Source organism: Panonychus citri, unplaced genomic scaffold (assembly GCF_014898815.1).
Source record: "Panonychus citri isolate SS breed McGregor unplaced genomic scaffold, ASM1489881v1 Contig00136, whole genome shotgun sequence".
Taxonomy (NCBI): Eukaryota; Metazoa; Arthropoda; class Arachnida; order Trombidiformes; family Tetranychidae; genus Panonychus; species Panonychus citri.
The window spans coordinates 2,787,253-2,902,704 of NW_026515541.1; the positions used below are offsets into that span (position 1 = coordinate 2,787,253).

The 115,452-nt window shown below is 31.0% G+C and overlaps 20 protein-coding genes and 1 long non-coding RNA gene across 30 annotated transcripts; 8 read left to right on the plus strand and 13 right to left on the minus strand.

Moving 5' to 3' along the window:
* Nucleotides 1-7,145: 7,145 nt before the first annotated feature.
* On the minus strand, nucleotides 7,146-11,875 carry LOC128392494 (uncharacterized). 5 transcript variants are annotated; one of them, XR_008326015.1, is made up of 4 exons: nucleotides 11,092-11,875; nucleotides 10,580-10,806; nucleotides 9,239-10,445; nucleotides 7,148-8,983 (listed from the first exon to the last, which is right to left on the minus strand). It is a non-coding gene; the product is annotated as an uncharacterized LOC128392494 (long non-coding RNA). The 5 variants fall into 5 exon arrangements; XR_008326016.1 differs by having other exon boundaries at nucleotides 7,150-10,445; nucleotides 11,092-11,509; nucleotides 11,565-11,875; XR_008326013.1 differs by having other exon boundaries at nucleotides 7,151-10,445; nucleotides 11,092-11,451; nucleotides 11,565-11,875.
* A 3,917-nt stretch (nucleotides 11,876-15,792) lies between these two features.
* LOC128392489 (BLOC-1-related complex subunit 6-like) lies at nucleotides 15,793-17,809 on the minus strand. Its single transcript, XM_053352517.1, has 2 exons — nucleotides 17,478-17,809; nucleotides 15,793-17,382 (listed from the first exon to the last, which is right to left on the minus strand). Exons 1-2 carry the CDS (start codon nucleotides 17,695-17,697, stop codon nucleotides 16,730-16,732), a joined length of 873 nt encoding a protein of 290 aa, XP_053208492.1. The 5' UTR covers nucleotides 17,698-17,809; the 3' UTR covers nucleotides 15,793-16,729.
* A 67-nt stretch (nucleotides 17,810-17,876) lies between these two features.
* LOC128392492 (spliceosome-associated protein CWC15 homolog) lies at nucleotides 17,877-18,906 on the plus strand. The gene is made up of 2 exons (XM_053352520.1): nucleotides 17,877-18,123; nucleotides 18,240-18,906. The coding sequence occupies exons 1-2, from the start codon at nucleotides 18,011-18,013 to the stop codon at nucleotides 18,814-18,816; spliced, it is 690 nt and encodes a 229-aa protein (XP_053208495.1). The 5' UTR covers nucleotides 17,877-18,010; the 3' UTR covers nucleotides 18,817-18,906.
* Nucleotides 18,907-19,658: 752 nt separating this feature from the next.
* Nucleotides 19,659-21,134, plus strand: LOC128392488 (tryptophan--tRNA ligase, cytoplasmic-like). Its single transcript, XM_053352516.1, is given in 2 exon segments — nucleotides 19,659-20,650; nucleotides 20,652-21,134. Coding segments are annotated over 2 exon segments (1,251 nt in total). The 5' UTR covers nucleotides 19,659-19,787; the 3' UTR covers nucleotides 21,040-21,134.
* Nucleotides 21,135-21,227: 93 nt separating this feature from the next.
* On the minus strand, nucleotides 21,228-22,238 carry LOC128392491 (dnaJ homolog subfamily C member 8-like). The gene has a single exon (XM_053352519.1). The coding sequence runs from the start codon at nucleotides 22,116-22,118 to the stop codon at nucleotides 21,396-21,398; it is 723 nt and encodes a 240-aa protein (XP_053208494.1). The 5' UTR covers nucleotides 22,119-22,238; the 3' UTR covers nucleotides 21,228-21,395.
* An 80-nt stretch (nucleotides 22,239-22,318) lies between these two features.
* On the minus strand, nucleotides 22,319-23,688 carry LOC128392490 (protein unc-50 homolog). The gene is made up of 2 exons (XM_053352518.1): nucleotides 23,018-23,688; nucleotides 22,319-22,782 (listed from the first exon to the last, which is right to left on the minus strand). The coding sequence occupies exons 1-2, from the start codon at nucleotides 23,571-23,573 to the stop codon at nucleotides 22,544-22,546; spliced, it is 795 nt and encodes a 264-aa protein (XP_053208493.1). The 5' UTR covers nucleotides 23,574-23,688; the 3' UTR covers nucleotides 22,319-22,543.
* A 797-nt stretch (nucleotides 23,689-24,485) lies between these two features.
* LOC128392512 (biotin--protein ligase-like) lies at nucleotides 24,486-25,544 on the plus strand. Its single transcript, XM_053352539.1, has one exon. The coding sequence runs from the start codon at nucleotides 24,486-24,488 to the stop codon at nucleotides 25,542-25,544; it is 1,059 nt and encodes a 352-aa protein (XP_053208514.1).
* A 258-nt stretch (nucleotides 25,545-25,802) lies between these two features.
* On the minus strand, nucleotides 25,803-28,672 carry LOC128392487 (copine-8-like). The gene is made up of 4 exons (XM_053352515.1): nucleotides 28,397-28,672; nucleotides 27,327-28,267; nucleotides 26,145-27,242; nucleotides 25,803-26,068 (listed from the first exon to the last, which is right to left on the minus strand). Exons 2-3 carry the CDS (start codon nucleotides 28,080-28,082, stop codon nucleotides 26,400-26,402), a joined length of 1,599 nt encoding a protein of 532 aa, XP_053208490.1. The 5' UTR covers nucleotides 28,083-28,267; nucleotides 28,397-28,672; the 3' UTR covers nucleotides 25,803-26,068; nucleotides 26,145-26,399.
* Nucleotides 28,673-29,207: 535 nt separating this feature from the next.
* On the minus strand, nucleotides 29,208-48,207 carry LOC128392485 (ATP-binding cassette sub-family C member 8-like). 2 transcript variants are annotated; one of them, XM_053352512.1, is made up of 15 exons: nucleotides 46,675-48,185; nucleotides 40,082-40,240; nucleotides 35,357-35,665; nucleotides 34,975-35,118; nucleotides 34,727-34,870; nucleotides 34,508-34,642; nucleotides 34,253-34,415; nucleotides 33,815-34,161; nucleotides 31,203-33,251; nucleotides 30,877-31,127; nucleotides 30,689-30,791; nucleotides 30,372-30,609; nucleotides 30,176-30,297; nucleotides 29,928-30,115; nucleotides 29,208-29,838 (listed from the first exon to the last, which is right to left on the minus strand). In XM_053352512.1, exons 1-15 carry the CDS (start codon nucleotides 47,602-47,604, stop codon nucleotides 29,409-29,411), a joined length of 5,712 nt encoding a protein of 1,903 aa, XP_053208487.1. In that variant the 5' UTR covers nucleotides 47,605-48,185; the 3' UTR covers nucleotides 29,208-29,408. The 2 variants fall into 2 exon arrangements, with proteins under 2 accessions (XP_053208487.1, XP_053208488.1); XM_053352513.1 differs by lacking the exons at nucleotides 29,208-29,838; nucleotides 29,928-30,115; nucleotides 30,176-30,297; nucleotides 30,689-30,791 and having other exon boundaries at nucleotides 30,387-30,596; nucleotides 46,675-48,207.
* Nucleotides 37,459-38,749, plus strand: LOC128392493 (uncharacterized). The gene is made up of 2 exons (XM_053352521.1): nucleotides 37,459-38,110; nucleotides 38,458-38,749. Exons 1-2 carry the CDS (start codon nucleotides 37,815-37,817, stop codon nucleotides 38,693-38,695), a joined length of 534 nt encoding a protein of 177 aa, XP_053208496.1. The 5' UTR covers nucleotides 37,459-37,814; the 3' UTR covers nucleotides 38,696-38,749.
* Nucleotides 48,208-50,150: 1,943 nt separating the features above from the next.
* On the minus strand, nucleotides 50,151-52,197 carry LOC128392486 (probable cytochrome P450 4ac1). Its single transcript, XM_053352514.1, has 4 exons — nucleotides 51,914-52,197; nucleotides 51,729-51,844; nucleotides 50,846-51,659; nucleotides 50,151-50,753 (listed from the first exon to the last, which is right to left on the minus strand). Exons 1-4 carry the CDS (start codon nucleotides 52,080-52,082, stop codon nucleotides 50,203-50,205), a joined length of 1,650 nt encoding a protein of 549 aa, XP_053208489.1. The 5' UTR covers nucleotides 52,083-52,197; the 3' UTR covers nucleotides 50,151-50,202.
* A 251-nt stretch (nucleotides 52,198-52,448) lies between these two features.
* On the minus strand, nucleotides 52,449-53,296 carry LOC128392513 (cytochrome P450 4c3-like; the record flags this gene model as incomplete). The annotated part of the gene is made up of 2 exons (XM_053352540.1): nucleotides 52,449-53,182; nucleotides 53,245-53,296. Coding segments are annotated over 2 exons (597 nt in total), but the record flags the coding sequence as incomplete, so codon positions are not given.
* Nucleotides 53,297-56,967: 3,671 nt separating this feature from the next.
* LOC128392144 (cytochrome P450 4c3-like) lies at nucleotides 56,968-58,998 on the minus strand. The gene is made up of 4 exons (XM_053352124.1): nucleotides 58,615-58,998; nucleotides 58,444-58,559; nucleotides 57,597-58,377; nucleotides 56,968-57,530 (listed from the first exon to the last, which is right to left on the minus strand). The coding sequence occupies exons 1-4, from the start codon at nucleotides 58,787-58,789 to the stop codon at nucleotides 56,986-56,988; spliced, it is 1,617 nt and encodes a 538-aa protein (XP_053208099.1). The 5' UTR covers nucleotides 58,790-58,998; the 3' UTR covers nucleotides 56,968-56,985.
* A 1,134-nt stretch (nucleotides 58,999-60,132) lies between these two features.
* LOC128392532 (disco-interacting protein 2 homolog C-like) lies at nucleotides 60,133-62,754 on the minus strand. Its single transcript, XM_053352564.1, has 3 exons — nucleotides 62,191-62,754; nucleotides 61,887-62,010; nucleotides 60,133-61,699 (listed from the first exon to the last, which is right to left on the minus strand). Exons 1-3 carry the CDS (start codon nucleotides 62,519-62,521, stop codon nucleotides 61,447-61,449), a joined length of 708 nt encoding a protein of 235 aa, XP_053208539.1. The 5' UTR covers nucleotides 62,522-62,754; the 3' UTR covers nucleotides 60,133-61,446.
* Nucleotides 62,755-65,511: 2,757 nt separating this feature from the next.
* LOC128392525 (disco-interacting protein 2-like) lies at nucleotides 65,512-77,424 on the minus strand. The gene is made up of 3 exons (XM_053352555.1): nucleotides 76,991-77,424; nucleotides 73,648-76,546; nucleotides 65,512-65,545 (listed from the first exon to the last, which is right to left on the minus strand). Exons 2-3 carry the CDS (start codon nucleotides 76,461-76,463, stop codon nucleotides 65,527-65,529), a joined length of 2,835 nt encoding a protein of 944 aa, XP_053208530.1. The 5' UTR covers nucleotides 76,464-76,546; nucleotides 76,991-77,424; the 3' UTR covers nucleotides 65,512-65,526.
* A 414-nt stretch (nucleotides 77,425-77,838) lies between these two features.
* Nucleotides 77,839-79,664, plus strand: LOC128392529 (prostatic acid phosphatase-like). Its single transcript, XM_053352562.1, has 2 exons — nucleotides 77,839-78,461; nucleotides 78,662-79,664. The coding sequence occupies exons 1-2, from the start codon at nucleotides 77,946-77,948 to the stop codon at nucleotides 79,508-79,510; spliced, it is 1,365 nt and encodes a 454-aa protein (XP_053208537.1). The 5' UTR covers nucleotides 77,839-77,945; the 3' UTR covers nucleotides 79,511-79,664.
* Nucleotides 79,665-81,476: 1,812 nt separating this feature from the next.
* On the plus strand, nucleotides 81,477-88,142 carry LOC128392526 (neprilysin-1-like). The gene is made up of 16 exons (XM_053352556.1): nucleotides 81,477-81,990; nucleotides 82,086-82,201; nucleotides 84,480-84,533; nucleotides 84,651-84,812; nucleotides 84,896-84,991; nucleotides 85,113-85,321; nucleotides 85,394-85,567; nucleotides 85,636-85,722; nucleotides 85,794-85,918; nucleotides 85,984-86,200; nucleotides 86,721-86,897; nucleotides 86,960-87,060; nucleotides 87,136-87,517; nucleotides 87,582-87,677; nucleotides 87,743-87,819; nucleotides 87,896-88,142. The coding sequence occupies exons 1-16, from the start codon at nucleotides 81,923-81,925 to the stop codon at nucleotides 87,993-87,995; spliced, it is 2,241 nt and encodes a 746-aa protein (XP_053208531.1). The 5' UTR covers nucleotides 81,477-81,922; the 3' UTR covers nucleotides 87,996-88,142.
* An 847-nt stretch (nucleotides 88,143-88,989) lies between these two features.
* Nucleotides 88,990-94,135, plus strand: LOC128392527 (tetratricopeptide repeat protein 39B-like). The gene is made up of 15 exons (XM_053352557.1): nucleotides 88,990-89,372; nucleotides 90,824-90,876; nucleotides 91,346-91,559; nucleotides 91,640-91,763; nucleotides 91,828-91,960; nucleotides 92,026-92,128; nucleotides 92,207-92,384; nucleotides 92,457-92,521; nucleotides 92,631-92,690; nucleotides 92,772-92,869; nucleotides 92,940-93,104; nucleotides 93,168-93,285; nucleotides 93,345-93,450; nucleotides 93,510-93,621; nucleotides 93,696-94,135. The coding sequence occupies exons 1-15, from the start codon at nucleotides 89,301-89,303 to the stop codon at nucleotides 93,985-93,987; spliced, it is 1,893 nt and encodes a 630-aa protein (XP_053208532.1). The 5' UTR covers nucleotides 88,990-89,300; the 3' UTR covers nucleotides 93,988-94,135.
* A 322-nt stretch (nucleotides 94,136-94,457) lies between these two features.
* LOC128392531 (uncharacterized) lies at nucleotides 94,458-96,628 on the minus strand. The gene is made up of 3 exons (XM_053352563.1): nucleotides 96,215-96,628; nucleotides 95,385-96,107; nucleotides 94,458-95,149 (listed from the first exon to the last, which is right to left on the minus strand). The coding sequence occupies exons 1-3, from the start codon at nucleotides 96,255-96,257 to the stop codon at nucleotides 95,085-95,087; spliced, it is 831 nt and encodes a 276-aa protein (XP_053208538.1). The 5' UTR covers nucleotides 96,258-96,628; the 3' UTR covers nucleotides 94,458-95,084.
* Nucleotides 96,629-96,783: 155 nt separating this feature from the next.
* On the minus strand, nucleotides 96,784-102,223 carry LOC128392528 (uncharacterized). 4 transcript variants are annotated; one of them, XM_053352559.1, is made up of 5 exons: nucleotides 101,954-102,223; nucleotides 100,284-101,367; nucleotides 98,461-98,520; nucleotides 97,566-98,345; nucleotides 96,784-97,486 (listed from the first exon to the last, which is right to left on the minus strand). In XM_053352559.1, the coding sequence occupies exons 2-5, from the start codon at nucleotides 101,251-101,253 to the stop codon at nucleotides 97,452-97,454; spliced, it is 1,845 nt and encodes a 614-aa protein (XP_053208534.1). In that variant the 5' UTR covers nucleotides 101,254-101,367; nucleotides 101,954-102,223; the 3' UTR covers nucleotides 96,784-97,451. The 4 variants fall into 4 exon arrangements, with proteins under 4 accessions (XP_053208534.1, XP_053208533.1, XP_053208536.1 ...); XM_053352558.1 differs by having other exon boundaries at nucleotides 96,784-97,489; XM_053352561.1 differs by lacking the exon at nucleotides 98,461-98,520 and having other exon boundaries at nucleotides 96,784-97,489; nucleotides 100,404-101,367.
* A 1,185-nt stretch (nucleotides 102,224-103,408) lies between these two features.
* Nucleotides 103,409-110,877, plus strand: LOC128392524 (laminin subunit beta-1-like). Of its 2 annotated transcripts, XM_053352552.1 has the most exons (8): nucleotides 103,409-103,860; nucleotides 104,325-104,426; nucleotides 104,514-104,795; nucleotides 105,048-105,971; nucleotides 106,047-106,124; nucleotides 106,220-106,330; nucleotides 106,400-106,579; nucleotides 106,654-110,877. In XM_053352552.1, exons 1-8 carry the CDS (start codon nucleotides 103,743-103,745, stop codon nucleotides 110,604-110,606), a joined length of 5,748 nt encoding a protein of 1,915 aa, XP_053208527.1. In that variant the 5' UTR covers nucleotides 103,409-103,742; the 3' UTR covers nucleotides 110,607-110,877. The 2 variants fall into 2 exon arrangements, with proteins under 2 accessions (XP_053208527.1, XP_053208528.1); XM_053352553.1 differs by lacking the exons at nucleotides 104,325-104,426; nucleotides 104,514-104,795 and having other exon boundaries at nucleotides 103,425-103,860.
* Nucleotides 110,878-115,452: the final 4,575 nt, after the last annotated feature.

Below are 115,452 nucleotides of genomic sequence, written 5' to 3' on the forward strand. Positions count from 1 at the left end.
TCATTATCATCATCATCTCATCCTATATATTGAAAACTAATCACACTAATTAATGCATTTAAAAAAAGTTCTGGATGATAAAAAGATGACAGTTTCAAGATGATGATTATGTTGATTCTTAAGCCTATAAGTTTTCATGGTAAACTTTTTTTTCTATTTTTCTTTTTTAAAACAATTAACTAAATTGTTACTTTGTTTTTTTCTTCTCTCTCTTGCTTAACAATCAGTATAATTGTTAATTGTTATGACTTTCATGTTAGATGATTATAATTCAATTAAGTTAAAGTCGATGATGAAATTCAAGTGATTACAAGTTTCAATTTCAATCTCATGTTGATATAATTTTGAAAACTTTTGTTTCATCATTTGTTTGTTTATGTCTGTTAATCAATCTTGATTATCTTTGATTGTTTACCTTGATTAGAAAAACTTTTTTTCTTCTCTTTCCTCTTTGATAAATGTTTTGGTAACAACGATTAGAGAAAAGGAGAGAGAGAGAAAAGAGAGAGAGAGAGAGAGAGAGAGAGATAAATATATAAATATTTCATGGAAATTGGAATAATAATAATCACCATGAAAAGATGAATTTCCTTTACTTTTCACATTCAACGATAATCAACATTTGCAAACCTAATTTTACCTCTTCCATCTTCATCCTCCAAACATTTATCATCTTGGTAAACATCATGATCTCGATTATGTTGATTATCACCATCATCAACAGAACAAAAATCCATGATTGTTATTCATCATTCAGAGGGTTCGTTTCATTTCTATTATTCCAATCAGCTGAGTTTTCATCTCTCATTGAATTCAAGTATTTAGATGATGAGAAAGATTAGAAGGGAAAGAAATAGAGAGAAAAAGAGAAAAAGAGAGAGAGAGAAAGATTCGTAGATGATGACGATAATGATGGTGATGCAAATTGACTGACGGACTGAAGTGTTTGTTGCGTGTTCAATTTTCATTCTATTATGTCCCCTGAGGGCGAAAACTGAGCTAAAACTGAATTTTTTTCCTTCTGAAACTGAGCCTAATGATATGCTTAAAGCTATTGAAGATAAAAAAAAAGCAGTTGAAGTTAATAGTTATCGTTATAACGTTGACATTATTATGCTAAATATAAATGTCTCTTCAAATCAAATTTTACCCTCTCATCATCATATTACTCCTCCCACCCTCCACCTAACCACTCAGCTAAAGGTACACATGATAACACTGATTATTACTTACAATTCAGATTCTCTCTCTCTCTCTATATATATATAAAGATTATGATGGAGATAATGATTATAATAATGAACATGGTGATGAGGATGATGATGATTATTATGATGATGATGCTAAGCCAATGATACGGGCTTGATACTACGGTTACTGGTTATTAGAGACGCTTCCTAATGAGCTTAAGATGATTGGATGTAAAGGATTTTTTATCTTCTTTTTTTCTTCATAATTGTCATCCTCATCTTCACCTTAAAAGCATCATCATCATCATTTTACCATAAAAAAAACCGGGAAAGTCCCTCGCACGTTAGGTTATCATTATCATGTTGACTTGATCCTTTGTCCTAATCCATTGGATCAACATAATCTTTTCAATTGTTTCAATTGTTTTTTTTTTATTATTCAATAAACTTTTTGATGAAATTGATGAAAAACAATAATATAAAAGGTTAACAATTAACTTTCTTTCATTCATAATCGTATAACTGATTACAATTAATGTTAATTGTTGTACATCATCAACAAAAACAATTTAAAGAATGAAAAAAGTAACAATAATATTTAAGATGATGATGGAGATTAAGAAAAGGTTTAAGGCGTTGTAAAGGATGAGAGATGATGAGAAAAAAAAATTCTTCTCTTCTTTTATCTTCCTCTTCTTCATCATCATTGTGGTTTTGTTATCATTCAATTTGAAATGAATTTATTATCATTTCTATTTACAAAGATATTGAATTGTCAATTACTCAACAATATAAATATACTCATGGATTAACTTGAATTGTTATTGTTGTTTGGTGTTGATGTTTCATCATCTTCATCCTCATCTTTCATCATGATAATATTTACTATAAGATATTGAATTCAAAGTTACCACCCAAGTTAAAGGTGAAAAGGTTGGTTGATAGTGCACCCAACCGACAATTAATTAATTGCTTTCACATTGATTCATTTAGAGATGCTACTTAAATTGTCATCTTAATCTTCATCATTATTTAAATTATTCTTATCAACTTTGTTATCGTTAAAGGGATTTTTTTATCCTCTTATAATGAATCTTTGTAATCAAAAGATAAAATCAAATGTTTGTTACAACGATTACCACAAATCATCATGTTAATCATGTTGACAATCAACGTCTCATTGATAAAGAGCTAAACAATTAACAGTGTTTTCTTGTTAAACCAACAATAACATTGATACTAATTAAGATAATCATGATGGTGATTAAGTTAATTCGGTGTTGATTAATCTTAGGAAAATGGGATGCAAACGGTTAATGATTATGATGATGATGAAAATGATTGAAACTTTTTTTTCAAGAAAAAGTAAAATTTATTTCATTTCATTTCATGCAAAGTGATGAGGATGCTTAAGGATGATAATGATGATGATGATGATAATTGCTGTTGTTGTAGTATCACTTTCACTTGTGAGACTTTAACCCTTTCATTGTTGAATTTTTATCATCCCTTATCATCCTTGATCATCATCATCATCATTCTCGTCAAGTTTCAGTGACAATAATCCTTCATTCTTGGTGATGTATTATCATCCTCATCCTCTTAAAGATCATCATCTCACCAGGAATCTAAATCAACTCTTTTCAATCTTCTTCATCATCCTTTTCATGATAATGAGCTCTTCCGGACGAGAGAGAGAGAGAGAGAAGATAAAAGTGAGAAAGAATCAATTTAAAATCCGTACTTGTAAACCACTACTTTTCCCACGACAAAACAAATCAACAAACAATCAATAAACAATCAATGACACCACCACCAGCACCGCTACAGTTAATCATCAATAATCAATGAGCAACAATCAAAATAAATTAATAACCAATTGCTTTTTGCCTTCCAACTGAATCACTAATTGACTTCGGTCAAAAGTTGACCAGAGATCCAACTGAGCGATCACTCAACGACTTTCCCTTTCCTCCTCTTCCTCCCACACACTTACTTATCATCTTCATTATCTTCATCTTCATCCTCATCCTCATCATCTCTTCTTCTTTCTTTCTTGGTGATCAATTGATAATCGTGAAGATAAGAGGTCACGTGATTCATTTCATCATCCTCATCATTTGATGCAATTTGATCAACATCATCAACTCTCATTATCACTTTATATCATTTCACTTGTCATCAGAGGATTGTCAGGATAAAACTGATCCTCTTCATGGTTATCATCATCTTCATCATCATTGTGTTAATAATTCATGAATTATTAACTTGATAACACAAACATTTGAAAATTTCATCAAACAAAACTCAATCAACGTAATCATTGATTTTTTTAGGTTTTGAATTACTTGAAATTATAAACAATTTACAGTTTGATTGTTTTGATTTGTGTTCAACTTTTAATTGACTTTGGGAATAGTTTTAAATTGCTCATTCTAATTAACTCTAATATAAATTGACAATTAGCTTTTTTGCTCATTTAATTTTCAAAACAATCATTTTTCATCCTGATTATTTCATCTCAATTTAACATATCAACAATTTCTGGTTAATTTGATAAACAACATTAACCTTATCATCAGACTGATTAAATTGTCCAACTACTTTTTTTGTATTAACTTGACTTGAGACTTAATGATAAAACTAAATATTAATGATGTTCCAAGTGAGACGATGATTAAAATTAACTACAATCAACGAAGGGTGGTAAATGGTGGTGATGATGATGGTGGAAGATTTTTCCCTCTGCCAACGAAGAAAAAAAGTGCTAGAAGAAAAAAAAGTTGGCGAAAAAACTGAAGAAAAAAATTTTATATTCTTTCTCTCTCTCTCTCTCTCTGAATATTTTTACACTTTCGAGGATGACGATGATGATGAGAAAGATATGGATGAGGAGGAATATCTTTTTGGAATTGAATTTTAAGACTATGGTGTTTACTTCAAAGTTGAATGATATTCTTGGCGAAGAAGAGAAAATTTTCTTCGAATTCGAATATTCATCAAAATTATCTTATGATGATGATGAAGATTAAGATGAATTTATCTGATTGTATGAATTCAATTCCATTCTTATTATCGTCTTTTTCTCTTCCATTTTCGTTATCTTCTCTCTCTCTCTCTCTCTCTCTCTCTCTCTCTCTCTCTCTCTCTCTCTCTCTGGTTCAGTGGTCTTTTCACTTTTCTTTACCTATAAGAAGATCATCTTCTCTCTCTTTCCTTACTCATCATTCCTATAAGTTAAGTGACGATGAGAAGATGAGGATAACTTTTCTACCTTCGTTAAAATTTTTCTCGAAAATGATGGACAATATCGCAAGAATTGGAAAAAAATGAAAAAGCTCTTCGGATGCTGATATCACAAAGTTTGTTACTAAATGATGAAGAGATGATGATGAGTCTTAAAGAAGAATATGGGAGTTTGCCAAGAAGAGAAGATAAATTCTTGTTTCATCTTTTTTTGTTCTTTTTCATCTTCTTTCTTATTCTTCAATCGAGCAACATGTATTTCTATGTACATATTCACTTCTGTTTCATCTCTATCTCTCTCTTTTTCTTTCTTCGTGTTCACTACGATTTCACTCCAAGTAAGAATGATGATGAAAGAGGAATATCAAGAGAGAGAGAGAGAGAGAGAGAGAGAGAGAGAGAGAGAGAGACGTCTTGCTTGCTCTTTACTCTCATCATCCTGCTCATCTTGTTCTTTATATCAAACGAACAACCAAGCCTATCAATCTTATTCAAAGCTGCTGATCGAGAGACTGGAGTGAGAAGAAGATTTCGTCTATGTATCAAGATGCAACAGTGAAAGAAGGAGGATGAGGATGGAGAGAAAGAGAAGATGATGAAGAGGGTAGAAAATATATTGAGAGAGAGATGAAAATTTTCTTACTTTTTTCTTCTTCTTCAATGATGATGAAGCAAATTGAAGATTGGGTGTGAGTTGAGATTCTCTATGTACCTTAATATCTCTCTCATTTCATTCTCTCTCTCTCTCTCTTTCCCTCTCTATTACCTCTTCATCCTCATCCTCATCCTTATCATAATCTTAAATGCTAATGATTAGACAACTTGAAAAAGTTTTGTCACATCAAGAAGTTGTCATAGATTCTGTTAGTACATCTACTTATGCATACATGATCAGTTGTTCAATTTACTAAAAATTTTCCTCTTTCTTTTCATTATTTAAATAATATTCATAAGGAAATAAAATACAAATTAAAACAAGATTAAAAAAAAGTTTCAAGTAAAAAAACTTTTGAAAATCGCGCCAAAAAAATCGAAAATTTTTTTCCAACATTTCTCATTATCGAAAGTCAAAGTTTTTCAAAAGAAAAAAAAACTTTTCGAACTCATTTCATTGGATCTAAACACTAAATAAAAACAACACCATTAAGGTGTGTTCTCAATTGGGGTAACTATAAAAAATTTAATGATGATGATGATCATCATCATCATCATGAGGAAAATAAGGTAAATGATGATGATCATCTTCTTCATCCTCATCAGTGCCTCTTCTTGATTGATCTTCTTCACAATTGATTAACATTCTTGAAACATTTAGTTCATTGTTTTTACCTCAAAACATTTAATCAAATAAACAAACAATTAGTAAATATAATAAAGTAAAGTATCTCAAGTATTGGTTACAATATTTAACGATAATTGATTAACCACTAATCTGATCCACAATTTAAATGCAACACACATACAGACATAGACAAACATCACAATGAAATCATGAACAACAATCAATTTTAATCCTGTTTCATATCATAATCAAAAGCTCATCAGTCAAAATGTTTCAATTTTATTTTCCAAGTATAAGTAAATTACCAACAATTAGCACTTTTAATCAATTCGTTACAAAAAAAATAAATATCCAACAAACGAGAAACTTTAATTGTGAAATGAAACACTTACATATATAAATGTCACTGAGACCAAATTAAACAAAACTAATGACAATTGATTAGACTAAACCATCATTCAGATTGTGATGGTAACTTATGCCAACAATAACAAGTTGATAATGAAAAAGACATTTGAAAATGTGAATATAACATCATCATCATGATGAACAACAACAACAACATGATGATAATCAAGTTAATCATCTTAATCTGAACACAATCAGATGATCATTCATCTTTCCCCACTCTCACTTTTTTTTTGTCTGTTCCAGTGACAATTTTCATTCTTCATCATTCATTCAAAGCCTTAAAGCTTTTGAATACTCATCCCCATCACCACTACCTCCCATCATCCTGTTCATCTGCATCTTCAAATTCATCTTAATCTTCATCTTTCTCATCTGTGAAAACATGAATCTAGATGATGAGGATGATGATGAAAAAAAATGCAGCAAAAACTGATAGACACACAAAAAAAGGTCCCGCTGAGACCCAAAGAGTAAGCAATCACCAGGAAAGGATGAAAGGGAGGATGTGGAGGTGGAAGATGATAAGAAAGAGGAAGAAAGAGATGATAAAGAGGGAGGAAGACTGATAACAAATTAAAACACCATGAGAGGTCAACAGAAAAGCGATCCATCATATTTCCAGTATTCTTACATTTCCAATCTTGTCGAAAGTGAGAGAGAAACAAAAATAAGTTCTAATTCTAATAATAATATAAAAACATCATGATAATAATGAATAATATAAGTTTTTTGTTGTTATCATTTTCTTGGAAATACCTTTCAATACCTGGATCATAATTCAGTCTGAATAATAATGATGATTATTGAATAAAGCGCAATGGAGTTTTTTTTTGTATTCACTTGACCATTGTAATTGAAATTGTTACAATCAAATGATAATTGATTCAATTTTTTTGTTATTGTTTACAGAAAATAAGTTTATCATTAGTTGATTGTTAATTTCTATCGACTGATTAACATTTAAGTTGGTCAATTGTAATTGTATGTATTTCGATACTTGATTAACTTTTACTTTAATCGTCAACAGCAATTAGATTTGAAACATTTATAACCAACAATCAGCGATTTGTAGTTTTCGTTGAAATTAATTATGTTGATTGTCAATTTTAAATTTCTAATCTGTTAGCTGGTTAATTGTAAAATTAACTAACAATTAACTTTGATGTTTTTTTTACTAAAGAAAAAAAAGATTTGAAAATTCATCGAATGGGAAAAAAAAAGTTTTTCACTTTTTCTTTTCCTCGAATCTAATCTCCCATTGCCTCAGGCTACTGATTACTGATTATTATCATGCTACCATGAGTATGATGATGATGATGATGATAAAGAAATGATGATAATGGAAGATTAAAAGATGATAGAAAGAGAAAATTGAATGGTGGAAAAAGAAAAAGAAAAAAGTTTCAAAAGTTTTTCTTTTTGTTCTGAAAATGATGTAAACCGAATTTACCTGTAAACTTGTTTGATGATGATGATGAAAAGGATGAAAAAGTGATAAATGAAAACAATGAAATAGGATTAAGAGATTAACGTTTAATATTGTTGACTGATTGTGATAATTGAAAACCAATAATATCAAACAATTAATAGTTTATAGTGATTAGGGTGAATAATATACAACATGAAGAGATGAAGGAAAAAAAAGTTAAATGATCGGATTTAAATTTGATTTATCTTTTTAATCCAGATCTTGGGAGGTTTCATCAATTCATTTTAATCTTAATCATAAACATGATGATTAAATATTGAATCTTTTTGTTAATATCATTGAATATTCTTGAGCTGATTATTCAAAATATTGGATTAACTTGATTCACTTTTTTGTTTCCATATAATATTAATCTTTTCATTCTGTAACCAAATTTGTCTTGATTGTTGTTCAATCATTTGTAGTTGACTGTTGATTATAATCAATGATCAGTTGATTGTTGGGTGTGGTGGTGATGATGATGAAAAGAGGAGGAAGAAGATGATAGAGAAAAACTTTGTTCTTTTATATTTTTTTCATATATTCTTTTCTCTTGCTTTCTTTTCTTTCGAGACATTTCAAAATGACTAACATCTTCGTTCCTCGTCAATTGTGATTGATTGAATTCCTGGAGAAAATTCTTGTCATGATGATGATGATGATAAAAGATGATCATCAAGATGATGTTGAATAATGTTCCTCTTTGCATCATCTACTAACAACAATCAATGTCAAAAGATTAAACTCAATTTAATCAATCTGATTAACGATTTAACATGAAAAAAAAACATGAAACATTTTCTTGTCTCTTTCATGTAATTTAAGACATTAGACAAAATTAGTTTCGTCACTTTTAGGACGATTGACCAATGGTCATTAAAACCATTGGTAAGGGAAAGATAAAGTTACAAGTGAATTTAATTACTACAATTAAGGATTTAAGTTGATGTGAAATTATGTATAAATCTGATGACCATGATGGTGTTAGAGGTTCATGACTATAAGGGGTGTGTATTTGTGGGTGGGTGGGTGAGGAAGGTGAGTGGGTGAATGGAGGTAAATTTGTGAATGGAAATTGTATAAATGTTGGTAATGTTACTTGAGTGGGGAAAACTGTGAAATTTCAATGAGAATTGTTGTTTGGTTGTTGGGAAAATGAAAGAAAAATAATAACAACAAAATTAAGCTTTCAAAGTGAAAGAGGAAAAGGAAGACGAGGGGCTGGGGTGGGATGAGAAAGAGAGTGAGTAGGAGGAGGATGAAGAGGGTGGAAAAAGACAGTGGAAAACACGGGTTTGGATATGGAGGGTTTGAGATGAAAATGTTACAAATTACATTTAAATTGATCTTTTAAGGGTAACTTATGCTTGAAAATGGTTCCTAACACTATAAGATGAAAAGAGAGAGAGAGAGATGATGAATATAATGAGGATAATGAGGATGATAAAGAGAGAGAGAGAGATGAATACAAAATGTGGGAGGTAATTATCTATGAAGATATTAACATGGGATGGAAAAGGTAACATTTAAATTGATATTTTTTTTTGTTCATCTTTTCAACTTTTTCTGATCATTAATATTATCATGTTACAAATACTAATGACAATATTATAATGGTCATTGGGTCAAGATACTACTGACCAATTATCCATTGTGTAAACCATTTGTCCATTTCCAGTTTAATATCATAATCATTGTCATCCACCGAGGGATCATTAATATAATTCAATGATGAAAAGGTAGAAACCAAGAAAAATAAAAGGTGTCAAAAAAGGAGGAAGAGGAAAGGATGAGGATGGAGAGGAGGTTATGGTGGTAATGAAGGTGAAAGAACAAGAAATACAATTTGATGATGAAAAGACTTACAAGTATTTAACATTGAACAACAAACAACAACAATTAATCATTTCTCAAGCAAACAAAAAAGAAAGGGATCAACAATCAACAAGGAAAAAGTTTTACAACAAATGATAATATAATTTGTTGCTTTTTAATTGGTGTAGCGAGAGAGTGAGTGAGTGAGTGAGTGAGAGAGAGAGAGAGCTGATAATGATTAATAAATTGTTTCCAAATGAACACAAAGATATTATTCATGACAGAAAATTTATCACATCTTGTTGATCACTTTGTTATGGATAAATAAATATACCTGTAAATCAGCTGATGATGATAAAGTGATGAAAATGTTAGAGTTTTGTTTGGGTTGAGTAGGCAAATTGATTTATAAGATTTACGAACTGTTAACTCGATGAATAGCCTCTCAGTTACCAAATTAACCGTAAGAATCACTTCTCTCTCTTTCTCTTTCTCTCTTTCGAGTTTCTCTCTTTTCTTTATATAACTTCCTTTCTCCATCATCATCATTTTCATCTTCATCTTTTTCATTTCCCATAAAAAATTGGCCAATCTTTTTCATCATCTTTTACTCTCCATCCCCTTGCTTGTAGTTGCATTATTAGCCTTGAGAGGAAAGGTTGAAGGGAAAACATATTCAATTTCCCACCCCACCTCTTCAGGGGTGGAATTAGGGAGTAGTTGTTTTTTTCTCCTTCTTTTGCTTGGTTCTTTCTTTCTCTCTCTCTCTCATCTCTCTCTCTCTCTGTTTTTTCCCTCCGGTGGGTTCCTCCTATTTCTCTTTTTTTGGGCAGTTCTTTTCTATACTTTCTTTTTCATCTTTTCTTCAAGTCTCCTCCTTGTTCTTGGGGTTTGGTCATCACTATCTTCATCTTGTTTGTTGTTGTTTTTTATCATCAATTTTATCTTCTTCATCTTCATGTATATTCAGTAAACAGGGTTCCATTTATTCAATTTAACTTTTCCTTGTCCTTCCATGAAAATATGCTCGTTTCTATGGTAAAGTAAGAAAAAAGTGAGGAAAAAAAAATAAACATTAATCAATTGATTCACTATGATAAATATAATACATGTATTTATAAACCACGTACTGATTATAATCTAATTGTTTAAAAAAAACACTCATACTTAGCACTAATATGATGATGATATTGATTAGTTGATCAACTTTGATATTTAACATTTTTATTATCAAATCTATCGAAGTATTTAAAATTGATAATTATCAAATTGTTATCACTTTTGGTCGGATAAAATATCAAATTTTGTTTTCGCATCACTGTTACCATGATACACTTTTTATGAGCACGTACAGGGTGCACACGTATCGGAAGTGTGTTTGTGTAAAGTTAAAGCTGGAAGACAAAAGTTGACAAACTGATGAGGATAAATTGTAGTTAAGTTGATTGTGTATTCGAGGGTTGATGTTAAACGGAAACAAACGGAATGTTTAACATAAGTTTTTTTTCTGCTTCTTGTACAAAGGAAAAGTTTTGTTCAATGTTTATCAGGGGAAAGATGAAGATACGAAAAAAAGTAACGACAGAGAAAAAGAAAGAAAAACATTTAAGGTACTATTTGTCTCTCTTTCTCTCTTTTTTCTTCTCTTCTTTCGATCATAGTTAAGGTAATAAGTTTACCTGAGATTGTTAAATACGAAGTCTTTTGGATTCACTGTCTCTTTGCTTTATGTTTGTACCTTTGCTTTTGACTTGATAGTCCCAAGAGATGGTCATGGTTTTCAAGGTACATTTGAATGATTGGTTTTGGCGAGGAAGCATAATAAGCCTTCCTCGTTTGATTGTTGGTCTCCGATGAGAGTAGGAAAGGTAATATGATGGAGAGTCGAGGAAAAAGAAAAGGCCAAGCTGAAGATGATGAATAGGAAATACAATCAATTTTTTTACGTATTTAACTTATTCGGTTGTGTGAGAGTCCAAAACTTTGTGAGTATTGTTGTTGTTTGTTTCCTTTGTTTTCCTCTTTTGACCTTTTTCGGGCTGCGAGCGATTCCGAAGTATTGATTAACCATTATTATAAACAAATCTATCACTTTCACTGGTAATTTAAGTCTAATAATTAAGATCACATTTCTTGGACTCTTTTTGCTTACCTTGATTCTTTCGTTAACTTTTTTAAATCCAGGTAACCAGATGTCGATAAGCTTTTTGTTTACTATCAAAAATTAATTGATATTCTGCTTGGGGTTAGTTTAATTAAGCTAATAATAAGAATCTTTTTCTTTTAATAACCCATTAGGTACTTGGAGTTATTAGGGAGACATCAAGTTTGAGTTGATTGTTTTCATTTTCCCCTGTAAATTGTTTACATCAGTTGAACGACACGATGAAGGTTTTGACTTGACTAATTTTTTTCCTTGACTTATTCCTGGTTAATTTTGATCATAATAATAATATCGTAAGTGCTGTAAATGATGATGACGATGATAATGCATGCAAAGGAAAGATGATAAAAAGTAATTAGTGTGATTGAGTATGTTTTTAAGATGAAATTTGAGCAACTTGTAAGAGAGAGTAAATTAAATGAAAGAATTGAAAATTAAGCATCTCTTACGAGAGAAAGAAAGAAAGAAAGAAAGAAAGAAAGAAGAGAGAGAGAGAGAGAGAGAGAGAGAGAGAGAGAGAGCAAAAAGTAAACATATTCCAGTCTCAGATCCATCAGATTGTCAAATGAACAAACCATGTTGCAGCCAACCGCAAATCTTGTTAACTGAGAAGAGGCAAAATAAACGTAGGGACGCGAAAGGGACGTCGGTTGGTTGAGTTTCTCATCGTCATTCCGATAATCAGAGATGTGAGAGAGAAACGAGAGAGTGAGGGAGGTGAGGGTGGAAAATAGAGTGGGAGTTACTTGCCTTATGTTCCTATGGATTGGTTTGTGCTTGGTACATTGATTGAACGATCCTCCAGAAGGAATTGAACAAAATCTATGATAATGTGTAAAAGTAAACGTATAGTCATGATTAATCTTAATTGTTGCAAGATTATGATGATTATTATAATAATGAGAAGGAGGAGAAAAGGAGAAGAGGAAGAAAATTTTTGAGGCCCAAGAGCAAAAACAGAAATATAATAAGTTCTAAATATGATCTATCGGTGATAAACTTATATCACTGTTTATCTTAATCATTCTTCATTAGCATCAATTGTTACAATCTAACCTCAGATCATCTTCATCTTCATCTTTCCTCATATACTTTTCTTGTAAAAAAAAAACCATAACAAACATCATCTCCATCTCCATCTTCATCTCTATCATTTTATACATCACATTAAATTTGTTGTTTCTTTGAAAAGAAAACTTTTTTTCCTACTTTTCGACGTCAATTGTAATTCAACTCAAGGTAAATTACAATTAAAGTTTAGAAGTTAAATCGTGCTGGTTAACCATGCAAATCGTGCAAAGGAAAAAAAATTAAACATTTTTTTCTTTCTACTGATTAACACACACACATATACTAATTCAATTGCTGATAGACAATCAACAGATTAATTTTTGATTATAGTTGACAAGTTTCTCATTCCCATTGGTTGGTAGCAAGTATAAATATATAATTGTTGTTGTTGTTAATTTGATTGGTAAGGAAAAATGTTTGTATATATAAAAAAGACTAAGATAATAATAATGATAATGTTAAAGTAATTTAGCCTCATGCATATTTGCTTGAGGCTAAATTTCAATTCTAATCATAGCAACAGAATCTTGATTTTCTTATGTTAGAAAAATATTTCATGTTGATTATGATGGTTCATTTTGTTTTTTTTTCTTCATTCTCATCATCTTCAGCATTTCGTTTATAGTTATATATACATGATATTAAATGTAACATGTAATTATAAACATGAAACAGAAGATGGTTGATATTTGGTGAAAATGTTGATTTTCTTTGATTATGAGTTGAGAAATTTGTGTTCACTTGAATTCCATTGGTTGTTGTTGGTTAAATTATCCAATGTGTAGATAAACGATGATAGTACAATTGAAATAGAAAAGGTAATCATAATTTGAACCATCAACAATTAATGTTCAACATGGAATTGGAAGTATTTAGTCGACTTGATTGTAATAAATGGAATAGTGAAAAGTTGCCAAGGAACGCAACGGAAAAACGAGAAATACAAAATCTCAAGAATTAAGAAAATGAGATGAGAAAAAAAAACTCAGCATATGAATTTTGACTCATCTTTATATCATGAAATTCACCATTATGAGTGAACTTGAGATTGGATGATTCTTGTGATTCTCTTCTCGATTCTCGATTCTTGATTCAGATTTTGATGTCTTTCTCTTTTTTTTCTTGAATCTTTTTTTGGTTTTTCCTTTTCAATTGGAATCATTTTTTTCCCTTCATCATCTTGTCTTGAAAATTTTGCTGATTCTTTAAATCTGTCAACAGGATAAAAAAGAAACCAACAATGTGTGATTGGGCTAAATTGAAGATATGGAGAGAATGATGTTGTTGTTGTTGATGATGATGAGGTGGAATTGAGTTTATATATCATATGGTGTTTTGAACAATTTGGAAACTTTTCACACACAAACACAGGGATAAACTCGTGGAGAAAGGTTTCTGATTGATGGTTAAAAGATTGGCTTGTGTATGTGTGCTCCAGGAATTTGATTCACTTGGCTGAAATATCTGGCTGGTTCCATTCATATAATATCTGCAAGGGAGAAGAGAGAGAGAGAGAGAGAGATGATGAGGATGGAAAAATAAAAGAAGAAATAGAAATATAATATAATAAGTTAGTTGAAAGTGTAAAATATTAGAAAGATGAAGAGATTTTATAACAATAGTAATACATGTTACTAATAATAATACTGGAGAAAATGAGAAATGAGAAGAAAATAATGAAATAGAAAAAAAGAGTTGATACTATTTGATGACCTAATTTACGTCAATTAAAGTACTTGCCTCCATTTTCATCAGCATCTCTCAGTAATGACCTTTCATTGGCCGTCAACCAATCAATTTGATCAATTTTTATATTAATAATAGATGATGGTGATGATGATAAAGTTACTGGACCATAACAACAATCAACACCAGCTCTCATCAGCTTCAGTTGAATAACATTGTTACACTATATATAAATTAGCCTTCAAATGGGTTTTGATTATTGTAACATGAACAAAAAAAAATACACCAAATGATTTATATCCAATTGGTTTCTTGCTTCAATCACTGTAGCCAGAATTCATCAGTCTAGTTGAACTTGAAATCGATTCGTCAAATTAACGCCATGTATCTTGGGATATTCCGTTCGTTTAGATGACCAGGCCTAGTGGAGAAAAAAGTGGAAAAGAATAAAAAAATTAACATTAAAAAGGTTGAATATGATTTTCTATTCTATTTTTTTTTGACTTTTTCTCTTCTCTTTTTTTTCTGTTGTCTTCTCATGCTAATCATACTTACTGTTCATGTTTTATAAGAGGCATGGTGATGATGATGGAGATAATGACGTGTAATAAATAATCTTTTGATCAATTGGAGTTGAAATGTCTTGATTGATGTTTGAAGTAAAGAAGAAAAAAAAATAAATAGATGATTGTATCATTATTATTGTAGGAAAAGATATTATTTCACATAATTGACTCTCAATTTTCACCAAGTCACCAAGAAGAAAAGTTTAGAAAATGAAATCTCATCTCTTCGCGATTATTAATTTCTCTTTAACAGGTAAACAGGTAAGTTACTTGCGAAGGGCTGACAGGTTACAACAATCAATTTGATTCTCCTTTAATCACAGTCATTAATCATAATAGTCAAGTCAACAATTTGACTCCATCAGATGGACTATAAATCACTTCCGACTTAGAGTAACACTCACAACTCTTATTGTTTAACAGGCCATTTTAACGATTGGATTTATGTTCATCCTGTTGGTCCAATGGAGATCAATTGATTACTAAATTAACGAAAAAAAAAAAATTAATCCAATTGGATTAAAAATCATTAACGATGTAAAAGAAACAATTAAATCAACAAAAATGGAATCTCGGTATAGTAGCGACATCTAACAACCGATTTTCGATTTATAGGTTGTTCGAAAAACCAATAGATGTCACTAGTTGATCTCTTTTATTTTCGCAATTTTTAATTGTTACAAATTTAATTCAGTTTAAAGGTTAAATGACTAAATTGGAAACTGTTGATTTGTGTGTTTGAAATGTTAAAGGTGAAAGGAGAAAATGTTAAAGATTTTTCCAAGGAAGCGGTTGATCAATGAAGGTCATCAATTAGTAAGTTGATTAACTTAAACTTTTATCAATTCGTACATTTAATTACGATAACAATTAAGGAAAAATTTTAAGGAAAATTTGATCATTTTAAAATGTTTATTGAAAAACTAATAAAATCAGGAACTCAATTTGTTTCCTTTGATTTAATTTTCTTTGTCATTTTTGCTTTGTACAAATGAGATAAATATGGAAAACATTTAAAATTTGATTACAATTGTAAATATTATTGTTCTTGGTGAGTTAATTGTTTGCTTGATGAGTTGGTGTACACTTTTTGTCGACAATTTTTATTAGTAAATCATTAATTTGAGCCTCAGCTAAAACACAATCAGCTGGTCTACCAGAAATTGTCATTAAAAAGGTTGAAGCGGTCACCTCGAAGTCTGAGTCCACCACAATTGTAACGTTTGTTTTTGCCTCGATTTTTTTTAAACTTTCACAATCATTTTTGATTAAATCATTGTAGGCAATCATCGGTGCCCGTTTGGTATAGACTTCCGGTTCATTTGTGATCGGGAAAAATTGGGTGACATCATCTGGTTGAACGAGCGGAATATAATGTAACCTTTCATGCCTCGTATTGAGCACTAGGGCAACGGCAAACGCAGCGGTGGCCGCAGCGCCCAAACTGACAATTAGGGCGATTTTTGATAGAGTCATGATGTTGATTAGAAAATGGAGAAAATTAAAATTCACAATTAAAACTTAAAGGTAGAAATGGTCGATTTGAAGATCACTGATTAAAAAGAGATTGTGATGTTGATCAATTCAAAAAGAGTATTAATCTTGATTGTTGAATTTGTTTTTAATCATTTCCCTCTAATTGTAGACATTAACACCCCAAGTGTTGAAAGATAATAACAATTTAATTTAAATCTCATTTGGTTTGAATTAAAACTATTATATGATTGGTTAGTTGATTAACGTATTGTCGGATTGGTTAATTGATTGCTCGCCCTTTGTTGTTGTTTTGACTTGTATTTTTGATTGAAAATACATTTTAATTGTTGAGTTTTAATGTTGATAACGATTGGTTTCCATTTCTCTTTCAAATAACATTAATAATCTTTTAACTTCTTTCACTTCTTCCGACAATTTATCAATCGGAGCCATAACCGAACCAAGCTCTTCATATTTGGCCATCAATTGGTACATTGATTTAATATTGACATCGATGGAATCACAAGTTTCATCTAAACAGCTCGTTAAATTGTTTACACTTTTTAGAGTTAAATTAGTCACTTGACAAGTATAATTAGCAATATATTTCATCACTTGATCCAAATTGGTTGAAATGATTTGTGCTTGAGACTCTAACTTATTGAGAAAAGTAATATCAAGATTGGAAATTCCTAAATTAGATGAAGATGATTGTTCATCAGTGGAAGATGAACTTGGACTTGATGTAACGGAAGATAATCGTAATTTAGATTCTAAATCATGAGTAACAAATGATATCATTCCATCATTAGAATATTCAATGTTTCCAGTAATATCTGATTCTTTTTCACCGGTTGAAGGTCTAACAATTGATTGTGAAGGATTATCACCATATTCAGCTTCATATTCTGCTTTAGCCTTTTCACTCCAATCAATAATTGTCGAAGATAATTGAGGTAAAGATAAACTACCAGAAATTGATTTATTCTTATTTGAATCACCAACGGCTGAAAGAAAAAGAGAAAAGAAAACAATTAATATGATTACTGGAAATTCTCATTCATTCATACGGTTTTTGTCTCTCTCGAATTCTAATTCTTACCTAAATCATTCTCATCTATTTCAATTCCATCTTCTAAATCACTTTCACCGAATGAAATCTCAGTATATGAAGAGGTCATCATGTCATGGGGCATATCATCATATGGACCATCAGCTGTATCGGTGCTCGAGGAATTGGTCGCCCCATCGGTTAGTGGACTTGCTACGGGAGATTGAATGTTAGAAGATGATTGTTCATCTTCCGGTTTAACTGAAGACATGACACAAATGAAAAAGAAAAAAGAACGAAAAAAATAAACTGATTTATAAAGCGAAAATGTTTATCTGTCAAAAAGACAAAAATGTAAACAAGAGAATTTTTCTGCTGTGAGAATAGCGTTTGGTTTAAATCTCCAGCAAAAGGCTAAACTCACAGAAGAATTTTTTTCATTTCTGTTTACATTTTTTTCTGTTGTTTTCAATTTGCTCGGTCAATTGATTGTCTTTACTTTTAATGATTATTTAGTTTTCTTTTTCTAATTTATTCCTTTTTTTTCTATCGATTCTAGTTAATCTATTGTTCTACTGAAAGAAATGTCTTCTAGAGTGGATCCTGCTAGAACCTCTAAAGGAGAGAAAAATCTTGGAAGTTTATCCAAACAATATTCATCCAGAGATTTACCTTCACATTTGAAACTTAAATACAGGTAAGATTTGTAATCTAATTGTATTGTTCTTGTCTCGGTTAATTGTTCTATTCTGTTCTAATTCTTTTGTTTAATGTGTATTTTGTTGTTTCTTTAATTTTTTTTGCTTCTATTAGACAACCTGGTCAAGGTACTTCAGATGAACTGAAGAATAAAGATTTTAAGAGAGAATTGGAAGAACGTGAAAGATTGGCTATAGCTGAGAAAGAATCTCGTAAAGGATCATCATCATCTTCGTCATCTTCGTCTTCGACTTCTTCAGCTTCTCGTTTAGCTTTACCTTCATCTAAGAAGATTAAGGTTGAGGTACCAGTTCATGATCCAGATGCAGATGATAAATTACCTGATGAAGATGAAGATGAGGACAGTGATGAAGAGGAAAGTGATGAAGATGATACTGAAGAATTATTAGCTGAATTAAATCGAATTAAAAAGGAAAGAGCTGCTGAAGAGGCGAAAAAAGAAGCTGAAAGAAAACAAAATGAGGAAAAAATTCGAATGGAAAATATTCTCCGTGGAAATCCTCTTTTAAGTTCCAATAAGACTGAATTTAAAGTGAAAAGACGATGGGATGACGATGTTGTATTCAAAAACTGTGCTCGTAGTGAATCTGATAATAAGAACAAAACTTTCATCAATGATACTCTTAGATCAGAATTTCATAAAAAGTTCATGGAAAAATACATCAAATAGAAATGGAATTATTTCTTCTTTACATTTTGTAAACTAAATCGTCTTGGAATTTACTTTTCTCTTCACCAATAAACTTAAAAACTCATCAAATTGATAAACTTGTTATTCTTTTACACGATGATTAAAACTGAAACCACCAAAATCATTGGTAAATTATTGATTCCCTTTAATTTTCACTCAAAAAGTGAAAAAAGGTTTAATACAAATCAATTAAATTGTTTTGACAGTCGATCCAATTGAAGATATCATGAGAAACCAAGAGAGTTTTATATTCACCATCAATGTAGAAAAAGAAATGAATCAAATTAATTACCAATCAGTAATCACATAAGGTAAGGCAGGAATAGAATCACCAGTGTACTCATTGTAAACAGAACAAATTTCATCCCATTCTTTCCAATCATTCTCATTATTATAAGTTCCATTAACACCATCCCATTTGGAATCAGCAATTCGATCAACAAGATATTCAGGAACTTCAGATGAAATGCTAAAAGAAAAAAGAAAAATAGAAAAAAAGAAATTAATTAAAAGAGAAAAATAAGAAATCAAAAATCAAAACAAAAGCCAAATCAGAACATGAGACAAATGAAACAAACGATTAAACAAAAAGTATCTCAAGTTATCATGTTCATTTAATCAATTTAATCAATTCTCCAACAATTAAAAATAACGCTAATAGAATATAAAATAAATAAATCACCTCATTTTCGCAATTAAATCCAGTTAACCAAATCAAAAACAAGAAATGAAATTGAAAATTTGATCAAATCAAAAGAAATTTTAAAGAGACGAAAATGGTGACATCTATTGGCGACTTTTGTCATATTCGACTACATGTGTTGATGCAAACAAATTGATGAAAAGAAAACAAATTGTCTTGTTGACTCAACAATTGTACAATCGATTCTAAGTCTAATTTATTTTTTGTTCTTTTATTATTTTAATTTGTTTTGATCTCTATTGTGAACATGTCAGAATTAGCTGATTCTCTGGAAAGTAAATGTGTTCTACCAACGAAAGAAAATGAACCGGTGAGTGAAAAGGAAGAAGACGAAAATGATGTCGTTACTCCTTGGAATGTTACATCTAATTCTGCTACTGGAATTGATTATGATAAATTAATTGTTCGATTTGGTTCAAGTAGAATTGATGATGCCTTGATTGAGAGAATGGGTAAGATAACTGGTGGTAATATTCATCATTTATTACGTCGGAAAATTTTCTTCTCCCATCGAGATTTCCATTCAATTCTTGAACGCTACGAGAAGGGTAAACCCTTTTTCCTCTATACTGGTCGAGGTCCATCTTCAAAGGCTCTTCATTTAGGCCATTTAATACCCTTTCTATTTACTAAATGGTTACAAGATACTTTCAATGTTCCTTTGGTGATACAATTAACCGATGATGAGAAATCCTATTGGAAAGATATTCCCGTTGAAGATGCAATTGAACTTGCTCGGGAAAATGCCAAAGATATAATCGCCTGCGGGTTTGATGTTAAAAAAACATTCATCTTTAATAATCTAACATTTATAGGATCTTGTGGTCCAGCTTTCTACCAAAATATTGTCAAGATCAATAAACTAGTGAATAACAATCAAGTGAGAAAAATATTTGGAATCGATGACGCTGATTGTATTGGAAAAACTGGTTTCCCGTCAATTCAAGCAGCTCCGTCGTTCTCATCATCATTTCCGTTTATCTTTGATGGCAAGAAAGACATTCCTTGTCTAATTCCTTGTGCTATTGATCAAGATCCCTACTTTAGGCTAACCCGTGATGTTGCCCCGAGGCTTGGGTTTCCCAAACCCGCTCTGCTTCATTCATCTTTTTCCTGCCCTCCAAGGGGCTCAAAGTAAGATGAGCGCCTCCGATGCAAATAGTTCAATATTTGTCACCGATACAGCGAATCAAATTAAGAATAAGATTAATCGTTACGCTTTTTCGGGCGGTGGACAAACTATCGAGGAACATCAAGCCAATGGTGGTAATTGTGATGTAGATATTTCTTATCAATATCTTAAATTTTTCCTCGAAGATGATGATAAACTTGAACAGATTCGTAAAGATTATACGGCGGGAACTTTACTCACGGGATTTTTAAAGAAAGAATTGATTACAATTCTTCAGAAATTAGTGGCTGATCACCAAGAGAGACGGAAACAAGTAACTGATGAAATACTTGACGAATTTATGAGACCAAGGAAATTAAATCTCTAAATTTCTCTCTCTTTCTGTGATTTAATTAAAATGTCTTTTTAAATGTGGTTGTAAAAGGGCTGCAAAAGAAATAAAAATGTTAATTGGTTATTTGATTTGATTGTTATATGTGGATTTAATTTCCAACACTGAGAAAGAGTATTGACCAAACAAAAAAAGAAACATTGAATTGATTGAAATGTACAAAGAATTGGAATTAGATTAAAAATGGTCAATGTTGATTTACCAAATAGACAAAATGTACGTTGATAGTTACAAGCTGTTGATTAAGTAGTGATGATGAAAATAATTAATCCAACACTTGATTGTTGTGTAGACACTTGGATTCTGTTGATTGTTAGTTTGTTTCATGTTTTCTATTTAGTCTCAGGTTTGTGAGTTGGAGGTCGAAATGTTTTCCTTTTGGCTTTTGATGTTGTTTGGAAATTTTTCCAACTCGAAACTCGAATTTCCCTTGATTCTTCATAATTTTTGTTCCATTCATGTTCAGCTTTTTTCTTCTCTTCTTCTTCAATTTCACCTTCACGTTTACGTTTACGATCCTCGGTGTTTCTATCCTCCATTGCTCGGCGTTTCCTTTCATAATCGGCAAACAGTTTCATGGTTAAAACATGAATAGCATGTTTCAATTTCTCTGGATCATCTTCATCAACTTGTAGATCAGTTTTACCTTCACGTTTTAATTTTTTCCTCTTCTCTTCAATATTCTGGTTAACCTTAAATTTGGCTTCTTCCACAACCTCAAGTGCTCGAGCTCGAGAAATTTCATCTTCCAAACTTCGGTAAGCCTTATTTAGAATATCAAAAGCAATTTGAGCTTTCTCTCGATTCTCTGGATTCTTATCTGGATGAAGTAAAATGGACAATTTTTTATACTGTTTCTTAATTGCTTCCAATGAGGCATCATAATCGAGTAACAAAACACTGAAAGGATTTAAATTAGCATAAGATGAACCAGGTCTAAGTAAACGTTGAATCTGTTTATCTGATGTATAAATTGAATCTTTCTCTTCAATTGTTTTCACCTCGCTAATGAAAGACTTGAAAATGGCTTCCTTGTCATCTCCATTGCCAGACATGATTAGAAATAATAATTTTCAATCACAATTACAAAAATCTACCATAAGAATATAATTACAATTTAATTAAACACGAAACAAACAATTAAAAGTCAATGGAAAACTCAATCATCAGATTTGTTTACTTTTCAACTCTCGTTTCCATGGAGACAAAGAAAACGCGGTAAATATAAACTTAAATCGGTAAAATATTTTTCCAATTAAATTTGATCGCAATAAATATGAAAGTTTTAATTTGTTTTTTTTTCTTCTTCTTCTTCGCCATTTACATTAATATATTATTTAAATATATATGTATAAATATTTATATTTGTGAATGTGTGTAAATCGATAAATACAGAATGAATATTGTTCTTGTTTGCTGGTGATGCAGAAAAGGAGGAAAAATTGAGGTTGAGAAAATAATTGTTTCGTGGTGGAGATAATTAATATACTCTGTATTTATAGAAATCCATGATTACCCTGCAAATATTTACACCAGAAATTAGAGTTAAAATGTAGAAAAACAGTAAAGGTACCAATGGATATAAAATATACTTGGTTCGATGAAGATTGGGTAGAGAACTGAAACCAAGAAAAGTTATGTAGGTATAATAGATTGCAGAGATGTACCAAAGAGTATTTCCAAATAATCGAGCGAAAAACCAATCACTATTAATAAGAACTGTAAATAGAAATGAAAAAAAAAGTAAATCAAACAATTTAGTCAAAGATAATTCCCTAGTTAGACAATCATGTCTTGGTTGATTCTGCTTCTTGGTTTGTTATTGATTGTTCATCGATAAAAGGATAACCCAAATCGGAAAGTTTTGCTCTCTATTTTTTTTTCCTCCAGTTGATTATTCTTAAAGATGATCAATAATACAAATCAGAATAGAGAAAGAAATTAAGTAAATTACCATTGAAGAAGAACAATTGGAATACATGGATAATTATCAAGGGTGGAAAGAAAGCATTTAGATGGACATCGAATGCATAACCCCATTCAACGTCTTCTTTTGGTAAATTTGGTTTACGTAGATATTTATTAGCGACGAACCAAAATACGGTGGCAACAATTAATCCGATTCCAATACAATCAACCAATACAACCCAGAATAGAAATTTAATAAAAGCAATGAAAGGTAATTGTAAAACTAAACTTAAACCAGTAGCACTGATGATAAACCAAAAGGATAATAGGACCACAAAAGCAGGATCATCACGAGAATATTGATTCTTTGTTTGTTTACGATAATAAACTGATCGATAAACCTTTGAAGGTGAGATAAACAGGTAAATCATCTGCCATAAAGCAAATTCAAAGTCCATATGATTAACTCGAGTTAATCGTGTTAAAAATTTTTGACACTTTTTCAAAGCGCTCATAGTTGCAGGTTCCCATTTAAATCGAGCCTTAGATTTACCGGTGGCACTTGGAACCGGACTGGGTAGTAAAGAGTCACGAGAATTCATTACATTAATTAAATTAAACAAAGAGATAAATTAAAACAAGAGAATAGAAAAACAATCAAATTAAATTACAACAACAACAACAAATCAATTAAAGACCAAAAAAACAAAAACAAAATTGAATTTCGAGGGAAAATTAAATAATTACGATTCGTTTTTATTTCCATTTTAATTTTTCCGTTTAAATTTAATTTCTAATTGTGATTAATAACAAAGAATAGATTGTTCAAAGTGGTGATCAAACTTATGGAAATTAAAATTAATCCTTTAATTGAGCTAATTTTCAGAGGAAAAAGTCACTTGATCAATGATCAGTCTCGAGATGGAAAACAAGAAAAAAAAAAGGATTACAATTAAGTTAATTATCTTTGGTTGATTGATTGGGAAATCTTAATCTTAAGAAATTTAGTTTAGTTTCCATAACAGTTAATTTTTCCTAATGATTAATCGATAATAATTTGGCTAATTGTTACCATCAGAGACACTTAATAACTTGGGAAAATGAAGAAGCAATAAAAAAAACTATAATCACAATTAACTTAACATGATTTCAAGTGTTGAACATTTATATTGAACAATTAGATTGTAAATTATTTTTAGAAGTTGAAATTAATTGTCAATCTAAATATTAGGTGATGGAAAAATTTTCTTTCAATAATTAATTGTTGTTCTTTGTCACCTTAAGATTTAAATCATTTACGTTTATTTTTTTTTACTTCGTCAGCAATCAACTGGATTAACTTGACTCAGCAACTAAATTAAGTTAATTGATTAGATTTAATCAATTAATAAGTGATAAGAAAACAAAGTGATCACTTTAAGAAGAAAAAGATAATTAGAAATTGTTTTCACAATTAGAGAGTCACAATTAAAAAGCCTCAAGTTAACATCACATGTAAAAGTATATCCATCAAAATGGTTAATTTAATTGTTGTACCAATTAGTTTTATAGTTACTTTAATTGTTCCCGTTTTGGGAAATATTAGTCCAGGATGTTTACATTCAGAGGGACAATTAGATTTGACCAGTTTTCCCGTCGGTGGGACACCGATCAGTTGGATTATGTCACCGGGATCGTCTTTGTTTGCGACACCCGATTACTTACCGGTCACTGTGCCACCTTATTGTGAATCGGTGCACTTCCGGGTGCCCAGTTTCCAACGGCATTTGAATACAACTTTCATCGGTAATAATATACTGGTAACGGAAAAAGTGACCACAACCCAAGAATTGGCTCGTGATTTTGTTGGACTAATGGGACTTGTTGTTGTTGCCGATCAACAGACTCGAGGTAAGGCTCGAGGTGGACAATCCTGGTCATCACCAAGCGGAGATGTTTACATGTCCATTAATGTCAACCTAACGGATCGTGGACTATTCCCCCTTCTTCAATCAATTGCCGCTCTTTCCGTGGTCAATTCGGTGCATGAAAAACAGGGAGGTTATCAAGATATCGATCTGGCTTATGTTTGGCCTAATTCGGTTGCTTGGAACAATCGAAAGGTTAAATTGGCCGGTGTTATTGTTGAACAATCGCCTATTGATGATTCTTGGTTTATAATTGGAATCGGTATTCGTCTTGGGTCAGTTTCAGGTGTGTCCACTCTTAATTCAATAGTTGCCGCTCATAATCACATGTTTGGAACTAAATTAGAACCAATTACACGGGAAGAATTGGTTGCTCGAGTTTTAAACAATTTGGAAACTTTAGTTGAAATGTTACAGAAAAATCAGAATTTAGTTCGAGATCTATTGGCCTCTAATTGGGTGTCAAAGAAAAAAACTGTCCACCTTAGTTTCAACGGAATTGTGACCGGAATCAATTCTAACAATGAATTAGTTGTCAAAGATTCACACGGAATTCAAGTTTTCATTCATCCCGATTTACATATTGTCTCAGCTGATGATACAATTGTTTCATCACCAATTAGCTATTCATCAGCCAATTTAAATTCAGTTTATGAGGCAGAATGATAATTATCACAATCAAAACATTTAACCGACAATTTTGATTTCAATTTACATCAAATAAAAACAATTTAATTTACGACAATTTGTGCTCGCATCTTGTTAATGATCATTAGTTTTTCTTTATCACAATTATGATTAAGGTCCGAATTCAATTGCTAACGATGAGTCGATGAACTTTCATCTACTTGAGAAAAAAACTTATGTAATTAATTGTGGAATGAGTTGATTAAGAAAAGATAATTTAGTTATCCGATAAAACTATTTTAACTGTTGATTAGAAAGACAATTTATTATTTATGAGAAAACAATCAAATATAATAAAATTTTGGTCCAATGGTTTGATTTGTCCTTATTGGTGAAATAACATAATATATGAAATTGAAACAATTAACAATTGAAATTTGTGTTGATCCAAGTAATAGAAACAGATTTGGCTTAATTAGGGTTTTAATTGTGAGTTTAAGTGATCAAAAATGTGTGTCGACATGAACAAGTCAATGAATTTGAGCAGAAATGAGTGTGAAAATCTGAAATTAAAGAGATTTTGAGAAAAATTTGATTAATAATTAAATCATTCCAAGGTGATTTAAACAATTAACTTACCATTGTTGATGTTGATTCTGTGCTGATTAAAGTGAAATAGAGAGACAAAAGTTAATGGTCAATGATAAGTCAATAATCACTTGAATTGTGTACCATTGAGGAGGGTATTTGATTAGTTAATTAGTGTAATCATTCAGATGTGTTGATATATAATTATAATTGAACATTAAACACAACAATCGACGAGAATGGAAGAGATTAATGTCGAAAAGATAATGAAAAATAAAAAAACACAACAAATTAATCGTTAATTGATTAAGGTGCAGTTCTTTTAGGTTTAATTCCTTTGGCTCTCATGAATGATACCAATTGATCGGGAACTTCGTAGAGAACATCCTTGGAGAGACTTTCCATTGAGTGAAGCCAAATCCCGTCCGAGTTAACGTACTTTCGTAATGGGACAAACTGTACGATGTCACGAACAGCTTTTTTACCATTGATTTCAAGTAGATGATCATCTGAATCAAGTTCATCCATAGCATCAAAATTATCATTTCCAACTCCGACAATTATTATTGATAGAGGCAAATGTGAGGCATCAATTATTGCTTGCTTGGTTTGTGGCATATCACAGATAATACCGTCGGTGATTATGAGTAAAATAAAGTAACTACTTCCAGCATCGTATTGACGGGCAATTGTGGCCGTTGATTTAATAACCGGAGCAAAATTGGTTGGCCCATAAAAGGTAACTTGATTGACGGTTGATCGATAGTGCATAATAATTTCTTCAATTCCTTGGCAGTATGGATGGCTAACATTACCATTTAAAGGGAAATGATGGGAAACCAGGGCTTGTGGGGACAGTTTAGCACCAAAACCAAAGCCCGGGTACACGTTTAGTGAATTGTAAGGTTTGAGGATTTCACCGATTGCGTTTAAAGCCAATTCATAGGGATTGGGTTTCGCTGAGCTAATGTAATGTAATGATTCAGGATATCTTGGATCTCCATTGGAAGCGGTAAAATCAATGGCCACGGCGAAGTGTAACTGAGTTCCGCTTTTGATGAAATCGAGAAATGAAACTTCCTCTTCAATTTCTAAATTCATTAGCTGGAGAAATCCACAATTAGTTGATCTATTCTTGGTATTAGTCAGCTGTTTTTATGGAAAATAGAAAAAAAGAAAACGGTAAATAAATTAGATCATAAAACTTATTGATTAGTCCAACGATCAAATTACCGTTAATTTGTGCCTTGAAGGTTCAGCAAATCTTTGGGTTAAATCATTAAGAGTTGTGTTGAAAGAGCCAATCAGGCTGTGGGCTCCAGACATTTTGTATTTCATACAATCGATTCGGATGTTACGGTCAAAATCTCCGTTACAAAGTGTCCGTGCCGAAATATGAATAACACTCCAATCGGGTTTGTGATTTGAGGGGTGAACTTCCGTTTTGTAAACTAAACTGTAAGATCCATCTTCGATTGACCTCCAAAGGGTTAGAAAGGTTTGCGGTTTGGTGAACCAACTGGTGCCCAAAATATCACAGCCTTTGAGTTTTATGTAAACACCACGTTTACAGTTGGCTATTTCCTCTGCCACTACGGTTATGGTTCCTGCTGATCGGCCTCTTTGGTCCATTAATGGGCCAACATATTCACGACCTTGAAAGGCAACAATTTCAGCCAAAGTTGTCTCATGATAACCAAGAAAATCATTTGACATTGTATCGATATCCCATAGTTCAAATCGTAACCTTTGAACCGTTTCAAAATTATAATTGACCACAAATTTACGGACAAAATGGGGATTCAGGTCATCATTGATTATCTCCGTTTTACCAAGCTCTCTAAACTCACGTTCAGATAAATGTTTCATAAATAGTGTACATCGGGGGTCACTTTTAGAAAAGGTATCAAGGTTAGGAAGATTTTGACATGATATTGACAATTCCAATTGAGTTGTTGGAATCGATGAAGATTTGCTAATATCCATCATGTTGGTTTTCAACTTATCAACTTGTTGTCACACTATTTGATCGCAAGAGCTGAGATTAAGTAAAACAATTGAAAGAATTTGTGTTGATTTATAAAATAGAATAGAAAAATTAAAATTCTTATTTTGTTCCAAAATTTGATCTTTCAAAACGAAGGGGAAAAAAGGTTAACTTATAAACGAAGTATCTGTTGGAAGAAAAAGAATAGAAAGAAAAAGAAAATAGAATAAAACGAAAGGATTAATTATTAGGTTAATTATTACAAATCTACGGGTATTTACAAAGAGAAAGCGTAACAATTGATAAATCAATTTACCATTAAACGAATCTAATCAATCACTGATTAGTGTTAACAAGAATGTAAAATGTATGATGTAAACACCGAGATGCTGGTTGATTAAAACGAAGAGCAGATTCAGTTGAGATTAATTGTGAAGAGAAAATCATATTGTTTAAAACACCGACTATTCTAAATTCGTTAACTTTTTAACTACAATTTACCACAATTAACAATTAAACAAACATTTAATTGGATTAAACTAAATTGTTCACTAATAACAATCACTAAAAATAAAACAAATCAACTGAACACAAATCTAGAAATAAACAAAACCAATGGATCAGAATCCCGATCCCATCCGACGAAAAGATAATTTACAATATCGACCAATAATGAGAATAAAAATTCTCAAATTCTTTTATTTAATTAACTAAATTAACTTCTCAGGTTAATTGCTATCGGGCAAATATAAATTCCAATTAAGAAAATCTAAAATTCTTTTAATTGTAGTTAATTATTTAGAATAGATATCGATACCTAAAAGATATTACTCTTTGGTTGTGAGTCATTTTTTTCTCAGATGATGTAATTGAAATTGAATTTTTTTCTCACATTAATTAATTGCTTGGAGCAATTTATTTCTGCGTCATGATTAATTTAATTTCATCTAAACTAGTTAAATGTTTTCTTGTGATTATAAATCTTGCAATTAATCAAATTGAAAATATCAATGAGTTTCATTTTAAATGATAACCTTGATTGTTGTTTTCCTTTGAGTTGTTTGTTTTGTTTTGTTTTGTTTTTTGGTTCATTAATTAATTACAATCAACTGATTGTGAGACTATAGTTTTTACTTGGAAAGTAATATACTTTAATTGGTTAAAATGGAGATTAATCTCAAATTAATCTTAGACTTGGATGGTTTATATTTATATATAAAAGTGTCAAATGTACAAAATAAGTTTGGGATTACAATTGATAAGTGATTTGTTTTAACCATCACCTAAGGAATGAAAATGTTAAATAATTACTGGTTAATTGTATTGTCTCATTGGCGGCCATTTTCATTCTCGATTAATGACCTGAAGAGACCATTTTCTTTGGACATTAATTTCTTTGGAGAACCTTCTTCAGCAATTCTACCGGAATCAAGGACAACAATTCTGTCATAATCAAGAAGTGAATTAACTCGATGAGCGATTGAGATTACGGTTTGATTTGATTTACGAATATAATCAACGATTGTCGCTTCTTTTTGAACGTCCAATGAAGATGTGGCCTCGTCCATTATAAGGATTGGACTCTTTTTGAGTATCGCTCGAGCAAAGCAAAGTAATTGCCGTTGACCTGAACTTAAATTGGAACCTTCATCATTAATTATCTCATCTAATGAATCAACAATTGACCGACAATCAGTTTCCTCAAGAACCCTCCAAATCTCATCATCGGTATACTCTTGGAATGGATCTAAATTTTCCCTGGATAAGAGAATCAAAAAACAAAACAAATTAATCGATATCCAGTATGATTGTTTAATTCCGTCACAATTAACAATTAGATAAACTACCTGAATGTCCCCGAGAAAATGATCGGTTCCTGAGGAACCAGAGCGATATTTTTCCTGAGAATATCGGATGGAATCTTTTTAATATTCTTATTGTCCACCAATATTTGACCATCTCGAACATCGACCATTTTCAATAGGCCCATGATTATCGAAGATTTTCCTGATCCACTTCGTCCACAAATACCAACCTAAGGTAGAGATAGACGATTAATCATCGTAATTAAACTGAATCTCTAATTAGATTTTACCTTCTCCCCTGATTTAATTTTTAAATCAAAGTTACTCAAAATCGGATCTGATGTAGCCTCGTATCCAAGTTCAATCCCTTTGAAAACAACGGACCCTTGGGATGGCCAATTTTTGGATAACTCTAATGAAAGTTAAATAAGATTAACAACAATTAATACTCTTGAAACAATTAAGACCATGTAATCACAAGAATACCTTCAAAAGTTTCCTCAGAATCTTCTGGTTCCAATTGACTATACTGGTGGACTCTTTCAACCGCCGACATATGCATTTCAAGACTTGCTAAATTACGAACAACCCAATTAAGATAAATTGGAATTAACAAAGTATAACTAATTGACATGCCGACAAATGAAGTGCTAATATCTCCGTAAATTGCTGCAATTAAAGATGTAACCGTTGCAATGGCCAATATAATACCTCCCAGATAATCCTGTTCAAATTAAAAGATCCCAAAGAAAAGTTTGGTAACAATTAAGATTCCTATTTTAATTGCATATAATCATACTTACAAGAGCAATTCCAAGCCAACAATTTGCACAATTAACCATGAGGAAAGCTAAATTATTGGTATTAATATAATCGCAGAGAGATTCACTGAATGATGTTTCTTGTCTAAATTGCAAATGATACAAAGAAAAAGAGATGAAATCAAATGAACAATTTACTACAACAGTTAATCTAATTGTTCAAAACTAACCTGAAAGCTCTGATTGTTGAAAGTCCAGTTAACGTTTGGCTGAAATGTGAAAAAATCGGTGAATTGGTCATACTTTGGATTCGTTGTAATTCAATTGATGTCGAACGGAAAAACTTTTGTAATAAATAATAAATTACGATAATTGCAATGGCCGCAATTATAAAAGATGGGGTAACAATTATATCAACGATAATTGCTGAGAAACAGAGTAACATGAACCGTAACAATCGAGGTAAAGTTGATGTAATTTCCTGATGAAAGAAAAATGGTTAAAAGCAATCAATTTCATTTCTAACAATTGATTAATTATGTATTCAATTAATTACCTTATCAATGGTTGAAATATCAGTTGAGAATCGATTAAGAATCCTACCAATTGGTGTTGTGTCGAAAAATCTGATTGGACTTTTAACTAGAGCGTTAATCATTTTCGAGTGTAGAACTCGAACTGCTCGAAGTGAAGCAAATTGTAACATTAAATTAGCAATTAACGAGATTGAGATTGTTAATCCAGAGAGAATACAATAACCACCAATATAGTAAACTAAAGTGTGACTCGTTGACTTTTCACCAATTAGATTGTCACCCATTGGATTGAAATTTAATTCTTGTAAAGTGGTAAAATTTTCATTCGTAATTGTTGCTGTGTCAATTGTTAAATTCTGCTTTGCTATACCAACACCGGCCTCAGTCCAATCGGCTAACCAGAAATCAGTAGTTACCTTAATTACTTGGGAAAAAACGAGGAACAACAAAATTGTAATTGCTAAATAAGTGGAACACGATTTAATGTACAACCAGTAGACTTTAATTGAAACCGATCCAGTTTCTTTTTCCTCGTCACCAATTATCCCTTCGGACGGAGATGTACTGATGATCCCTTCAGATCGACCCATTAATCTGGCCGCTTTCCGACCTTCATCCGATTTAGTGAGCCGACCATTAGCCATTAACAGTAGGTCACCTTCATCAGCGGCATCGGTTGATAATTTTCTAGTCGAGTTTATCATTCGAGAAGCATCGTCTTCCTCTGTTATGGTTCGATCGGAAATTTTGGACACTAATCGTTTCAAGCCAGGACGGAAAATACCCCCACCGGTGGTAGTGTTTGTATCGCTGTTACCACCGATAAAATTTCCGCTGAGATTGGATGAGGCTCGAGATTGCGTTGATTCACTTGAGATGAGTCGCAATAAGTGACCTGATTTTCCCGGTTTACGTCCGTAAGCACCAGTTGACCCAGAAGAGGCCATATTTGAACTTGAATTACCATAGAGACAGAAATCATCTTTAGATGAACCAGAAGTTGATGTTGACGGACAACAGGGTCCAGTAATATCGGCATAATCGTCACATGGTAACGGGCATGATGGATCATGGCTCACTTGTCTCATATAAATTCCCGATCGTCGTTTAGAATGACCTTCAATCGTTGATACAGTTCGAACTAAAGCTCTTTTAGTGACCAACCGGCTAAGTTTTTGTCTCTCCTTCGCGGTTGAACTTCCGCTTGAGACGAAGGCTCGATTTTTCTCCTGAGCCAATTCATTGTTTCTCAGTTGAATATAAAATTCACAATTCGATGAAACCAGTCCACTAAAATCACCGTCAAAATCAATTTGACCTCGATCAACGACAATGACCTTCGAGGCAACTTTAAGATGATCTAAGTCATGGCTCGTCATAATAACTGTTTTACCTCGAGTTAAAAGGTAATCAACAATGGCCGAGGTAAATATTGTTTGGGAAACCTTTGGGTCAAGAGCAGATAAAGGGTCATCAAGTATAAGAGTTGAAGGGTCACAATAAATTGCCCTTGCAAGAGCAACTCGTTGACGTTGACCACCCGATAAATTGATTCCTCTCTCACCGATTTCAGTATCATCACGATTGGGCAATAATTCAATGTCACCCTGAAGAGATGTGATCTCTTTCACCTTTGTATAAAGTTCAGGTTCAAAGGGCATTCCAAAGGTGATATTATCCCTTAGGGAGACATTATAAAGCCACGGAGTTTGAGGTAAAAATCCAATACGAGAATTACCTGAACACCAGGTCACAGTTCCGTCAAGTTTAATCATCTCATTCATCAAAGCCGAAAGCAGGGAAGTTTTTCCACCCCCAACTGGACCGGTCACTATGGTCAACTTTGACTTTGGTATGGCAACATTAATGTCCCTTAAATTATCAATCTCCTTATTATTACTCCAAGCGAAAAGGCCATTTCTTATTCTAACGGCAGTCTCACCATCACAATCACCTTTAACCGAACCTTTAATTGTTGCTGTTTTCTTTGTTAATTGTTGTTCCGATTCACCAACATCACCATCATCATCAACAATTAAAACATTTCCATTGGGATAAGTTGATTTTTTCTGTTTTCAAAATCACGAAAATCAATTTTTCATTCAATTAATATGATTACATTTAATAGGTATGAACAATTAAAGTTAATAAATGATAATAATTAACAATCACAACAACAACAGCAACAATTGTTCAACTAATTATTTGATGATCAAGGTTAAGGATTAAAACTGTTAACTAATTAACTCTCTTGTAGGTAAAAAAAAAAACAAAGTTGTAAACAAAATTAAATTAATTTCTCTCCAACAATTAAATCTAATGTGTTTCTTGTGATGAGGTAATTTAATTTTAACAGTTAATCTTTTCCACCTTAATTGTAAACATTTAAAATTAGATAGTTGTAATTACGTTGGTAATCAATTACAACCATCAACTGGTGTTTGTGTGAGTGTGTATTTGTTGATTAATATAAATATCATGATGAATATTACAACTAATCAACTTAATTACTTGAAAAAGTTAAGGTGAAAGGTGATTGGCAGTTCATAGAGTTTACAATTAAGCTTAATTGTTGTTGTTGTTGGAAAAATTAGTAAATGGAACAAAGAAAAAAAAACAAAATTAAACTTACATTGGCATTACCATCTTCCGATTCATCATCTTTATCCTCATTTTGATCATCCTCATCCTCATCCTCATCATTATCCTTAATAATACAATCACAATCATCTTGCCTCCAGGGCACATTACAATCAATTTCAGGTTGGGATAAAAATTTTGATAATCGTCGACTGCTGGTTAATGAGCTGATTATGATTGGCACAACAACGGGAATTATATAAAGTGGAACCGTTAATTGATTAAATAAGGCTAATCCAGTGAATACTTTAGTTGATTGCAAGGGTTCACCTTCAATGTAAGGGTACAGGACGAAAGTGACCAGTGTAAGGATAACGGAAGATGCTTGGGTCAGTATTGCTTTAAGAGATTAAGAGATTAGGAAAAAAGTAAATGAAAAAAATTCAAGGATTAGTTAATTGAGTTAATTGTCTTATATCATTGAACTTACTTATGCAAGCAACATGAATAGCATCTCGTTTCTGATAATTTAACTCTTCATTTCTGATATTTTCAACTTTTCGGCAAAATAATATCTCCCAATTTAATAGTTTCAACAATTTAATTCCAGTTAGTAGTTCATTTGTTTTCTTTAATCGTTGATCAGATATATTCTGGCAAAAGAGAGAGAGAGAGAGAGTAAAATTAGTTCACAATTAGTAGATTACATTGTTAATTGTTAGAGAGAGATAGAGTTAATTGTTACCATTGTATCCTTACGAATGGCACTTAATCGTTTGCCAAGATAATATTGGATCGGTGCTAAGATGTAAATGGCCGCTGCTCCGATGATTGAACTGATTCCCAATTGGAAATAAAGTAATGTCATCAAAATGATTATCTATTGATTGAGAATTTAAAACAAAAATTATATCACCAGATTAGATTTGTGATTAAATTGTTTCTAGGTTATTTTTTTAATTACTTTTAACGGTATTGCCCAAACGTAATGACCCATTGAAAATAACATCATCATGTCGTGAGTGTCCGAGGACATGTGATTTGATATTCCCCCGATGTCCAGTCCCATTGATGGGGCCATTCTTAAGGTCTTTTTGTAGATTAAACTCTGAAATAGATGAAGAGATTTCATTTGGTCGGATTAATGACAAAATCGATTAACAATTAATCTTGATTATTGGTTAATTGGTTAACTAATATTTAGATATTTACCTGGAGGGCGCTTTTTAATTGTAAACTTTGTAAAACAGCCAAATGATTAAATGAATTACTGAAATTACTTTGTAAAAATGTTGAACATAAAACTAGGAAAGTAATTAAGAAGCCATTTTTTAGATAATTAGTTGTCTCAATAACCTAAATTGTGATTAAAAAATTAATTGGACAAAAATAAATGGATATCATTAGTATATTAACTTGTCAAAATAATCATAATTAAAGGTTTAGATTAAACAACCAGAACGATTATCTCTTTTGATGAAGAAAGAAAAAATCTTATTGATTGTGATGACAATTTATTGATTGTCTACAATTATAATGATTAACTATGACAATCGGCAACAATTAACCTCAAATATCAAAAATTTCATCTTACCTGTAATTCAAATTGTTGTTGATTGGGTGGAAATGAAGTAAAATTTGATTGTTGTGCTGATTGCGATTGATTTAATGTTGAATTTTTAACTGAATCAACGTAATTAAGGATATATTGTATTGATATTGGTCCGAAAAGGGCAAATATATCAGCGGAAATCCTTAATATCGCCCCGATTGCTAAACTGAATTTAAATGTTTTCCAATAGCATCGCCATAGGGAAATTGATTCACCTTGATTAATTGATTTACACCTTTCTTGTTCAAAGAAAGTATTGAATTTGGCAAATTGACTTTCGGTTGTTTGTTCCTGTTACAGCAATTAAACAACAATTAGATTAATTAGTTACGATCTAAATTAGTTAAACTGTCAATTGTTTTCCAATTCAATGTGCTTCTTGTTGCGATCAACAATCATGCTAATGGTTTAATTGTCTTGAGGTAAATTTTTGGTTTAACTAATCAAACATTTTGTAACAATTTATATATAATATAAATTGTTTCATCTTAATTTAGATGCTAATGATAAACAATTTAATATCTCAGAGTTAAATCAGTTAAATTAAAAATAATATCAAAACTCAACATGAAACTTTGTTTTGTGTGTTTTTAATGTGAATATGATTAATCTAATTGTTACAATCTAAAAACAAACAGACACCTCTTTAATTGTAATTCAACTTTTTTTTAATTGTAACTTTATTTTTCTTCATTAATTAACCTTAACCAAGTTTTTAGTTTTTCATTTTCATTTTGGTTAATCATTTGATTGATGATTTTTAATGGAAAGCAAAAAAAAAAATAATATTCAAGATATGAAACTGAATTAAATCAACAATCAAGTATAAGAACAGGGGATTTACTCATATCAATTGAAAGATGATGATTAAAATTATCAATGATCATCAACAATTAACTGAATTTCATCATGATTCCAACAATAAACAAAATGATTGCAACAATTAAAATTGCGGAAAAAAAAAGTTATCGATAATCAATGAAAATCCTTTGATTTTTTACTTCTCAAAGTGAAAGTAAATTTTGATTGAGAGGGTTGATAAACTGGTTTATTAGATTAATTGTTGATTGTTGATTCACTTTAAATCAAATATGATGATTATAATTGCTGATTAACTTTCATATTAATATTTTATCATAATTAAAGTCCAATGAATCCGCTTATTGACCCTTAACTTTGGGTTCGTTGACTGTGTTGATTTGGTCTTGTTAATTGTTGTCATTCAATCTTAACTAAAGTTAACTGTCTACAATTAGAGTTAATTTTGATTAATCAACAGAGAGAAGTCAGTTAATTTATTTTAATAAATACACTGGTGATTGTTAAATCTAATCAGTATAATGATCAAATGAATGAAGATTGTGATTGTTTCCTTGTAACCAAGTTAATTGTTGCAATTATAAATGGTGATGTAGATGAATTAAATGAGTCAGCTTTAATTAGAATGATATAATTAAAAGAAACAACTTGTTAAGATTTAATCTGCTAACCTGAACAATTAGTAGACTAATTTTTTGATTGTTTGTTACCTTTAGATCACCATAGTGATTTTAACCAACAATCAGTAAGGTAATTAACTAATCATCAAGTGGTCTTTATGATTTATATTTTTATTATTAAGGTTTCAGCTGAAAAAATCATGATTAACTGAGTGTAATCAACAATTAAGACGACAGAAAATTGTTTACAATTAAATACAATCCCTTTTTTTTTACTTAAATAAGTAATCCAACAATTAAGCGCTAAATTAGTTGATATCGGATGATAATTAATCATCTTTTCCTAATTTGGATTCATCAACAATTAACTGATTGTCTTTTGGGAAACAAAGTTTTCACAGTTAAATTGTTTGCTCTTTAAATCAATTGATTTGGTTTGATGAGAAAAAGGAAACTAATCATCAACAATTAACTCAGGAAGTAAATTAAATGATTAACTAATCCAATGTATTCCTTTTCCCCTCTTTCCATGATGAGGTTAATCATGATAATCAATTGACTTTCAATCAATGATTAAACTACTACTAATTGCTGAATAGTTAAATTATAAGTATCTTAATGGTTTTTGATTTGATTAACAAAAGATTTACCTTTTTTTCATTAACAGTTAATACGCCGTTAAGGTGACAACAATTAAAGTCTGTTGTTAACTGTTGATGAAACAATTAGACACCTTCCAATATTTCCAGTGTCAATCAAGGGAAACAATCAACAATTAACTTTGAATTTGATTCGATTATTATCTTGATCAGTTTTCTCCTTGTGTGTAATTTTGGGTTCAACAATTAGTTCAACTAATTTAACACAATCACTCCCAATATCTTAATTAATTACAATCAATCCCTCCCCCGTCTCTCGATTACTAGTTAATCATCATCATTATTATTATTTTTACTGATAATCAAATCTAATCAAAATTTAGTTCAATTAATCCTCAATCAATGATGATCTGTTTTCGCTTCGTTTCCGCCATTGGACTTTTATTGTCCATAGTTAATTGTGTTAATTGTGCTTCGGTACTTCTTGATTCTGATTTAGCTGAACCCTTAATGGTAAATGGTGAAAATATTGAAGAATCATCTTCACCAATTGCCACTGATTGGAAAAGGATTGCCGATTGTTTCAAGAATAAACTTGGACCTAAATCGGATCGAGAAACGGAGGTTCGATGTGCCGGTCGGGAAATGGTTGCCGTTTTTGCGACAATGAGATCATCTTCTTGTAAAAATTGTCACTTGTAAGTAAATTGTTTCTTCATCCCAATCAATCAATCAATAATCAAGAAGAAGAAAAATCAAACCAATAATTTAATTGATCACAATTATAATAACTACATTTGAGAAAATTGGATCAATCAGTTAGAGGGACAATAAGACAATTAACAAGTTAATTAATCTTTACGATTATTGCTGATTATTATCGACATTGACCTAGAAAAAAAATATCTAAATTATTGATTAATGATCGATGATGATGATGATTAAGATAATCTGTATATTTATTTATACACATAAAGAGATAATTGTTATTACTCAATTAATCTGATTGCTAAATTGTTTATCTCTTTAATTGTATTCCCAATAGGTACTTTCACTGTTTGGCTAATTACAATGCTATCAATAAGTGCGGTCAAGCGGCTCGGGCTAAAACGGCCGCTGAAGCGGTTGGACTTTGTCACGATTTCGATGAGGAAAGAGATGAGTTCGAGGCCAGTAAATTTGGACGAGAAAGTGGCGATTGTGCCTCAAGGTATTTGTGCTCTGCTAATTGTAATTACAGTCCACTAACTGGTACCTGTTCAAGAGTTAATTGTCGTAAATGATCAATCAGGGGAGAGAGAGATCCATAACAATTAAACAAGAAGAAGGCAAAAAAACTAATAATCAAACAACAAACAATGAAATCAATTCCAAGAATAATAATCAATTATGACTAAAACAAATTCTAATAACCAAATCAATATAATTAACAGAATCAACAATCAACAAATAGACAACCAATCAATATGATAATCAAACAGCAATCAAAATAACATCCAAACTATTATGCAACAATTAAGCCTAAAACTTTGTTTGTTTTTTTATTAATTCATTTACAAGGTTTTGGATTCGAAGAGCAAAAAAAAATTTAAATCAACTAATCACAATTAACTTAAATTAACACACAATTTATATAATAATCTCCTGTGAATGTAAATATCAATCTACCTCCACATCAACCTCAACCTCTACCACAACTTTAATCCTCTTTTATTATGTTTTGTTATTATGAATTAATGATAATAATTTAAAACTAATTAACTTAATTACTTTAATTTTTGTTTCTAACGTGATATAAAACATATCGGTTATATGATTTAACTTTTACTCGGGTTAATTGTTTGAAAAGTAATACTATCAAAAATCAATCGGGATTTGTTAAGGTTAAGACGAGAGTTTCAGAGATTAACTTTAATTGTAACAATTAATGAGCAGAAAAATTTTGATTACTATTAATAAACCATTGAGATTATTGACTTTACAATATTCTTGTATTGTTGTGTTTAAATCATTTACCTTTACAATTAAAGGTCAGTGGCAATTAACCAACAATTTATCAACTGTTGCAAAAATAAACAACAATCAATTGGAAAATCAATTTCATGGTTATCATTATTATCTGATGATGATGATAAATTATCATGAATATGATGATGATGATGATGATAATCCAAGGGTGAGTAATCCTTTCAATGTTGTTTTAATTTTTACACAGGTAAAGTTCAACAATCAAGGTAAGTATTAAATCAACCGATATGAGAGATTAAAAGATTAACAAGAAAATGATTAAAGATCTATGGGAGATTAAGAAACAGAAATTTGATCTGTTTGATTGGTAATTTGATTACCAAAGTGATTTAAAGTTTTAGATTTTTTCTTTTCTCCAAAGAATTTAATTAAAACTCATTATCAACAATCAAATCTGTTTGTCATCTTGTCATCAACCTGAGATTAAGGAGTTAATCTTGGATAAGAAAAAGATTAATACAGAGATAGAATTTGTTTTCAATGTTAATATTAAATTGATTAACTTCAAAGTGATTTGATTAATTTTTATGTATTCGTTTACCTAAAGACTGACAATTAAGGTCTAGGTGATTAATTGGATTTGTGGGGTTTTCATCTCTGTCCAACAATTAACTTTTGATTAGGTTAATTGGTTAACTTACCTTAGGCAATGAGCCAAGATCACTAAGTTGAATTGGCCTTGAATAACCAAGACGGAGGATTTGACAGAACCACGAGAAAGTGGCCTTCGATAATATCGATGAGTATGGATGGAGATATTTACAATCACTTGGACGTTTCAAATCGCCATCAAATTGTTCCTAATTAGCGACAATTAAGAAAAAAGAAACGAAAAAAATAATTAACAATATTAAGCAAATGACCAAACATCATCTTCCTAATCATCATCATTAAAGTGATTCTAATAATTAGTTAATTGACCTGATTGTTGTTGGTTGTAAATAAACATCAATGACACAATTAATTGTTTCATTCAATTGAAAATCAAAATTAATACATAATCAATTGTAAATCTGTACAATTAAATTACAATCAAAGGTGATTCTTAAATCATTAACTATTTATTTTGCTATTTTTGTTTTCACCGTTGAAATAATTTAGTGTTTCAATTAACTGGTTACCAGTTAATTGTTATGGTTTGTATTTCATTTGATTAGTTAATTATGTTAACAATTAGAAGCCAAATTTAATACTCTTAATGAACATTTGATTCAAATTATGAAAACAATTATATTTCTTGTTTATTTTTCTGATTCAATTGAACAATCAACTAATTGTTCGTGATTCACTCACATTTGACTGTATATTATATCAACAATTAACTACAATTAAGGTTTAATTGTTGCAATTTCAAATTCTCGATCATCTTAATCTTGATATTAATAACACAGGAGTGTCTCTGTTGAATCAAAGATAATTTAATTAAGACAAAATCTATCACAAAACTAAACTATCAAGCACAATTAACGATTTATAAACAACAACAATTAACAAATTGTAAACAATAATAAATGGTTTCGATGATCATTTAGATACATAAATCATCAACACTAGGACTTGAACAGATTTGATTGGGTCAACCCAAATGAACTGAATTAAGGAAATAATCAATAATAATAAAGTAGCTAATTTAGTTATCAGCTGATGATCATCAGTGATTTAAGTTAATCATGAAAGTAACAAAAAGAATCAAAATTTAAAGATCACAATCAATTTGGTTCATTTAATCAGAGCGGGTTGATTATAATTAAGGTGGTTGCTATCGGGTGGGTGCTGGGAGTGGATTTAATCAACACCAAGAAAGTACTTGAGGTTAATCAGGATAAATTGCTTGTCAATGGTAAATAATTTTAACCAACAATTAATCATATTCTTCAAGTGATTAAGATAATCCACTTTAATTATCACAGACAAACTAGATTATTACATTATTGTTGTTAATTGTAATGTCTAAACCATTGAAAGTTAATCAAAGATTCAATTTTCAATTACCAAACTAATCAACTGGTAAAAGTTTTAATTGTACAATAAGGTTAACCCTTTTTTTTCATTATTACTAATATAAATTATCGGTAATTAAACTAAATTAAAAATAAATCTTGACCCTAATCAAGTTATGATGTTACATTTGATTAAGTTGAACAGTTTTTTATTACAGTTAATTTGTTTATTACTCTTGATTATCATCATGTCGACAATTAAGATTTAAATTAGATAAAAAGTGATTAAATATATATATTATTAATTGTGAAAGTTTAAAGAGGGAGGATGATGATACAATTAACTAACCATAAAGGTTAATTTATATATATATTTAGTTGGCTTAATTGTGATGAGAAAATGTTTCAATTAAAGTAATTTAATATTCAATTTTATTACAATGTCAATGTCACAATTTAAATTGTGTACTTTTAAAAGTCAGTTAATTGTTAATATAAACTGAATACCTTTAAGGTTAATATTAAATTGTTTACAATTGATTGTTGATTATAATTGTGATGATGATTGGTTGATTACAATTGGGGAAAAGTTTTAAATTAAGATAAATTAACTGATTGAAAGATTAGTTTACAAGTGAAAAAGGTGTAAAAGGATTTGATTATCATTGATTAACAATTAACTTGATTGCTAATTGTTGTTGAACAGAAAATTATTATTATTAAAGTGAAAATGATTTAAAAATGATAATCAAATTAAATGATAATAATAAATTACAATCAAGTTGATTAGGTTAAGAGTATCGTGAATAATATTTAATTATAACAGCAACAATTAGCAAATCATGATAAATTATTTGCTTATTTTCAAGGTCAACAATTAACAATAACTTTAATTTTAATTGTTCGCCCATTATCACTTGTTAATTAATTGTTTTACTTTTAGATGGTAACAATTTAAATCTAATTCAGTTGGAGAGAGAGAGGGAAATATGAAATTGAAATGTTCACACCTTCATATTACCCACCCCACTTTCCTCAGAGTGGGTGAAGGGTTAATTGTATTCAATTTAAATCATGATTTAGTTTTGATTTAATTCATGATAACCTGAAAAGAAAAGACAATTAAAATTGTTAGACTTTTAATTGTTTTCAACTAATTTCTTGTCATTTTCAAGTAAAAATGTTTCAACATTTACACATGATAATCAGTTGATTGTGAGATGATCTTATTCAGATTAATCAGATTATTGTCATCATAATCATGATGACATTATCTCAATCACTTTAATTAAACATAATTAAAATTGATTGTAAAGATTTGAGTAGTTAAAATTTAAAATGAAAAGTAAAGAGTTAAATTTACAAATCAAATTAAATTAAATTTCTTATAAATCTTAATCTGACCCCAAAGGGTTTGTAAATCTTGTACTAAATTAAAATTAACCAACAACAATCAAAAACTATTAACCAAATTAGGATGAATTGTATTTAATTACAATTGAAACAATCATCTAGGTGACCCAATGAACGATTAGCAGAAAGTGTTGTTATTATACTTAATTTAGTTATTAACCAAATGATTAGCTTACAATTAACTATCGTAATGAATTGTTTCAAAATATTACAAGCAATTAACTTAAATCACCATTTACATGATATAACAATTAACTTTACCAATTGTAATACATCATCATTGAGAGTCACTGATTAATTTACTTTGTTATTTTCAAGGGTAATTGTTATTGTATATAACAACAATTAACTTTAACAATTAAATAATGATGAGAGGTAAAAGTTTTACCGGTAATCGTTAAAGTAACAATTAATTTAATCAATAAAAATTTCAATAAAAAAGTGTAACATTAATATTGATCAAGTTAATAACAAGCAATTAAAAGTTAATAGTTTTAACTGTTTCTATTACATTTAAACCAATACCGATCACAATTTAATTACCTAATATTTTGTTAACTGTCATCTTAATTGTTGCTAATCAATTGAAATCTATTGCATGATTTGTGATTAGTTGATTGATGGACCACCAAATATCCGTTAAGGGTTAATTACTATGCCACTTTCAGGGTATTAATATGCTTCGAGCAACAATAAACTCAAATCAATTCAACCCTTTAACAATTTACTAATTACTGATAAATTGAGTTACTTGAATTGATGATTTCGTTTTTTTTGCATCAATTAACTGCAACAATCAAGTATTTACCTTTTAATTTGATCAACTAAACAAAGTCTCTCATGATTATTATCAGATTAAAGGTAAAGAAATTCAATCCTTATTGATTGGGTTTTCAATCCGGTGATAAAACTGGATTAGTTTAATTAAATTCAATTAAATCAAAAAGGAGATACTCATGTTTGAAACTTTCACCCTAAATTAATTTGATTAAATGATTACAATCATCAAACTAAAATCAAATGTTGAAAAGTTTTTCATTAACAATCAAGATTATTTCCGATTTTTTTTACTCTTCTTCTTAATCATCAATTGATTAACTTTAATCTAGTGTTGAATTTAATTAAACTAATTGAAAATGATGATTGATTAACCATTTTTCTTGTATGTACATACACACACGGAATTAAAAGTTGCAATTAGTGAAGATAATCACAATTAGCAAACGAATCGATAACAATTAATATACAAAGAAAAGTTTGACGTAAAATCAAAGTGATCGTAAATAAAGTTAATCATTAACCAGTGGATCGTTAATTGTTGTAGACAATTAAATTATAAATGACAAATATTTGCAAATTTCGTTAATCAATGACAATCACATTTGGATGAGAAAATGAGAAATTAGTTAATTTGGTTTACAGTTGTAATCAAACAATAATAAACTCTCAAGATAATAAAAGTTATTCAATTTCCTTGAATTTGCTTTCGTTAATTAGTTAATAACATCTAATTGTTAGCAGACAATTTATGACATGTTGTAATTAAATCTCTCTCTCTCTCTCTCTCTCTCTTAATCACAATTAATCTTGATAATCTTTCCCTTTTAATTTCTTTTGTTAATTTTCTTAATCAAGTGTTGATATATAAATGGAAAATTAAAAACATCTAAGCAAACCCAAAAATCCCTCAAGGTAAACTGATGATAATAATACAGGTAATCAAGTCTAATCATCATGGGCTCCCAAAAAAAAAGATGATTACATGGTCATCAGCATCATCATCATCAGAATAATAATAATAATAATACATAACAATCAACGATTAACAATTAACCAGTAATCAATGTGCTATTCAAAGTGTATATAAGATTATTAATCAATGTGATTATTATTACTTTTTGAATCAAGTTTTTCTCCTAATTGATTCTTGATATGTAATATTAATCATTGGATGAATGGGCGAGTGAAGTGAATCAATGAATGGATGGATTAACTGATTGCAAACAATTTAGGCAACATTATCTATCAGTTTTTCATGATCATGATGATGATCCGTTCTTGATGAACATAAAGTCTGAAAAATTAAGATTTCAACATGAAGAATCAACTTAAACAGGTAAGCAAGAAAAATTAACCAACCAGTTCAATGTTATGAACACGATTAGTTTACATATTTATCACCTTATTTTTCAGCTGATGGTGATGAGGATAAGATGAAGATGAAGATGAAGATGAAGATTATGATGATGATAATGGGATGAGTTCTAATCATCATCTCTTGGGAGTGAGGCCTCTTGTTAGAGGACCAGCATATCCGTGTCAACCTCATTGTCGCATGTTTTATGTTAGTAGTTAATCTGTTCTCTCTCTCTCTCTCTCTCTCTCCACCTAATTACTTAATCTTTTATATTTAGATTAATATTCAGATTAGATTAGATTTACATTATTAATGATTATTGTTACCTCATGATAATTGATAATATTTATTATTATCAAAATTCATTGATGATTCTGAGATTGATATTAATGGTTTTGTTTCTTGGTGAGGTTATCACAATAAAGGTAAATCATTTTGTAACGATAATTAAAATTTACTAATTTACATTCATTATTATTATTATTATTATAATATAATTTATGTATTTATTTATTTTAGACCTTAAATCCGGTAAAATAATAATAAACAAATCAACAACAATGTTAATCCGGTAATACGGGATTAGCATTGGTCACACCTTCTGATTGATTAACTTTCACATTTGTTGATTAAAAGTTTGTTTTAAATTGTTCATGTCTAAATGTTATTAATGGATTTAAATTGATTGCTTAGGTGAATGAATGATGATTAAACCTTAATCATCATTAAACTATCATCACCTGTTGATGAGATAATGAGTAGTAATTTAGATCAGCTGGTTGGTGAATTAAATCCGCAAATAGATTAAAATAATCAATAAGATTTTCGAGTTCAAATGAATTAAGGTTTTAAAAGAAAAATAATCTCAATCAACAATTGATTAACTAATCACGTTATCAATTAGTTTGTGAATTTTAGGGGAACAAAAAGTTAATAGTAATTATCGTAAATTATTAATTATTATTAATTTGATTGACGTTTTATTTTAACTATTGGACCAACTTGAAGTTATAATCAACACATGATAACAACAATCAACAACAATTTACTCCTTGATTAATATTAATTTAGCTCCGTAATTATAATCTTTCACCATCAATACATATAAGAGTAATTTAGATGGATCAACAGATTAAAATTAACAACAATTAGTAATCACAATTAACTAAATCAAAATTAGAATTTACTTTTTTTTCTTCTCCTCATCTTTTTGTTTTGCTAATCCGATTTACCAGATTAGGAAACAATCAACAGGTTACTCATTATAAGTTAATCAATTATTGAGAGATTTTTTCTTAATTTAGTTTGAATGTGAATGATTAAAACTTCACAATTAGATGATAATCAGGTAAACAAAGGGGAAAATTAGAGCAAAATTAGTTGATTAGATTTATTTTTAATTCGGTTAACTGACCAGAGGCAATTTGATAGATTATGAAAGTAAAAGTTAATTTGTATCCGATTTAAGATTAAGATTTACTATTAATTGTTGTAAACTTTGTGTGTTAATTGTTATGACAAGTGGATTCAAGTTAATCAATTCAATGAGTTGGATAAACACTTAATCCAAGGATTTTGTTATTATCACTTTTCATTTGGAAAGAAAAAAAAATGTAAACAAATCTATTTACACCCAATGATTATGATTAAGATGATGATGATTAACTATTAATTTCAATTGTATTGAAAGGTAAAGATGAATACAGAACCAAATTGTGTTGTTAATTGTTGATTTAACACTTACCTTGGTCATAAGAATTGCGGATAATTTAGCACACAGGAAACAAGTAGAGATGCAAATTGTTGCCAAAGTTAATTGTAGACGAACGTGATTAGTTAAGGATAAGCCCATCGTTAATAGTAATCCCAATTGGTAGATTAAATTGATTACAGTTACAGTCCAATAAGAGATTAGGATAATTAAAAAGGTAACTCGATAAAGTGAATTACCATAACCCGGTTTAAGTAAAAGTAAACCAAGTTGAGGTAAAACAATAAAGTAATTAATTAACAAGGTAAAAACCATTGAGATTAAGGTAATTAACCGGCCATTAAGTTGTTGATATAAATTAATCCAAGGATATTGGTAAAGTTCAATGATGGAAAGTGAGATGATGAAAAACATGATCAGTATCATGATGTCGAGTAAAATTTTTGGAATCATTTGATTCCAAAGGCTAATTAGGTGGCATTTTTGATTATCGATTGAACAATCAATCTGATCGTTAATTAATCCACTTTGAATTGGTAGAATTGTTTGTGAGATACTTCGGATATTGTGAGAATTTGATTGATTATGATTGTGATTATATTGATGATGATAATGAGAATATGAATGTTTCAAGTGATTTATTGGTGATTGTTTATGGAGATTTTCAGATGACCGCCTGGGTGAGGATGAAGAAGATGATGGAGATGATGATGAGGATGATTTAGATTTTTTTGAACGATAGAAAAACAAATAAAACTGAATGGACACAAAGATAAATAGAAAATTAATACAACTTGTTATCCAATTACTTTGACAATAATCGATGATTAACCAATTGGGTATCGTTGAATTGGAATAGGTGAGAGTTCGTTGAGATGAGATTAGAGAAGAAGATGAAACTTGACCATCACCTTGGTCAGATTCTAAAGGTAACCAGAATATTGGACAATTTAGATGAGGCATTTTGAGAGAGAGAGAAAAAAGTTTCGAGATTAAATTTCGTAGCGATTAATGGATTATCCTTCGGATCATTTGGATTTAATGAGAGAGAGAGAAACAAAGTAACAAAAATCTTCTTCTTCTTCTTCAATGATTCATTAGAATTCACAATTATACAAGTTGATTGAAGTAGAAGATGATTGCGAATAAATTACTTTAATCACTGTAATTAGATAAACAATCGATATAATTATTAATCCATATCAGAGGAAGAATAATTATCTTCTTGTTTTCTCCCTCTTTTCTTTGTCACTTAAGGAAGAAAATTGGATTGGAAGAGAATTCAAATTGAAATAGAAAAGAACAAAGGTTTTTCCTTGAGGGCCTTAATTTCTGGTGATTAACTTTAATTGTTGATTAGAAAACATTCTGATTAAAAGTAGATTATCATAGGAAGAGAGTGAGAGGGATAAACGTTTCAACGAAAACAAGAAATGAGACTAAATCAACTTGAAGCGAGTTGTGGTTATACTAAACGTTAGAACGATTTTTTTCTCTCTCTCTCTTCATCTTTCTTTCTCTCTCAAGTTCTTCATCATCCTTATCATCATCATCTTCTCCCTTCAAATCATATTGAATCCAAGATGATGAAGTTGTCCAACGTGAGAGAGATTCAACTGAAGAAGAGAATAAATAACCGGTTATCGTCATTTTATCTTCTTCTTCTCTTGATTTATCTTCTTGAAAGAGTAATTAATTTATTACTCTATTTCTAATATAAATTATTTGTCTAAAAAAAATTCGAAAATAACAAAAGTTAGAACTTATTTTCTTTTTTGTTTATTCGTAACAGTTTTCTTATGATAACATTTCCATTCTCGGTAAATTGTAATTTCCTTTATCTTTGATTCATGTTGTTAATTGTTGACAATTTAATCTAAACAATTATGGTAATTGTTGGAAAATCTTTGCTTACTAACTCAACGAACTTGGTTTTCTTCAATTTCATCATTACAATTTAGTTCAATTGTTGATTTGAAAGGAGGAAGAAAAATGATTAATTTGATTAACCTTGCATTTGAATTGTTCAACATTGTAAATGGTTTGGTTTTCATTAATCTTTGTCAATTTGAGTGTTAATTGATTGTTGATAACTTTAATTTACTTATCATTAAAAGTTATTCATATTCCGGGGAATGAATTAATTCAATTGTAACAAAGTTAAGAAAACATATAAATATATGTAGGTTATTATTGTAAACAAATACGATATAAATTGAATGTTTTCAGTTTTCTTTTCCTTTTGCTTGACAGTTTTTTTTTCTTCTTCTTAGAATGATGAATAATCCTTAATATCTATGATTGATTTTAGTTGCGACAAACAATCTAGTAGTGTGTAACTTTGGTTCCCATAGAGAAAGAAATTGATTATTGTCTGTTCTGCTTTGAAATCTGCCGTTGGATTAATCTTTACTTGACCATCTATTTTGATAATCAATCCAATCGTTGTACGATTGATTACGGTACAGACGAAGATGGTACAGAATCCATGCTGGTACCGAAGTTACCGAAATAAAAAGCACAGAAAACCAAACACATCTTTCGGTCACCGAAACTGGAGTCCGAGGTGGAGTGATCAAGAATTTATTTCCATACGGATAAGAGTAACCTCGTTTCTGGATCATTTGTAGGCCTTTCAAAGTCCTTTGATTAATCACACTACGTACCAAGGAATTCATGTCTATCAATGTACCTAGAAAGGAAATAGAACAAAAATATTAATACAATGATTAACAAAAGAATAGAAAAACAAATCAAGTGAAATAATTAATTAACCACAAGGAGACAAAGGTAAATAAAGGTTATTAAAATAGAAAAAGAAAATAAACAAACGAATTTGTGGCTCCATCTGTGGGAGAAAAAAGAAAAGAGAAGAATATCGATTATCGGTTATCAAGTATCGATATTGTTTTCGAATCGATGTTATCGCTTATCAAATATTTGAATTTAATTTTTTCTCTTGATCAACTAATTAATTTAATTTATTTTCCAACTGATTAGTTGCTGATATTTTCTTTTCAATTTTACTTATTACAAGTTTTATTATTGTTGATAAGGCTCAGGTTATGTCCATAAGCTCACTATTTACACTTTCAGCTGACTTTTTTGCGGCTAATTCGTGGCTTTTTAGGAAAATGATTTAATTTAATTAATTAATTCAACAATCCAAGATTATTTGGAACCTTGGATTCGTGTAAGTCCACATTTAACAATGAAATAAAAGCTATTAGCGGAAGAAGGAGCTGATTAGCTGTCGACAGCTATCGTTACATCAATTGTGTGACAGTTTGATTGTCCATAGTGACCCTTAATAGTGAAAACCTAACCGAATCTAATTTAAAGAAACAAATTAATTGAGCGATTAAGTTAATTTCCATGTGTAGCTTTAAACGTAAGCCAAAAAAAAGTAAGATGAAAGTAGAAAAGTTGAGCTTTCGGACATATCTAAAGCCTTACCGGTTAACTTTTCTTTGGAATGAGAATTATAAAATTGCCAAATATAAAATTATTTCCGTTTAACAATTTGTTTTATTTTCTTTTTTAATTTGGAAAAGTTTTCGACTAATTAGATTTATTTCTTGGTTTAACTTTAAATTTGAGTTCTTCAATTGGTCTTGTTGTTAAAACGAAAGACCAATTGATATCATCATAGTGTCGATTTGAATAAAGGTGAAAATGTTTGACAATTGATGAAATTACCATAATCATCTCGTAAATTGCGTATCGATAGCCAACACAAGCCCGAGGCCCAACTCCAAATGGAATCCAACAATTAAATGGAATTTTCTCAACTCGACCAGGTGACCATCGGTCAGGATCATATTTCTCTGGTTCGGGATAAATTTTCTCATTATGATGAATACTATATACTGAGATTAGATATTCTGTTCTTGGAGGTAAAAGGTGATCCTCATCGAGTTGAAATTTCTCCGAACCCGAATTACGGCCTAAAAGTTGCTGCGGGGCAAAAATTCGTAATCCCTCGCGAACACAACAATCAGTGAAATGCAATTGATTCAATTTTTCCAAATCAAAGGTCCACTTTTCCTGTGGATCACCAAAGACCTCAACTAACTCATCATAGATTCGTTGTTGGATAATCGGCTCGCTAGCTATTAGATTAAAGAAAAATAAAAGAGGCAAAACAATTTAGACTAGGGTAATTGTCGTAATTATCGAAACAATTAATCAACAATCAACTTACCAATACATGCTAATGTAAATAAAATTCCCGTTCGGACAGTTTCAAATCCAGCGAGTACGAAATTATTAATCTCACTTTCAACTTCATCAGCAGAAATTAGATTCTCATGATTAACTTGATTTGTTACATTTTGATTGACGTAAATATCAACAACTTTGGACAGAAAATTATTCTCGATACAATTTGGTTTAATTAAATCAATATCATCTTTTTCATCGATCGTGTTATTATTTTGGGCATTGTCGCTCACTGACCTTTTCAAACTGTCGTCATCTTTACTGATTGTTGTTTCACCTTCAGATTTAAAGCCTAATTGTCTGGTCACTTCTCGTTTGACCACATACTTGAATAATTTCTCAAGAACCTTTGACTGTCCGTCACTCATGTAATCAAGATATCGTGTCCAGGTGAATTCAGGCCACAAGAGCGGGTTGAAAGCTCTTAAAACAATATGCTTGGGAAATTGCAGCGTTACCTCAAATAATCGAAGAGCAGTTGATTCGAGTTTCGGTGATTCAGTTGAAATTCCCATTCCCGATTCGCAAATAACATTAAAAGTGGTCAGTCCAACTTCGTCATTGAAATCTGACCATTGGCCCTCTTCCAGTTTGTATAATTTATCGACCATTTTATCACAATGATGAGACATAATTGGGAAAAACTTTTGTAACATTTTAGTTTTTAAATTGATCTCACTGATTTTACGAAATATTTTCCATTTTTTTTCATCGGACATCATGAAAATGCCATTTCGAATTACCGGTAAAACTGCTGACATAAATATCGTCTTGATATTGTGAGCTTTAAACGCCTTCTAAATATTGGTAAGCAATTTAGAATTAATCAAATCATCAACAATCAAATTGTAATTCACAATCTTTACCTCAGCTAAATTTGGATTCTTAATGAAAAGCACAGGTATGAACGCGAGCCAAATGACAAAGTAATCATCGTTTTTAGTTAATTGCAGAGCTCTACGGAAAAAAGATCTGCTTCCCCCTGTGAATTAATTGTCTTGATTAATTTCTCTGTGTAGTAAATTGATTAAATTGATTAGATTGTACTTACATTTTTTAATCACTGCTTCAGGTCCACTGAAGTAAACCAGAACGTCACTAATTGTTACAGAATAAGATGGATACTTATAAAAGTGTCTCATCCAATTTCTGTAATCAATAATTAACTTTATCAAGTAGATTAAGATGATTGTCAATAAAATCCATGTAATGGTTAACATGATTGTTACCTAATTATTAACAATCCAATTGTTGATTCTAAAAAATCAACTGGTTGATTGAGTTAACACTATGGGCTTTCAATGACAAATGATCAGAGCTCAGGATGGAAAAATTTCCTGATTGTTGTTTAATTTGTATTTGATTGTTTGTGTTTAATTTTGTTTACGACAAACGAAAAAAAGACAATTAAACTGTTGATAATTGTGATCAATGGTTAAATTGTTGTTGAGCACAATTTAGCCTTAAGGGTATTTGTCTTTTTTTCCTGATTAACTTTTCATAACTTTCAGATTAAGTTAATTGTTGATCATTAGAGTTAATTAACTTCAAATCATATTTCACTTATTAAAATTATTCAAGTAAAAATGATTAAATTTTAATTGTTTGTCTCTTTTTTCAATAATGATACAAACTACAATGTAAATTGTGTATAAATTGTTTTAAATTGAGAGATTGGGAAATCTTGATTGATAATCAAAGGTAAATGATGTTAAGCTTAATTGCAAACAATCATGGTTGAATTAAATTGTTTTTATTGTATTTTAAGGTTTAATTTAAAATCTTGATGACAATTTAAATGTACAAGGTTTAACTGGTTTCAATGTTAATGGAAAAATCCAATCAATTGAACTGTAATGTTGATTAACTTGTAATCTAAATTGTTTAACAATTAAGGTAATCACAATTTTCATCTCAATCAATGCGAGTCTATAGCCAATGCAGGTTCGAGGTCCAATCCCAAAGGGAAGGTAACAATTAGTTGGAATTGATTGAATATTTTCAGATGACCAACGGTCAGGGTTAAATTTTTCTGGTTGAGGATAAACTTTTTCATTCCGATGAACTGAATAAACTGAAACTAAGTATTCAGTTGATGGTGGTAGACAATTAACTTCGTCTAATTGAAATGAATCAACTCCAGTGTTTCTACCAAATATTATCAATGGTGAAAAAAGCCTTAGGCCTTCACGAATACAACAATCAAGGTAATTAAGTTGATTTAATTTATCCAAATCAAAGGTCCACTCGTTTTCCTGGTCATCACCAAAAACGTTAATCAATTCATCATGAATACGTTTCTCGATTTCTGGTTCACTTGCTGTTAATCAAAAGCAAAAGGTTCTAATTACAATTAGCTCTCATCTCGACAATTTAACTCACCGATACAGATTAATGTCCATAAAATTGTTCGGACAGTTTCAAATCCAGCGAGGATGAAATTGTTGATTTCGTTTTCAATATCATTCGAGTAATTAAATTTTCCTCTTCATCATCAGGTAAATCATCTGGATCGTTATTCTGATTAAGATAAAGATTAACCAAATGAGAAAGTAGATTATCCTGAATGTGATTAGGCTTAATTGTTGAAAAGTTTTGTCACTTAAATCATCAGTTCCATCATGATGATGATTATTATTGTTCATTTTGATTGTGATCTAATTGCTTTTTGTCGGCAAATCTCTCGATCGGTTACAGATTTAAATATCGATTCAAATATTAACACTTCACCATCTGACACGTAATTAATATATCGTTTCCAAATGAACTCAGGCCAAAAGTAGGGGGACATCGTCCGTTTGACCAAATGGACTGGAGCTTTATCGATAATCTTAAACAATTGGAAAGCCGAGCGTTCAAGTTGACCAGTTTTCGTTGAAACACCCATTGCACATTCACAGATAACATTGAACGTGGTCAAGCTCAGATCATCAGTGAGATCGATCCAATCATCCAGATGACACTTTAACTTGTCCATCAATCGGTCAGCATGTTGGGACATAATTGGAATGAATTTCGATAACATTTTCGTTCGTAAATTAATCTCACCAATTTGACGAAAAGTTTTCCACTTTTTACCGGAGATCATGAAAAGACCATCGGCCACTGGAGGTCGAGCTGCCAATTGGAATATCGTCTTAATATTAAAGATTTTAACTGTATTCTAAGGGAGAGAGAGAGAAAAATAATCAACAACAATTAACTTAATCGTCGTTCTGATTGTTTATACTTCAACAAGACTTGGTTTCAAAATCCAAACCAAAGGTAAATATCCAATCCATAGAACAAAATAATCTGAATCCTTAGTGTGTCGGTAGATTTGATTTAGAAATGATTTGCTTGTATCTATTTAAATTAGGGAAGTTGATTAGCAAACAATTAACTGATTGTTTGTACTTATTTATTAGTCAGATGATCAAAGCCTTTGAACCAATCGCTTATTATGGTTACATAATCATTTAGGAAATTGTATGATGGATAAGAGTAAAAGTTTTCAACCATTCCGATAATCAACAATTAACTTGATCAAATAAATTGTTACGATTGTGATTAAAATAATTGAGATCATTTTGTTTGGTAATTTTTGTCGGTCGTTGATTAGATTTGATTAACAAAAAACAAAAGTTTACGAAAAATCAATCAAGTTAATCAAATTAACCCGTTGGTTTTTTAGATTCAAATGATTTAAAAAAATTTCCCTCTGCAATCAACATAATTAAATGTTAATTCTAGTTTAATTTAATAACAATTACTTAAGTAATTACCTTGATTTTTTGCCGCTCCTTTCACAACCTGTTTTATTAATTGTGATTGTTAAAAAGTTATTAACAATTAGTTGTTAATCATTCCCTAATCAATACTTAATCTTCACTGGTTATAAACATGAAGACATTTCCAATAACCTGAGAGCAATTAAATTAACTGAATTGAACAGTTAATTCAGTTATGATTCATTAGGCTTCAATTGTTAGTTAATTTGTTGGGAGGTTAATTTAATTGTTCAATCGGATTGGACAATTTTTGACAATTTCAATCTTTTTATACTTGATTTTAAATCATTGATTAGCTAAATTGTTGGGATGATTTATTAACAGAAATTCAATAATTAATTCGTATACATTTAATTACTTTAACATCATAAGACGAGGAAGTCAATTTAATTGTTATATTACCTTTATCAATTCAGTTACTAATTGTGAACAAAAAACTATTTCTCGACTTTCACTAATAGTTAATAATTCACACTCAAATCAAGAATGGCAATTTAATGATTGTCAAGCTGATTCGAGATCCATTTATTTAATATAATTAATTATCTCTGGTTGACTTATAATTGTCAAGGTTAACACAATTAACTGTTTATATAATACTTGTGATCCATTTTAAATTGAAACAATTATATAAAAGTCAATTTTAATCAAGCTTGGAAATTGTATCAATCAACTTAAATTCAGCTATTAATTTAATAACCAGGTTGATTTAATTTCGACGTAAATATCAACAACTTTGGACAGAAATTATTCTCGATACAATTTGGTTTAATTAAATCAATATCATCTTTTTCATCGATCGTGTTATTATTTTGGGCATTGTCGCTCACTGACCTTTTCAAACTGTCGTCATCTTTACTGATTGTTGTTTCACCTTCAGATTTAAAGCCTAATTGTCTGGTCACTTCTCGTTTGACCACATACTTGAATAATTTCTCAAGAACCTTTGACTGTCCGTCACTCATGTAATCAAGATATCGTGTCCAGGTGAATTCAGGCCACAAGAGCGGGTTGAAAGCTCTTAAAACAATATGCTTGGGAAATTGCAGCGTTACCTCAAATAATCGAAGAGCAGTTGATTCGAGTTTCGGTGATTCCGTTGAAATTCCCATTCCCGATTCGCAAATAACATTAAAAGTGGTCAGTCCAACTTCGTCATTGAAATCTGACCATTGGCCCTCTTCCAGTTTGTATAATTTATCGACCATTTTATCACAATGATGAGACATAATTGGGAAAAACTTTTGTAACATTTTAGTTTTTAAATTGATCTCACTGATTTTACGAAATATTTTCCATTTTTTTTCATCGGACATCATGAAAATGCCATTTCGAATTACCGGTAAAACTGCTGACATAAATATCGTCTTGATATTGTGAGCTTCGCCTTCTAAATATTGGTAAGCAATTTAGAATTAATCAAATCATCAACAATCAAATTGTAATTCACAATCTTTACCTCAGCTAAATTTGGATTCTTAATGAAAAGCACAGGTATGAACGCGAGCCAAATGACAAAGTAATCATCGTTTTTAGTTAATTGCAGAGCTCTACGGAAAAAAGATCTGCTTCCCCCTGTGAATTAATTGTCTTGATTAATTTCTCTGTGTAGTAAATTGATTAAATTGATTAGATTGTACTTACATTTTTTAATCACTGCTTCAGGTCCACTGAAGTAAACCAGAACGTCACTAATTGTTACAGAATAAGATGGATACTTATAAAAGTGTCTCATCCAATTTCTGTAATCAATAATTAACTTTATCAAGTAGATTAAGATGATTGTCAATAAAATCCATGTAATGGTTAACATGATTGTTACCTAATTATTAACAATCCAATTGTTGATTCTAAAAAATCAACTGGTTGATTGAGTTAACACTATGGGCTTTCAATGACAAATGATCAGAGCTCAGGATGGAAAATTTTCCTGATTGTTGTTTAATTTGTATTTGATTGTTTGTGTTTAATTTTGTTTACGACAAACGAAAAAGACAATTAAACTGTTGATAATTGTGATCAATGGTTAAATTGTTGTTGAGACAATTTAGCCTTAAGGGTATTTGTCTTTTTTCTGATTAACTTTTCATAACTTTCAGATTAAGTTAATTGTTGATCATTAGAGTTAATTAACTTCAAATCATATTTCACTTATTAAAATTATTCAAGTAAAATGATTAAATTTTAATTGTTTGTCTCTTTTTCAATGATACAAACTACAATGTAAAATGTATAAATTGTTTTAAATTGAGAGATTGGGAAATCTTGATTGATAATCAAAGGTAAATGATGTTAAACAATTGCAAACAATCATGGTTGAATTAAATTGTTTTATTGTATTTTAAGGTTTAATTTAAAATCTTGATGACAATTTAAATGTACAAGGTTTAACTGGTTTCAATGTTAATGGAAAAATCCAATCAATTGAACTGTAATGTTGATTAACTTGTAATCTAAATTGTTTAACAATTAAGGTAATCACAATTTTCATCTCAATCAATGCGAGTCTAAAGCCAATGCAGGTTCGAGGTCCAATCCCAAAGGGAAGGTAACAATTAGTTGGAATTGATTGAATATTTTCAGATGACCAACGGTCAGGGTTAAATTTTTCTGGTTGAGGATAAACTTTTTCATTCCGATGAACTGAATAAACTGAAACTAAGTATTCAGTTGATGATGGTAGACAATTAACTTCGTCTAATTGAAATGAATCAACTCCAGTGTTTCTACCAAATATTATCAATGGTGAAAAAAGCCTTAGGCCTTCACGAATACAACAATCAAGGTAATTAAGTTGATTTAATTTATCCAAATCAAAGGTCCACTCGTTTTCCTGGTCATCACCAAAAACGTTAATCAATTCATCATGAATACGTTTCTCGATTTCTGGTTCACTTGCTGTTAATCAAAAGCAAAAGGTTCTAATTACAATTAGCTGTTTCTCATCTCGACAATTTAACTCACCGATACAGATTAATGTCCATAAAATTGCCGTTCGGACAGTTTCAAATCCAGCGAGGATGAAATTGTTGATTTCGTTTTCAATATCATTCGGAGTAATTAAATTTTCCTCTTCATCATCAGGTAAATCATCTGGATCGTTATTCTGATTAAGATAAAGATTAACCAAATGAGAAAGTAGATTATCCTGAATGTGATTAGGCTTAATTGTTGAAAAGTTTTTGTCACTTAAATCATCAGTTCCATCATGATGATGATTATTATTGTTCATTTTTGATTGTGATCTAATTGCTTTTTGTCGGCAAATCTCTCGATCGGTTACAGATTTAAATATCGATTCAAATATTAACACTTCACCATCTGACACGTAATTAATATATCGTTTCCAAATGAACTCAGGCCAAAAGTAGGGGGACATCGTCCGTTTGACCAAATGGACTGGAGCTTTATCGATAATCTTAAACAATTGGAAAGCCGAGCGTTCAAGTTGACCAGTTTTCGTTGAAACACCCATTGCACATTCACAGATAACATTGAACGTGGTCAAGCTCAGATCATCAGTGAGATCGATCCAATCATCGAGATGACACTTGTCCATCAATCGGTCAGCATGTTGGGACATAATTGGAATGAATTTCGATAACATTTTCGTTCGTAAATTAATCTCACCAATTTGACGAAAAGTTTTCCACTTTTTACCGGAGATCATGAAAAGACCATCGGCCACTGGAGGTCGAGCTGCCAATTGGAATATCGTCTTAATATTAAAGATTTTAACTGTATTCTAAGGGAGAGAGAGAGAAAAGTAATCAACAACAATTAACTTAATCGTCGTTCTGATTGTTTATACTTCAACAAGACTTGGTTTCAAAATCCAAACCAAAGGTAAATATCCAATCCATAGGACAAAATAATCTGAATCCTTAGTGTGTCGGTAGATTTGATTTAGAAATGATTTGCTTGTATCTATTTAAATTAGGGAAGTTGATTAGCAAACAATTAACTGATTGTTTGTACTTACATTTATTAGTCAGATGATCAAAGCCTTTGAACCAATCGCTTATTATGGTTACATAATCATTTAGGGAAATTGTATATGATGGATAAGAGTAAAAGTTTTTCAACCAATTCCGATAATCAACAATTAACTTGATCAAATAAATTGTTACGATTGTGATTAAAATAATTGAGATCATTTTGTTTGGTAATTTTTGTCGGTCGTTGATTAGATTTGATTAACAAAAAACAAAAGTTTACGAAAAATCAATCAAGTTAATCAAATTAACCCGTTGGTTTTTTAGATTCAAATGATTTAAAAAAATTTCCCTCTGCAATCAACATAATTAAATGTTAATTCTAGTTTAATTTAATAACAATTACTTAAGTAATTACCTTGATTTTTTGCCGCTCCTTTCACAACCTGTTTTATTAATTGTGATTGTTAAAAAGTTATTAACAATTAGTTGTTAATCATTCCTAATCAATTTAATCTTCACTGGTTATAAAACAAGACATTTCCAATAACCTGAGAATTAAATTAACTGAATTGAACAGTTAATTCATTATGATTCATTAGGCTAATTGTTAGTTAATTTGTTGGGAGGTTAATTTAATTGTTCAATCGGATTGGACAATTTTTGACAATTTCAATCTTTTTATACTTGATTTTAAATCATTGATTAGCTAAATTGTTGGGATGATTTATTAACAGAAATTCAATAATTAATTCGTATACATTTAATTACTTTAACATCATAAGACGAGGAAGTCAATTTAATTGTTATATTACCTTTTTTCTTATTAATTCAGTTACTAATTGTGAACAAAAAACTATTTCTCGACTTTCACTAATAGTTAATAATTCACAATCAAATCAAGAATGGCAATTTAATGATTGATTGTCAAGCTGATTCGAGATCCATTTATTTAAAATGATTAATTATCTCTGGTTGACTTATAATTGTCAAGGTTAACACAATTAACTGTTTATATAATACTTGTGATCCATTTTAAATTGAAACAATTACATAAAAGTCAATTTTAATCAAGCTTGGAAATTGTATCAATCAACTTAAATTCAGCTATTAATTTAATAACCAGGTTGATTTAATTTCGGATTACTGTTTAATTTCATTGGAACAATTTATTTTTTCTTTAATCATTAATCATTTGTAAACAATAAATTGTTACAAGCGACGTCGTTCAAAGTTTGTCAGCTCAACAATTTCAATTTTCCGCTAATTTTTTTGTCGGCTTGAGGTTCACTTGTATATCGTCTTACCCATAAAAAACACCAACGTCCTCTAATTTGCACCTTTATTATTGACCAAAAAGTGTAACCTATTATTTTGTCGATTAATTAACCTGTTAATTAATCAAATTAATTTGAATTCGATTCTTTTTTGAAAGCGCCACTACTTTTGAGCCGAACAAAAAATCAGCTAAATGTTGATGTTTTGAGCTGACGGACACTTGTACTGTCTTAACGTTAATTGTTTCTCTTGATTTGTTTTTCTATTTTGTTAATCAGTGGATTGATATTTTCTAGGTACATTTATAGACATGAATTCCTTGGTACGTAGTGTGATTAATCAAAGGACTTTGAAAGGCCTACAAATGATCCAGAAGCGAGGTTACTCTTATCCGTATGGAAATAAATTCTTGATCACTCCACCTCGGACTCCAGTTTCGGTTACCGAAAGATGTGTTTGGTTTTCTGTGCTTTTTATTTCGGTAACTTCGGTACCAGCATGGATTCTGTACCATCTTCGTCTGTACCGTAATCAATCGTACAATGATTGGATCGAGTATCAAAATAGATGGTCAAGTAAAGATTAATCATAATCTTACTAATCCTGAACAATTTTTTTCCTCATTAATCATTTGAAAACAATAAATTGTTTCTCATCAGTGAGTTTGTTTTACGCTTTAAATTGTTTGAGCTTTTTTTCTCATTGTGATTACATTTTAATTGTTACAATTATTACAAGATAATTAAAAAAAACGTAACTAGTAAAGAACAATTAAGAAACTGATTAATGTGATATTTCAATTGTTGATGATGATTGACAATGATTTGGGTCGTTTTTTTTTAAATAACAAGGTAAGTATTACATTGTCTTTGATTTAATTTGGTTCATATGACAATGAAAATTGTTGTTGTTGGTGGTTTGAGATGATGATTAAGTAAAGGTGATGGTGATGGTGGTGGTGGGTAATTGAAGGTGGGAATCAGGGAGATGATAATAGTTAATTTTGAATCCAGAATCAATGGCCAATCAATTTGTTTTTATCCATCATTTTGTGATGATGTTAAATGTAATATATATGAAAAAAAAACAAAAGGAAAGATGTTGATAACATCTTGTAATATAATAGTAATTAGTTAATAGTAACAAAAGGTTTTCCTTGGTGGTGATAATTAATAATCAACGAGACAGAATCATGGTAATCATTAATAATAATAGTAATTGAATTAAGGAAGGAAAGAAATCATATTTGTATTTGTAAAATCATTTCTTTTCACATTTACTTAATGAGAGGAAACTCTAAGTAAGCAAATCTGAAGGTGGAAGAGGGAAAAGATGACAAAGAAACAAGGGTGAGATTGAGGGAGAAAGAGATAGATGAGAGAGTGGGTGGAAAATGATAACAACGATGGCAAGATGCTAGGAAAAGAGATGATGATAAGATAGAAAAAAAAAAAAGATGAAGAGGAGGGTGAAAACAAGATTAAGAAGAAAAGGAAGAATTGAATAAGGAATCAGAGGGAAGAGGAGATTGAAGATTATGATGATAAATCCTGGATGAAGATGAATTAGTTGAAATTGTCTAAAAAAGGCTATGGAAGGGATCACATGTTGTAGGCGACATAAATTGGATCCAATTGATCGGCAAGGAAACCATCTCGAAGGTGCATCCTTTGTTTTTCTCCACGACTGTTGATCGGTACAACTCCTGGATCTACGACAACAACCACCCCGACAATCATTTGGTGCTCCTCGAGAACCACATTGGTCACTAATGGTACCAAATCTAGAGCTTCGTTTTCATTACCGTCCAATTCAACTACAACAACTAACAAGTTTGTCCAAGTGAAAATTGCACTAAATTGATGTAAAAAAAAGAGAAGTAACAAAAAAAACAATAATTAATAATAATAATTGAAACGGAAAATAGTAAACAAATTAAACTTCATCCGGTTTATAATTGCATGGAAGAAGTAAAAAAAAAACAAACACGGAATCACAGATTAATAAATTAAAATTAATGACGATAAATTGCAATTCTTACCATTCAGCAATCTTTTTATGACACCTTAAAACGCTGTTTTCAATATCAATCGGATGATATCTCATCCCACGTAGCATGATAGTCTCATCCAGAGCTCCAACAACAAATATGGCATCATGAAGTTCTGCAAGTTGTAGAAACAAAATAAACAATAAATTAGTGAAAATTAGTAAACAAATAAATAACTAGATTAACATAAATCAAGACTAAAGTTAATCTTTTCCAAAGGGTTTAGATTAACGAGTGGAAATCGGTGGTAATTCATCAGTGAGAATTATTTTATTTTTTATTATTTTCTCTTTACCTCCATCAGCTTGAACAGATTCAGTTCGCCTAAGGAAACCCAAATAACCCGTTCTTGCATAAACTTGTGAAGTGTCACCAGTTGTAAGACGAGCGTTGAAATGATCATTTTGTAGTCCATCTTCACCGTAAACGGTAAAATAACCACTTGCTGAATGTGGAGCTTGAACCCAAATTTCACCTAAATTAGTATCGCCACAATGTCCACGAGTTTCTGGATTAGCGATTATTACTTTGACTCCAGGTAAAAGTTTACCCGATTCCATGAGACATAGACTATGTGGTGCACCTCTTTCGACAAGGGTAACCCGATCATTTCGAAGTGCCCTCATGTCGACATAAACGGTTGTTGGATCAGGACTGGACGCTCCTTGTAAACAAAGGGCGACATTTACACGACATCCAAAAGAAGTACTAACAGCTCTCGTTGAAAGACCAAGGGAGGAAAATAATTTCGAAAATGAATTGGTTAATGAAACTCGAGGCCGCTCTTCGGCGACAATTACACAAGTTCGTACACAGGCCAGATTTACACCTCGTTGCTATAATATAGAAAGTAAAAATAAATAAATTTATTAATTATTGAAAACAAAGATACAATCAAATTGAACAAAGACCCGGAAGGAAAGCAGATATCAAAATATAATCATAATTATCATCCTCATCATCACCGTCATCATAATAACATCCAAAAAAGGTAGGAAGATACATTTCAAAGTCAAAAGCAGATTCGATCATGAAAAAAATAGATATAAATAGAATTGTAATTTAAACCCAATCTTAATCATCTTTAATCAACATGCAAACAAACACAAAGTGATAATAACTATTATACACATTGTATACGAAATTTGTGTTGTGTCAAGGATAAGATTAAATTGTTGTATATTCTTGATAATTCAGTCACTTGTAAAGTGTCAATTTAAATTAATAACATTTGATTAGAATTAGAAATCAAACAATAAAGAATAAGATTCAACTTGTATTCACCAATTAAGCATAACCTTTAACACTCAAAGTGGATAATAATGTTAATCTATCAATGAAAGAGTTACCAGGAAAATCATTTGCCTGAAAGATTGACAATCATTATCATCTAATTGATAACTGCAAAAATTGAACTTTTCATCCTCTTCTTTTGTTTAGAATTGTTTTTATTTTTTCATCTTCGTTATCATCACAATCATCATCATCATCATCTGCTGTTACTACTCCATCTTCCAAGTTTTTTACACGGAAACAAGTAATATCTTTGAATGGAAGCATTTCTCAAGTGAATAACAGATGATGATTATGATGATGATGAGATGATAATGATGAATCATCCAGGTAGAATCAAGATTAAGGTTATGAAGGTCAGCGATCTATTAATTAGCCTCAGGGAGAATGGGGGAAATTTTCTCATGTTGATATTTTACTTTTCTTAATATCGGTTGAAAAAGATGATGATAACTCTTACTTAAAGAATCAAAGAATTCAAAGTGACTCATTTCTTATTAACTTTCAATTTAAAACTGATCAATCTAATTATTAATAAAATAGCAAAAACTAATTGGGTCGACTAATAACCTTTTCCGACAATTAAGATAAATTGAAATGAATTTTACAAAATTAATTATAGCTGAAAACTGTCAAGATAATTATCTTCAATATGTTATTGTTATTAGAAACTATTAATTATCAGAATAGTGTTAATCAACTAATTGGCTTTTCTCATTCAACTTGCTACTCTTGAACTTATCAAGTAAATGGTAATAGAGATGAAGATCAGAAATGGGATGAGGATGAGGATGAAGATGGAGGTAGAGGGAGAGAGAGAGAAGGCAAGTGAAAGTCGATTGATCGATCAATTTAAATTGCTTATCTAAGAAAAAAGAAACAAGATAAAAAAGAGAGAAGATAAAACGATGACTATTACATCAACTATTGCTTAGATTTCTCTTCTTTCTCTCATCTTCTTCATCTTTTCTTTTTCTAACACAGTGACGATGATGGAGATGATAATAAAGCAGAGAGAGAGAGAGAATGTCTAATAAAAAAGTTCAAGATATAACCTTAAGCCATCAAAAAGAATCTCTTTTTTAAGAGGTTCCAAGTTAATCTCATAAGGTTTTGTGGTCCCAGTGTTGAGATTTTGTTGTTTTCATTATCAACCATTGACATTTAACCGAGAACGTGAAAGTATCAGTTGGATATACAAAAAAAAGAAAGATGATAGAAAATGATTAAGTTTTAGATGGATTAATTTAATGAATTATCATCTTAATCATGATGATGGGGCTACGAGATGGACACAGACAGAGAAATGGAAACAAGTTAATGAGTTACCAAAAGTTAATCAAGGTGAATACTGCAATCAATTGACCTCAAGTTTTAGATTGTTAATTATTTTGCTTTCTTAATTATAACCTTCAAGGTGAAAGGGATGAGTTGCTGTTTAAGTTGTTGATTAAGTTCATCTAATCCAGTTCCATCATCATCACTTATCATTATCAGGGTGAGTAACAGGAATCATGGATTAGATAACACCTCAACCATATGACCAAAAGAAGGAGGAAGATGAGGAAGACATTTTTTCACTCTTAAAATGATGATAAGATGCTACTACCATCTAATGATGATGAGATTCTCCCCGTTACCTTGATTTACCTGAATTGACAACAAGCGAAATTTAATGAAACAACTTTGCATTTAAACTTTTATTGTAGTGATGATCAAGTTGCAATTAACTATTTATTAGCTAATATTAACTTGTTACACCTTATTTTATCATCTCTTACGTGAAGTGAAAACGCATCAAGAATCTTAGCAATAATGATGATTTACTTTCACTCTTTTTCCTCTCTCTCTCTCTCTCTCTCTCTCTCTCTCTCTTCCTCCCACTTTTACTTTCAAGTAGTTATGTGATTTTTTGCAATTCTTTGTCTTACTTTTTTTTCTCTTATTTACTTCTTTACCTTTCTCTTCATCTTCATCTTCATCTTCTTCTCGTTCTTTGTTAATATTTTCCCATGGATTTTTGCAACCGTGAACAAGAAAACCAGTCAGTGGGTAATTGGTCTCTTGACTTGAATATCCAGTGGGCAACCGCATCATCATCTTCAACATACCCATCATCATCATCATCATCATCATCCTCATGCTGTTGTGTTATTGTTTTTTTTGTTGGTTTTCTTGAATTGCAAGAAAATCGGAAGATTCAAAGGAAAAAGCCAATGAGAGGATGATGATGGTGGTGATGAAGATGATGAAAAAAGGAGGAGGTAAAAAATAAGGCGAAGGCAAGGAAAAAATACTGATGAGGGTAAATGAAGAGAGAGAGAGAGAATTGCAACTTTCATCCGGAAACCAGAAACCTGTAAAATCAAAGCAAAATGAATGATAAAGAAGATAAAGAAAGCTCTTTGTGTGTCATTTAACAAGAAGAGAGAGAGAAAAGGAGGAGGTGGTAGAGTAGGAGGATAAAAGTGATGAGGATGAATTGTCATTAGATTTTTCTTCTTCCTCTAGAGTCCAATTTTAACAGTGACCTTTTAACACCAATATAACAAAATAAATTTAACTTTTGCATAATAATAAGATATCACATTTGTTAGTTATCAAACCGTAGACACAAAATGAAAAATAATACACAAGATAAGAAAAACTTTTGCATTATTTGCATCCTATTGCAATGTTTTTGCAATATTATTGCATTTAATGGGACAAGAAACGTTATATAATTAATTGATATCATTTTACAGATGATTGGGTAACATTCACAGTCTGTAAACAGTTTTCCCAAGTGGTAACATTGCAACGAGAAAGACCAAAATTTTTTAAAACGAGCAAAAACTGGGTCAAGTGACATATATTTTACAGATTCATGTGTTCATAGCTCACAAAATGAATTTATTATTAGTAATCAAGATGAGGATGATGAAGAGAAAGATTGAGAGGAGCAAAAGAAACTGATATATCTTGTAGCCAAGTATCTTCATGTTGAAGGTGGTGATGAAGAAGAGAGAGAGAGAGAGAGAGAGAGAGAGAGAGAGAGAGAGAGAGAGAGAGAGAGAGAGAGAGAGAGAGAGCGGAAAAAGCATGTAAAATGAATATCAAGTTATATTTGTTTTACGAAAATTAAGATGATGAGTTAGTAAGATACTGAAGATGATAAGAGAAAGTGAGGTGTTAAAATTCAAATAGAAGATAAGTATTTGAAATAATAACAATTCGGCAAAAATCTAGTCTTAAATACTCATCATTTGTAGCATAGATAATAGTTGATTTTTGATTATTCATCATCACTTCTGAACAGATGATTAAGTTTGAAATCATCATCTTTTTTTGTCTTCCTTTCAATGTACACAGATAAATGGGTATACAAAAAATAGTTTCATCATTTAAAGTCAAGTGTGTGATTTATGTACGTAAGTTATTCAAAAACCTCAATCATTTGAATTCAATCACATTATAATAATCATTTACCTTCAACAAAAAGTAACTTCATCACCTTTTATCTTCCTCTTTCTCTCTTGCTGTCTCTTTCTATTTTCAAAAAAAAAGATGATGAAGATAAATAGAAAAACAATCTTATTCATCTTATATGTATATCTCTCTCTCCATCTTCATCATTTTTTTTAACAATGAACATTTAAATTGATTGTTTGACCCTCAAATAATGATGATGCCAACAATCAAGTAACCATCTTTTTTTTGATTGTATTAGCTTGATTTTTTTTATTTAATGAATTAAACTTAACTATGTTGACCTGTCAAATCTTATTATAACATTATCTTTATCACCTTTATGGATAATGTTGAGAATTAAATAATCAATAATGACGATTAAATATTATAATAATCGTAATCATCAACAAAACGATTTGTATAAATGCTGATAATCTGATCAGCTTTGATGGTGTCACCTTAATAATAACTTAAGAGTGATAATAATAGTAATACTTTAAATTGTTCAATTGAATTAATAATGAAAAAAAAACTCATAGTTAAATGTATTCATCTGACATACTCATTTATTTATTTGACAATCTTACAATTGATTGTTAATCAAATGATTAAATATTTAAATTACATAAGCAACTATTAGCCTAAATTTTTAATCAATTTCAATCTTAATGATCAAACTGTTTTCTATTATTATTGCCAACAATTACATGTCAATGTTGTGATTGTGATAAATAATGATGAATAATTGTAATTAAATCAATTATTTATTAATCTCCACAAAACTGACCATAAAATCAAGATGATCAACAATTAGTTTAATGATTGTAAAAGTTTACTATCATCTCTAGTTGATTAATTGATAAATAAAATGATAACAACAATGGGAAACAATTATAACATTTTTTTTATATCTAAATGTGAAAAGCAATTAAAATTAATTACGAACGGGAAACTCAATTTCCACCAGAAATATAATCAACAATTAAAATCCAACACTTCAATCAATGGGTCACCAGACTAATTCTGGATAGCAAAAATTTGTTTTGATTGTAAAGCAAAAACGTTAATTATATTGTTACGATAGCGAAACAAAACAAATGGCAATTATATAATTGCTGTGAATAAAAAGTTAATTATCTTCCTTGGTAACTTTAATTAGCTCCAAGCATTTGCGTTGATCATGATTATAACATAAAGTATCATAAACGGAAGTTAATCATTATTAAATCAACACACAGCAATTAAATCAATGTCATTGAATAACAAAAAATAAGTGAATTGACTGAGAGCAAAAAATGGTAAACATGGGATTCAATCAGAATTATCTTACTCGTCACTATCATGGATTAAGAATCATCTTACCGGAAAGTAAAAAATATTGATTATCCAAGTAATCAATCTGATTATGTCTTGACTAATGAAAAATTATTGAGAGATGATGATGATGAGTGATGAAAAGATTAAGTAGAATCGGTAAAGATAGAGTCTCAGTTGAATAATGAGTTAAAGTAAATACAGAATAGTTCAGCTACTTTGTTGGTTTTCTTTTCACGATTACTCAAAAACTACTTGACCAAACGGGTCCATTTTTCGTCTATGGAAGTTTGACCGATACTCTATTGTCATAGTTCAAGGTCATGAAGGTTATGCAGAAAAGAACGCACTTGAAGGTCATTTGAAGAATATTTTGAAAACTGGAAAATTTTGCAAGCCTGCCAATGAAGGCAAAGCTTGATTTCATTGGTGATCAAATGTTGATCAGTTGTGCGATTGTCGCTGTAACACCGATGCTGGTGGATGAACATTCAGAACCAAAGGTAAATCTAATTACTAACTAAAACTATCATTAGAAAAATTTGCTTTCTCCTAGAATTTAATTCTTACTAATCTTTTTTTGTCTCTTTAGGATTGGATGATTAATTGGTAAGTTGACCAATGGTTGACTTATGGTAAGAATTCAAAAGATTCAAAGTCTTATAAATACAGTTTTTTCATCGCTTAAAAATCATTAGTTCTCTTTCCCTTTTCTCAATCACTAGATCTAAGTTATAAGTATGGGTGATCAAACAACCTTCCACCTGTGACCTTCAAATATCCTTACTTCAATTCAACATCCAGAGCGCTGATTCTTGAGTTTATGTTTCAATCAATCTAAGTAATTCTAAGTTAGCCAAAACTAAAAGATCGTCATTTTCGTAAATTAGCTTGTGGTTTGAGAGTTCAGAAGTGCAATTATACAGAAAAAAATATTTGATTTCGTATCTCAGATTCTAATTATATTGAATCTATTTATCTATGATCCTAGAGCCAGAGAATTGGTCAAAAAACTTAAGACAATGTAATTAATTCAATGAAAAAAGTCTAAACTTGATTAGATTGAACTATTTTCTGGTTTAAAATGGGAAACAATTAACTTACCGTTCATTGTAATAATCATGTCCAAGACAACATTCAATTAACATAAGCCATGATTATTACCAACAATAAACAATGTTGTTGATTAACTAATATAATCAATGATGAAAATTAACATGAAACATACAGAAGCAAAACAAAAGGACAACGACCGTTTACTGAGTTAGTTAATTTCACTTCCTTTTAATTTTTCTTAAGGAAATGTTAATTGTGTAAAATAAGTTGTAATCAGTTGATTTAATTTTTCTGATTCTTCCTTTCCTGTTACTTTTTATCCTTACAAATCAAGTTAATCATAAAATTGATGATTGATTATCACCAACAATTAGTGAAGGTAATTCAACTCATTAAAATGGTCAATTAGATGATAAATGAAACAAACAAAAATGAGTAACTATTCAGACTATTAGAATCGGATAATCATGATGTGTAAGGATAATGACGATGATACCGTTATATTTATTTAATGATTAGATTGCTTTATTATCATCATCTAATTATTAACTAACTAATGTTATATTTTAAGAAAAATTCAAAAGTGACTATCATGTTTACATTTTTTGAACAACCTAATTTCAAAAATGATTAGTTAACTGCAGTTAGTTAATCATGAAAAGTGGGTGATGATTAGTGATTTAAGGTGAAAGGGTTGATAAGCATATTAAGTTGACATCTTTTGAGGATTGTGAAATCAACAGATTCATCCCAATATCATATTGTATGAATCATTAAATCATGATTAAGACGTAACAATTAACTTGATCATATATTAGTATCTTTTACAATTCAGACAATCTAAAGTTTGTATCAAATTGTGAGTTGTAAAAATCAACTCATTAATTAAGATAAAATCTCAAACCTTCTCATAATTATGTTAATCAATACCCGGAATCTTGTCAGTGTGACTCATTTAACAATTAATTATAAATTAGTTGAAGTACAATTCATTATATAAACATTATTATTACAATTAGTGATAGTAAAAGTTTTTAATCATGTTTAGAATACTAAAAACTAGTTTCATGATTCATTGATGATTACAAAATTAACAAGAAATCAATTTAATCTTGGATTAATCATGTACAAGAGATTTCAATTAAAAATGATTCCATAATGATGGGTTAATCATTTCTAATTAAGTTTCTATTGTAACAAAATAATAATTTCAAGGCTGAAACAATATGATTATTACGATATTACAACATTTTCATGATATTTACTTTATTTTCAGGGTTAAAACAGAATATAATTTAGTCGAAATTAAAGTTAATTGTCTTCGCTGTCATTATCATGGATTCAGGGAAGATGCAAAATAGTCTCAATTTCACAGAAATAATTAGATAATAGATAATGACAATACAAAGATGATTATTATAAAAAAGAGACTCATTGAATATTCAAATGATGGAAATGTTTTATCGTTCTGATGAACAAATGTCAGACACAATTAACCGCATTGTTAATTTGCATTTAAAAGGTAATTTACAATTTATAAATCTTAATCAATTGACCTTCAATTATTGAACTAATACAAAGCATATAGTCTTCAAGGAAATGTTAATTACGAAAACTGTGACCATATTTGTTGAGTGTGTAATCTTAAAATGACCAATGGTTATTGAAATGACCAATTATATGGTCATTAGTCAGTGAGAAAAGAGATGATGAGAAAATCGCCACTTTTCACTCTATCAGGTTAATAGAGTTTACAAACAATTGAAGAAAATATTGAATAGGAAAACATATCTTTCCATCAGCAATCTTATCATTTTCATGGTGATCTTAAGCTTCTAAATCATTATTATTATCTCACTTTGAATAATAATAATCATCAACCTACCAATGGTAATCAATCATATTAAAATAAAAGATTTTATCATGATTTACAGATGAAAGTGAAGATTCTGGATTGAATCAAGAGAGAGAGAGATAAAATAATAGTTGATAATAATGAGCAAAATGAAAAAGTAGCAAAAGACATGATCAATGAGCTCTTACCCAGAGGGTAAATTGATTCACCTTTTTTGGCAATTCAACTTCTACTAATTTGCTTTTGAGTCTCTCAACAGAAACTTACAATTTGTTAATCACCGTAATCATCATGATCATTATAATAATTACCATTATTTGGAGAGTAAAGAGAAAAAAAATAACTCGGACAGCATGATGATGATTAAAGTGACATTTGTTCAGCAATTTTAAAAATAGTTCAACTTATATAAATACATATAAGATTGTAGCTCAAAGCAATGGGACAAATTAGATTTGGACATTAATTCAATGTTATCAGTTTTTTACTACATCATTATTATTACAATTACTATTATCATTGTTGACAGAAAATTGAATATAAATATATCTGCTAATCAAATAATAATCTTCATTAACTGGACACAAGTATTTGCATATTTGTGTAAATAGAAAGCAAGAAAACATTTAGCTATTCACAAACACTAATCATGTAAACATGATTATGATAATGATTATCTTGAGATAGTAAAATATTGTGAGATTTATGCGTTAATCTGAATTGATTTTTAATCCAAATTTGAGTTTAAATCATTTTTTATGTTTAATGTTTGTAAATTCATCATGTTTCAGCTAATATGTTTATGGATCATGGTGAAAAAAACTACACAGTCTGGTCAATAAGGTAAACTAAACAGATAGAATATGATAAATATATAAGATAATAATTCAGTTGATGATATAATACATGATGAAGAAGGAGATTAATAACTTTTCATTTAAAAAGAAACCAATTAAGATAAGAGATTATATTAAAATCAATAGCAAAGGTAAGATAATAATAATATAAAAAGTAAGAGCTCGTTAAGAAAACATTACCACCGTCAAATTGTAAAGTCAACACAGCAAATTGGGTAAAAAGTTAATCAAAATCAATATGAAATTAGTGGTATAATCTATTATGAGTAAATACAGAAACAGTGACAAAATCAATTGGATTAATGGTTAACTTTTCGCTTCCATTTGATTGATTGTGATAAGTTAACATTTTACGAATATGCTATTACTTTTAATTAGGATTGAGCTTCGTAAGTGAAAAGTAATAGTATCAAGGAAAATCGATTGAAAATATAACAAGTTATTCTTGTCGATACAAAGAAAGCCAAAAGACTTGGAAGAGAAGATGATGAGGAGAAGAAGGTAAGACGTTTCTAAATCAGAAAACAAAGAGAAAGAGAGAGAGAATAAGAAGGAAGAATGACCCTCACTTAGTTTCCTTCTCATTACATGAGACTGGTCAGTTACTAGAAGATCAGAAAAAAATAGGAACCACTTAAACATGTTAAGATTGTTTCAACATTTTTAACCTTCACAATTAAGTTCGTGCTGTAGACACAATCAACATTTCCCATTTCCTCAAGTTAAGGATAAGGATAGAGAAAAATAAACATCATCATCAGAATCGTTAATTGACTTGAGATACAGATTATACTTTCTCTTATTTTCAACTAGGGAGAGAGTGAGAGAGAGAGAGGAGGAAGTGAATGAGAGATGAAAGTGAGAGCAGGTTGTTTGCCTTATAAAGTTAGTGAGTGAGAATAAAATAACAATTAAAATGATAGTCAAGATGTAAAGAAAAATCTTTCATTTTGTCATTTCTAAAGTGATGATGATGACATTGTTTTGGATACTTCATCAGCTAATCAATTCAATACCAACTAATTATAATTGATCTAATCACTCAATTGTTCAGAAATCAAAGTAAATGTTTCGTGAAACTATCATTATCATGGTTAATGATTGTCATCCAAATTATTGCTTCTCAAATTGTTACAGATTAATACACAAGTATAATATTAATGTTAATTCATATCGAATCCATGTAACAATAACTATTGTCTGATCAAATCCCAATCGATAATGAAGATAATTTATTCTGCTGATGATCAAATAAAATCTATCAACTATATCAACAAAGAAATCAGCTGAGTGAACAAAGTTGAGGATTCGCAGAAATAAAAAAATAACAGACAGAAAAAAAATGTTGAAAATTATAATTGTCAATAAGAAAAAAAAACAATAACATAGAATTAAGAAAAATGATTTATAATCAACCTTAAAATGATTATTATTTAAAAATCTACAATTTCTTATGATTGTAATATAAATCAAATTACCAATTGACCTTGATATTGTGGCTCAGATTCATTCAGAATTAATCATTCAGAGTCTTTAGGGTGTTTTCTCAAAATTAATAGCTGAAAAAGTAATCAAGTTGATAATAATGATGATAATCATCGCAGTGTTTGGAAAGAATAATGATAAAAATAACTGTAATTGTTACTATTTCGTAGCAATTACTGTTGAGAATCAAAGAAGAAAAAAATACCTTTAAAACAATATGAAATATCCTAATTAAGTTAATAATATTAAAGAATTACATCATAAAGGTAATTCTTAAAGAGAAAATGATATTTTTTTTAAAGAATTTGATTCATAAATAAATGATGATCTTATCAACAGTCTTGGGACTGTTTTAATATAACGAGTTACCTTGATTCCTTTGGCTTTTTTTTCAAACAATTAACAGTTGATCAAATGATGAATAATAAATTGTAACACTCACCTTCTGATGGCAACTGTAAGAGCTTCAGGTGATGCGGCGCAAGGACAAACTGCATCAGGGCGTAGTCCACGACTATGAAATACATTGATAAATTGATCACATGATGAGAGTGACCATGGATTTGAACCATCGGCCACTAATAACATTCGTAGAGAAGCTAAATTTACATCTTTGTGCTCCTTTGTAGCCAATAAACCCCAATGAAGGTCACGAGATTTACATATGGCAACGGTCGCTTTAAATTTGGTGATCATCAACATCCAAAAGGAGGGATTAATTTTCATTAATGAATAGGGAATAAAAATTACATGCATTCCATTGAGAACACTGGTCAATACCGAATGCCAATGACCCACTTCTCGTTTAAAGTCTAACACACACACCATAACATCACCTTCCGTGTAACTACAGGCAGAGGTTAAAGCTCGACAATGGGAAATCATTGCTTGTCGGGATATACAAACACCCTTCATGGAACCATCTTTATCTAGAGTATATTCAATGTATGCTGGTGCCTCTTCCGATATTCTTGGTGGTGGTGCCCAATCTCGCGGTGGTTTAGACCAATTATCTGGTACCAGCCAGGTAATCGGAGGCCAACCTTTAAATGTGTGAATCTCACCGGTACCAGGTGATTTGGGTAATCCTTTGAAACATGCATCAGCTGTTAATGCATATGAAACATTACATGAACCAAGTAGAAAACCAATTTGTTGAGAACCAGCGTCTCGCTTGGTCATTGGTACTTCAATTGGTACTGGTACAATTCCGGCCATTAGGCAACCATAGAAAGCACAAATAAATCCAATTGGATCACTATTGGGATAAACTAATGCAATCCTGTCTCCTGGTTTAATTGTGTTTGTTTCAACACCAGTTACATTGTTGATATTTTTCTGACCACCGACTTTATTTAGTAAATTATAAGCGATCTTACGACTTCGACTAAGCAATTTACCGTAAGTTATTGAAGGACTTATTTTACCGGTTGGATCGAGGACAGTTACCGCTGGTGCTTTTAAGGTTGCTGAACCATAGCGTTGAAGAGCTTCCTCAAGACTTTTAGGTAAACCAGAAGAAACAATTAAAGGTTCACTGACCGAGGGTAACATTGTACTTCCCTCTGGTCTGGGTGCTGAAGGATCTGTTTGATTTGCAGCAATTTCTAGATCAGTTTCATCATCAATATAAAAATCACGAAGTGGCCTTTTCTTGGGTCTTTTAAGGGTATTTAATAATTGCTGTATTTTAGCAGAAACTTTCCATCGACCAGTTCCATAGGTATCAATTGATGGTGATCTACTACTTCTCATTGGAGATCCTGTTGAAGCAGAATCTTGTTGTTGCTGTTGACCATAAACGTTATCATATTCAGGGCCAATATCTTGACTCGAAGGGGAAGTCCTACTAAGTGAATCACCATCGCCAGTACCGTTATTATTACCATTGTTTGTTTTAGTAACATCAGGTTGAGATTGTTGAGAGAAACTTGAATTTGTTGTTGATAAGCTTTGTAACATATCTGAAAGACTCATTATGTTTGCACTATCTGATCGAGAGCTTATTCTTTGAGGTGGTTTCTCTGGTGGCCTTTCATTACTACTACAATTATCATCATAACTACTTCCCCCACTACCTGTTCCATCACCTGAACCACGACTTATATTATCCTTATTATTATTACTTGCACTGAGATTATTGTTGTTGTTGTTGGTGATATTGATGTTACAATTAAGATTGTTGTTATTATTGTTGTTAAGATGATGTTGTTTCAACATTCTAGGTGGAAATTGAGTTGACTGATGAGGTGGTGGTAATGGAGCTTGATCATTATCAGAGATAAGGTTGTTAACTATGGTTGATGATGATGTTATTGGTGTAGGAATTAAAGATGGTTGTTGTTGTTGTTGTTGTTGTTGCATAGATGAAGCTGGTGGTATTAAGGGTTGAGGTGAAGTTGGTACTGGTATTGATGAAGTTTTCAATTTATCTTTAAGATGAGCTTTTAATTGATTTTGAAACACTGACTGTAATTGTCGTTGTGATTGTTTAGAACTTTCCCTTGGAACAATAGATGGACCTTTTGGTTCTTTCTTTTCTTTATTTCGATGTTCTAATGGAGATGCTGGTGGCTGTTGATCACGAAAACCTTGAACACCAATTACTCTAGGTGGTAATGGTTGAGGTGGTAAATTGGGTTCATGGGCTGGTGATGAAGTGGTTGAAGTATCGGTTGATGATTGATGATGATAATGTTGATCACGATGACGATGATTATGATGATGATCACGAGATGATTGGGTTGGTTGACGAACATGATGACCACTGACAATGTGAGTTGGACGACAAGAAATAAAGAGATCATCATCAGGTGTACCACCTCCACTGCTCTCATTAATTAATGAATCTTCATCTTCATCGTCTGAAGATGAATCAGTTATTCCAGGTCTGTTTTCTCTTGAAGGTGAGGTTGTTGATGCCATGAGAGAGGTTCGTTTAGATGGCATGGGTAATGAGGGTTTTACCCTATTTTGCATAGCTGCTAACGCTTGTTGAACGGCTTCTTGCCGAACCTCAGAATGGTAACGAGACTCATGGCGAGTTACCCGCCGGTGGACACGTCTTTTGGCACGAGTTGATGGACTTGCAGATCCTTGGGCTGGTTGGCAGGAGAGGTAAGGAGCCAATAGGCGAGATCTTTTCTTTTCATAGCCTTTCTGTGTAATATCACCTTCACTCAACTCTAAATCAAGTTCAGCTAATTTACCTCTAACCTCTTGAGGTAATTGAGTTACATCTAAACTGTGATCTGTCATAATTTAGAAGATATTGATCTTTGATTGGAAATGATGATGGAGTAACTTTCAAGTTGAACAGTAAGAAGATAATCATAGAATTCCTAGAACAGAAGGAGAGAAAAAAGTGTCTAATTAACCATTAAGAATTAAAATGTATTCTTTTCTTTTCCTTTTCAAAATGGATGAAAAGACATAGTGAGGGAGAGGGAGAACAGTGAAAAGACAAAAAACAAACAGAAAATCAACAAAGATACTAAGTATGAATATTAATGAAAAAACTCCTTCTCTATCTCTCCCTCATTCTCATTCTCTGTCTCTCTCTCTTTCAGATATGGTAGCAATAGGATGATAAATTTATGCACCGATTTTAACACAGGAGAAAAAAGAGTTAAAAGCTAAAAGAGAATAAAAAAGACAGAGGGGAAAAGAAAAAGTAACAAGAGATGATCAGGTGGTGAAGTATTGGAAGAGATGAAAAGAAGAAGAGAAAAGACAGAAGATTGAGGAAGATACATTAGAATAGAAGAAAAAAATTAAATACTCACAACAATTAATTAAAAAGCTGAACAATCATCCAATGTTTACATCTCTCTCATTGGTTCGGTAAAACCTGGAAATTGAGAATCATCCAAAGGTGAGAGGATACAAATTGATGATGAAGATGATTATCCAAGAAGATGGAATGAAGATAAATTTAAATGTCTGTTAATTGTGATAAATATTAAATAACTTATTCATAATAGTAAAAAATTAACAGACTGGTAACAAGATGATAACAAATAAACAGAAGAGAAAAAAACTGGATGAAGTGAGAGAGAGAGAGATGATTAGTCTCACTTTGGGTGAGACATTTTTTTTGTGTTTGGAATCAAGTGGTTGGTGGATTAACTCAAATATCTTTTGAATCTCTTTAAAAGTTCATCAGGAATTGATTCCGATTCCTAAATAAAGAGAAGCGAAAAGAAAAATGAAAGAGAAGATAAAAAATCTCCAATCACTGAATCGAATCCAGATAAGATTCGATAAACAAAAGATTCGATCCCATTTTCGATTATCAGCGCCACCTGTTGATCCATAATGAAGATTTTTTGGTTCACACCTTTTTTACGAGTTCGAAATAACTAGTGACCTCTACATTCCATGGAAATCACTAAAAGTTTTTTTCTGAAGAGAAAGTTGAACAATAAAAATCGAATCTTAATAATAATTATGGTTAAGGTAAATTCTCTGTAAATGTTTGGATAGATTCAAATTGGTTGATCATCTGTTTTCTTCCAAGTCAATTTCTTTCCTTTGGTTAGTTTACCTTGAAGGAGAAAAACTTGAAAAAAAAGTTAACAAAGTTGCGAATGAATTTGTGATTGGCTGTTGGGAAACTCGTTTAACCGGTACAACTAATTATTTCCACAGGTAAATTGAGTCACTTTGAGAAAATTTCTCTCACTATTTGTTTCTTGTTTTTCTTTTGTCTCTCTCTTTCCACTAATTTCTATCCATCAAATGGTTACAATGATTGTGACAAATTTTCCCCGACTCTTGATCTCTATAAGTTGTTTTCTTTTAACAATTAACTTAATTGTTCCAGTATTTTGTCAAACAACATCCGATTCCACTGAATTAGGTGAAAATGATTCACTCAATGCTTCATCTGTTGATTATGTCACCCTAAGATCTGTCATCATAATCTTAAACGAAGGTCTATCAACTCCACCTTCAACCTTTTCCCATATTGATCCCTATCTAAGACCAGAATTTTGGCCTGACGGTGTTGAACAATTAACCGCAACTGGTAAATACAAATTATACAATTTAGGTAAATCATTTCATTCGAGGTACGATCGTTTCCTAACTGATAGTCCGCGTGAGGTTCATGCCCGAAGCGGAGATAAAGACAATAACATTGAAGGTTCGCTTGTCTTTCTTCACGGAGCTTACAAAGCTCGTGGTCATTGGAAATATGGATCAACCGATTACCTTCCGATCGCCGTTCATACAGTGCCAACGAAATACGATTGTGTAAGTATAAGAACCCAACAAAAACCAGACAATAACCCGATTCCAGGTACAGGTAAACTCTTACTCTATGGTAAAGTTAACCTTCAAGTGCTCATGTACCCACTTCCTAGAATCTTATACTTGATTTATTTTTCGTTTTTTTCTAAATTCTAAAATTTTTTTTCTCTTTCTTTCTATTGTGACAATCAACTGATTCGTAGATGCTTTCAACTCATTGCTATTGTCCAAAAGTGAACACTGTTATTCAAGATCTATTAAGTTCAAGCGAATGTGAAAGTTTGAAAAAACAATTTGCCTCAACATTGAAATTGGTTGAATCTAAAACTGGATTAACCTCATTTTGGAATCAAATTGATTATATTGAAACAGTTTTGTTACAAGTAATGTTAAAATCAAAGATTCCATCATGGATCACCCCTGGTGTAATTGAAGATTTTAACGATTTAGGCAACAGTTTCCATTCAATGGCGACCGCGTATCCCGATATGTTGAAGCAAATGGTTGGACCGATTTACTCAGAACTAACCGATAGATTGAAATCAATTATAAAACCAACACCTCGTTCATCGGTTCAACAAAAACCTCGACTTCTAGTTTATTCAACGTTAACACCGATCATGTCTTCAGTTGCTTACCATTTAGCCGGTGTTAACGGGGTCATTCCACCTCCAGGGTCGATCTTTATTCTTGAACTTTACGAGGAACCAGGATTAGCTTATGCCGTTAAAATGTTTTACTGGAACGATACCGATTCTCATCAACCCAATCTCGTTTATCCAAATTTCGTTACATCATCATCATCATCATCATCTTCTTCTTCTTCTTCATCATCACCATCAGTACCTCTTAATGATCTCTTAAATCATATGTCCACCCTAATGGAATCCGATTGGCCAGCCTATTGTGGACTTGGCGGTTCGATTGATACTGGTCTTGATACACTCTCAATGATCTTAATTATTATTCTTATTGTTGTATTTGCTTCAGTTGCATTTACTATAATCATGATTGTGAAAAAATCACGATCAGGTTATGTTATCTTCAAGTAACTTTGATGATTTATCATCATCAACTATCAATAAGTGTCATATTTTTTTCTGTAATCGTAATTAAATTGCTCCTTGGGGGTTGATTTTGATACTTGTTAATTTACAATAATTCAATTATTAAATTGGTATTATGATTTAATACTACAAACTTTAACGGTCTTAGTTGTTTTCATTCATACAATGATCGTATTTCAAGTTGAATAGGATAACAGTTACAATTGATATTCCCTTTCATTCATAAAATTACACGAGAAAAGAACGAGAAAAATGATGAGTATTTCCAAAGATCCATGTCGAGATTTCGTCTTCCATTAGTTATTAAAATTAATGAACATTTCGAAATCTCTGTTTCTTTTTATTCTAAACTCAACATGTTCATGGGATAATCTCTCTCAAGGTCATTTGAAGGGGGGAAAGTGAAGTTCCATGAATGAGTCTCAATGAACTTTCGCAAGTTTCGTCCAAAACTCGAACTCAAATTCTGAGTCCTAATGATTAGTAGTTTTGACGAAAAAAAAACTTTAATGAAAATCTTTAGTTTAAAGGGAACTTATTTATACAACTTTCTCTCTAAATTGAATCAAATTAACGATTAATTAAATTACAGACAATCAACTTAATAGAAATCAGAATAGTTTCCGGTTAACAAAATGATTAAATATCATCTCAAGGTTATTTGAACATCCTAAGTGATTAACAATCGCGTGAATCAATGATTATTGTAAATCTAATCACAGACAATTTGATCATCATTATAATTGTTATTAAAACTTTATGGATGATCAGTTAATTATTACTGTTTCTCATTTAGTAGCATTTACTTTCCCAATGATTATCAATTCGTTTGTTAATCATCTTTAATCATAATGTTATTTATGGTATCAATTGTTGTTATATTTTCCCTTTGATTGTTGATCAACAATTGATTGTCCAAAGGGATGGAAACACAATCCATGAAATCATTATAAGAAAACTGGACACACCCAAGGAGATGTTACTTTTTTGGTATGTTATTGAATTGGAATCGCCAGAACGACCTGAAAACTTAATTGTTGAGTAAATTGTTTAACCATAACATCACAATTGATTGTAACAATTAAAGATGGCGAGGAAAAAAAAGGAATCAAGGATTGGTTAGACTCGCTCGGGTCCGATTGTTAATCGACAAGGACATTTGAAAGCTTAATTGTAAATAATTAAGACTCACCTTTCGGAAGATTAAAAGTCCAATACCTTGATTATAATTACAAAATGTATTAGTTATTAACTTATTCATTACTAAATCATTGATTGTAATCAAGTTAATCTCTCAACACCAACGCGTTCAAATTAATACAATGACAACAAAGAGATAGATTTTCATTAAATCCAATGTTGATTACGAACAAAAATGTTCAAGATTAACCATGTTGATGATAATCAAATCACCCACTGGATTTGAAATGATTAACGTTTATATTAAAATCAGGACAATATCAGGAATAGTGTTTGTAATGATTAAAATCAATAGATTCATTGATTTCACTTCATATCAATCTGATTATTGACTTAAAGTGTTCCAATCTAAATTTAGAGAGTAAGGACAACAAAAAGAAGTTTAAAAAAATAAGATGAAAATAAACAAACACAAAACCATCTTCATCTTTATCTTCATCATTTCCATGAGCATCCTCATCATCAGCTTCCCTTTTCTCATCCTTATTTTCATCATGAATGAGAAAAAAAAAATCCGCATCAACTTGACTTCTGGTCACCTAATAACTTTTGGGTTACTTTAAAACGGAAAGTGGGAGGAATCACTTTTATTGTAATTTACCAAGATGATGATGATGATGATGACGAGCTAGAAGGCTGATGTTTGTTGATGATGAGGGAGCAATGGAGAGAGAGAGAGAGAGAGTGGAAAACAAGTTAAGTGAGAGTTTGATGAGGATGGAAAACCAGACAAGCCTTTAGAGATCGAACAGAATCACCAACGAGTAACAACTAATTATCTTCTTCTTCTTTTTTTTTGTTCTTCTCTGTGTTGAATTTTCTTCGCAACAATTTAGTTGATTTAAGTGATTTTCTCTCTCACTTGTTGATTTCCTGCGATTCTCTTAAATTGTTCCAGTTTCCAAATTGATTTCGTTCTCTCCTCGTGATAATCAAACGTTTTCGCCTTCGCGCTTCTCATTTTCTTAATCATAATACTTTGAATCGTTTTCGGAATCAGTTTAACTTTCGTGCTAATTAACTTTCGTTATCTTTTTCTGTCCATTTTGGTGTTTGTTTTGTTTTATGTGTTTACTGATCATTTTGTTTTCTTAATCATCTCCCTCAGTTGTTGATTAAAACCAACACTGAGCTTTAATCTAAATTATAATTTATGTTGATCTCAATTAACACCAATCCAATTACCACCAAGATTTAATGTCCACTCCTGTTACTGATTTAAACCAGAATCCTGTTGATAGTAAGACTACAACAGGTTTCAATAGGTAAGAAACTTAATCATTTAACTTAATTGTTTACTCGTCATCAACTTACCATTCAATCCTTTTGCTTTACTTTTCTCTTAATTGTCACAATTAAGGTTCGATCAACGTAATCGGAAAAATTTACGAACCATTGGCCATCGTTTAATTACAATTACATCAATTTTATGTCTTTTCCTATTAATTTTGTATATCATTTTACACGAACACAAAGGTAAGACTTTTAATTTTTAAACAATCAATTAATTGAAAAAAATTAACAACAACAATTAGTAGTGATTGAGAATTTATTTACACTCAAATGATTGAGATTTTGCCCTCGGGGCTTTTTAATATTTCCATTGGTTTAATTGTGTTGTTGTGGTTCGTCTTTGGAATTTTTGATTTACAATTTAATCAAATGATTATCATGATTACATGTAATTTAGTTTTCATGATGTGAATTGATATTTTAATTAACCATCAAGGATGAAATTTTTTCACAATTTAGGTTGATGATTAGTTTCATATTAAACAGCAATTAGTTAACACTGACAAGAGTCAGTAACTTTAATTTGATTTTCTTAATGATGTTTATTGTCAAGATGATTACGAAAAGACAAATCAATCAAATTAATTGTTCATCACTATCTCTTAAATTTGAGTGTACAATTAGCTGAATTATTAATACAATTGTAACAATTTAACTAATTGTGATTTGATTTTCAAGGTATCGGTGTTAGTTAATTGTGTAGGTTGATGTTAATTTAACCCAAAAGGTTAAATCACTCGTTTAAATAATCAAATGAATGAGAATTGAAAATTAGTGTTAATTGTTACCAAAAAAAAATCCAATGGAAAATTTTAGATTGTAAATCAACCAACAACAATGGAAAGAAAATTTAAATCACAATTAGTTGATTGTTAGCTTGATAATAGTTAATCAATTTCTCGTCTAATGATGAGATAACTGGTTTTTGAGGGTTTTTAACATCATTTGTTGATTGTAATTAAGGAGGAAAAGTTTAATCACAATTAAATCACCTTGAAGTTCAATAAAAAAAATCAACAATGTTAAAAATAAATTGTTAAGGTAATCAATTAATCTTGATCAACTATCCATCTTAATTGGTTAGTTAAATGTTAGATCTACAATTTGATCAATTAGTTTTCATTATCTCTCAATGTTGACCACAGTCCATTGATTGTAATAATTAAAGTAATTGTTAACATCTCCTTTCACTTGAATCTTTTCACGATTTGTTAATTGTTGATATGATCAACTACTTGTTGAACTTTTCCCTTTAACTTAAATTGTTTTTGACAATTTGCTAATTATAAACTCCTACTCTTAGGTAAAAGTTTTGCCTTTAATTACAATTTAAACATCAATTTACTCAATTGATTATTTTCGTGATGAGTGTTAAGTTTTATATAAGAATAAACAAAAAAAAGTTACCTGAGTTAATTGTTACTCAATTGTTGACTGATTAAGTGTTTGCAATCAATTGGACGAGAAAATATTTCAAGAGATTGATCATTAAATGGGACAATTAGCTTTAATTATGATGTTTCAATAGATTGTGATTAAATTTTCACAGCGATTCTGAACTTTTCACTTTACAACAATTAGCTTTGAGATTTTAATTCAGTTGATATTGTGGTCATGAATGATTAGTGATGATTAGAGTTACTGATGATATTTAATTGATAGTTAACAACAGCTACAAGTTGATTAAGGTTCATGATTAGTCCTGATTATCCTAGTTATCCTTGATTGTGATTAGATTTCGAGCCTTTTTCTCATGTGTTTATTACACTTCACGCTTTTCAATTTAAACCATTGGGCAAATCAAATTGATTGTTAATCTGCATATACAATTATGTAAACCTCTAAATTGTTTTACTCTGAGATAATCATCATTACAATTAAACAGTTAATTGAAATTATTTGCAAGTCTAAAATAAGTAAACAGGTAAATTGTTTGTTGTTACCTGTTGATAAAATCAAGGCCAGAAAAACAAATGATAGACCGATGAAGGATCTTGATAATCAATTAAATAACCTTAACAATTAGATGTTGTCAATCCCAACAATTTGATTGTATTTTCAATTCTAATTTAAATTGATGTTCTTTCTGATGATGATGATGATGGTGATGGTGATGGTGGTCATTGATTGATTATCGGCTAAAAGAAGAAGCCAAAAGTGATTAGTTATTCATCGTTATATCTGATAATCATAACTAATCCCTAAAGTTTTCAAGGATTATTATTACACGATTGTACTTACCTTTTTGGTTAATCTCTAATTGTTGTTGCTGATTGTAAACGATAGTAATTACAATTTACCTTTACGAAACAATAAGAAATCAGAAAAAAAGCCGAAAAATATAAAATTTTTAAATCTTTTCCGTAATTTTCAAAAGTCTAATGATCACAATTTAACTTTAATCAACTTTTGTTTTTCTTTTCTAATCTTCTTATTAATTTGTTAATTGTTACAATTAAAGATGATTCTCAACCACCATTAGGTGTATGTTTAACTCAAGGATGCGTTGAAGCAGGTAAGTTGTTAATTGTGATTAAGATTTAACAGTTTTCCATTTGTTATTCAAATCTAATCCGATTTTGTTTCTCTCTCTCCCTTTTAATTAATACTAATCTGATTATCTTAATCTTAGCATCAATCTTAATCAATAGTCTTGACACTTCCGTTGATCCATGTGATGATTTTTATCAATTCGTTTGCGGTGGTTGGATTAATGAGACGATCCTTCCGCATGGGAAAAATAGGATTGGGACATTAAACAGAATGCAAGAAATTGTTAATAACAAATTAAGAGGTTCGATTGTGATTCTTTTTATTTTAATTGTTGTTAAGCCAAATGAATTTTCAATGAGAATTAATTCCCGTTTTCTTAATTAGTGGATATTAATCATCTCGCTGATGGTGGACGACGATTAAGACGAAACTCCTACGAGACGAAGTTGATCAACTTTTACAAGACTTGCATCAATGTTGGTAAATTGCATCACGAGACCGACTTTTTGATTTTCGAAAGAAAAACTTTTTCTTTCGAAAATTTCGTTTCCACTGAATTGATTTTCTATTAATTCATTATTTTTACCTTTTCTTCAATTAGAGGCGATTGAATTGCGAGCCAATCAAATATTTGTTAATATTATCAATTCATTCGGTGGTTGGTTGAACCAAGCCAAAGAAATTGATCGAATTCAGCCCGATATTGCCGACATAATGTTAAAACTAAAAGATTTTGGTGCTAATTTTAATTTTCTAATCGCCATAGATGTTGGCCCAGATCTTAAAAATACTTCCAACAATATAATAGCTGTAAGAATCTATCAAATGGTCACTTCGAACTCTATTGATCTAATTTGTTTATTTCTTTTCCTCTTCGTTTAGATTGACCAAGCTGAACTTGCTCTCAAACATAAAAGCCTTTACATTGATGAAACTTATCTGATCAGCTACACTAGTCTCATTTACTCAATAGCAGTTAAGTTGGGCTATGAGGTAACACCGCAAATGCAATCAGATATTGAAGAAATCACAAAGTTTGAGATGTTCCTTGCTCAGGTCAGACAATTAACTCTCATTGTAATCAATCAAATGTCCAATTGTTCAATTTTATTAATATTTTACAGTTTATGACATCAGCTGATGAGCGACGTGACTATTCAAAGGTCTACAAGAAGATGACCCTGTACGAGCTTCAACTCATCTCAGGAAATGTAAGAACAATCAATCAAATGAAACAGAAAATGGAGAATCACAATTAACCTCAATCAAATTTCTTTACTAGATTAATTGGTATAAACTATTAAGTGGCCTAGTCAATCGTAATCTCAGTTCAGACGAACTGATTGTTGTTTTCGATATAAAATTTATTCGAAATCTTAATGATTTCATACCCAAATTGCGACCAACGTGAGTAGTTAATTATTGATGTTTTCTCACGTACGAAAATGTAATTAACTTGATTGTTCCCTCAGGATGCTTCAGAATTATATCGTTTGGCGGGTTATCTATGAACTGATGCCTTATTCATCCAAAGAATGGAGAGATAGTTACAACATTTTCCATGAAGGGACGAAATCGGACAAACCTCGATGGGAAGAGTGTCTCGATTACATGATGGACCAGGGGATGGACGTCGCTCTCTCAAGTCTCTATGTCAAGAATCATTGTGATCCGGAAACAAAGAAAATGGTAAGAGAGTGTAAGTCGAAACAACTAACAATCAATCCGAGGAAAAGTAAATTGGGAAAAAGTATTACAATTGACCTCAAGTTTTGAAAGAAAATTTTGAAAACTGGTCAATATCAAGTGGACATTAGTTTTTACAAATACTTTCCCAAGGAGAACAAGTTAATTGCTGTTGAAGAATTAGATTTGTTTTTACAATTCAAAAGATTGAATCATCAAATTGATTGAGGCAAATCAACAAGATTCTGTCACAAGAAGGAAGAAATCAAAACAATGATTCCAATTGTTATTGTGATTGAATAACTTTTCTAATTGTTAATTAGTTGAAGACTTAAACTTACAAACCTTGACAACAATTTAGTAAATGATGATCATGGTGATGAAGATCAATATTGTTGTTATTTTGACCTTAAAACATTTAAATGATTTTTTTTCTTGTATGCAACAATAATGAATTGTTAATTTTTCCTTCTCGAACAATTAACTTAATTGTAATTGGCATTTTAACTTTTCCATCAATCAGGCTACCATGGCTTTCCAGTATATTAAAGATGAATTTGTTGGGATTCTTGAAAGTATTGATTGGATGGGAAATGAAACCAAATTAATGGCGTTGAAAAAGGTCAAATCAATGGACGCGTATATCGCTTACCCTGAACAGATACTGAATCAAACGTTGGTTGATCAGTTTTATGAAACTGTAAGTGGATAATTTTGCTATTGATTAACGGCAATTAATTGATTTTTTTCCTTCATCTTTAGCTATCAATTGATACCAACGATTTTTCAGTGAACATTTTGAATCTAAAACGTTGGAACAAAGAACGAGATCTCAGTCAATATGGACAAAAAACTTCTCAAATGTAAGTATTGATACATAGAGGATGAAGTTGAAATATCGATTAGAATTTGATTAATTGATTGATTTTACTATTTAGTTGGTGGAAACAAAGTCAACCGGCGATCGTCAATGCTTTTTATAATCCATTGGAAAATAAGATTCAGCTTCCAGCCGCTTTACTACAGGGAGTGTTTTTTGAAAAGGATCGACCTTATTACCTTAATTTTGCCTCTTTCGGGTTCTTGATCGGCCATGAGATCACCCATGGGTTTGATGAGAGAGGTAAACAGTTTGATGAAACGGGAAATCTTCAGGATTGGTGGGATTCTGAGACCGATTCCAAGTTTCGTAAAAAAATTCAATGTATGATTGATCAATATGATAGTTATTACGTTGATGAACTGAATATAACTCTTAGTGGTGATTTGAGTAAAGGTGAAAACATGGCTGATAATGGTGGACTCAAATTAGCGCTCAAGGTAAATTGAAGATATTGAGTTAATATTCAATTAGATTAATTCTGAATCCGTTTGTATCTTTCAGGCTTATGAATCCTGGTCAAAAGGACACCCACAAGAACCACCGCTTCCTGGATTATCATTCACTCCTGATAAATTGTTCTGGATCGGAGCTGCAAATGTAAGTTTTTTAAACTTGAACAGTTTATTAGATTGTTCAATGAATTTTTTTTCATTTTCATACAGTTTTGGTGCGAGAAACAAAGTAAATTAGCTCTACAAAATCAATTACTCCGTGACGAACATAGTCCAGGAAAATTCAGGTAATTCTCATGTAATTTTACTTTGTCAGAGACAAATATCTAATATGAATTTATTTTCTTCTATCAACCATCTTAGAGTAATCGGCCCAATGTCCAACATTCCAGAATTTTCGGCAAGTTTCAATTGTCCGTTAGGATCAACGATGAATCCAATTCGAAAGTGTTCAGTTTGGTGAAGATAGAAAAAAAAACCAATTGATTCACATGAAGACAAAATGATCAACCATTGTCACCATCTTAATGTAAACCCTCATGAACTTTGATTAACTTGATTGTATTTACGATTTTCAAATTAAATGAATCAAACACTTCTCGCTACTAAATTGATGAAGGCCAAATTAATCAAATTAGATTCATTTTCATCAAGTTGATTCATTGAGTATGATGATGTTCATGTGTTTCATTTATCACCTTATTTGATTTACTGTTAACATTTCAAGATGATCGGAAATCTCATCTCGTTCCTAATTAGAAAACCTAAGAAGATCATTTCTGTTCACCTTTGAAATTACATATTTCTACACGATTATGAGACTATCATGTACATGTTTTGATAATTGGAATGATTTGCCAATGATCCCTGAAAAAAGCGGAAATCGGCCGAGTCTCTTCCGAACTTCCCAACAATCCGATTTTGGTCAAGACATTTCTCCACCATTCCTCTCGTCCATCTAATGTTATAAAAAAATGATCGAGTTCATGTCAGTTAACCTTCATCTCAATCATTGTTTTCATTTAATCTATTAATAGTTTTATGATTATTTATTCTTCTAAAGATATTTGACCAGAGACCAGTTTCGAATCAATTTGATCGTGATTATCTCTATTGTTTACCTGATAAAATTAATAAGAAGCTCTGAAATAAGCTTTCACCCAAACCCCGAAAACTTGTCCAGTATTTTTTACATGACCATTTAAATTTGCTCAACTTTTTCTGTTGAGATAATAATAATATTCTGATACTAGTGATGAAAAAATAAAGTTCCGCAAGGTTAATTCGTACCAACCTGATACATAGCAATTTAACAATAAAAAGAAGTAGAAAAATTGAAATCTGATTGACTAACGATCTTCAAATCGTAACAAGTTTACAAACGAATCCAAATCTCAGTCACATGGTTCGAAATTCGATTCCAACCAATAGATGGCGCTCACTGTTCTCGAGTATTTTCTCTGTTCAATTCATCTTTTTTTCTTTCAATCATCAGCAACAATCAGAATTAATTTTAATTCAGTTAACTAAAAAGCAACGTTCTAAAGTGTAGATTAATTGTGAATCTTCATCAATGAAAATCGTATCTTCTTGAGAGTAACATTTCTAATATTTAATTCCTTATAAGAAACAATTGTCACCGTTATAAAGAAAAACCTTTTTTTTTTGTTGTTTATGTTTTTTTCCTCTGTTTCCATTTTGTTATACAATTTATTTCTCCAATTAAATTGGTTGTCAATCAAATTTAAATCAACCAACATTAACCATAATGTGCTCCACAATTAGGCCGGAAAATGTTCACAGCCATCAATTGGACTCCAACAATGATTCAGATGAAGAGGTTAGTTTTAAAAAGCCAATTTGTAAATGAGATGATTTTGTGTTTATAAAATTATCCTAATTGTTGATTGTTTATCATAACTTACTCTTGATTAGTTACAATCTGTGTCTCTCGCTCTTTGATTGTTTCTTTATCCTGATAATCAATTATCGTTAATTACTTTAAATCAGAGTGTCTCAGTTATATTCAATTCGATTGTCATGTTGGTTTCAATTTATCAATGATCAACAATTGCTTCCGAAAGTTAATTGTTACATTTGATCAGATATATTGTTACTTTTGTTTTTCTCGCTCTCTCTACTCAATCAGATTATAATTTCGTCATCAAAATTAACTCTTAATCAGTTCAATCTGATTATATTCATTTCTTTCCCCATGATGATTACAATTGTTATCGTTACAAAGTGAAGCTGAAAATTTCATGAGGAAAATTATGTTCACAATCAACAACAATTCTAATTATTATTTTATAATTTTTTCTTCTTCTCTAAATCTCCAATAATCAAGGTTAATCAATAGTTAATTTCAATCATTACAATTCACTATTTTCCGGCCAATCAGTTAATAATAATGAGAAAATGAAAAATTGTTAATGTTTAAATTGCTTAAGGTAACAATCAATTTGAAATAATAATTAGCCTGATTGCTGGTTGAAGGTAAACAATTTATCGTTCACAGTTTTGATCATTAATAGTCTGGTCATTGATTAAATACAGTAAATGGTTAATTAAACTGATTGAAACAATCAGCTGACAAATTATGTTTTTCATCAAAACCATCATCAAGTTAATTATGATAATCATAGTTGATTAAATGTCTATTCCTAATAGTTTATTAATGTTTAATTGTTTGAATTATGTTAATTGTTACCTCATTCCCTCACCATTTCACCTTAATTGTTAGACTGCAGTAAAACACTTGATTCCAGTCCATTGATTACAATTAATATTAGATAATCAGAAAGAAAAGTAATTCCAATATTTGAATTGATTAACCATGACAATGTTAATCACTATGATTAGAAAATTCAATTCTGTTAACAATTAATATCTTATTTCAAATTAACCAGCAAATAAAAAGCTTCAGGCTATGGGATTTTTAAATTATCACACTACAATTTAGCTCATCATCATCAGTTAATTATCCGTCTCTTTAAATCACTTCAATGCCAAAAATTAACATTAATCGAATTGCTGATTTTCCCAAAATCACAATTACAATCAATTCAATTGCATAATAAAATCTATTCAACTGTAATTCAATTGATTAATCAACAGTCAATCAACTTAACTTTCGATCATCACAATCAAATTTGATGATGACAACATTAAACACTTTCAACAATCAGCTCTCAATTAGTTTCCTAATTATGTAAACAACTTGTTCATCTCATTCATTGTCCCCTTTAACTGATCACAATTAAAACTAATCACTAATTGTTTCAATCGCAGATATTTGAAGATGCAAATGAACAACTTGACGTTGACCTTAACGGCAACAATGGGTAAGTTAATTTAACTGGATTTCCCTTTTTCTTCAACAATTTAAATAATCATGAAAAACTGTGATTAACTGAAAACGGATAAATTGTTGACTTGATTATCAAGTTTCTTTGTATTATTATCCTTAAATCACCGTACAAAGACCTGAGGTTGAATTGTTATTGATTGTTAACAATCAAAGTGTTAATAACATTCAAATATAAATAGTAACATAAAGTACTGTTCAAAATTAACAATTGATTGTAATCTAAATTGTTGCGGAAATAAGGAAATAAAAAAGCAACAAGATTATTATTGGAAAATTTTACCTGGGACAATTTAACAGGTTTTGGTTGATGATCTGTAGTTAATAATTTACAAATTGTTTGGTCAATCACCGATTAAGTTTATATTTAAATCTTACAATTTAAATTGTGAGATTATTAAACTAACCATTGTTTGTTTAAATTTCTCTCTCTTTGATTTGGTTAGTGACTCTTTACTTAAGGAAAAACAATCAATCAAACTGACCAGCGCTGATATGGATCTCATTTTACGTGAATGTCGAGCTCATGTTGACCTGTTCATGAACTATCAGTTCGATGAGGCCATGAAATCGTGCGAATCTAAACGGGATCAATCGTTTGTCTTTGAATGTGGAACAGCAGCTTTATATGCAATCAGAGCTCTTTTCTCAATGGAAGAAGTAATTAACTGGTTCTTCTTCTTGATTAACTTTTTAATTTCTCTTGATTGTTGTTATTTTTTTACCCTCTGTAATTGTAGCCGATTCTGGATGAAGCCTTTGCTAAGATTGAACGAGCCATGGATGTTATTGATCGTTCCCGTCGAAAGACAAGTTTGGTCTCAAAGCTTTGGGGATCGATTAATGCTGCTAGTTACTCAGAAGGTACATAGATTGATTTAGTTAATTGTCACAATTAGTTATTAATATTACCTTTTATTTACTCCAGAGGAATGTCACGCTGAAATGATGTACGCAGAGCTTAATATTGGCTGGATCTTATTAGCGGTTCTAAGAGCTAAAACCTTTTCGACTTTATTAAAAGTGGTTATGAGACTTAGAGAAACAATTTATATTTACAGGTAATTTGTAAGATTAATTGTTGAATCTCAATTGTTGTTAAATTGATTCTATTTTTCATTCTTAGAAAATGTCGAAAAATTTTAGAAGAACGAGAAAACTGGTTAACTCCTTATACGAAGAAAAATTTCGAAGCTGGTCTTCGAATTGGGTCAGGATTCTTTAATCTGGTAACTGATACTCACTAGTTACTTTAGTATTTGGTTGATTATGTTCACTAATTAGTTAATTTACTGTTTATTTTCCAGGCGATTTCGTACATTCCAGCTCGAGTTCTAAAATTAATCGAAATGTTTGGTTTCTCAGGAACTCGAGAAGAAGCTTTTTCTCATCTTAAACAAGTTTCGATCGGTGATTGGGGTTTTCGAAGTCCGATTGCGGCCATGTTACTTCTCGCTCACGAATGCACTGTAGAATTCACCTTTGGTATGATTTAATTAATCGTAATTTGTACAAAAAAAAAATGAATTAATTGTGAATTTTCATTGAAATTTCCAGGACTTGGTGAACCTGAAATGTCATTTATGGAGGAAATTTTATCCACTTGGGATATTTACTCAAAGGTTTTACGTTTACCATATTAATCACTGACAATTAGATTAACAATTTACAAATCAATGAACTCAACTGATCAGTTAATTTACTTATTTTTCATATTAATTGTAACTACAGAGTGGATTTGGAAAATTTTATCGAGCCTTATTTTCACTTGTTAATGGTCGTATCGAAGAGGTAAAAGTTTCTTTTAATGATTGATTTCTAATTAACTATTGACAATCAATTTCTCATCATTTTTACACTTGCATCATTTAGGCGATCGATTATTACAATCAAGCAATTAAATTAAGTCCTGCCAATGAATGGAACCAAATTGACTTCGCTTGTTATTGGGGATTAGTTTTTTCACATGCGTAGGTTGATAAATAACCGTAATGGTTGATGATTAACTAATTGCCATTTAAACAATTAATTACCACACAGAATCTTAGGTGACTATGAGAAAGCTGCTAATTATGCCAATCGTTTATTAAAAGATTGCAAATGGTCACCCTGTACATCGCTATACATGGAAGCTTGTTTCAGATACATGGTTAACCTTGATAAGAAAGATGCAATTCTTGCTCAAGAGATATCCAAAAATATGAAGTAATGATTATATTGATCACTATTTATTAACTAGTAATTAACTGAAATCAATTTTCTATTCAGGAAAGTACCGAAACAATTAAGACGAGTGGCCGGTAAAAGTATTTACCTGGAAAAAAGTTTAGTTAAAAGGTCACAATTATATTTCATTGAAGGTGAAACTTTACTTTTACCTGTGATGGTAAGTTAATTGTTGCGATTTAAGTGGGATAATTAATGAGCTTTTCTGGTCTTTCTTAGGAATTATTTTATATATGGAATATTTTTCCCGTTCTTGGTAAATGTCCGAATATTTTGGATAAACTTTTACGAACTGTTGAAAGGGAAATTAAATGTCACTCGAAAGGTAAGAGAAGAGGAATAAAAGAAACTTTAATTGACTTAATTGCTTCTGATTTCTTTTAGATTCAAAGAGTTACCATAAATATTATTATCTAACCTTCATGAAGGGTATTTGTTTACGGTATCTCAATTATCCCCTTCAGGCGATTTCATGTTTCATTGAGGTTATTCAATGGTAATTATGATGTGGTTGAGTTGATTGTTTCAGTTGAATTTTAATCTTTTCATTTGTTTTTTTATTCTGATTAGTGATCGAGATCTTGAATCTTATGTTTACCTACAACCTCATGCATGTATGGAGATTGGTTTAATCTATCGAACTCAAGGAAATTTCGAGTCGAGTCTCGATTGGCTTCGAAAGGCCAAGAAAAATTATCGTAAATACATGAATGAATCTATGGTATATTTCCGTATCCATTGTGCTGTTCATCGTATTAAGTGTGTCCAAAAACAGAAAGAAAGTTCAACTAAGGAAAATGTTCCAAATGATTTTCGAGAAGACGAAGATGATGATCAATTCTCAGATTCTAACGATGATTAATTGTTTGACGAAATTAACTCAAAAGATGTTGAAAATTTTCCAATTTTGTCAAAGACAATTTGATTATTTACAATCAGTAATTGTAAAAATTATTCTACAAAATTCTGTTCATCGATATAATAAATTAAATTATTATCTCAGAAACTTTCTATGTATCACAATTTTGACAATCGACATTCAATTATTATTTCATTGATTTTTTGACCTTAAATATAAATCAAAATGGTGGATATTCAAGCACTTGAAATCTGTATCAAAATATCACAAATTATTCATTGATAATATGATGATTATTATTATTAAGCTGAGAAAGTAAATGGTGACCTTGATGAAGGTTATATTAGAATACCAATTGGGGCTTGGGTTGATTGATAGATTGTAATTTCAATTGAAATTAATAGTCGTATTATTGCTGTTATGAATGTTAACTATTAAAGAAAATGATTTAAAAAGAAAATACAATTTAATTTAATTGTGTTTTAATTTCGTAATAGGAAATTATTGAAATTGATTAATCATCGATTGTAATCAAGTAAAATAATGATAATTGCAAACTAAATTTATCACAAATTAATTGAAAATAATCATTGGCACAGTTGAATGAAAAATAAGCAATTGGAAGACAACTAAATTAAATTGCTAAATTGGTTGACTAATCAAATTAATAATGATGAAAAAAGTGAGTGGTTAATTGTTAGTAAAATATGATTCTCATTGGTTAATTTCATCCAATGTCTTACAATTAACAAATTCAATTTAAGGCATCATAATCTTGCTAACAATTAAGGTAATGGACAATGTAATTATCTAATATTGATTGGATTAAATCTTAGGATTAAGGCTTGATTAAGATGATTAGTTAATTAATACATTAATGGTAATTATATAATTAAAATATTGAGTGCACTTAATTGTCTATTGGCTAAATTTAAACTTTTGAACATTATGATTAGTGAAATTTTTTCAATTTGTTTTGCTTATTAAATTAAAATGTTAATTCAATTAGTTTTTAAATTTAATTGCTCTCCCAAAAGTTTCTAATTGTTGACATAGGAAAATAGTGAACAAATAAACGTCTAATTGTCAACAATTAACCTTCAAAGTATCGTCTCTTTGGTAACAATTAGATTTGCTTGAGATCCATCCAAGTGATTATTTGTCTCTGTAAACAGAAAGTCAAACAATTTACAATTAGAATTGATTAATTGCAACAAATTTACACATTAATTTGATTCATTTATGAATTATTATCAATCATAAATCACAGAATCAAATTCAAGGTTAAAACTGAGACAAAAATATTGATTATAATGAGAATCCATGATAATTTTAGTAACCAGGGATTCTAATGATAATCAATAATTGCTAAATTTAATTTGTTGTCATTATTTACTCACCTAGAAAAGTAGATTGTTGATGATTAGTCGATCTCGTTTCACCATTTAGTTGATTAGTTAATTGGTTTGAATTTTTCCCCATCAAATTAATCTCAGCTTTATTTTCATTACAATCAACTAATCTATTTGAATCTATTATTGAATTGTTAACCTTTTTAGGATCAATAGTAATTGTATTAGTGACCGGTTTAGCTTGTGTCCAGTTGATACCGTTTCCGGTTTCAAAAGCAACTTTCCAGGCTTCCGGTGAAGGTGATTTAACACCGGTCACTTCCTCTGGTGATTTAATCTCAGTAGTTTTAACTGCTGACCCAGGGGAAGGTAATGATTGACCATTAACTCGAGTAATTGAACTAATGAAACAATTGGGTCTCGGTGATCGCAGCTGATCAAATGAAGTGTACATCGATTTTGGTGGATTATAAGAAACCGTTATGTTCACATTTTTTTGGACCATCGTCTCAGTTACGGAGATCGGGTAACCTGAAGTTCCGGAAGTAGATAAACTGGAAGCACTGGGTGTGGCTGGGTGAGTGTCACTCTGCCCTTTGACAGTAAGAGAATCCTCACTTTTCATGGAATCACCTTTGTCCCCATGAAGACCCACCGGCGATTTCTCTTGGTCAACTGTCCTTGTCGCTGATTCCAAGTTCATTTTATCATCAATGGGAGTGGTCACTTGATCAGATTGTTTTCTTTCAATTGGTGACTTATTCTTGGGATCTAAAGTTAAACAGAATAAAGAAAACAAATTGAAAATTAGACAATTCAATTGATTAGTTGTAAACTTTGTCAATCAGTTAATTTAGTGAACAATTTAATTTACATACAAGCGAAACAAAATTGAGCAACAACAACAATCAATTGGTACATGTTGGTGATGATAATGGGGAACAATTAACTTGGTGTTACAGTTTCATTCAAAAGTTGAGTTGATTAAGATAAAAGCCTCGAACTGTCAGTCTAGACCTTAGAACTTATTTAATTAAATCGATCGAGAGAGAAAAAGGAAACCACCACCCACAAAGAGATCACTGAGATAGTCGACGAAGAACGAATAAAAAAATTCGAGAAGATTAACTGTTCTTCTCTCTGAGTCGCCTCAGAATTTTGTTCATCCTCATCTTTCATTTTCTTCGTATTTTCATTAAGTAAATTGTTTCACAATCGCAGGTTTAGTTTCTTTAATTGCTTTTAATTGTTGTCAATGAACAGAAAATTTGATTTACTATTAAATTGTGATCCAAGATTTCAAATTAAAATGGTTACAATGATAATACTGTTGAACGTAAATGATTAACGATAACATAGATTGACAGTAAATTTTTGACTAATTAGTAAAACAATCAAAAGGAATCAATTAACTTTGGGGTAATTAATGGAAATTAATCAATTGGAATTGTGGTTTTCTTTTATATTATGTGAATGGAATGAAATTTTAACAATCAAATCAACTTGATTACACATTAAGATAAATTATCACAAATTTACCATCTCAATTAATGGTAACAATTTGATGGAGATTGAATTAACAATTGGAAGGAAATTAAATATTTAATCATGTTTAGTTAATAGTTTTGAGTGTTTCATTTAGCAAGCAGGTTTAGTAGGACAATTAGTTGATTTTTATCATGATTTCACTTTCCATTAAACAATTAGACGAGTTAATTGTTGACAGTTAATTTAAGGCTTTTCCTTTTTTTGTTTAAAATCAGATTCTCATTTGGTTTCCAATCACTTTGGGCTTTATTTTCACAATCAGTTTTAATTCAGTTTAATAATTGTTAGTGAATGGGTCATTTAAAGCTTAAGATGAATATGAAAGCAAATTGAATGTTAATCATGATAAAATATTCATGCAATTAGAGGATTAAATCATCAAGATTGACTATTATATTTCAGCGATTAATTTGATTGCTTTAAATCAATCATTGTATTAATCCAAGTTGCTTTACAATATCCTCAATTGTTGATTGATTGTTAAAATTAGTTTAAGTCATAGGGATTAATTGTCATCATTTAAAATGGTAATTAAGTGATCCAATTGTTAACATCTTTGGTAACAATTTAAATTGATAAAGGTCCATACATGTCTTCATTGGCTTCTGAATTGATTGTAAGGATGAAAGTAAAATCAAACAATTAGATTGATTGGGAGGTTAATTGTTTTAATCTAATTACCCGAAGCTGATGTATTAACGTTTTCTGGTTTCTCTTGAGTCTCTGGTTGTTTGTTAATCGTCTCATCTAATTGTTTAGCTAAATTGTTGGCATTTGATTCAATTGAGAAATCATTATCACCCAAATCTTTGTTATCAACTAAATTGCCTGAGGCTGGTTTCGCCTCTGTCCAGTTAATATCAGCACCGGTGTCGATTGCGACCCTCCATAGTTCAGGTGAAGGTGATTTAACACCGGTCACTTCCTCTGGCGATTTAATCTCAGTGGTTTTAACTGGACCATCAGAAATGATACCTGGAGGCGAGGAAAGGCCACTACCACCGTTGGTCGTGGTAATTGAACTGACTAATGAATTAGGTCGAGGTGATCGAGTTTGATCATCAGAGGTATTTGGTGACCTGATCGCATTTGTACCCGTTTCAAGTTCATCTTTACCTCCCTCTTTCTCACGAGGAGAGAGCATGGGAGTCAATGAGCCCGAAGTAACTAAACTGGAAGCACCAGTAGTCGCGGGTGTCTCACCATCACCACCACCGCCTTTACCATCGCTCAATTTATCATCTATCCCGGCGAGTGAATCTTTCGCACCGCTTTCACCATTTTCCGCACCTTTGGTAACCACAGATTCCGATGATGGTGGTGATGCTTTTTTATCCTCTTTCTTTGGTTTTAGCCAAATTTTCCCACCCTCAGAATCAACTGAGGTCGATTTGGCTCCAGTAGTTGTAGTGGTCAATCCCCCAGATCGTTTCTTATCCGTTGAAGATTTACCTTTATTATCTGTAGATATTAAATTATATTAAAAACAATGAAATGACCAATTAAGGTAAGACAATCAACAATTAAATAAAAGCAGCTGATATAAAGCAATTGATTAGTTAGGGTTAATTACAACCTGAAGTTGATTTAGATCGTGAAGCAACAGCAGATTTAGCAGCGGGTTTTGGCTTATCAGCTAAAAGCAATAGGAAGTGAAAGTTTGAGACAATTAATCAATAATTAGAATCATTTGAAATGTTCAACTAAGTCACAATCGGTCAACAACATTGATAATACAAGAATAATAATAAGCAAAAGAAATCATAACAAAAGTGACACACAATTAATAGATTGAAACAGTTTGTCTAACAATCAATGACAATCTAGATCATCAAATTTACTATTTAAATAATAAACATGACAATCAAATTGTTTTAAATCTCAAAATCAACTCTCTGGGAGTGATAATAATAACTTTGGTTACTGGGAGTGGTTCCTATGGATTAAGAAAGATGAAAATAATTGTGTTAATTTTGAAGAAATACAATTAAAAGGACAAATGATTTAACTTTCACAATTAACTAAATAGATTGATAATCAATAAGGATGATGGGAATTGTCATCGAGATAAATAAACAAAAAGATGTTAATCTAATTGTGAGTAGAAACAATTAAGAAATTAATTGTTGATTGTTTTGTTCCATTAAAGGTAAACCCAATTTCTGGTTCTTTGTTGATTGTTGTGCTTTTACAATCAATTAGATGGTAAAAGTTGGTCATCATTATCATTGAATTCTCATTGAGAATTGATTTTTGGGTTATCCTTCTAGACATCGTTCTTAAGACTTATCATCATTTATCTTCCTTTCTCACTCCCTGTCCTCTTTTTTCTCCCACTATTAAACTCCCAGGTTCTTTTCTGAATTAGAATAATAATAGAAAAAGAATATTTATTTTTGTTATTTCCTTTACTCTTTTTTGAGATGTATTATGTTTTTCGGGAGAATTTGGTTAGACAGTCTGATGAGTTGCTCTCTCACTCGCTCTCTCTCTCTCTCTCTCTCCCTGTTCTCTCATTGAGTTTAAATAGGTTGATAGGGCGTTGGCAGGCTTCGTGTAAACACATATACACAGTTAACCAGACACAATGAGTATGCTGAGTATAAGGGGAGCATCAATAACAATTTAGCTTTTCAGCTTTGCAATCAAATCTTAATCAGATTCGGGTGATGATAAACAATAATCAGAACCATTTTAGTTTCTCCAAGTGTAAACATGCAAACATGAAAAGGTTTTGTTTTGGTTCGGGTTAGGAGGTTCTTGTTGTTTTCTTGTTGTCTTTTTGTTTTGTTTTGCTTTTTTCCAGCTTCATGGTTTCATTGAAATTAGGAAATTGGTATAATCAACAATGATTATATAACTTTTTATACAATCAATTGAATGAATTAGAGTAAATAGGAATTATTTTGTGTGTGTGTAAATATAAATTAGGGAATCAATTAAATTGTTACAATAAGTTAACATGATATTGTTTTGTTTCAATCATTTTTGCTCCTTATTGTTGTGATAATCCGTTTTGTCTCATTACAAATTGACAACAATTAAAAGGTTAAATTGATTGAAAAATTAAATTAAAATTGATGACATGCATTGGAAAATAATCAATAAATAAAATTAAATGGTCAATTGTTACGGTCACTAAGGGATTATCATTCAGTTATAACTCTAATATGTAATTATTGTTAATTGTCATTGATTAATGGTCTTTTTTTTTATAATCTTAAGTCGGTGTATAAAAGACCTTGATTACTTGATTAAATTGATTACTATTTATATTATTTTGTATTATTTTTGTTGTTGATGGTTGTGTGTGTATGTTGGTTGTTGGTGGTAGGAGAGATTAACATGCAGAAAATGGGAAAGTGTTCATATTGGTAAATGATTATTGTGATTGTTTACCAAATTGTTTCTTAATTGCTTGAGTCTCCTTAGAGGGTGAAATGATTGCGTTTGCATGGTTACTTGTAACCCGATCAGAAGCGGCCTTTGATGAATCACGAGATGAATCGCGTGAATTACCTTTAGATGATCGAGTTGATACTCGAAGATGATTACTAGTGGCCAGGGCAAGAGCCGCTATTGAACGATCTTTGGGCTGATTCCAGAGGTTGGTTTCCTTGTAAATTGATTCCAAATGATCAACACCGACAACTGGATGACCAAATTGAGATCGTGAACGAAATTCACAAGCTTTCTTAGCTCTTTCGACAACTTCACCGTACCACTCCAATGCACCTTCGCTAGTTGATCTTCCAGTTTCACTGGAAAATCCAACTGCGTCGGGATCTTTGGTAGTTTGTTTTGATTTTTTCCACCCACTTCCGGGAATGTAAACATAAGTGGAAAATGGTTTAAATTTTTTCTTATATTCAGTTTTGGTATTCGGTTTTCCAGGTTTAGAATCAACTACCGGTGGTGATGGAGTTGCTCGAGTAAATAATACTTGAGGTCGATCTTTAATTTTATCACCTCCTCCTAATCCATAACCCACTCCGCCGCTTAAATGACTTGGTAAACCTGCAGCTCCAGGGGCCAATGAAAGAGGTTGATTAGTTGATGATTTAGCTGGTTGATATTGTTGTTGATTGTTGGTTGCTGAAGTTGCACTTATCTCACTAAAATCAGCAATTGTTTGAGACTTAACTCCTTTGTCTAAATTGATTGATGATGTTGTTGTAACGGTTGTTGAAGACGAAGGTCCGCTATTAACTATTTGTTGACTAATTGTCGTTGATTGTTGTGATCCAGGAGGCCAATTAAATGCAGCTCGATACTCAGTACAACCAGAGAAATGATAAAAACGTTTACCACAATTATTCGGATTAGAAGCCGGTTCATTAACTGTCACAGATTCTTCAGAAACCTCCATAATTAGTATTGGAAATTTAAAATCTCACTAATTATTTAAAATGAACAATATTTAAAAGGGGAGAGAGACAGAGAAAGATCTGGGAGTGGTTCTCGATATTACCAATGATGATCACTGTAATTAAGTAAAAGTAAATCAGTAAACAAATTAGTAAACAATTGAACAGAATTAAATAGATAGAAAAAAAAAGTTGAATAAACAGCTCGAAAGAGAATCTAAATCATGAATAAAAATTGAATTTAACACAAATCATGATTAATCTGGAAAAAAAATTGTCGATACGAAATGAACACAATAAGATGATGAGATTTGATATGAGAGATTGTTGGATAGACAGAAACATCGTCAATGACCAAGTAATGAATGCTTTGTCACACATCCATTTATATCCCCCATTGGTATTGGAATATAAACCCAAATGATTAAGCGAAATTTAATTCAAACACAAATCAAATTGTGAAAACTTAATCTTATAAAAACAAAAAATAACAGGAGTAATTTGTTGATTCATGATGGTTATCAAAGTGACATAAACAAAAAAAAATCTCCCAATCAAACCTCTGAAGATTTTTTGAAATACAAAACAGAATAACAGGTCAACGATTAAAAGATGTTCTCATGTGTCCAGGGAGTTGACCGGTAACTTCCCAGAAGAATTGAATAGAAAAAATAAGAGAGAGAAAAAAAAATTCCAACTTACACAAAATCAGAGAGAGAGAGAAACCCAAATATGTTGAGGAAAAAAAGAAGATTAAGAAAAAGGGTTACCAATTCATCTATAGAATTAAAATTATTCTTTTCAATTATTAATCCATTTGCAGTTTTTTTCTCATGTTGAAATGGTTTCTCCCCTTAAATGGAGGCACGAATAATTGATTAAACAAGAGAAATAAATTTCGAAACAATTAAGAGCTAATTAACTAAAAGGAATTAACTTGTTCACTTATTGAGCATAAACAGTTAATTCAAATGAAATCGAAAAGAATTTTACTTCCATGGCTCCTCCTTTTTTAGAATTCACAGCTCACTCCATCTGTTGGAGGGAAAAGCGACTAAATCGAGAGAATTTTTTCGAAAGTTGACTAGTCGTAAATAGAAACAAGAGATGGAGCCACAAGAGAAGAAAATTGAACTATTTAAACGAAACGAAATTCTTTTTCTGCTAATTAGAGTCAAAGGTTTTCCTGTCCTATGGTGAGAATTTTTTCTTCCTTTCTGTGTTTTAGGAAGATAAATTGAGTAAGGGAAAGAGAAAGAGAGAGAGAAAGAGAAATAACAGTTATCTCTGTTTATCATCATCTTTATCTTCTCAACAAAATCCTTAAATAGAAAGGAAGATGAGTTTTATAGACAGAAAAGAAACAAAATGTCTCTAACATTCAGAAAGGATGTGCCATTGGAAACCTTGAGGTTTGTTTAATTATTTTTTTTTCTTTGGTCTATTTTTAGTTATCTCACATTTTAAGAGAAAATATTTACAAAGCTAATGAGTTACCGTTTGGATCAGATCATTTGATTGGTTATTAGTCATCGGATTGGATGGTAAAGATTTGAGGAGAAAACATGAAGAAGAAAAGTTGATTCTTGGAAAAAGAAGAAAAAAGAAAATGTCGCTTCATCTCCTCCAATTTAAAGATAAAGAGAAAAACCTACTCATTTTGATGGAATTAACGATCAATTGTGGTCATTTGCTGTTCTTTATTTACCTTACTCCAGTTACTTACAGAAAGATGTTGATTCTAATCGAGAGAAAAAGAAAATCAACCAAATCAAGTTTTGTGTTGAAATGGAAAAAGATTCCCAATTTGGTCAATAGAAAACACCTACGTCTTTTTACCGAGAGATAAACAAGTTGAGAGGCTACTTTGTGTCTTCTAATTTCGTGTAACTTGTTTATCGAGAGAATAATTTAACACCCAAACAGTTAATTCGAAAGACTAAAAGCCAAATGTTTTGAGAACCAAAGGAAAAGTCGTAAAGAAGAAGGAAAAGAAAAGAAAGAGAAAAGAAAAAAATCTCTGGTTTGTAAAATTCTTTTTTTCGTCTAGTCAACAAAGAGAACAAAATTTTGTTCGCAATTCTTTCCATCTTCTCTCTCTCACGTTACTAGCTCTCTTCTTCTCTTCTTCTCTCTTTTTCTCTTTTTCTAAATCATCCCTTTTTCTTCTCTTTCTTTTTTATGTGTCTTTTTTTTCTTCTAAAGATGAAGATAAAATAGAAAGAGAAAGAAAGGAAAGAGAGAAGAAAAAAAAAGAAGAAGGAAGATGAAAGAAAAGCTCTTCAAGAGTTCGTTTAATTAGTTGATTTCTGTTTTTAGCTTGAACTCTGTAAGTGCGTGTATATGTTATGGTGAATTCTTGGTGTGGCTCTTGTACATTAATCTACTTGTAATTTTCTACTCAGAATTTTTGTTCTCTTTTACATGAAAATTTCCATGATTTGGATTAATTGTGATTAGATTTCCGTGTCTTGGTGATTCTTTAGTTACAATGTTAACAATTGACCAATTTGTGTTCTCAACTTTACTGTTTGTTATTTTTGTACCAACGGTTATTTTCACACAGGAATATCCATATCAACTAAACAACAATGATTTAGATGAACAAGGTAATTAATTTATTCTTCATTTAATTTGATTAGATTGTTTTCATTTCAATCAATTTGTCCTTCACTTTAACAAAATATTTGACCTTGGTTTGTATGGATACAAATCGGTCAGTAACTTGTGTGTCATCTGTGACTTTACCTTGGTTTTAATCTTGTAAAGGGTTAAATGTTTTAATTGTTTTCTGGTTAATTATGGTTAACAAACTGAAAATGTTTATTTTCATTGGGGTTGGTTTAATTGTACTAATTTTTTAACAATTTAATGAGTAATTAACTGAAAAGGTAAAGTTCTCTCTCGCCGTCATAATCTATTGGAACTCTATTGGTGTTGGGTTAATGGATTTGGGTCATTTCTTGGTGTTGGTGACTATTAACAACAATTAACTCCAATTATAATCAATCACTAATCAACTAGTGACAAACCTTTTTCATATTTCAATGGTTATAATTAAAAAATATAACAGTAACTAGATCCAATAGAAGGTTGGAAAGGTTAAATGGTGGATCACAACAAAGGGTCAATAGGCCAACTTATAGACCATTTGATTGGAGCTCAAGGTACAAAGGTAAAGGTCAATTCTTTTACTTTTACATTTTTACTTTTTCTTTTCTTTTCTTGATTATTAATTGTTTCTTTTTCATTGTCTTTTTAGAAGAAAGATTCCAATCTCCAGTATCGACACAAAATCGAACGGTAACTACTTCGGTTAATCGTACAGTTACTAATCGTACTTGGGGAACTGATTCTAAGCCTGTTCATTGGGTTGATCGATCTTACCATTGGTCATCATTGTCTTCGTCTAATTCAACTCGTGGTTATGATGCTGATCTTGATGGTACAACATTAGCACCAGACGATGATGATATTTGGATTCCACCCCCGGGAAATTATTATATCACAGATGAAGATATTCCTCATCCATGGTCATTCTATGGTATTCAAAGATGGAAAAATCTTTAATCTTTCGGGTTTTCTTTTTCTATTAACGGTGTTGGATTTTCTCTTCTATTATTTTAAAGTTTTTTTTTCTATTTTCTGGTTATATTTTATTCTATTAATGGTGTTGGTTATTGTTAACTTTCTTCTTTTCTTTTGATTTTGATTCTCATTACACATTAACTCATCATTCTTATAGTTAATTTCTGTAATTAATTTGACTTTTTGTTTCATTTTTTTTTCGTCTCAGGTTCTACTTCTTGTGATAGGAATAGTTGTTCACCTCCAACTGGTGATTTATTAGTTGGACGTGAAGCAAATTTAAGTGCAACCTCAACATGTGGACTCATTATCCCCGAAAAATACTGTATCTTAGGAGATACATTGAAGAGGAAAAAGTGTCACACTTGCGATTCTCGTGAAGTATCAAGGATGAGAAAGAATCCACTGAAATATCATGGGATCGAAAATGTTGTGTCAAAGGCAAATGAAGATTATCGTAAATTCTGGTGGCAAGCGGAAAACGGAGTGGAAAATGTGTCCATTCGACTTAATCTTGGAGCCGAATTTCATCTTACTCACATCATAATGACCTTTCAAACCTTTCGTCCAGCAGCCATGTTGATTGAACGATCATCTGATCATGGATTGACCTGGAAAACTTACCAGTACTTTGCTTCTGATTGTGGTCGAGAATTCTCGTTCGCAAGGGAAGGTCAAAGACGAAGCTTAAAGGAGGTCATTTGTGAATCTCAATATTCCGCAGTGACACCTTCTTATCATGGAGAAGTTATTTTCAAAGTTCTTCCTCCCAATATCCCGATCGCTGATCCATATGCCGATGAAGTTCAAGAACTTCTCAAAATGACCAATCTAAGAATCAATTTCACTAAACTGCACACTTTAGGAGACGATGTTCTCGATCCTCGGCCTGAGATGCGCCAGAAATATTATTATGCAATGATGAACATGAAAGTTCGTGGTAGTTGTTCCTGTTATGGTCATGCCAGTCGATGTGTTCCCGACGACGGTCAACCTGCTATTCCTGGAATGGTTTATGGCAAATGTGCTTGTGATCATCACACCACTGGACCGAATTGTAAAAAGTGTGAACCATTTTATCAAGATGCCGAATGGCAACCGGCGATCGGAAGACAAACTAATGAGTGCAAACGTAAGTATCGAATCATCAAAAATGTTAGATAAATAATAATTCTGAGCACTTGATTTACTTTATATTCTCATTTAGGTTGTAATTGTAATAATCATGCAACAGCTTGTCACTTTGATCGCAATTTGTGGATCTCCTCAGGAAACAAAAGCGGAGGTGAGTTGATCTTATTCGTAAAGTTCAATCAATATAAAATCTCAGAGATTAAAAACCGAATTTAACAACAATTTATATTCTTTTGATTATCTAAGGTTTTTGTGATGATTGTAATCACAATACTCAAGGAGTTCATTGTGAAGAATGTAAAGCGACATTTTATCGAGATGAAAATCGTCGGATTGATGATCCTTATGTTTGTATTCGTAAGTATAACTCTAAACTTTTAAGGCTCAGTTAATTTCCTAATTTTCTAACTTGATCGAAATTTTCAGCTTGTGATTGTGATCAAAGTGGTACAACTGATGAAGGTTTTTGTGAGACTAAAACTGATCCATCTCTTGGTACTGTCGCTGGTCAATGTCACTGTAAAGAAAATGTTAAAGGCCGAAGATGTAACGAATGTAAAACTGGATTTAAGAACTTCTCTAAAGACAATCCACTTGGATGCGAAGGTAATTTGTTGATTTAATTTACAATTAATTCACAATTATTAACATAATCAATCTCTTCTCTTTGATTCAATTAGCTTGTACTTGTAATACATTGGGTACAGTTCGTAACCAAGGTTGTGACCCAAGAACAGGTGAATGTGCATGTAAATTGAATGTGATTGGTCGCGATTGTAACTCATGTGCCAAGAATCATTATGGATTAGAGTTATTCGAAGACGGATGTCGACCTTGCAACTGTGACCCTGGTGGATCTTATAGTTTACAATGTGACATGAGAACTGGACAATGTCCTTGTCGTCGAAATGTAACCGGTCAAAGATGTGACACAATTGAATCAGGATTTTTTGTTCCATCTCTCGATGCAATTATTTACGAAGCAGAAAAAGCTGATCACTCAAATAATGTTATTCCAATGACGATGCCTGTAGTTCCAAGTGAACAGCAAAGATGGACTGGTGATGGTTTCGTTCGTGTCTACGAAAAATCCTTCATCGATTTCGCTATTAACGTTCCCCAATCATCACGTTATGATATAATCGTCAGGTATCAACCCCCTGAACCCATTTGGAGTCAAGGAACTATCCTGATAGAACCTTTAGCGGGAGGTGTTGTACCCAAACCTGGATCACCATGCGAAAAGACCTTCGAATACGGTGCACAAAGACTACCATTCCAGTTCGAAGCTGGTCGAGTTTACACTAAAATTGGTCCTTATTGTTTCGAAAGAGATGAAAAGTATCGAATTAAGATTGATGTTGGTTCAAGAAATGGAGGCTATGAGAACTCAACAATTTCTGTTGATTCGATCGTATTGATTCCAGTATTTACTGATTTCGAAATATTTTCTGATCCTTCAAGTGAACGTCAACTCGAGGATTACAGAAGAAATCGATGTGAGGAATACTTGTACACGATGTTAGGCTATTCTATACCAGATCAATGTAAACGATATTACCAATCAATGGCTCTTGCGATGTACGATGGAGCTCAATCATGTTACTGTGATGGAACTGGATCAAAGTCGACAATTTGTTCACCTCTTGGTGGTAAATGTGACTGTCAAAGTAATATTGTTGGTCGTCGGTGTGATTCTTGTGCCTTGGGTTTCTATCAATTCAGTCGTGAAGGTTGTTTACCTTGTGATTGTCACTCTTCGGGTTCAGAAAATTTCATTTGTGACATAAACTCAGGTCAATGTAAATGTGGACCTAAAACTTATGGTCGCCAATGTGATGAATGTCAACCTGGTTTCTGGAATTATCCTCAATGTGAGAGATGTGATTGTAATGGTCATGCCGAAATTTGTGATTCTAAAACAGGAGCTTGTCGAGATTGTCTTGACTTTACTGGTGGTCATCGATGTGAAAAGTGTGTCAAAGGCTATTATGGTAATCCATTGAAAGGAATCGATATTCCTTGTAAACCTTGTCCATGTCCAGGTATTCCTGAGTCTGGTAATTTCCACGCTGAATCATGTCAACTCGATCCAATGACAAACTCGCCTCGATGCTATTGTAAGATTGGCTACATTGGTGAAAGATGCGATCAATGTGATGAAAATTATTTCGTCTCCGACACTCCGATAATCAGTGAAACTGGAACTCTCGAGATCAACAAATGTCTTCCATGTAATTGTAGTAATAACATTGACATTTCGACTCCAGGTAATTGTGACCGACGAACTGGTGCTTGTCTCAAGTGTTTATACAACACCGAAGGAGATCATTGTGAACGATGTCAAAAAGGTTTCTATGGAAATGCCATCAACAAACAATGTTTAGAATGCGAATGTTCAATTGAAGGAACTAATAGGACAGGAGAGGCTTGTAATCATGTAACTGGACAATGTAATTGTTTACCTGCGGTAACTGGCACTCGATGTGATAAATGTGAAATCAATCATTGGAATATATCATCGGGTGTTGGTTGTGTTCCATGTGGTTGTGATCCTCAAGGTTCATTCAATTTGAGATGTTCTGAGTTTGATGGTCAATGTTCATGTCGACCGGGACATGGAGGATTAAAGTGTAACGAATGTCAACCTAATCATTGGGGTGACCCAAGAATCATGTGTTATCCATGTGAATGTGATCCAACTGGATCAGCAAGTCTACAATGTAATAAACACGATGGTTCTTGTAATTGTCTCAAGGGAATTTCTGGTAAAAAGTGCGATCAATGTGCTCGTGGTTACTTAGGAAGTGCACCAAGATGTGAATCATGTGGTGAATGTTTCGAGAACTGGGATGCGACTATTCAACAATTGCGAGATGAAACATTAAGATTGATTGAAAGAGCAAGAAAGATTAAACAAACAGGAGCCTCAGGAGCTTATGGTAAATCATTTGTTACCCTCGAAAATGCATTAATTGATGCTGAGATTTTAATTTCTGGATCTAATGTAACGGATGCTGATATTGGATCAGTTAATCAGACTATCAAAGATCTTCAGAAGTTGGTTGAATTGTTGAATGAGAAAATTTCTGCTGCCGAAAAAGATACCGAGCAAACCGTCCAACGAACAGCTCGAGCCAATTTACGTCTCGACGAGCTTAAATTACTTGCCAAAGACTTGGAAGGTCAGAACAATTTGCTGAGGGAAAATACAACTAAATTAAAGGCTGACGATGTTCGTAGTGGGCTTAACCTATCAGAAGATGCTGCTAGAAGAGCCTCGATTGCGGATAAACGTGTCGAGGGAATTTTACCTGATATCTATAAGTCTAAGAATTTGAGATATTCAACTGAGAAATTGATCACATCAACTAATTTTGACCATGAAAGATCAATGGAAAACAATCGAGGATCGTTAGCTATGATTTCGAAAAAGATTAAAGATCTTGAAGATAATATTCCCGATATCAACAAAATGATCTGCGGGGGAAGATCAACGATCGATAAATGTGATTATACTTGTGGTGGTGCAGGATGTTCGAAGTGTGGAGATATTTCTTGTGATGCAGCGACAACTAAAGCTCAATCAGCGTTGAATTATGGTCAAGATGCGGAGAAAAAGTTGAAAGAACTTCGAGAAAAAGGAGAAGAGGAAATGAGAAACATCGAGGAAGCTCGAAGACGAAGTGACGAAGCTCTTCGAGAAGCACAAAGAGCTTATGATCGAGCAGTTGCAACCAAGAACAATTCGGAAGCAATGAGCAAAGAAATCCAAGAATTGTTCAGTCTAATCGATGAATTTATGGCCGCACAATCAGCAACACCCGCAGCGATCAGAACAGTTGCTGAAAATTGTTTGAAAATTCAAATTTCACTTACTCCTGATCAGATACTTGATCTTGCGACCAAAATCAATGCTACTTTGAAAAATGTTACTAATATCGAGGAAATTTTATCGGCAACCGAGTTCAATTTACGAAAAGCTCAAGCTCTCGAGCTTGATGCCAATGTGACCAAGAACAGAGCTGATGAGATACTTGGAATGGCAAGAGAAGTTTTAAATGCTTTAGCAATCGCCCAAGAAGCACAAAACGAAGCCGCTAATTCAATTAAAAACGCTAATGCTCAGTTCAATGATGCTCAGGCTGATTTAGATCTTATCTCAAGTGAAACTGATAATATCGGTCGACAATCAGAACAAGCTCAGGGTAAACTTGAAGAGTTACAGAAAAAATTGGATGGACTTCGAATCAGTTTCACCAAAAACACTTATGCAGTTACTCAGGCATCGAAAGAGGCAGGAGTCGCTGGTGACATGGCCAAAATGGCAGAAAATGATGTCGATGGTTTAGAGAAAAAATTCGAAGAAGCCAAACGTAAATTGGCCCAAAAAGAGGAAGCCTCTGGTGTACAGAAGAAACAATCCGACTCAATTCGAACTCGAGCAGAGAAATTAGCTAAAGATGCTGGAGAGAAACTCAGAGTTCTTCAGGATATCGAAGATAATTTCACCGAGAATGAAGAAAATCTAAACAAATATGCAACCGAAATCGATCAAATGAATCGCGATATGTTAAATTATCTCACCATAATTGAAACTCGATCAGTTTTCCATAAAACCTGCCAAACATAATAATTAGTTTTCACATAAAAAATCTGCAACAGAACAAATAATCAAACGGAAAAGGAAATTAATCGAAAACATATGAAATAGCAACTTAATTGTTTATCATTTCTATCAATTTAATGGTAAACTTGATCACTTAACAATCAATTATTAATATAATCAATTAATGTATATCGATAACAATTCTACTTTAAAATATCAAACCAAATCTTTAATCTTAATGTTTTGAAAAATATTTCGCTCGCTATTTGTAAATAAATTTATTTAAAAAAGATAATCATATACATCTAATTACAACTGATTCAACAATCTAATTGAAAGTATGGAAACAATTTCCTTTCTTGAATAATAACAATCAACTCGATAAGTTGTCTAAAAGTGATAATTACGATTTTGAGAGAGATATAAACTGATATCAGTTGATTTCTGATTAAAACATTGAATTTATTTTCCTACATTATTCCAAGTACAGGGTGTTTTTAAAACTATGGTAGTAACAATCGTTGAGACGAAGACCTTTAGCACCATTTAGAATAAGAATAAGTTGATCAACTTTTATTATAATTTTGATTAATGTCAATTCTCATATTATCCATTTGGTCTTGATTAAGAGTCCGAGTTGGACTATTCCTATTTTTAATGAAATCATTAATATTCGTGAGTCCATTTTGCGAGCGACGAATACGTTTTTCAGAAGCTTGACTCACACTGAGCACAATAGTGAAGATGACGAGAATGGACATGAAGATAAAAGATGAAATTTTGATGAAATTCATAATCAAATTGTTAACACTTAAGTTTAAAATATTAAAATAAATCACCTAATGAACGTGAACTGATACTCTGTCTGAAAGATGATTCTTTTATACCAAGAATTGTCTTCAATTTAGGTTAATTATTCATTTTATTGATTCAGTTATTTACGTTATACTCACTCGCTGATCACTCGAATAATGTTATTCCAATGACGATGCGGGTCCAAGTGAACAGCAAAGATGGAGATTAGGCCGTGGTACTAATAGAAATAGCTGATTTCTTCATAAATCTTGGCATTTTCGTGCGTAAGAAATTTGCATTGGATTTTCGTTGATTGTTGCATAAGCATTAAAAGTAACACTTCTTCAGTTTAAGAAAAAACAAATTACTGATACAATTTCACCAGAATAAATTATTTCTCTATGTAAAAAACGTACTAAGTATTGACTTTCATCCATTTCCCCATGAAAACCATTGAATTTTATAAAAAAAACTTTCAGGTTTTTTTGTTTTTTTTTCAATGGGAAAAATACATGTAAATGGGTGAAAGAGGAAATTCAGAAAACGTTTATTACTGAATTGGTGTTGGGTTAATGGATTTGGGTCATGGGTCTTGGTGTTGGTGACTATTAACAACAATTAACTCCAATTATAATCAATCACTAATCAACTAGTGACAAACCTTTTTCATATTTCAATGGTTATAATTAAAAAATATAACAGTAACTAGATCCAATAGAAGGTTGGAAAGGTTAAATGGTGGATCACAACAATAATAATGGTCAATAGGCCAACTTATAGACCATTTGATTGGAGCTCAAGGTACAAAGGTAAAGGTCAATTCTTTTACTTTTACATTTTTACTTTTTCTTTTCTTTTCTTGATTATTAATTGTTTCTTTTTCATTGTCTTTTTAGAAGAAAGATTCCAATCTCCAGTATCGACACAAAATCGAACGGTAACTACTTCGGTTAATCGTACAGTTACTAATCGTACTTGGGGAACTGATTCTAAGCCTGTTCATTGGGTTGATCGATCTTACCATTGGTCATCATTGTCTTCGTCTAATTCAACTCGTGGCTATGATGCTGATCTTGATTCTTTTACTTTTACATTTTTACTTTTTCTTTAAACTGAAGAATTGTTACTTTAAATGCTAAAATAACAATTAACGAAAATTCAATTCTATGACAAATTTTTTACGAACAATTTAGTTTAAAGGTTTATGATGAATTTAACTTTTTCGTTAATTATTAATAACTATTTCTATTAATACCTCGACTTAAGGTCATAATAGTAATTATCATCAATAGAGTTAGTAACTATCAATTGCAACTGAATCATCATCGGAATGATAAGATTATCTTGATCGATTTACTAAACATTTCAAGTAACAGATATGTATTGATATAAATTCACTGATTGAATTGACAATAAAATTCTAACCTCGGGTGTAAAAAACTTCGTCTTTGTGAATGAACTATCAGTTGATATCTATTGATTGAGTACTACAAATAGTTAATTACTACACTACGTTTCAGAACAATAGAGTCAATTTGAAAGGTTATATTTAGTCAGTTGATTGTTAAGCAAATGGATCGTTAATTACAAATGCAAGTGTAAATTGGAATCGATTTCGTATAAAAAGACTCATACTTCTAGGCAGAGTATCAAATTTAACAGTAGATTAGTTGATTGTTATAATTCAGTGAAAGTCAAGTATAAACGATAAAATCATGAATCTCACCAAAATTTCATCTCAACTCTTCTTGTTTATTATTGTCATTTTCACTTTAGCTGTTAATGATAGTGTCATTTGTCCTGGTGGTCACGGTCCGGGCAGTCAAGGTCCGAGCGGTCCAGGCGGTGTTGGTTCTGATTTAATGATACCCTAAGTCGTGAGAATTTATTATGCCGATTAAGCTAAAGATCCTTCGGTGCTAAGTGAGTACTTGAGTTATACTTGTACACTCGAACCTACAGATTATCATATACGATGTACTTTATTTGAATAAATAAACTCTTGTTTAACTTTGAAAACTTGTATCACTGAATTTCTGAATTTTATCAATCTAATTTATTCATTCTTAAATCTTTTCGATTCTCCAAACTAATTATCTTCTTCAATTTATCATAATGTATAAAAAGATGGCATCAGTTAGAATTCATCAGTAGATAAGTTGATTGTTATAAACCAATAAAATCAAGTGTTAACAATAAAATCATGAATTTCACCAAAATTTCATCAAACCCGCGCGGAAAAATTATGGCACATTTTAGTAAATTAAGATTTCTTACGGAATTTTTCAACTTTTTACCATGAAAATAACGCCATTTTGTAGGAGAAAATCTCATCTATTGATTAAGCTTAATTTAGGTTAAGTACTAATTTTTTCGATTCAGTTATTTAAGCTGATCACTCGAACAATGTTATTCCAATGGCGATATCTGTGGGTCCAGTTTGTTGGCTATTCTACTCCAGAACAATGTAAACGATATTACCAATCAATGGCTCTTGCGATGTACGATCTTCGTAATACGATGAAGCTCGATCATGTCACTGTGAAAGAACTGGATCAAAATAATCAACGTGATTCTTGTGCCTATAAATTCAGGCGTGTAGGTTACACAAATTATGGTTGTCACTCTTCCGGTTCGATGGTCAAAACAATCAAAGATTGTTAGTTATGATTTCCTAAAAAAATTAAAGACCCTGAGGATAATATTCCGTTCTGTTTACTTCTACCGAAATTCGCTGTGTTTAAATCTTAGATTATCAGCTTACAACTTAATATTAGTTAATTACTAAACTTCATTTCTGAATAGTAATAGGGACAATATCACAGTTTCTATTTAGTCAGTTGATGGGAATAAAATGATTGTTAAACAAATGAATCGTTAATTACAATTGGAAATGTACTGTGTGAATTGGGATCTCATAAAAAGTCAAATCTTTTTAGACAGAGTAGCAGTTAGAATTCACCAGTAGATAAGTTGATTGTTATAATTCAGTGAAAGTCAAGTATTAACGATAAGATGATGAATTTCACCAAAATTTCATCTCATATCTTTATGTTCATTTTGTCACCTTTACTTTGGTCTAAGTTTGAGTCAAGCTACTCATGATAGTATTAGATCTGCTCCTGGTTGTGGTGTTTCTGGTATCAATAGTGTCGATACTGACGATTTTCTGGTTTGGGGGTGTCCAGGCTGAAAAGAGTACTAGAGTTGTGCTTGTGCACTCGATGCTCACTGATTATAATAATCTATGTGCTGAATTTGAATAAATAAAGTTCTTTTTCCATTTCGAAACTTATATCACCGAATTTCAAATTTATCTTTACTAAACTAACTTGTTCATTCAATGGCCGGAGATATGGCGAAAATGATAGAAAACGATGTCGATGTTAAGAGAATTGTCATTATTATGAATCAGTTAAAATTCAATTGTCAAAGATAAAATCATAAATTTAACAATTAAGTTTACAGATTTATGATGATCTATGTTGAACCTAATTTACAGTTAATTATTAATAACTTTGTCTGTTACTACTCCGTCTTAAGGTCACAATTATTAGGTTGAGTAATAACTAATGTCCGTTTTTTGATTATCAAATCTTCAATTTTAATAACAGCAACAATCAATCACTAATTAATCATCATTGGAATCCAATGAAAAGGTTACCTCAACAATTATTTAATTAGTTCATTAAACATTCTAAGTAATTAGTAGATGTATTTACAAATCAACTGATTAAATTGTCAACAAAATTCTAACTCGGGTGTAAAAATTGCGTCTTTGTGAATTTATTATCGATCGATATCTTTTGATAGATTATAAATATTAATAGCTCTGGTTAAATTGTACCAGTAAATAGTTTTTCTTAAAATGGAGAAAATTTCAAGACAATTAGAAGTGTTACTTTTATTCTTTAATCAACAATTAACGAACTTTAAAGCTGTAGAGCTAAAAAGCTATGTCTTTGTGAATAGATTATTGGTTAATGTCTATTGATAGATTGCTTATAGTTAATTACTAATTAATAGTTAACTATACTTTCAGAATAATAGGGACAATTTGATAGTTTATATTTAG

Excerpts from the sequence above, each read along its gene's own strand:
- LOC128392486 (XM_053352514.1), bottom strand. The coding sequence starts at position 52,082 with ATGTTAACCATTACATGGATTTTATTGACAATCATCTTAATCTACTTG. Across the intron at positions 51,660-51,728 it reads AGAATCCAAATTTAGCTGAG|AAGGCGTTTAAAGCTCACAA; the intron begins GTAAAGATTGTG and ends ACCAATATTTAG. Across the intron at positions 50,754-50,845 it reads ATTTACATTAGCATGTATTG|CTAGCGAGCCGATTATCCAA; the intron begins GTAAGTTGATTG and ends TTAATCTAATAG.
- LOC128392492 (XM_053352520.1), top strand. The coding sequence starts at position 18,011 with ATGTCTTCTAGAGTGGATCCTGCTAGAACCTCTAAAGGAGAGAAAAAT. Across the intron at positions 18,124-18,239 it reads CATTTGAAACTTAAATACAG|ACAACCTGGTCAAGGTACTT; the intron begins GTAAGATTTGTA and ends TGCTTCTATTAG.
- LOC128392532 (XM_053352564.1), bottom strand. The coding sequence starts at position 62,521 with ATGAGGGCACTTCGAAATGATCGGGTTACCCTTGTCGAAAGAGGTGCA. Across the intron at positions 62,011-62,190 it reads ATCTGTTCAAGCTGATGGAG|AACTTCATGATGCCATATTT; the intron begins GTAAAGAGAAAA and ends TACAACTTGCAG. Across the intron at positions 61,700-61,886 it reads CATAAAAAGATTGCTGAATG|TGCAATTTTCACTTGGACAA; the intron begins GTAAGAATTGCA and ends ACATCAATTTAG.
- LOC128392512 (XM_053352539.1), top strand. The coding sequence starts at position 24,486 with ATGGTTAATTTAATTGTTGTACCAATTAGTTTTATAGTTACTTTAATT.
- LOC128392525 (XM_053352555.1), bottom strand. The coding sequence starts at position 76,463 with ATGACAGATCACAGTTTAGATGTAACTCAATTACCTCAAGAGGTTAGA.
- LOC128392490 (XM_053352518.1), bottom strand. The coding sequence starts at position 23,573 with ATGAATTCTCGTGACTCTTTACTACCCAGTCCGGTTCCAAGTGCCACC. Across the intron at positions 22,783-23,017 it reads CCAATTGTTCTTCTTCAATG|TTCTTATTAATAGTGATTGG; the intron begins GTAATTTACTTA and ends TTCTATTTACAG.
- LOC128392144 (XM_053352124.1), bottom strand. The coding sequence starts at position 58,789 with ATGATCTCAATTATTTTAATCACAATCGTAACAATTTATTTGATCAAG. Across the intron at positions 58,560-58,614 it reads TGATCATCTGACTAATAAAT|ATACAAGCAAATCATTTCTA; the intron begins GTAAGTACAAAC and ends TAATTTAAATAG. Across the intron at positions 58,378-58,443 it reads TGAAACCAAGTCTTGTTGAA|AATACAGTTAAAATCTTTAA; the intron begins GTATAAACAATC and ends TCTCTCCCTTAG.
- LOC128392491 (XM_053352519.1), bottom strand. The coding sequence starts at position 22,118 with ATGTCTGGCAATGGAGATGACAAGGAAGCCATTTTCAAGTCTTTCATT.
- LOC128392493 (XM_053352521.1), top strand. The coding sequence starts at position 37,815 with ATGATGATCTGTTTTCGCTTCGTTTCCGCCATTGGACTTTTATTGTCC. Across the intron at positions 38,111-38,457 it reads TCTTGTAAAAATTGTCACTT|GTACTTTCACTGTTTGGCTA; the intron begins GTAAGTAAATTG and ends TATTCCCAATAG.
- LOC128392531 (XM_053352563.1), bottom strand. The coding sequence starts at position 96,257 with ATGTACCAATTGATTGTTGTTGTTGCTCAATTTTGTTTCGCTT. Across the intron at positions 96,108-96,214 it reads TGCTCAATTTTGTTTCGCTT|ATCCCAAGAATAAGTCACCA; the intron begins GTATGTAAATTA and ends GTTTAACTTTAG. Across the intron at positions 95,150-95,384 it reads TCAACAATCTACTTTTCTAG|AGACAAATAATCACTTGGAT; the intron begins GTGAGTAAATAA and ends TTCTGTTTACAG.
- LOC128392529 (XM_053352562.1), top strand. The coding sequence starts at position 77,946 with ATGGTTACAATGATTGTGACAAATTTTCCCCGACTCTTGATCTCTATA. Across the intron at positions 78,462-78,661 it reads TGCCAACGAAATACGATTGT|ATGCTTTCAACTCATTGCTA; the intron begins GTAAGTATAAGA and ends ACTGATTCGTAG.
- LOC128392526 (XM_053352556.1), top strand. The coding sequence starts at position 81,923 with ATGTCCACTCCTGTTACTGATTTAAACCAGAATCCTGTTGATAGTAAG. Across the intron at positions 86,201-86,720 it reads ATCCGGAAACAAAGAAAATG|GCTACCATGGCTTTCCAGTA; the intron begins GTAAGAGAGTGT and ends TCCATCAATCAG. Across the intron at positions 87,820-87,895 it reads CATAGTCCAGGAAAATTCAG|AGTAATCGGCCCAATGTCCA; the intron begins GTAATTCTCATG and ends CAACCATCTTAG.
- LOC128392489 (XM_053352517.1), bottom strand. The coding sequence starts at position 17,697 with ATGTCTTCAGTTAAACCGGAAGATGAACAATCATCTTCTAACATTCAA. Across the intron at positions 17,383-17,477 it reads AATAGATGAGAATGATTTAG|CCGTTGGTGATTCAAATAAG; the intron begins GTAAGAATTAGA and ends TTTTTCTTTCAG.
- LOC128392485 (XM_053352512.1), bottom strand. The coding sequence starts at position 47,604 with ATGCCTCATCTAAATTGTCCAATATTCTGGTTACCTTTAGAATCTGAC. Across the intron at positions 35,666-40,081 it reads ATCTTGGCTCATTGCCTAAG|GAACAAACAACCGAAAGTCA; the intron begins GTAAGTTAACCA and ends TTGCTGTAACAG. Across the intron at positions 35,119-35,356 it reads AACAACAATTTGAATTACAG|GTTATTGAGACAACTAATTA; the intron begins GTAAGATGAAAT and ends ATCACAATTTAG.
- LOC128392524 (XM_053352552.1), top strand. The coding sequence starts at position 103,743 with ATGTTAACAATTGACCAATTTGTGTTCTCAACTTTACTGTTTGTTATT. Across the intron at positions 104,427-104,513 it reads TTGGAGCTCAAGGTACAAAG|AAGAAAGATTCCAATCTCCA; the intron begins GTAAAGGTCAAT and ends TTGTCTTTTTAG. Across the intron at positions 104,796-105,047 it reads TCATCCATGGTCATTCTATG|GTTCTACTTCTTGTGATAGG; the intron begins GTATTCAAAGAT and ends TTTTCGTCTCAG.
- LOC128392487 (XM_053352515.1), bottom strand. The coding sequence starts at position 28,082 with ATGATGGATATTAGCAAATCTTCATCGATTCCAACAACTCAATTGGAA. Across the intron at positions 27,243-27,326 it reads CTTCAAGGCACAAATTAACG|CTGACTAATACCAAGAATAG; the intron begins GTAATTTGATCG and ends CCATAAAAACAG.
- LOC128392528 (XM_053352558.1), bottom strand. The coding sequence starts at position 101,253 with ATGGAGGTTTCTGAAGAATCTGTGACAGTTAATGAACCGGCTTCTAAT. Across the intron at positions 98,521-100,283 it reads AGCAATTAAGAAACAATTTG|CTGATAAGCCAAAACCCGCT; the intron begins GTAAACAATCAC and ends TATTGCTTTTAG. Across the intron at positions 98,346-98,460 it reads ACGATCTAAATCAACTTCAG|ATAATAAAGGTAAATCTTCA; the intron begins GTTGTAATTAAC and ends TAATATCTACAG.
- LOC128392527 (XM_053352557.1), top strand. The coding sequence starts at position 89,301 with ATGTGCTCCACAATTAGGCCGGAAAATGTTCACAGCCATCAATTGGAC. Across the intron at positions 89,373-90,823 it reads ACAATGATTCAGATGAAGAG|ATATTTGAAGATGCAAATGA; the intron begins GTTAGTTTTAAA and ends TTTCAATCGCAG. Across the intron at positions 91,764-91,827 it reads TGCTGCTAGTTACTCAGAAG|AGGAATGTCACGCTGAAATG; the intron begins GTACATAGATTG and ends TATTTACTCCAG.